The sequence below is a fragment of the Lytechinus variegatus genome, chromosome 17 (genome assembly GCF_018143015.1).
Source record: "Lytechinus variegatus isolate NC3 chromosome 17, Lvar_3.0, whole genome shotgun sequence".
Taxonomy (NCBI): domain Eukaryota; kingdom Metazoa; phylum Echinodermata; class Echinoidea; order Temnopleuroida; family Toxopneustidae; genus Lytechinus; species Lytechinus variegatus.
In genome coordinates, this window is record NC_054756.1 from 21,319,249 (window position 1) to 21,457,296 (window position 138,048).

Genomic DNA, 138,048 nt, shown 5'->3' on the forward strand with positions numbered 1-138,048 from the left:
TATTAATCATCTGCCGGTTGAAGACACTAGGTGGGAATAAATGCCATATATTTTTGGGCATCAAAATATAGGACTGTCCAATAAAGATTCCTTTATTATATGAGAGATAGAGAGAGAGAGGAGGGGGGGGGGTATTTAAATGAGATGGGAATAGGAAGGAAGAGGGGAGAATTTTGTCCAAATACTGGCAAAGGGAGAGGGAGATAGAGGGAGAGAGGCTCAAGATTGTAAAGTACATGTAGGTGTAATTGAGAAAAAAGATGAGTTGAAGAGGGAGAGAGAGCATGATAAAGAAAAAGTGAGTGATTTAAATATTCATCTTTAACAGTAGGGTGGGAGGAGTACAGGAGCAGCATCTTATCAAAATTTGAAGGAAAGGATGGTAACAAAGACAAAAATACTTTAGAGAATTTTGTCTTATTCAAATCAAAATAATTTGCTTCCATCATCTCTCTCTCCATCCGACCCTTTCTTCAATCCTGGCCTGAGTGAGTACGCAAGCAGCCCGAGGCATGTTGTTCTCTGTGCTGCCATTTTGCCAAGCTCGCTTCCTAAAATCGGTCAGACTCGGTCGTTTTCTTCCAGCATCGGTAAATATTTATTCCTCGCTTATGAGCAGGAGTTAAAACGTTTCTCCCACAGTCACCTAAGTGATGCAGTGCCTTAAGTATAAGTGGCAGCTATGGCCTTTTCCTCAAAAAGGTAGTCGTGCTTTGGGCAGGGAAATGTTATGCTTAACAGTTGGAAAACATTGGACGTGTAGCTAATTTGACTAATTATTCTCAAAATTAATCGGCCTAATGAAGACAGGGAATTAAACAGTATATTCGTTATATAAAACAATCAGAGAAATATATTGAAATAATTCACTTGTTATCGCAAATTAAGATACATACAGATAAGGCTACATGTATAAAGATCTCTCTTCAGAGAGAGACCTATTACTATTCTTTATAATATCAATTATTAAAAACAAGATATTGGTTTATAATGTCGTCTCCAGTACAAGAACAAAATTGTTTACCTAATTTGAGAATTCATGATCAGAGAAAAACTGGAATTCCTTCACTTTTCACAGATGCTGTATTATTTGAAATGTTGCAAACACATTTTATGTAAGTTACACATGTTCCTGAATTTGTTACATTTTCGGAGGGAAGTTCTTGTGCTGAATAATATTGATTCCATGTGCATCTAGGATTCAGTGACATTTTGAAAATCAATCTTTACAGCTTACAGAAAATCACAGGGGAAAATTCAAGGTACATACTTTGCTTAAAATGGATAGTGTCTGGGACATTTGTGACATTGCACAAATGCTGCAATTAATTGCACCAAAGATACTTCAAGGGGAAGATCGGACACTTCGGCAATTTCTTGAAGTGCTCGATAAATGCTCATGGGAAAGGATGCCCACTAGTGATGAATAAGTAAACCTTTGCACATTGGCATGCGACTGTGTATGAAACGTATGGGGAAAACGAAAAATGGGACTTTGGAGAGGGCTCAAGGGTGGCACATGAAAACAATTCCACCTTTTATTACCCAGAAACCTCTGAAATATCTTCATCTTTGATTTTAGAAAAAACAAAATTGAATGAAAAAATTCTAAAATGTCAAAATCATCTACACCCCTTCACCATTTCTCTATGTTTTGTACACAACGTGATCGTGATACGCAAAGGTAAAAAAAGGTTGTTACTTACTCAACGCTGTACCGTCCGACCTTCCCCTTGTAGTATCTTTGTTGCAACAGACATTCACAAGGGGGAAAGGCACAACTTTCAATACTTACAGAGGATATTTTGTCTTGGACCATGGCCACATTGCACAAAATGTTGCAATTAATTACAACTCCATTACAAACCAATCTGAACCATCAAATTTAGTCTTGTATTACTAGTACTTCAATCTTTAAACTCATTTGTAAACATACTATTTGCAGCATGCTCATACTCTAGTAGGGCCTGATTGATATTTAAACATTTTGCTTTGTCACTTTGAGATGTTCGTACTTTCTCCCCATATCTTTTTATCAGAATCTTAGCTCCAGCCTTAGATTATTTGAGGGGATATGCACTATCCAATTGAAAACTGGAACACCAGTAACATGCTGTCATTCGACTTATCATGATAATGTGATATCATGGTGCTTGAAAGACCACCTGCTGTTCGTGTTAACACAGGGAAGACCTGTCACACCTTGTATACCATCTCACCACAGGCCTGTTTCCACGAACCTGAGTTTTTAAAACGGTCGTATTATTTATGAACTGAGGATACATATTAGGGATGGTGTACGGAAAATGATTTCATTGTGTAACCCGTTTAGCAGCCACCTGTATACAATTCCACTGAATTGCATTCTCTGTGAAACCAAGTCACATTTCTAGAGTCTGAATAACACCTGCTTACAAGGACCACATTTCATGAACCAAACCAGTAAAAGTTCTTTACATGATTCACTGCATCAGAAAAATAAGAAAGATTTTATCTAGCAAACAGAAAATATGGTGTCCTCAAGGAAGTGATGCATTAATGTAAAATTTGAAAGAAATGAAACGTGTGCAATGCCTTTAATGGAAGCTCAAGTTTTAATGTTCTCTGATCTTGGTGTAGATAATGGGGATGGAGCTTTTTTGCTATTGTAATCAGCATTTATTTATAGATACCTGATGCTGATGGAGTGCCTTGGTCCTACATATTGACACCTGTGTGGTATATGCTCCAAAAAATTGGCCGTTGGTGGATATTCAACTCTGGTTCATATTTTATGGTGGTGGATACCAAACCATGGAAACAATCTGCCATATGTGGTTTGTGTATGTTAGATCATACATGGACCTGCCAAAATGAAGTATACACATTACTGTTTTATTCACAGTTGTTTTTAATAATTAAATAGAAATAAAAACAGATTAATCCATTAATCAATTTATTTATTGATAGCCCTACATGTAGATTAAAGGTAAATGCTAGTTTTGGTAACGATATCAAAATGAGTTCGTACAGAATCCAATGAAATGACCACCAAAGTGTCTGTTTGTATAAATAAAACGTATGTGCCAAAGGATTCTGGAAGAAATTGTGTAATTGCTGAGAAATCAGCAAATAAGCACAGGATTCGGGTAGAACGTCGGGCCCGATGCTCTAAGCAATAATTATACATTGTCCCACGTGCGCTTATCTGTGTTGGGGATCTTCGGTGTGAACATTTTTCAGCGTAGATTTCAAGATTCACAAAGTTCAGTTAATGTAACTGTACCAGATCTAGATCCTCGATGATATACTGACAATTAAGCCTTGTTTTACAGACTTTCTCATGAAATCAGTGTTTACTGCAACTACTGGAATTTCTCTTTAATGTATAAGGTAGTTGATTGACTGATACAATAGGATCAGTGACATGAACCAATCTTGTAATCAAAATTCAAAAAATCACTGCACTATTTTTCATACAAAACCAAACTCTTGATAGACTTATCATAGTAAAATATTGTCACGTTTGCACCAGATTGCAAAGTGTTTTCATATCTTCATAAGCTAACAAATTCAAACATGTTTAGTTTGTGGTAATAGTAATGTAGAGAGCAGAATTCTGATTACTCTTTATACACACCTGTCTCGATAGTTGGTAGAAGAAGCAATGTCTTTGCTCGTAAAAGAGTACAGACAAGATGATTATATCATGGAGATACCTATAACCTCCATCATACATGTACACTGTACCTTACACATTGAATACATGCAAACATACCATGGATTTTATTTTGAAATAAATAACCCTGATCAACATTGCGTCCTAGGAAACAATCTTTTCCATATTTAAAGACGATTTCAAGCACAATCTATTTTAAAATGTATATGGTAAGGTAATTACAATGTAGTAATGCCATATTTTTTTTTATTGTCCATCATTTCTTTCTATAATGAATGCCACCTTGGTCAAATTTAACTTGAAAATTTTGAATAATTTATTTTTTTATTCTTGGTCTCAAATGGACTCTCAATTAAATCTGTTGGTCCTTTGGTACAAAGTGACTTCCACCCCTCCCCCATTAGTGACTCATATTCTGATGTCAAATTTAGCCCAGAATCTGTAACTTGCCCCCAATTTTAAATTGAGGAGTGCAAGGCTCCTCCAGGTATTAAACTCCTGATATTGGCCGAGAAGTGTAACAAGTGTTTAGCGCCCCCTCTCTCTCTCATCACCCTTAACACTCTCTGCACCTGCCAATTACGGTGCCTTCTTCCCATCTCCCCTTCCCCCTAAAGGCGGGCAGAGCTGAAGCCATCACGAATATTTATTTTATTTCCCCTCGCTGAGAGAGGTGAACTGGAACTGTATACGCGATCCCAAGCGAGATGGAGATGATTTGGATGCGCTCCATGTGCAACTTGAATGCGTTATTGTAGCTGCATCTCACTCTGGCACGTGTGTTATGATTTGCAGGCAGTAATGTTTTACATTATGTATAGATATTGATGGTCTGTTCTATATATACTTTCAATCTTACATGTTTACATTTACTCTCCCAAGCTCCATCTGGCATTGTCATTAAATATGAAGAAAGAGCTACAAGAAAATGTTCAGAAGATGAAGCCTAGCCCAAGTATTTCTTCAAATTTTAAATCAGTCTCTGAAATTCCAAGCCAGTGCCAAACCAGTCTTTTTTCTAAAGGAGAAAGTTCTGGCATTCTAATCATGCTTTATGCATGAAAGTCTTCTGTCATATTGCTTAGGGTATGAATCAAGCCAAGGAAAATCTAATGAATAGAGAGCTGCATTTTTGTATGGCATCAATAGATGGTATGTTAATTTTCATATCACTTGTTGGTTTCCTTTTTCTTTTGATCAAGATATATTTTTTTCAGTAACTAGATATTTATTAAGAATATTACAACATACTCATTCAATACAAAATTACAAATAAAAATCAAGAGAATATAATAATGAACATATTTACAGTGCAAAAGAGTACAGAGAATGTTCAAAAGATAAACCTCCATTTATGCAAATGAGCAGAAACTTTCCCTTTCTTTAAATTTTTTTATTCAATTTCTTTTTTACTCATTAAGTAAGGCTTAAAGCAAGCAAAGCCAGGGATCTTATTTTGAAATTTGCAGAGAAAGATAAAATATTTTAATGATAGAAAAATAACATTTTTATCAATATTGTAATTAATAGCATATACTTAGCAAGAGGAGACATTTTAAACAATTGGCCTGAGGCTTTCTTTTTCGGTGACTGTCTGTTAGGGTTGTTATGATAATATGAATGCAGAACAATATAATGTGCACCTGATGTATGTGCCTGCATGATAAATATGACAACCTTCTCCCATAAATTGCTCTCCTAAATCATGATTATAAACCTAATACTTTTTATTAATAAATATTTAGCAGTACAACCTCAACATTGCAGGATAAACTTTTTTTTAAACTGTGTTGGGTCATTTACTTTCAGAAACAGTTTTTACTTTCTTCCTTTGCAGTCCATGGTTGTTAATATGAATCATATTTTAAAAGTAACATTTTTTTTAAAAGCTCTTTGGAAGTGTCAGGGCACCATATTACCATTTTCTATCATCAACTTTACACTTTCTAGTATTCAGCATCAGTGGCCTTTAAATTATCACACACTGAAACAGCCATTTGTTTTGGCTACTGGCATAACAATCTTTTTTTCTCCCCTCCAAGTTCAATCTTGACAGTAATGCATCACATCAATGTCCTACTTTCCATCAGGCACCAAGCTTTGAAATCAGAGTCCTTTGGAGAGTGACATTCATGAGGAATCTATGCAATTAAAATTGCAGATTTTACAATGCCCCTTGGAATTTCAATGTCTGAGTGTAAATTATGTGAAAGTGTCTCTATTTTTAAGAATAGATTTAGGTGACTGTGAAGTCAGATATCATACAATGGGATGGATACAGATCAGTGAATAAATGATGTAAATGTAAAAAAAATGTATTTTCAGAGCATTTTTTTCTTCTTATTTGTGTTTTGCACAATAAAATATGGACTTTCACCTTTTTTAAAAAAATATTCCTGCTTGAAGATATACTGTAAAGGGTATGGAGTGAAATCGTACCCTTATCATGATACATGGAGTAAGAATAGTTCATCATGACCAAGAAAATAGATTTCGTAGTACTTATGGAATCATGCTTAAATGATGTCTTTAAGAGTGCAATGCAATATGCTCATTTTCTCTAGGTATGACAACTTTGCCTGCATACATGCATAGAAAATAAATAGATCTAAGTTAGCATGAGTCGATGGATTAATAATGTAAATGTTCATGTGTTCAGGGCTGGTTTCTTTCATAAGTTCCTTTTGAAGAAGGTTATTTTTCTCATTTTCATCTAGAATCTTTTTAGATTTGTACATTGTTTTCCAGGGAAAAAAACTCAGGGGCTGCTTATCATAACTTACTGCATACATCTGGAACATTGGATAAGCTTTAACATTTTGATGAGTGTGGATTTCCAGTGTTCCCTGTTTAGTTTCCAGGGTTGTTTTAAGCATTTCAGGGGCTAAATTGTTCCAAGGCCCTGTGTAATTTTTTTCTCTGATGTTCTCCCAGTCTGGATGTTAATTGCAACATCTCTCCATTTAACTCAAACTTTTGCCATTCTCATACTCTCCAATTATCGAAAAAAATTCAGAGTTGATTTCTTTGGCCTCAACCTTGGTCTAGTCTTTTGTAAGTTCAGTAATTCTTCATAATGGTTTAGTGTGATTATGTGAGTTTTAAACAAGGTTTTTGTTCAAAGTAAACTAATTTATCTTTTCCTCTTATCTTCATCAGGTCTTCCTTCCATGGATATATCCAGTATGCCACGTAGCTATGACAGGTTGATGGGATGCATTGAAAACGTCCGATTCAGCTGGACCTCAAGCTCCAATCCTGCCGCTGCCATGCCTATCCAAGGTACTACCAGTCCTTCTGGCACCACCACCGTTGGTGCCGCTGCCACCACTGTTGCTGCCGCTGCCACCAACCCCTCTGCTTCCAACACTGCCACCGCCAACGCCACCTCGCCCAACACACCACCACCAAGCTCAGGCGATGCTACCAGTGAGAATCCAACAGCCTCAGGGGCTAGTGAGACAAGTGGGTCACTACCAACAGAAGCTGCTGCTACGGGAACAGAAATAAGTGGATCCACCGCTGGAAGTGGCGTTGAAGCAACTCCAACAGAAGCAGGAAACGAGGTGCCCATAAGTTACAGAGGTAATAATCATTATTTTGATGTAACTACATCGGCAAGTCATCTTTGATCTGATGTCATGCATCTGCTCTTTCAGCTGTGTTAATAACCCCATTAAAAATCCATAATGTACTTGAGATAGAAGTAAATTCTAACCGACTAATGTGATCATTTAAGGAAATTATTTCATATTGTCTTGCCCTTTGGACATATTATTTCACTGTTGCCTATAGAAGCCCATTCAAAGAAAGTTGTAATTTTCATTATGTTAAATAACCAAAATGTGTATAATCTTCTCCCCAGGGAGTATAGAAAGTGCATATAATGCGTGATGGCTTGGCAGAATCCTATTATGGTGACAATATTCGTGGAGTGTTGTGGCCAAGTGGATTAGTATTCTGACTTTGAAACAAAGGGTTGTGGGTTCGAATCCCAGCCATGGCATAATTTCCTTCAGCAAGAAATTTATCCACCTTGTGCTGCTCTCAACCCAGGTGTGGTGAATGGGTACCCGGCAGGATTAATTCCTTGAATGCATGAGCGCTGAAAGGCTGCTCGAGCTAAAGCCTGGGTAATAACAATGTGCCTCGGAATAGAATATTTCTAGATAGATGGCGCTATATACATGCTTATTATTATTATTATTATATATGATTTATCTAAACCAAAGCCATTGCTCATGTTAAAATGTATCTATAAATTATCAGTATTTTAGTATTATAACAGTCAAATATCATTCTACAATTGTGCTATTCACTCTTCTCCAAACACATTCAATTTACAAATAAAGACATTACTGAAATCTTTTGATTTTAGAAAAGTACACTTCCAGGTATAATATGATTGCTGAAAAATCACTATGCAACCCAAAATGTGTAATCTATGACAACCATGTATCTATATTTCAAACTGCATATTGATATATGATATTAACTATTCAATATTCATTTTGTATACATTTCAATTGTGTATTGATAATTATCTTGTTACATATGATATTTGAATTGCATCGTGTAAACATTTACAATTCAAATCTGAGTGCATGCCAATCATTGTTTTGCAGTAAACCTTGATTAAAATTTAAATGAATCTTTCTCTTTGAATAGTGCGAGTGGAGGATGGGTGCATCAATGGCTGTGATACGGCTAATCCCTGTCAACATGGTGAATGTATCAATCACTACTCAACGATGTCTTGTAACTGCTTTATGAGTGGCTACGAAGGGGAGAGGTGTGACCATGAAGGTAAATCAATCGTAGAAATTTAATCATCAATGCAAGTTGTGGGAACAATCTTAAAGAGAAATGCCAGTAGTTGCAGTAAACACCGATTTCATGAGAAAGTCTGTAAGACCAGGCTTAATTGTCAGAATATCATCAAGGATCTAGATCTGGTACAGTTACATAAACTGAACTTTGTGAAATCTTGAAATCTACGTTGAAAAACGTTCACAATGAAGATCATCAACACAGATAGGCACACGTGGGACAGTGTATTATTATTGCTGGAATAACGACCCGACGGAGGTGACCGAATCCACGCTTATTTTGCTTATTTCTCAGCAATTACACAATTTCTTCCAGAATCCTTTGGCACCTGTTTTTTATTCATACAAACAGACACTTGATTGGTCATTATATTAGATTCTGTAAAATTTCATTTTGAGATCGTTACCAAAACTGGAATTTATCTTTAAAATGAGTTTGAACAGATCCAATGAAATGACCACCCAAGTATTTGCATGTATGAATGAAACGTATATGTCAAATGATCTGGTAGAATGTCTTAGAATGGTACAAAGTGCATTTCATTCATAGGAAAACTTATTTACTATGAAACGAGACAAACGTGTGTATAATTGCTGAGAAATGGACAGAGTAAGAATTGTGTTCTAGCCAGGTGTTACGTATTTTCTGAGCATTAGTAACAATAGACTGTCTCTCATATGCCTGTCAGTGTTGGTGATCTTTAGTAATGACCATTTTTCACTTGGATTTTGCAATTTCCTAGATCCTTCGGGTTGTGCATATGAAACAGGTCTAGATATACATGCATTATGATGACAATTAACTGATTGTTAAAGACTTTCTCATGACATCTTTGCCTGCTTTAACTACAAGTACTTAACTGTAAGTTCTTGTGAACCTTTTATAATTTTACATCATGACTGTTAGTAGCTCTTAAAATAATGCTTAAACCACAAGAAATTTCAGTGCTAGGTGCTAGATTTATCATGTGCAGTCCCACAAGCTCACAGGAAAAAAGTTTCATCTCCAATTATAGTATCAAGATCGGAAACCTGGGTTGAAACAGAGGCCAAGAAATCCACAAAGATTTGGGGTAACGATTACAAATCATAGCTTTGTATAAAGAACTATTCTCTAGAATATTCCGCTTCCTCATTTGATTTGATTTTGTATATTCTTGCAGAGATTCAACCACTGGCAGATCCAGGGGGGGGGGGGGGCAAAGCCGGCCCATGCTCCCTCCCTTTGAGAGGCACAATTAAAATTTGTAATGTAAAAGAGCCTTTAAAACAGAAATGTGCCTCCCCCCTTTTAAAAGTGAAGACCTTTTTTTTTGCTTGTCAAATGTTTTTCGTGGACAAAATGTGTTTTTTTTTTGTTTAAAACACCCTTTTTTGTTGGTTGTCATATTTTTCCTCAAGAAAATGTGCCCCCTCCTTTTAGAAAATCATGTATCTGCCCCTGGATTGCATTACTTTCCTTTGTGTAAATCAAGATATATTAATAATTAAATGATTTGTAAAGACTGACATATTTTGTATTCAAACAAATTGTAACTGATTTCTTTTCAGGCTCATTTTCAATTTTGATATTATTTGCAAGTGGTTAAAAAAAGAAATAATTAGAAAATCATAATTTTGTGTCAAACGAAGGGTACACTAAAAGAACATTTGTGTCATTCTATGGATGTGTAAAGCATGATAGATTTGATCTTAGGCCAATATTTTAGCATGCAGATATCTTAATGGATTTTTCGCCTATTTCTGCATATTTACAAATCAATATATTAACCATTTTGAGTTGGTTTTTATGTTCATCAATGAACATACACTTGTAAAGAAGATAACATTTTAGTGATGTTGGACTTGCAAAACAAGCAATATAACTGCCAATGAAATCAAAACTTGTACAGAGAAACCAAATTAGGAAGGTCAACAAGGTATGTTCGTTGATAAAATATTTTGAAGACATCTTTATATTGCAGTGTCTTATGCTTCTGGTAAGGTGCACTGCAAGATGAGCAAAACATACCTTTAAATTTGTCTTATTCAAAAAGTGATGTGAACTTGCTTTTCCCATATGCTATCGGGTCTGAATTTCTGTTTTTGCATTTCTAGCTTCTGATAACTATGTTCGAGGGAGATTTAGAGCAAAAAGAGTTCTGACAATGAGCAGAGACATTGAATGGGATCATTACATACATAGGATGGTTACTGTCTTACTGGTCATATTTCAGTGTACCCATTGCGTATAGGGAAGGGTAGCGGGGATGTGAACGATTCCTGTAAGGCTGTGGAACACGTGAACGGATAATTAGCGGTTGTCAGATGACTGTGAGTAAGGGGACGGGTCGTGAGCTTGTCAGCTGCTATGCTCTTCTGACTCAGTTCCAATGGGATCGGCACACGTGATGATTCAATCAGCTACCTGTGAACAGGGGAGATCCAGGAGTTTTTGGAAAAAAGGACCCCCGGGGTGGGGGGGGGGGAGAGGAATGGAGGAATGAGATATCCAGCTATCTGAATTCTCACAAGCAAAGTTATGATTAATAATGTCAGAGGAAAGAAAAATATTTGAAAGGTTTTTTGGTGTTCAGTATTTAAGATCTCTTCAAAAATGGTGAGTTAGGAAGAGGAGGGAATGGAGGGGTGGGAAGGGGGGGGGGTGAGCAAGAGGGAGGAAAGGAGGGGTAAAAAGGGATGGGAAGGGGAGGGGAATAAAGAGAAGGCAAGGGAAGGGGTGACCCCTACAGAAATTTCCAAGCTTGCGGGAAGCGTGCGACTAGCTTGCGCAAGCTTGCGGCATGCTAGTAACTAGCATGCGGTTAGCTTAATAAGCGTGTGATATGCGTGCAGAGTAATAGTTAAGCGATCTTTTAGCGAGCAGGGACTGTTCGCTAGCATGCACTCGCTTATTAAGCGAGTGCCCTGCTAGTCGCATGCTAGTTACTAGCAAGCGGCACGCTTAAATTTCGGTAGGGGGAGGACGAGAAGAGGTAGAAGGGATGGGTGGACTCTGGAGATTCATTCATGGTGGCATCCTTTTAATGACATAACAAGGAGACTGTTTTCTTGCAAATCAGTTATTTGAAAGAAAATATCATAGATGTCATGCATCTGTAGGGCTTCATATTATGGAAATTGTTACAAAGGGTTTGATTTTCAGCATGCATGTACATGTATATCCAAAAAGAAGATTAATTCAATAGTCTCTATAACTGGATAGAGCATTTGGGAGAGATATTACAATGTAGGTCATAGCAAGGTTCTTAAATATAAAAGATACATTCAATTGATACAGTACAATTGATATTTGTTTAGGTGGCAATGGGAGGATCATAGACAGGGAGCAAATGCTCGGTAGTATTTCTGCTGAAAAATGCAGCAAACAATTTATCATACTTCTTTGTAATCCCATGTAGGCTTTGTATATGAAGCACCTAGCTCCATTAGGCAATGGAATAAGATGCCTAAATTTCATTTCCTGTCATTCATTCATTCATTCACTCACTCACTCACTCACTCATTTCATTTTAATTTCATTTCATTTCTTGAGTCATTGATTCATTTTTTTAAGCAGGATAGATTTACAATAATATCCAGAGAACAAAACATAAAAAAACAATACAAAGTAAAAATAGTTAGGTAGAAAGAAGAAGAAAGAGCTTGTAGTTACGGATACCTATACTTAACAAAGTAGTAGATACGAGTTGATGACCAAAAAAGTATTATGTAAAATTATGTAAATTGTAGGTAAACTAATTCAACATTAGAACACAGGTCAGCTCTTGCTATGGAATGAGTCAAGAATGGAATTTTATTTCAATGATTATGATATCTTAATGTGATATTCTAATTTATTTCTCTCTTCACCTCAGGTTCCACTCCTGTAACTCTCGGAGGTTATCAGTATCTTACCTACACACTTTTCCTCGGTGACCAAGATACGTACAGTGCCGAAGATCTCATCAGTATGAAATTCAAGGTTAGAATCATTTGACTTGATTGGTGATATTTAGATCTAACCTAAAGGAAAGCTCATATATAGTCCAGGTGGGTGTTTCATAAAGCTGTTCGTAAGTTAAGAGCGACTTTAAGAACAACTGGTGAACCTTACTTACGCATGTAACCACCGCCAATGAATATACCATTTACCACAATAAAGGATCACCAGTCGTTCTTAAAGTCGCTCTTAACTTATGAACAGCTTTATGTAACGGCGTCCTGATTGTTTACACCATGTGGCTTCATAACTATTTTCTTTCCAGTTTTGTGCAATCTTTGAGACCAAGGCCTGTCTTACGAAGAGTTACGATTCATCGATCCACGTCAAATATATGGAAATGCATCAGTATCATATTTTTTTTACAGGAAATTTGCGCAATGTCCTATGTAAAGAAAGTGAAGCACCCTCACTTTCCAAGAAGGCAATGAATGAATGAATAAACAGCTTATCTAGAAAATATTTTGAACAAACATGCATTTTAGATGTTGCAACGTTGCTGGCTTTCCATAATTGTGGTTGGTGGGATCAATTGCAACTCTTTTTGTAAGACGGAGGCCCAGATTGGCGATGCCTGTGTGCACCATCAAAAAATAAAAACAACATTGTGCAAGTGCATGTTAGACTCCAAATTGCTAAAAAATGTGATTTCATGTGCAAAGGCTGTGGAAATTCTTTTTCTAGACAATATTGATGTAGCATCAATTTAGCTTTTACTGATCAAAATCAATTTCATGCCACTAATGATCATAGAGGTATTGCTACTGTTTTCTACAGGAAAAACCCCTTTTAATCGAAATGTTAAAAACAGAGATATACAAAATATATTGCAAAGACGATAAAGGAAGAGATGGAGAAAGAGGAGGAGGAGGAGGAAGAAGAGAAGAAGGAGAGAAATGAAATCTAGAAGTGATTATAGTGTACATATACATGCATTCATATAGTGCTGAGTCATCGGTTTGTGAATGAGCTCTCCTCAAAATGAATGAGATATGAATGCATTATCTCTAATTGATACTGATGAGCAAGGCAATTTAGATTGAAATGATGCTTTGTTTGCATGTAGATGATGATGAAAACATCTGATGTATCTTCATCCCAGTAGAAAACCACATTTAATCCACTGATATTGTTCCAGTGCTAATCTATCATTTTGCTATTACCGGTAAACAGTTGAGATGTCAACAAGACAAGCTAGGGTTCCGTTTCACAAGACTTGTTGTAATAGCAAATGCACAATTTCTACAACAAGTTTACTATCAGCCATTCAGATTGTATGATTTTAGTAGCTTTTAAAGGACAAGTCCACCCCAACACAAACTTGATTTGAATAAGAAGAGAAAAATTCAACAAGCATACCACTGAAAATTTCATCAATATCGGATGTAAAATAAGAAAGTTATGACATTTCAAAATTTTGCTTCATTTCACAAAAACAGTTATATGAACGTGCCAGCTACATCCAAATGAGAGAGTCAATGATGTCATTCACTCACTATTTCTTTTGTTTTTTATTGTTTGAAATATGAAATATTTTCATTTTCTCGTCATTGTCATGTGAAATGAAGTTTCATTCCTCCCTGAACACGTGGAATTCCATTATTTTAACATTTTGTGCTTCAGGCAAGGAGGTCCTAATCTTCAAATTGAAAATATTGTATAATTCAAACAATGAAAACCAAAAAAATAGTGAGTGAGTGACATCATCAACTCTCTCATTTGGATGTAACTGGCTCGTTCACATAACTATTTTGTTAAAAATAAGCGAAACTTTGAAATGTCAAAACTTTCTTATTTTACATCCGATTTTGATGAAATCTTCAGCATTGTGCTTGTCTGATTTTTCTCTATTGATTCAAATCAACATTTTTCTGAGGTGGACTTTACCTTTAAATTTTTTATTGCAAATTTGTTACTACATGTATTACAAGTTTTATGAAACATGCCCCATCTGGAAAGTGCATGTCTTGAAAGTTGAACCAGGAGAACAAAATGTCTTCTTTGCACAATCAAGAATTTTTTTCAAAGAGCCTTACTGAGACTGAAATGTTTCTACATGGCAATTTCAGACTGTCACTTAAAAGCCTGAAGCAATATTACAATTAAAAAAAACATGTTGTAGGCAGAAGTTTTAAACCATTTGTTGTACATCTGGTCAGGGTGCAAATCTGGATGAGACACTTTCGATTTTCATTTTTCAATCTCAAGAATTGTGTATAAGTAGTTCAATTTTTAATGGTTTAGAAGTGATGCTGCTTAATATTACAAAGAATAGTTTGTTATGTTTGGCGTTTCATTTTATTTCATTTCATCGATATATATATATTGAACATGAAACGAGAAATTGTAGTCCTTGAGTCTTACAGGAAATGGTCAGGACATTTAACCAAATTTGTAATTAATGTTGTACTAATCTGTTGTTATTTGATAATGTGATGTTTGTATATACTTAAATCAGAATTGATATCCCTCCCAGATTAATAATTGCACCAATCATATTGCTCCTTTCATTCACCTTCTCACCCAGATAAACCCAAGCCACCAATCAGCAGTCTTGTACTATGCAGTTGGAGCTCTCCCGTCCCAGACCTATCTAGCTGTATTCATTCAAGATGGCCAGCTCTCAGTCAATGTCAAATACAGCTCTGAAGACATCATGGAATTCTTAGAGCTGGGCGTGGTCAATGATAATGTGTGAGTTTTTTTAATAATATTTTAGAGGTGGGCAAATGATGATAATAATCATCATTTGCAATCTATTGTGGGATAATATTTTTGAAGGCACAGTTTTATTTTTACCATGGCTTAAGCGCAAGCTTAGCTGCCATTTCCAACGCAGTGGATTCAAGGAATTAATCCTGTTGGGTACACAGATATCCCACCTGGGTTAGGTGCAGCATGATGCTGGTAAAATTTGTGCTGAAGGAAAACACGCAGTCTCTGTGATTTGAACCCAAAATCCTCTGAATGAAAAATGGAGGTGAGAACCGCTAGACTACAATGCCTCTCATGTAGGGGCACCCATTGGTGTATATGTTTTAATGTATGATTGAGAATATAATTCTGAGAATATTAGCATACAGATGAAGAGAGGGGTAGGGTAGTTATGTATGTATAAGAAGGGGGTTGGGGAGACCAAGGCTTGGAAATGGAAAGATATAATTTAGACATTGCAAGCTACAATTTATATCAGTAAAAGAATACATCTTTAGAATACTTATATTCCATTTTCTTTATGTTGATGCATGGCTCTTATATGCACTAAAGGAGTGGGTATTTAAAATTAATTTGCCATTTAAATATTGCATTCGTTTGGTAAGTACATGTATTCAAAACAAAATGGCATCTGGACAGATTTTTTTTTGGGGGGAGGGGGGTTCCAACATCAGAAAGAGTAAAAAAAAAACTGTTGATAATAATAATAATTAAACTTGCTTATATAGCGCTTAATACTTACTTTGTCAGAAGTCTCTAAGCACTCTACTGTATATGCAGCATAATTACCCTGGCTTAAGCAGTGCAGCTGTTACGTGCGCTGCGTTTCAAGGAATAAATTCCTGCCAGGTACCCATTTACCTCACCTGGGTTGAGTGCAGCACATTGTGGATCAATTTCTTGCTGAAGGAAATTACGCCATGTACATGTTGATGTTGCAAAGTATGACAAAAAAAAGTACCAAAGGCTTCCCCCACTGCAGTTCCCAAATTTGCCTCGAAGAAAAAAAAATTCTCTATCCCTCAAGTCATCTGGTTCTAATTAAAAGAAAATTGACAAGTTTAAGCTCAAAGTCAGTAAACTGCAAAATACATATTATTGCAGGCGTCACTGCAAATTTTAAATTTATATGATAGCTACAAAAACATGTATGGACACTTTCTTATCCCTAAAGTATGTGTTGGAAAAGGGCATGAACGAATAATGCCTGTTTCATTAGAGAGTGAGCCGTTCTGAATCCCACTGAAGCAAATACAGAATTCTTGGAAGAATTAACAGCACACACAGGATGTGAGGGGATTAGATTCCCAGTATTTGTGGTTTAAATGACAAATATTCGAGACTCCTGGAGCTCTTATTGCAAGCTGCAAATGGAGGAAGATTTCCGTTTTAAATTATTCAGTCTGGTCCATGCTGCATCCAGATCTTGACTTCCTGGGGAGAATGGACTAATCTCACATAGTTTGTAACAATAACTACTTCATTTTCTGGTATTTGTCTGTTAATGTCAACAACAATGTTCACATAAATTTATTTATTTTTCTTGTACATGCATAAACAAGTCAAAGAGAGAAAATTAACAGAAATATTTATTGACATGGTAGTATACTATAAGACTGGAGAAAAGGGAAGTATACCAGTATTCGGATTTTTGCAAATTATGACCATGTAATAGAAATACAATGTAAGGTGAACTCTCTGAAAAAATTCATATGCTGTATATTGTTGAGAAATGTCTATTTTGATGCAATTATCTATTTATTTTATGTTGGGTGCCTGATTTTAAGACTAATTATGTCTTCTTTGGCTCCCCCACAGTAATGTACATTTCTTTGTATTACTTTTGATCAACTCGGTTCACTTTCCTTTTTCAATTATGTTTGTTTCCTATTTTGTACATATTTGTAATGTTTTTATATTATTGTTGAAACTAATGATTTGATTTGATGTCAGATAACAATGCTGATTAAATTAGTAATAAGTGCTAAAGCAAGTACAATTAGTTTTATATTTGTTATTTTTTGCAATTTTCTTTTCACTTGACAGTTGGCATTCTGTGTCGGTCACCCAGCATGGGACGACGGTTAGTGTGATCTTTGACAATGCTACCATGAGCCACACCATTACAGGAAGTAACACGGCGTTCACCTTTGACCCTCTCAGTTACATCGGGGGCGGAGAAGGTCTGAATGGGTATCCAGGTAAGTTTGTTGACCTTTGACCTTATGAACACACACCTTTACACATGTTATTACTTTATATATTAATTAATTCAGTATATAACTCCCATGACATTGCTTCCAATTCAGTCTTTATATCAATGAATGAATTATGTGATTTATAGCTTTTATCTTGTAATCATTTTAAAATTTGATAGATAATAATGCCATGTAAAGAAAATACTTATTCATTTCCTAAACATTGCCTAATTGATACAATGTGTTCAATATAAGTGCCACTGAAGTTTATTGTTGTAATTGTGTTTTTTTTATTAAGGATTTTGTGAAAAAAGTTAATCCTTTGTACCTGTACAAATATATTCCAATAAATACATAAATAATAAAATATATAAATGAATAAATAAATAAACAAATGAACAAACAGATAAATTGATAAATAAATGAATAGAATTAATACAAAATTGATTAAATAAATAAATGAATAAATGAAAAAGTAAAGGAATAATTAATCAAAAACAAACATAAAAATAGGTAAAGAAATAGATAAATAAATGAACAAATAAATAAATGAATAATCACATGAGATCAATCTAAGAAAGATATGAAAACAGTAGTAAGGAAATTAAGGTTGAAGACTAAGATATCCAAACTTATTGTTTGATGAGGCTAATACGCTCTGTGTGCACCTTAATCTTACACTTTGCACCAATCTATTTTTCAATTTGATTAATTTCTTGTATTCTTGTAGGCCTGTCAGCTTTTAAATTCTTTGAGGTGGTAAATTCTTTTGCTTCCAAGCAAATTCATACAAAATAATAAGCTTTTTGTATGTCTGACCACGTATTTCTCCCTATTGTTACTTCACCTAGTAAGTCTTTTTTTGTTTTCTTCTAAAGGTCTGCCTGTAAGCACTAAGTTTGTGGGCTGCTTAAAGGAGGTCTACATCAACCATTTTGATGTCACTAGCGCCCTCCATGGTCAGTCCTCAACCAGGGTGTTCTTCATGGGCGGAGCTCCGTCTTTTGAGTGCCGCGACATTGACATCATTCCAGTGACCTTCCCAACGCCAGAATCTTACATTCATCTCGAGGGATGGCATAATGCAGACTTGAGCTTAAGGTTCGTTTTGAGGATTATTTTGTTAAGAACTGTGTATTGAAAAGGACACTGACAGTAATCAGATAATTTTAAAGAAAAAAAGCTAAATATCATCAATGCTGTGCAATAGATTGATTAATAATTTTACTCAATTTTTTGTCTTTCTTTTAAACAGGTTTTCATTTAGGACAGCAAATGGGTCTGCTTTGATGATGACGGCTCATACTTTCATGAATACTACACACCGAGGACGATTGACGGTGAGCATGCTCTTTACTTTAAGTTTTTTAGGGATCACCTGGGAGGTAAAACCGGGAAAGAGGGTGAATAGGGAATTTCAAACAGAGACTACTTTTATTGCAGCCATTACACACCATATTTGGGAATTTCCACTTCAAGATAGAAACATTCATACATACATATCATTTACAAATATGGTAATAAAATGTACATAAGTGTATCTCTGGTGGGAGGATTCTAAAAAGCACATAGATGGCTTGCTGGAAATGATATCCTCACATGAATTCTAATATTTGATCTTCTTAATTTAAGAACGGCTCGAAAATTCTTCCTCATACAAAAGAACTCTATGTGTTTGTGATGTTTGTAATTCATCAGTATATCTGTTTTCCTTTTGAAAATTTTTAAAGAAAATCGTGAGAAACTGGTTTTAGCTTTTTGAATATGTACTAGACATGGAAGCTTTCATTTACCAACATGCATGGATGTGATGTACTATCTTTAGTAATTATTCTTAAATTGTGATATGAGTATTTGCGCATTGTATTTAAGTAAATATGAATCTGAAATTAATTATTCAAGGGGTACAATTATTTTGCTTTGAAATATTTGAGTTGTGCATCAGTATTTGAATGATTTAAAGAAATTATTAACAGTTTTGATATTGAAAATCATTTCAAGAGCCAGATATTGATATATCTTTCTATCTCTTAAATGAAATTTTCCTCTCCATACTCTTCATGATGTCCAATGTTGATGCAATAATTCTGCATGATAAGTTTATTTTGATAGAAGAGGTTATGAAAGGTATGAATGTTGGTTGAAGTTAGCACTCATTTTGCTCTCATTGTTACAGTTGGATCTGGAGGATGGTGTTTTGATGCTGAAGTTGGCGACCGATCCTCATGTCCCTCTAAGTCTTGACTACGTAACATCCCTTGGGGCAAGGTTGCATGACGGCCTCTGGCATGATGTTAATCTGACCGTCACAGCAGGGTAGGAACCAAGTCTTCTTAACCCATTAGTTATAGGAACTGGGTCATCCCTGTACAAATACTATGGGAATTTGAAAAATTCAGTTATCAATGGGTTAACCATTTCTTCTCTGTACTATGAAAATCAGAAAGAGTTTGAACTTGATAATTAGAAGAATGATAAAACCAATCAGGGTGTGTTGAGAATAAAGAGCCAGCCTACATGACATCCTGTGGCATGATATTAATCTGACCATCACAACGGTACAAAACGAAAATCATTTCTGTACAAAATCTATGGGAATTGAAATCTAAGTAGTCAACAAGTTAACTCTTAATATTTTTCCTTTCATCAAATCTAAAGCTGTTCCAATTTGTTTGAAAATCAAATGAAAATTGTCATTAAAAGAATGATAAAAACAAATCATTTTGAGTTCAGAATGAAGAGTATGAGTACAGATCACAAATTAGATCAATTGAATTGCTAGCATTATTTCTTTTGTTTATGGTGAGTGTCAACTCAGGTTGACAGAAGTAATACTGGATTAACCAGCCCTCTGTCGCGGGAGTAGATTAATCCATTTATTACTGGATTGTGTAATTCCCATAAACTTTATACAGGGATCGCCACTTCCAGTATGCAAGGGGACAGTATTTAAATATCTTAAACACTTGTATGATACTCACCTTTGTTAAGTTTCCTATACAGTAGATCTACATGTATGTATCTCATAACTTTTTCAAACACATGAAGATTGCATTTGACCTTTTAGATAAAAATACAAGTTACATAGTATTTACAAGTTACGTAGTATTTGAGCATCAAATTATGAAGTGTACTTTACTTTTATTTATTTCAAAGTAAAACATATTACTTATGTTAGCTTGCAACATTACCTTTAAATCAAAACTAAATATTCACACCCCTTGAAAACATGCGTTTACATTAATGTTAAGACTAGAATGCCCCTGTTCAATGTCACAAATTAAAACTAAATAAAAGGGTGAATACGGCAACTGATAGATATGCTAAATGCATATAAAATCATGGAAACAAACATTTTCTGAGATATCAACTGACACAGAAATGCATTGTGACGTCACTCAATTGAAGAAATTTCTAACATTGTAGATTTTTGTTTTATTATTTTTTGTCAAAATCTTATTATTATTTTTAGCCAAGCAAGGTTAGAGCTTGATGGAGAATCTACATCATTCACCTTCACCGAGGTTTTATCACCACGAGGGACCGTCTTCCTAGGAGGTTGGAACGGCAAGGGTGAGTATCAACATTTTATGGGATAAACATAATGTACATGTATTGTACATATTATACATGTACGTAAGGATGGATCCAATAATTACCAGAGGGAGCATTTGAAATAGGTTATCACCACTTTTAAGGGGGCTTTTCCTGTTCCATAATCTTAAAAAAAAAAAAAATTAAGTGCCTCCTTTCGAGTGGTGATAACCTTGCCTTTGAGGGGGATGCCCGTTTGTTCATAGATCCCCACCTGAATACACTTTTATCCATGTACGGGTGGTAGAGAATCAGAAAGAATGTTTTGTAGGACTTGTTCATATCAGATAGAAATCTATAAATTGTATTTGATAAACAAATATGAGCAAATAAGGTTATATGGATCAAATCATGTTGAAGATGAGTTGTAGATTTGATTGCCAAAATCTAGCCTTAAATTTGTTCCTGGACATTCTTTATAAAGGGTTGTTGAATCACACGGCAACACATTTTTTTTTTAAATTTGAGATAAACAAAAACAAGCAGAAGAGGAGGCAATCTATTAAATCTTAATGGTTGTTGTGTGACTTTAACTTTTGCATAATCATTTGCATAATGAAAACAAGTTATTTACTGAGTAACATGATTTTGAGTCTTTATGTAGTCTTATATTCAGGGGGGATGCCTTTGGCAGGAAGATTGAAATAAGTTAATATATTTGATTGCTGATGAAGACAACCTCATATTATTTCGGTTTGGAATGAATATGGTTGTTGATGGCGGCTAGAGTGGAAAATGTAACTTGTCTATGTTCCTTCCGTATACATGTATTTTCCTCTTTAGTATGCATGAAGTTTTTAATCATATATATTTCAAGAAAGGTCTAAGTGTTCTTTAAACAGCACCTAAATCAAATTTTCATTTCCACTAATCATTATCATTCACTTTCTTGAGCACATAAATTTCATAAAAAAAACAATGTTTTATTTTGCAAATCACTTCATTTCATAATATACCTCTGCACCTTATAACAAATACATTCTCCTTTTTTGCATTTCAAGCTAATATACATTGGAGATAAAGATGATTACATAGCTTTTTAGTGATTGATAATTTTTCATTGAATATTCTTGGTAAGATATTTATTAAAGAAAAGAAAATGATAATCTGGCAAATGATTGAAACAAAGGAGTCTTCAGTATTACAATGTTACAAATTGTTAGTCTTCATTTCATGCTTTTCTTAATCAAATTCTACAAAATTATTGTTGTATGTAACATTTCATTCCGTATCACTCATCTATGCATATTTTAACACTTGCCTTTCCTCTTTTCTATTCCCTCCACCCTTTCATTTTATTTTAGCCATTTTGTTTACTTTAACATGCAATCCCTAAACTAATGCTCAATTAAATTTGATAACAATTTTGCATAATTTTTGTTGTACTAATGCTTACAATATTAAACAGGATCTGGTATTTATATAATTTTCTTTTAAGTTCTTATTTCAGATAAAAAGGGAAAATAAAGACTTATTTTGGTAGTGTAAAAGTTGCTTCAATCTGCCCACAGGTTTTTTTTGTATTTCTTTAATTTATTTGTCACTGGCCACGAAGCTGATGAATATGATTGATCGCATTTTAGTTTAAATTGATCTTTATTTGGCATGATGTCACAAAATTTGCCTTATTAATATTAAGACTCTTTAATAGCCTATTAAGTTTTGATTTAGAAAAAAAAATCATGTAACATATTATTTTCTCACTTGAGAAATTCATATTAGCATGTGAAATTTAGTGCATCCTAATTCATGCATTAACTACTAAGTGCATTTGCTTATCAAACATCCCAGAAGATTCACAGAAGTGCTATTGCCAAATATTTATTGGCATTTGGCAGAAAATGCAAAGAAAATTGTCATCCTTAATGAAGGGAGATAATGTTTCAAAGATGTAGAGGTTCTTTTAATTAATTATTTCTAACTTACTTTTTGCTTATGTCTATGTTATTTAGTGTGCTGTATTCCCACTCTTCATCTATTTTGTTTGTAAATTGCCCTCACCAATCATAATCCTTCATGTCATTATAATTTATTTTCATTTATTTCATTCATCATAGATAAATGTTGGTCTTCTGTTCCATTCTACTGTCCATGTTTTTCCATTTTTGTTTTCATCTCTCTCCAATAGCGCACTGTTTGAAATTTGTACGCCTTTTTTCCATCAGTCTGATTTATCATTTCCATGTCTTCTACCATTCATCATGACATTTAACCTTTCACTTGCCAAACTGCCTCTCATTGCCTAATATCTGCTTGCTCATGAATTCTGCATCTGCACTAATCATGTATATCAGTTCTTCCGTTCCGTGTAACCTGTGAATGACCTTTGACCCAATTGCATCCATCAACGAGCTTACTCCAACCTTAAACCCATCTCCCGTCCTCCTTTTGTTCTCTTCCTCTCTCTCACTCTCTCTCTCTCCGTCAGGTTTTGAGGGATGCATGCAGAACATCTACATGCAGGAGAAGATGCTGGTTCCTACCGAGGTCGATGGCACACTCATCATGAGGGGTGTTACCCTGGACGGGTGCCCCCTCCCCGGTAACCCCTGCGTGGCCGGTGAGGTGGAATGCGCCAATGGAGGAACCTGCGTGGAGCAGGATGGTAGACCGGTGTGCCTCTGCACCGACCCCAAGTTCACCGGTGTCCGCTGCCAATTTTGTAAGTGTCTTCTTATAAAATGTCTTCTTAAAATGATCGTGGGATGAATTCAACATGTTTCTTGGGGTTAAAGTATTTAGAAACATGGTACATGTACCATTGTATAATAAAACTTACTATTATAACTTTACCATAATTATGGGCACCTAAGGGCTCAACAGCCAATAAATCAAGTTTGTCATGGTATTTTCACTTATGTCTAAATTATCATAATAGTTTTAATTTTTTATGCAATGATATCCAGGTATATGTATATGAAAAAAAGAGGAGTCCTATTTCAATTGATGAATTTGGCAGATGCTCATTCCAAGAATATTCTTGTAGTGGACACTCCATTGATAAAAAATAAAGAATTAAGTACATTTGGTTTTAAATTTACAACATATGTAAGCCATGTTGATTTATATTTTCAATGGCAGAAAGAAGCTACTGAAAACTGTTTATCTAAAAAACGAGAGCCAATGGAGTAAACTAGAGAATAAAAGGGGTCTAAGCTTTCGATCCTAGCAGAATTTTCATCCATTATATACATGCATTTCTCTTCCTTGTATTATTCTTTTTGTTTTCAATTGATCAGGCTTCGAAAGGTAGAATTCATGACCATCGTTACAGTGGTAATTTGATCAAAACACCTGTCAAAATAGCCAGTTATCACTAAAAAAAAATGATATTTTGGTTCATATCAAAACCTCATTCCGAATTATACTTATAAACTTCAATTGATTTGTATTATGATATTCTTGCTTTCAATCATAAGAGACATTTCTTTTGATGATTACAATTTTTTATCAAGGTTTTTTTGTTGCTAATTTTGATCATATTTATCCAGCTTTTAGTTTAAGGACTTGCCAGGAGGTAAGATTATAAAACCAGTGAGTTTTCCATCACTATGAATTGAGCTGAATTTTCTAACACTCCTCTTTATTTTATTAAAGCTTTTCTATAATATTCACTTTTATCAAATTTGATAAATAATTAATACAATTCATAAAATGTTGCTTCTTTGCAAACTTCTTATTTCTATGTTTTATTCACATTATATATTTTAGATACTAGAAACAATTAACTTCAACATTCTGTGTGAGTTTGTATTCTTTCAAGGATTAGCACTGATTTTAACTTTTTTTAAAGTAAATTCTTCTTCATATTGCTTTCTCCTGTTCATTTTTTTCTAAAGGTCTAACTCCTTTATGTGATACCTTGCTTTTATCTTTGTGTTGCTTTATAAGCTTGAATATTTACCATTGAATTATCTTTGACATAGCACCATGAAAAAATGAAAATACAAAAACTATTTTATGTGTTTGAATTGAAAATGCTTTCTTCATGAAAACCTAACTAGGTTTATATCATGTTGTACTAAAAAATACTTAAAAGTCATTCAAATTGCATTCATATTCTTTCTAGAATATGAACGAAAATGAGTTCTTTTCATCCTTTTCTAACATTAATGTTTTGTTTGGAATAGTGTTTTTACTTAACTCGGAATATCTAAACTCTTCTTTTGTGTGTTTGTGTGTGTATTTTTCCTGTTGCTTTCATAAAAAAAAGAATATTTTTGCTTACTCTTTTTAAATATGAAATATCCTTTTTTTACTCTTATTGGAGAATTATTCGCAAATCATACAGGTTCTAAACATTTCTAAAAATGAATGGCTTGCCAGCTTGTAATTCGTTATGTCTAAATGTATTACAAAATTTGAAATTTCTCTTGTTATAAAGTAAGAAGACAAGTATCATCTCTCAAGATTTATAATTAATGCTTGTTTTTTCCTTTTCATCCAGTTTGAAATAGAAGTCCCTCTTAAAGGGCAATTGCGGAGTTATATCTGAATATCTGTAATTTGATAAAATGAATAAATATAAACTCAATAAAGTATATCAAAGATTGTCAAACATATGCATTCATTATGATAAAGCAACTGATCTAGCCGAACATGTAATTCAATCATCACTCTACATGTAACTCTCAAATCACTGATGTTCACTGAAGAATTACTTAACAGCATTTTGTGTTCAATATATTATTGAACTTTGTATGATAATCCATGTACAACTAATTTCTTTGTTAACTCATTTGTAATTGATGATGAAGGAGATGATGGAAATTTGTTCAATCTGTCAGTGTTTCATTTGTAACTACATTATGGGTACCTTCTTATATTATGATAATAAAAATTATTTTTGTGAAACAAGTGATATTCTTGAAATGTTAAAATAATTGATATTAGATGACTTTGTGAGAGAAAATTCCATTTTCTTTAAAAATAACACAAACTCCAATAGAATGTTTGCTATTCTTTTACCATTCAAAATTTGTGATAAAACTTGACGATGCTTCACATGATAATCATGTTGACAAAATCCATGTAGTATCTGTGTGACTGAAAGCCCATTTTAAGTTTTGGTAAATCCCCCGGTGTGTATCACTCAGTTGACTTTGAACAGTAATGAAGTGGATGATATGTAAAATAATTTTGTTGTTGGTTTTTTTGTTCTTTCAAAGATACATACAAGAGTTCCTGTGCAGAGTATTTCTATTCCGGCGATACTACATCTGGAGCTAAACTCATAGATATTGATGGTGCTGGACCTTTCGAACCATTCTACATCGAGTGTGATTTTAGGTAATAATCTCGTCTACGTAATTGTTATCGTCTCATGATTACCTTAAGGTAAAGCAAAGGAAGTTCCCCAAATTAAGTGGTTTCCTTTCATGTGTTTTCTGTGCTTACTATGCCTAATAACCAAGGTTAATCAGTGACTTGGCTGAAAGACTATTGTACAATGACTTGCATGATGTGAAATCATATGAAGTCATATTGTTTAAAGTTTGAACAAATGTCCCTGAAAACAAATATGTCTTTATATTAGATAGATAGCCAAGACAGATAGCCAAGCGCGATTGGTCCATAGCGCGTCACGTGATATGATCGAAATCAATGTATTTTCCCAGCCGGTCCACCTATGACGAATATATTGACCAACCGGTCCATGAATATATTTTTCTACGTGTATGGCGCCCTCTTGTGGATTAGATGTTTACCATGCATTATTGGCCTGCCTTGGGTCCTGGACCTGGACTGGACTCGAACTTAGATTTAGATCTAGGGCTAGGCCTACACAAAGTTGATTTGATTAGAAAAGGGTCATTCACTACGTTAGATATCTATAGATCAAGATCTAACGTTAGATCTATACCAGTTCAATCAATCACTGTGAATATGATGCACCACGCCGTACACCGGGGTACCGTAGTACCCCGGGGTACGGCGTTGTGCAGCGCCATCTCGTGTTGTAATAGTGTACAGTTACATTGTTGTCATGGTGATCCTGTCATGCGATCGGTGCGACAATCATGACAATGATGGGGACAATGATCACAAAGCCTATTTCCTTTCTTTGATACAATCTTATGCCAATAATAGTAAACAAATAGAATAAAGTTATCATTTGCATGCATTAATTGTTACATAAGATCACTAAAAAGAAAAAAAAAAATCTCTACATAACATTAAAATATACTTGTACACATTTTTGGTAACCCAGGGTACAGCGCAAAAAATAAAATAAATAATTCAACAAAATGGCGGATTAGTATTTGGTACCCCAGGGTACCAAATACTGCATCATATCATAAACAATAGGCTACACGCAACATTAGGCCTAACTTTATCTTCATCATTAAAGGCTATCTAATATAACAGATATTGACTGATGGGATGTGTAAAAAAAACATTCTTTAGACCACCTAAAGGATCACTATTTTCCCTCAGTGCTGCACGCTTCAGGAAAATATAATCTCTCGGGAAAATACAAATCCAGCGGTCCAAAGAATGTTTATATTACACACCCCATCAGTCAATATCTGTATAATATTGTCATGAATATTACAGTTTAAAATAAAATTTATTTTTGCTCCCTCTTCCCAGTCGAGGAACCACCGCTTTTGAGATCCCTCACAATCTTCAGCCCGAGACGCTGGTCCGTCACGCTGATCTACCTCACCTGGAGTTTGATCTTGAGTATATGTTCATGACCAATGCCATGCTCCATTTCCTCATCGGAAGGTCCAAAGGCTGCTCCCAACATTTTGACTACCACTGCTTTGAGGCACCTCTCAGGTAAAGTCTCACACTTCACAGTCTTTTAATTGAAATTGTATTAATCTTTTGTGGTATTTCATTAAGATGTTTGGAAGATTATGCCCCCTTTTTGCATAACTGGTGAACCTTTCTTGCTCAAGATGAGATAATCAATAACTTCTTATCCGATATTTTAAGGTTAAAATTCTCATTATCTAGCATTTGAATGAAAGTCTGTTATTCATTAAGATATGATGAGAGTCGTGGAAAGTGCACTAGTACTATCAGTATGTCGTAACAAATTTTTTTTGGGGTAGAGGGTTAATTTGGGGCTTAATTGTGGGTATCTCATTTGACACAAGGAAGGGTCACCGGTCATTCTTATGGGTTTATTAGACAACCACCAGATTTTGATTCTGATTGATTCCCCACTTAGCGAGAAGGCTTATTAAGAGTTAATCTCCCAATCCGACTCTGACATTTTTCTTGCTCCCTCCACCCCCTCTTTCCCCCTACTTTCCCCCACCACTTGCCTCCTCCGGTCAATCTCACTTCTTTTAATCATATTCTAGAGTAGATACAACAATGGTCTGGAGGCTTTTGTTGCTATGTTCCCGACTAGATGTGCCTCAGGCTAGTAGTTATACCTCTTGCACAATATGATAAAAGAGCTTGCAATTATGACATTTTCAGTGATCCCATGATACATCTGTGGAGAAGCTGTGGTCATGGCTTTGTGCATATTGTTTCTTTTCATTTCTAGGCTGGGCAGCGACACCACGCTTATAACAGTAGCAGGCAAAGAAGTCCCTCGCCATGCCATGCCATTTCTCGGTAACTGTGACAAGGGTCGCAGAAAGTAAGATCATATGCCATCTTTTTCACAATTTATAGATAATTATTGTATTCTGTAGAATCATTCACATATATAAAGAATCACACAGGTGTTGATTAAAATCAAGGACATGGAGCCCTCTCAAGCTTGCATGCTTGAAATTGCCGTGCTATAATTTTTTCTGACTTCCTTTTTTTGTGCTTCATGTCTGGGTTTTTTTTATCCATCAAAAATTTTCTTAACCATTTTAAGTCATCTTCACGTTATAAGTAATTTTCCTCATCATTATCAGTTATCTTAACTGTTAGCAGCAGTGTTATCATCTTAAACATACCATTATTTCTATCATTATCATCATTGTCATAGACATCATCATCAATAGCATCAAGATCATCATCATCATAATAATAGTCACCATCATCATCAGCCTCATCATCAGGTGAAAATAGAAGTAGTGAAGTAATTGTAGATCTGCTATTATTGATATTAGTTATAGTCCTACTTGTAAAATCAAAGTTTGTTCTTTCATAATTCTTTCAGATGGATGCGTGATGATGGTAACATAACTAGCATGTTCTACTTGCCCATCACCAAACTCAGCTTGAGACCTTTTTCTGATCCTGATGCTGACTTTACTAAGGGAACACTGACCCTGGGCCCACTTCGATGTGAACACTCGTGTAAGTTTACTAGAATGGGGAATATTCAGGTGAATGCTTATTCATGTTAGATGAACAATAATGTGATTGAACTTATGACTAGGTGTGACCAAATTTCCAGCCTTTAGAGATGTTTACTTTGTTTACCGTTTGTAGACTGGATGTTGAAATGGAAAGAGAATTCATGATTTATTTCATTATTAATGAATGCCTATTATTATTCTGATTTTATTATTTTATTCTGTGAGAAAGCAGTTGACTAAACAGTGTTATGGGGATTGTGTCATAAATTGCAAATTATATATATATTTTTTTTTAGATTTTTCACTCTTTATTTATTAACTTGAAACACAAATGAACTTTAAATGCAGATAGTTGTAATTTTTTTCTTTCAATTTCTATTCACAAAAGGTTAGTGTTTAATATGGTAAACAATTAAATGTAGAATAAAAACATTAATTGAAAAAGGAATGGTATTTGCGTTTATAACATAATGACTGAAAATAAAAAAATATGATTTGAAAACAAGAATAATAGGGAGATTATGGAAATTACATGTACCACATTGCAAAATATCTACTTTTGTTATAAATTACTTCAAAGCAAGCTTCATACAATTTTCCCTGTCTTTTTCTTCAGTGGGTTACACCGTACCATACACGGTCTCATTGTTGAACCAAGAACAGCATCTGGCCATGGATGGTTGGCGCACTGGAATGTTCTCCTTCAGTTTCCGAACACATGATCTCAACTCTGTACTCTTCCATCAGAGGGCAACATGGAGAACACACAACTTCCTCATGGCTTCTATTACTGGAAGTAAGTATGATCTAGTTGGTACGCTCAGGTCAGGGAAGTCATAGTGATGATGACCCTGATGATGACGTCGTTAGGGTATCATTAATGTGTCTGAAAATATATTTATTTTGTGAGTACACATAACATTCAACTTATACTTTGAATGTGGGATTGTAATGAAATTATTGTTTCTTTTGTTTTCAAGCTAACACATTGAAGTTGGAACTGCATATGAACGATGACATCCAGGTGCACACCGTTGCTACAGAAAGGATGCTGACCGATGGACAGTGGCACACACTGACCCTTCAGAAAACTACACACGAGATCCATGTTACCATTGATTTTGATCGTTACTCTTTGACCCTCCCTGTCGGTCAGGAAATGGGTATATTCGGTGGTCAGATGCATATTGGTGGAAGCGGAGTGTAAGTATAGATTACAGCCTTTGACATATTTCTCTATAAGAATTGTTTCTCACATTATCTTTGCCATGAATAATAATAATATGCAATTTTTTATATAGCGCTGAATACAAATGTTTCTAAGCGCTGCATACTATTACCCCGGCTTTAGCACAACTACCCTGATCGGGAGCATCGAGCATTCAAGGAATTTCTTCCTACCGGGTACCCATTTACTACACCAGGGTCGAGAGTGGCAAATGTAGATAAACGCCTTGCCAAAAAACGCTATTGCTGCGGTGGAATTTGAATATTGAAGAAGTAAGATGAAACCTAGCATTCCTTAGACATTATTGACTGAATTTCTTGTTTAGTCCGGCCTTAGATTCTTGTTTTGAATTAAAGTGTTCTTATATTGTTCTTATATTTCTTTCTCATTTTCTAGACTCCCGTCAGGTTTTCATGGTATGAGTGGATGTATCTCGGGTGTTCTCATCAATGGAAAATATCAATTCATTTACGACTTCTACAATGAGTTTACGTAAGTTGTTTTCTTACATCTATAAGATTCTGAACAACTCCATAAAGTATGTCCATATTTAATTTATGTGGGACCTTCCTGAAAAACTTTTTTCTTAGATCATGAAAATTTTAACGCTCTCAAACTATCATTGCTTGTAGTAAAACAGAAGTATAAGTAGTTGTAGCAGTAGTAGTAGTAGTAGTAGTAGTAGTAGTAGTAGTAGTAGTAGTAGAAGTAGTAGCAGTAGAAGTAGTAGTAGTAGTAGTAGTAGAAGTATTAGTAGTAGTAGTAGTAGTAGTAGTAGTAGTAGTAGTAGTAGTAGTAGAAGTAGTAGTAGTAGTAGTAGTAGTAGTAGTAGTAGTAGGAGTAGTAGTAGTAGTAGTAGTAGTAGTAGTAGTAGTAGTAGTAGGAGTAGTAGTAATAGTAGTAGTAGTGATAGTAGTAGTAGTAGTAGTAGTAGTAGTAGTAGTAGTAGTAGTAGTAGTAGGAGTAGTAGGAGTAGAAGTAGTAGTAGTAGTAGTAGTAGTAGTAGTAGTAGTAGTAGTAGTAGTAGTAGTAGTAGTAGTAGTAGTAGTAGGAGTAGCAGCAGTAGTAGTAGTAGTAGTAGGAGTAGTAGTAGTAGTAGTAGTAGTAGTAGCAGGCCTGCCAACTACTCCTTTTTAAAAGGAGTTACTCCTTTTTTGGAAATTTTAATATCCATTATATCATAGGGAAAGAAAATTCTCCTTTTTTTTGTCCATATATTATGTACAGTCATCTATGGGAAATATGCTGTGACTCCTATTTTGTAAATGAATCACTCCTATTTTGTATGTTTACAGGTTGGTAGGCCTGTAGTAGTAGTAGAAATACGAGTGTTAGTAGTAGTGTAAGTATTAGCATTTATCAGAAACCATATGCCTGTCATTTGATTATTAACTTTTTGTGCAAAACAATCCTGAAAAATAGATAGATTTTGCATATTTCAATATAAAGACACTTTGCAACATTCTATCTCCATTTATTGTTAAAAACTGTGTGAACCATTTCACATTTGGGGTGAACATCTGTCAAACTTTTTTTTTTTGGGGGGGTTTACTTTATTCAATGTACATGTAGCAGACATTTCAGTTGCAACTTTGAAAGATAATTTTTTAATTTGTCTCATATAGAAACCCAAACATGAAGCCTGGTTGCAGCAGTGCCTGTGATAAACAACCCTGTCAGAATGGAGGAGAGTGCATGGACGAATGGGGTTCATTCACATGTAAATGTACCCATCCATCATTGCTTGGCCAGACCTGTGCTGTTGGTAGGTTATGTTGTTGACTAAAACATTACAGGGAAGCTTTTGATGAACCATTTTGTGGGTCTCCTCATCTGACAAATTTACCCTCAGCATATTAGATTCAAGGATTACAATTATCTTTATAGTTCATAGTCAAAATCACTGACAAGTCACTGTATACAAGTCACTGTATTGGTCGTTAATGAAGAGACTGACCCCAGTGGTCCAATTGGAAATAATAGGCTAAGAATAGAAATTGTTTGAATCTATCCTGATCTGTTACCCAGACCTATTGCTGCCTTTTGTTTTTATCTGACAGCAACCATTTTCAATATAATTAAATATGCTAGTAATATCCACTCTTGACTTCCAGCTTAATAGTTGCTCGGATGTTAAAATGAAAATCTTCAATATGTCACTGGATTTGCAAAATATAAGATTTGATGAATCAAAAGGTTTAGACTGTCTTTGAAATGATCATAGTCTGTGAGAAACACCCTCCATACTTTTCTTTCACTGTGCAGATAAGAGACAGGACACCCTCACCTTCAAGATGGACTCAGCCTTTGTGAACTTTGACCCCAAGAACAATGACGTCCTGACTTCCAACTTCCACCTTGGTTTCCGAACCTTCCAAACGGATGCCCTCCTCTTCTATGCCAATGATCAGGTTGGGAACTTTGTACAGCTTGACATCGAGGCCGGAGACTCACTGGTGATGAAGTTCAACAAGGGAAAAGAAGTGGTGCAGCTTGTGTCGAGGATGAATGGTAAAGGATTCAGCAATATTTAATTAGTCTTTGATGAATGTACTTGTCTGTTGTATACTTTTTACTTTGTTACTTTGTGGAGCATTGGGGCCCAGTGGATTAGTCTTCTGACTTTGAAACAGAGGGTCGTGGGTTCGAATCCCAGCCATGGCGTAATTTCCTTCAGCAAGAAACTCATCCACATTGTGCTGCACTCAACCCATGTGAGGTGAATGGGTACCCGGTAGGAAGAAATTCCTTGAATCCTACGCAGCTCAGCTAAAGCCGGGGTAATAATAATAGCAGTTTTCAAAACTGAAGTGGCTACCCTGGGTAAATATACCTATATTATTATTATTATTCCTTATTTTGTGTAAATGCTGTGATACAGAGAGCATACTAAATGCCTTTTCTTCTTTTCCAAGCAGCCTCTGCTCTCAATGATGGCTCATGGATCGATGTTTCTATTCTACGAGATGAAAAATCAGTCAAAGTTGTGCTAGATGAACAATTCTCTTCAACTTTTGATGGTAACGCCACTCTGCTAACTGAGAGTGATGGCACACCTTTCACAGGTGTACAGGGTAAGTTTCCACTGACTTTGCAATCGGATATTGTGCTATCTTGCAAGACTCTAATATATCATAGACAATTATATTATTATATCCATGGCCAGATGCTGTTCTTGGTTCAACAATGAGACCGTGCATGATACGGTGTAAATTTATATTATATTATTATATTTAATTGCGCATAAAAATGTTGACCCAACTTTTGACGATTGCCAGCAAAAATGATCTTATTTTTTTTCTTATTTAAGTTAATCATAACACTGCTACCAATATCAGGCCCATGATGTTTCTGAGCAGCATTAGATTAGAAACTTTTGTCAAATATTACTTGTTTGCATTATTTGTATCTTTTGAAAATATGATGTAATAATAAGCTTAAATTCTTTAATACTACCATATTAAGTAATTCATAAAATATAAGATTAAAGGGTGAGCATCTCTGTTTAAAGAAAAGAAGAGGTTGATTATTGTGGGGTATTATACCAAGTGGGAAATGATTAGTCAGTTTGTCAAATAAAGTACCAAAATTTGTGTGACAATTGATAAATCTTCTTCAACTTGACTTCTTTGTTTTAAAAAAAATATCACAAATGTAATATGACATGCGTTCATTAGTATTGATTTTTCATTATTTGCAGCAACCGTCAGACCACTTCTTCCATTCAGTGGGCCTTCAGAATCCTTTGTAAAGATCTATGTTGGTGGAGTCCCAGAGGGTACCACGGCAGTCCCTACCCTACAGGGGTGCATCAGGGGACTTGTCATCAATGGCGAAGGGTTCAATCTGCAGGAGAAGGCACAAAATGAGGAAGGTAAGGCGACATTCTCTTTGGTGTTGCAGGGTTTTGCAGAGGATCGCCAATGCAGCATGGTGCACTAGTTTTTAAGCAATGGATAAAGAATGAGAATAAATATTACTACTCTACTAGGAAGAAAAGTAAAACTGGGACAAAGATAATGCATGTGCTACTTAAATCTTGTCCAAAACTTTTTGAAGATTCCCTAATGAAGTGGAATTGTATTGAACTACCATTCTAACATTCCATCTTATAAAGTATTGTGAATACTCTCTCATTTTATTTGAATGATTCTTTATAAGAAAATTATTTATCAGATTTAGCCCACTGTCTCAGCAATATTTAGCTTTTTCTTAGTGAAGGCAGTTTGAATACATATCTTACAGATTTGGCGATTGCATATCAGAAAGCAATGTATGACACAAATTTGTATCTTGAAGACGACTCCTTCTCCATGCTTGAATAGTTGTTTTGTATAAAAAAGGGTAGAATATGGATTTCATTTTTTTTAAAACAATGATCCATGTCCAGTGCATTCTCGGAAAAGATATGATCGAGTTGAATACTTATGTGTATTTTTGCAGGTATTTCTACAACATGCACTGATAACTGTCTTCCAAGTAACCCCTGCATGAATGGAGGAACTTGTATGGAGAAATTTGAAACTTTTGAATGCAATTGTACTACTACCTCATACACTGGAAGGACCTGTACTGAAGGTAAGAACCCAATATATTGTTGTCCTTTTAATTATTTGAAGGGGGGATGGGGAAAGCGGGGTGGACATATGTTCTCCAACAAACCATGTATGAATGGAGGAGCTAATGTGGAAAAATAAAAACAAACTTTTGAATGAATATTCACCACTATACACTGGATGGACCTGTACTGAAGATCAGAATTTTTTCCTTGAATGTTTACTCCCCCCCAAGGAGAAAGAGATGGATTAATTTTCCATAAATACCTGCATGAATGGAGCGACTTGTATGGAGAACTGTATTTTTTTAAAAATGCAATTGCACATAAGTGCCTCATACACCGGAACAAGTTGCAAAGAATATGAAAACTCAATAGACTTTTATATTTTGGATGATTCTTTATGGTTGAAAAAAGGTTGGAAAGGGAAAAGAGGAAAAAGATGGATTAATTTTCATGTAGCCATGGATGAATGGAGAAAGAGTTTTTAATTGTAAAATGACAGATAAACAGATTGGCCCGTATTCTGAACTGGGGTTTAAATTAAACCCTGGTTTAAAGTTGTGGTTTAACTATGGAGAGCCAATCGGAGCACAAATCCCTCACAGGACAGATTCAATTTATTACCTCATATGACACCCAAATTGTTCATAATGGTCTGGGAATGATAACTGAAATATTTTTCTTCGTTATGAATGCAAAAGGAAACAAAATAGTAAACACAAGAAATACACAATATACACAGAATTTTTGAACTTTTGGCTCCCCATAATTTTAGCACAGAGTTAGACCGTGGTCTACGTTAAACCTGACTTCAGAATATGGGCCATTGACTTGTAGTGTATCTGATCTAAGCAGAACAAAATAATGGAGGAGAAAGTTAACAAAGGAATGATGAAATGCAGTTTTATGGTAACCTTTATAAACATGGTGGTCATTTAATGGAGCATAACTATTATAGCACTATTCCTATCAATGGTAAAGCATTATTTAAAACTTCATTATATTTTTTCTATTTTTCAGATGTTGGTGCAACCTTCAAAAATACCACCGTACTCCTCTACCCCCTTATCTCCAGTCCTGATGAATCAGCAGACGTCTTAGAGGTGGATGATCTGCACTTTGGATTCAGTACAACTTCTCCTGACGGAACCATCTTCTACGTCAGGAATAACTTTGCTGAAAGTGCCCAACAGAACTACATTAGTGTCAGCTTACTAGGAGGGCATCTCAAATTTGTATTCAACTTTGGAACAGAATTAGGTGAATGATATATGCGTTTTCAGCAATAATCTAGTGCCAGGGTCTTCTACTAATAGCTTATTTTACATTTTTAACATAATGTAGAAGGTAAAATTAAATGAAAAATAGGATTGAATTAAAAGTGAATAAATAAGTTTCCTCTGAGTATATCACCTGAAAATCATTCCTTAGGATTAGGGTGATAATGAATATAAATAACAAAGGTTTCCAGCAGTGATGCATAAATCTAATATGTATAAGTGCCCTTGCTTTTTTTGAAAGTTACAGCCACTAAAATGATTTTATTGTAGCTCACAAGAATGTAGAGAGGTTATTCTGCATCTTTTGTATTTGTCACTGGTATTGTTTTCATAATTCCAATTGATCGTGCATTCTTTTAAGATAGAGCAATTTTTTTTTACATACATTTACATTTTATTTTGTTTTAGTTGAAATTGAGAAAACTGGACCATACAATGATGGCTACCGACATGGAGTTGTTGTCAAGAGATTTGGAAGGCGGATTTTGGTTGATGTAAGTTTATCCTTGAATTTAACTTCATCTCCCCCGATTATTTACTTACTTACTGATATGCATGGTGAATGTTAAATCAAATTCATTACTCATGACGAAAGCCTCCGTTTGGGAACACTATACCCCAGATTTTCCATGGACCTACTCCATGGTTTTTCTCAATCAATTACTGCCCCAAGTAAGTATCAAAACACCTGTTTGTTGACCTCGGTCCGAAGATAACATAATAGCCCGAGCGCGGTCCCCGGCAAAGCATGCCGCCATTTTTTATTCACTTACTTTCCTTATTTCGAGGTTTATATATGGGTTTAGTAGTAGTTTCATATTTTCGGAAATTGCCCTTTATATACTTTTTAAAGGTTGTGTATTTCAACAACTTTTTATGATGAATCAGAAATATATTAGATACATTTATAAATATAAAAGTTAATAATACTGTACATGCATGATTATTCAATCAATTGAATTTTTCTTGTTCACCCTTTCTTCTGCACAGGTTGACAACCAAGGTGAAGATTACACAACTCATTTGTCACAAGCTCGTCATTTTGACGGCAGAGCAGCTATCGTGGTAGGTGGAGTAGAAAACAACATGGATATGTTTACCTCTGGTGGTTACGAGGGATGCATCACAAGTAAGTGAAGTGACAGAAATAAAACATTGCACTAGAATGTTCTGGGAGCTAGCATGAAAGCAACTCTTGCTGGAATATCAACTTTCATTGGAAGAGCCAATCAAGAGCCATAATTTTCACAGTTGCCATGATTCAATTCAATTCTATTCATTTATTTCACTCAATAAAAATAACATACATACAGGTACATGTAAATAAGAAATACATAATGGCAAGAACAAAACAAAGTAACAGAAGAGATAATACAGTAAATAGTGTACAGAGCAGGCTTCGAGCAGGCTTCGAGTGTATACTGGCATTAAAGATCTGTTAGATGATATTTCTGCATGAGTTGATATCTAAATTTCTTTGGGGGGAAAGAGCACTGGGCCCTGTAGCACAAAGGTTAGCGATTAATCGTCTTTAGATGATATTTCAGCATGAGTTGATATCATCTAAATTTCTTTGGGGGGAAAGAGCACTGGGCCCTGTAGCACAAAGGTTAGCGATTAATTGTCCGCTTGATTTTCAAGATTGAATGTACATTGTAGTCAATGCAATCAATCATAGGAAAATGTTCTATGATCATTGCTAACCTTTGTGTTACAGGCCCCTGAACAGACAAGAGTTTGAAGAGCCTGGGCATTGTTAAAACACAAAAGCCCACCCTCCTAACCTATGTCTGTGTCATGCTTCATGAAAACTAATAACTAATACACATTTTCTATAATAATCTCATTATCAGCCAATCAGATCAAATCATTTCAGTAGCTTAAAACTGGACCCCCGATCACAACATTCTGGTGCCACTGGAAGTTAATTGTTGTATTTATGTTCATAAGTTTCGTCAAATCCAGCTCAAGCATGCAGTCATTATGTGTGCTGTTTGCATAGTATAGGAATTCAAATAATTTCATTTTGAAGAGCTCCAAAATATATCCTTCATTGATAACATGAACAACGATGTACCACTGCTGTAAAAGAGAACACCTTCATCACGTTGGCAAATCGAGTCAAGATGACTTCTAATTTTTTTTTTAATCTCTCAATGGTGATGATGATAATCACCCGTCTGGTTATTGGCTTGTAGATTTATGTTTTAATATTGCTTTTCATGATAATCTATGTTAGTGGTGAAATTTTTGTAAGGGGCTCGCACACATCTACCAATTACATTGATTGTATTGTTAGAAAAGCATCCCATCTTACTCTTACACATGAATCTAGAGAGAAGTATGTGTACATGTAGCTTCGTGTGGACCAATCACCAACTTCTCACCCATCTATTTACCAGCTTATACTGTCCAATTCCTTCACCACCATGTTCAATTAAAATCGTAAATACCAAATCAGTCAAGTTAAAGATTCATCCTTATACAACCAGAGTCAACTAGTCAACATGTCAACAAAAAAGAGCCGCCAATTAATCATGAAATATTACATACGTTGTTTTGCGACTGTCACATGGTGTTACACTGTGAACCCACCCATTAGTAGTAATTTTGTTCTAATGCCAGGAATGTTTGAGTATTTGGCAATCATACATTAAATTCAATCGTTCACTGTTTTGTTCCCTGATTGTTAACAGGCTTATATTATAACAATAAAACACCCTTGGATCTTGACATCAATGGTTTGGGTATGAAGCGAGCCGAGTGTGCAGCATTTAAATCCGTTTCAACCACCAGCACAATGACCACTGAGATGCCTTCAAACCCACTGCTTAATAAGGTACGTTAGCTTCAGAGTATGAACGATGTTACATCCTTCTTAATCATGGACTAATGATAATTCCCATGTATAATAAAATTGAGTACATGACTATAAGATTGACCGAAAACCTCATTGGACAAATATGATAATCATTGTGTTTTTCTTGATGTATTTGACATGAGCTATCATAGACTTGGGTCATTTTTATATTCATATACTCACATGTTTTAACTAGTAAACTGTATGAGCACCTCAACACGAGTCGGAGCTGCATCTTTAAATAGGAATCTTTTCACTCCTAATGCTCCGTTTCAGTATAATACAAAACAATGGGAAGTACTAAATTCTGCTGTAGAAATTCTAAGCTGGATTGTTGCTAAAAGAGGTGGCAACTTTAATGGTATTTTTGTAGCACACATATTCAGAATACAACATGAAGACGAAATGGTAATTGAGACACTAAGAAAAGTTATTAAAAGAAAAAATGAGGATAGGAAAGTTTAACTGCAATAATTGTTTTCCTCTTTTATTTCTGCATTCAAATAACTGAACAAAGACATGTATAGATATTACATGTATTGCATATTGAGTAAAATACAGATAGCAATGATTTTACATTAACAATATAGTCTGAATACATACATAATAAAGAATGAAAAAATAAGCATGTGAAGTATATACTTGTCTTCAAAGAATAATAATGTAATTGATGAATGCACGAAATTGCCATCAGTGGTTTGGCTCAAAATTGATGGCAGTCTCATGTCGTATGAAAATAGTTACATTTTTCAAATTCTATGCCTCTTTTCCCTAACCCGATTGGTCTACAGTCCTTGATCATGCTTCTTTTTTTAAATCTGATTGGTCCACAGCCAATGACCATGCCTCCATGGAATGTTGCTAGGGCTAAAGGTCAGGAGGTTGAATCAGATGAACCTGAAGATAAAGGCCGTGATGTCCTTCTCATGGGTAGTGAGTATATGTTTACCCCCGTCTACCCTGTAAACCTTGTACTTCCAACTTATAATGATATTAATAATGATCAATAATGATCATGATGGTGATGATGATGAGGACAAGGATGATGATGATAATGTTTGTTATGATGATGATGAATACGATAATAATGATTAATAATAATTAATAGTGGTGGTGATGAAGATGATGATGATGATGATGATGACGATGTGGATGATGATGATGGAGGGGGAACTTGGATAGATTTGGTATCCATGGTGTTTGGACAGATCACCATTTGAATTGGGTTTTCTCAACATAATTCATCAAGTAACAGAAATAATTGTGACAGTTGTATCAAATTGTTTTCAAACTATTAAAAAAAATACTGATCGCAAAGTCATGAAATGACTGCCTTGTCCGGACAACAATACTTTCTGGACATAGTAGTTCTTCTGAACTTAAATGATTGCACAGTTTTATTCTCCAAGAATTGTAAGAGGATGGAAAGTGAATTATTTGAATCCACTATATTCTTGAAAATAAATAAAGGTGTTTGTAACCACATGCTTTGTTATTACAGCTCTTGTGCTTTGTCTGTTCCAGTTCTGAACCCATTTGTTCGTGTTTTTCTACCTGTAATGTTTTATTAATGATAATGAATGGCGATTACAGGGTTTTATTTTATAATTTAATACTGTACTTCACAAGAAGATCTAGGCTAAAGTAATACAATTTACTGAATAATGCTTACATGTTGCAAATGGTACCCAACAGTGTAATGCAATTTGATTTTTTAAAGAGAGGAATGCTAAGACCTATAATAGAAAAACCCCTTTCATTAATTGCATATATCTCTATCAATATTTTTTAGTTGTCAATCATAGTTTAAATCTGGGAGTTTCTTGTGAGGAGTTAAAAGGAACTTTAAATCATTTTTATTTTTTAATGCACAGTATGATATGGAACATGTAATCTCATTGATGAATAACCATGGTAACCCTCAGCATTTTCTGGGAAATCCACTGATACGGCATTGACTTGGATTTAATTTAGCATAGTAAAATGAAATTGAAACTTCAAGACTTCACTTAAAAAGATGCAATTGATCAAATTCAATGCAATTACATGTTTTAAAATCAGAGTAGCAGTGTTTAATCTGCTTAGTGAAACCATTTTCCACATTCTTTTCTGTACTTCTTCAAGTTTGGCATTGATCTCTTTATACTTAGAAGTTTCTGGAACTTTAAAAGTCTGATATTTAATACCTTTGTATTTAAGTTTCTCATTATCTCTCTTTTTTTGCAGTTATCATAGCTGTATTTGTTGTTGCCTTCCTCATCCTGATTGTTTGTATCATCGTCACGGTTATCAGTATAAAAAATAGCAATAATCAGCAAGCAGCAGCAGCAGCGGCAGCTGAGAAAGATGGAGAGCCCAAGGAGATGGATGGTTTATTGGAAGAAGGGAGGGGTAAGTAACCATGGTAACAGATTATTATTTACAAAAGATGATTTTCCTCTTATCTTAATGATTGTCCCAACGTCACAAGCAGTTCCTTTCCGATTGGGATAATCACACATCAATCTCGTTTAGCATTTAGGGCCTTCCCCATTATCATGCCCTTTACTAATCTAATTCACATTTTATAATCATGTTCACAAAGTATTATGTGATAAGTTTGTGGTATATTTCTAATGTATTTTGTTGTACGTCTGTTCATGTTTTATAATTAGAAAGAAACCCGACCAACCAATCAATATAAAGCCAATTTCAAAATCTACATGACGCGCTGCAGTAACTGAATTACTTTTCCTGAAGCCAAGCGCTCAGCGAAGCAGGAATTAGTGCCTGCGCCCTCCTTTCATGGAACTTGCCTGTTAGGGAAACCTTGCTGATCGGGAGATTGCTGATTTGTGACATCAATGATGGAATCGTGCACTATTCCATCATTGACGTCACGGAATAGTAAATTTTCTTTAATGGGCGTTTTGTTACAATGGCAAACCTAGAATGTCTTTGGTCACGTGATAATCAGTCACTACATGATTTTATTTATGTAGGATATAATAATCTCTATCCATTTTTGTCTCACCTGCGAAGCAGAGTGAGACTATAGGCGCCGCTTTTCCGACGGCGGCGGCGGCGTCAACATCAAATCTTAACCTGAGGTTAAGTTTTTGAAATGACGTCATAACTTAGAAAGTATATGGACCTAGTTAATAAAACTTGGCCATAAGGTTAATCAAGTATTACTGAACATCCTATTAGAGTTTCATGTCACATGACCAAGGTCAAAGGTCATTTAGGGTCAATGAACTTAGACCATGTTGGAGGAATCAACATCGAAATCTTATCCTGAGGTTAAGTTTTTGAAATGTCATCATAACTTAGAAAATATATGGACCTAGTTCATGAAACTTGGACATAAGGTTAATCAAATATCACTGAAGATCCTGCATGAGTTTCACATCACATGACCAAGGTCAAAGGTCATTTAGGGTCAATGAACTTTGGCCGAATTGGGGATATCTGTTGAATTCCCATCATAACTTTGAAAGTTTATGGATCTGATTCATGAAACTTGGACATAATAGTGATCAAGCATCACTGAACATTTTGTGCAAGTTTCAGGTCTCATGATTAAGGACAAAGGTCATTTAGGGTCAATGAACTTTGGCCGAATCGGGGGTGTCTTTTGAAGTACCATCATAACTTTGAAAGTTTATTGGTCTAGTTCATTAAACTTGGACATTAGAGTAATCAAGTATCACTGAACATCCTGTGCGCATTTCAGGTCACATGACCAAGGTCAAAGGTCAATGAACTTTCTCCGAATTGGATGTAACTGTTGAATTACCATCATAACTTTGAAAGTTTATGGATCTTATTCATGAAACTTGTACATAAGAGTAATCAAGTATCACTGAACATCCTGTGCGAGTTTCAGGTCACATGATCAAGGTCAAAGGTCATGTAAGGTCAATGAACTTTGGCCATGTTGGGGTTTTTTGTTGAATAACCATCATATCTCTGTAAGTTTATTGGTCTAGTTCATAAAAAGTGGACATAAGAGTAACCATGTATCACTGAACATCTTGTTCGATTTAGAGTAGTAATCAAAGTCAGCACTGCTGCTATATTTGAACCGCGTGATGCAGGTGAGACGGCCAGAGGCATTCCACTTGTTTTGTATATTGATGGGTCAACCTTGACTGCAAATAATCTAGATCAAGTTTATGATGTTATGATTCTACTTCTGTTTCAGGTGGAAGTTCGGGTCGGAGCGGTAAAGGAGGTAACCTCCCTCCAGGGAAGAGACCCCTCTCAGCTGAGGTATATTGATGAGTAAGAGACAACTTTCATCTGGTATTCCATGTGTTGGCATGTCATTGATTCTTGACCCTTACCCTTTGACCCCCTGGGGTTCATCTCTCCCTCACCCTTCCTTATTAGCTAATCCATGATTTGATTTTAAGTTTTAGTTTGGCTTGTGATACGTTTTGACTAACATCAATGGCTTGAGATATTTTGAGCCTCGAAGACATAGAACCTTTTTCCCATTTATTAGGTGTATTAGAATCATTCATTACATGATAAGCAAGTAGCAAAAGGCAAAAGTAACAGAATAAGGATTAATAATAATGAAATGCAACATTTATATAGCACATAAAATCTTTCATAGCGCTGCTTGCTATTACCTTGACTATAGCAACTTTTCTTGTGAAAGGGCAATGTATCTGTCATTTCCACTGAAGGAATGTAATGCCAATGAATGTAATCTTATACCTTGCCTGACTTATGCATTAGCAAGATGCATGATCGTGAAATAAACATTACCCAAAAATTCTCATTCAAAATTCACCTCACCACTTTTCACATGTATTCCACTATAAAATCTAGCCTTGCCACGTTCCTCTTTAGCAACAGTTTTGATGAATGGAAAGTAATTCTCACTGCATTGATTTTTTGTTGCTCGCCACTGAAGAAAGTAATCAAAGGTTTATGGGATAGAACACAATAGCATAAATCTGTTTACATACTTGAAACAATCCATAAAAAGTTCCCCATTTTATTGCTTTCACGGTCATGCTCAGAATAACCATTGTCAGCTGTTGACAAATGAATAGTATTCATTGTTCTCACATCATAGTGATTAGATTCAAGTTCAGCCTCCTTTGAGATTTAGTTTCGTTACTTCATTCCTTCTGTTCTTATGAATCATAATGTCTTTACTTATTTATCCTGATTATTTCATATAAGCATTGAGTTTCACAGAATTGCAAACCTAATCAAGTATTACAATCAAACATTATTCAAATATTCCAACCGTTTTTATATGCACCCATATGCTATCATTCGTGACAATAAAATCAATATTTAGATTGGCCCGTATTCTGAAGTCGGGTTTAACTTAAACTCAGGTTTAAAGTTGTGGTTTAAGTATGGATAGCCAATCGTCACATAAATCACTAACAGTAGATATATCATATTTCACCTCATTTTGGCTCTCAAATCATTTATAATTGTGTAGGAAGTATAAATAGAAATTTGTCTTCACCATCGATGAATCAGGAAAGAGCACAGTAAACATAAGAAACATACAACTTAATAAAAATTTTGATACTTTTGGCCTCCCATACTTAAACCACAACTTTAAACCTGAGTTTAAGTTACACCCGACTTCAGAATACGGGCCATTGTGTTTAAATTTATGAGGGTATTCATGGAGATCATATGCAGTGACATTAGACATACCTGATCGCAAATAATTAGAAAATCAGGCTAGATTGGTAACACATAATGGTTCCCCCCCCTTCCTGTATGTTGCCTGCTCAACACATTTCATCATCACTGTATATGTTCATGCATAGTTTATGCATCATTTTATGTGAATTCATAACCAATAGTTTAGATCATTACGTGTTTGTTTTCACTCATACACATAAAAAAATATTAACTGTCATTGTATGTGTTGTAGGAAAAAGGTTCTCTGTCGAGCAAATATAATCCTTTGGCTACCAAAAAACATTTGGTCTCCTCATTGAGCCTGCCGCACTGTGATTTGCTGTGACCTGATTTCTAAAGCAGATTGTGACCAAAATATGCCATGTTCTAATGCTCCTATAGTTCTCGGCAATGGCAGAAAGCCTGAGAACTGCACCAATCTCAGCTAGAGTGCTACCAGTATTCTGATTTTGCATTATTCGTAATATGGCAGTAACAGTTGAAAATAATTTGAATGTCTCTATTCAAATGACCATTCTAGACCTTGGTCATGTACAGATCTTCAATTCAAAACTCCATATCCAATCTCTATAACAGTCAATTGCAGTGTGATGCAGACTTGTATGAATCGCAAATTGCAGTAGTCTGGGAGTATTAAGCCTGTGATGATCTGAAAGCAAGCTCTCATAACAATTAATTGCCAATGCATGTGAATGTCTGGATATTAGTTGTTTTTCCAAGTCATTCTTCTCAAATGAAAGCAAAAGATTTTTTATCATGTTAATTTAGTCATATGCTAGACTGGAAGCATCTAAATATTAAGTGCTGGAACTGTTCGTTTAAAAAAAAAATTCAAAATGACTTTATTTTTCAAATGAGTCAGTGCCTAAAGTGAATCAACGTAATCAGTATTTCAATATCTCTGATACGTAATTACAGTAGGCTAGAATTTGAAAAGAAAAGAATACTTGGACAAATTTTTTTTATGATGTGATTGCAAAGGTTTAAAGATATTGACCTGATTTTTTTGGTAAATTCACTAATTGATTGAATTCTGATCAAAAATTATTTTGCAATCTGATGTGTTGTACTATACTTTTGTAATTTTACAAGCATGTCCATTTTACCTTACTTTTGGAAAGTGCTATGATACAAATGTGAAAAGCATTTCTTAAATATGAACATTATAATTACCTTTATGCAACATACTTGGATACTTCATATTTACACTGCAATAATCTAGAAAAAACAATAAAGTAAAGTTGTACTCCTTATTTTTTTACAACTTTTGCATGGTATTGCATTGTGAAGTGAACAAAAGGTAGTTACTACTACATGATCTTTACTAATTTTTTTATTCCCTTTTTTCTTCTTTTTACTCATCCATTATCATTATGTTCCTATTTCAATTCCCTTATCTTTCTTGTCAATTGTTCATTCGTTACAATCTATTCTCTGGTGATCTTTTTCATTATTTTCACACACACCAATGTATCTTTGCAATCCTATTCCAATGATCACTATCTAAATGCCCCCCCTTCTGTGTTATTCACCCATCCTGTATTGATGGTCATATTTTTACTTCTTCCTTTATTCTTTCATTAACACCTTCACATCTTTTCATAAATCAACCAATTTTCTTATTCCATCATTTGTTTATTCCATCACTCCTTTATCTTGTCATTTTATCAATCCACTATTCCTTCATTGGTGCGAACCTAAACTTTGGTCCTCCATTTACTCTATCCAATTATTACATCCATCCATCCATCCACCCACCCATCCTTCCTTCCATCCATCCACCCACCCACTCATCATCCATCATCCATCTATCCATCCATCCACCCATCCATATGTATACCAAACAGATAAGTATCAAAGAACTAGAATGGGATCCGCAGATTGAGAAAAACATACGCCAGCCAGAACTAGAGTGGGACAACACCTCGTACAGTAGCCCCGACACGCCCCTAGAAGATACGCCCCTAGCCGGCACCCCTGATGAGCTCTTCCAGACCCCATCGGAGTCACCTAGCACCCCTGCTACCCCCCAATCCCAACCCAATAACCCTTCACCTACCTTACTCCAACTGGCCGCTAACCACAGCCCTCATCTCTATAATACCAGCTTCCTCGACTACTCCACTAACAACACAGACCTTGCCAATTTGAGCCACATACAAGACACCCCCGTTTGAAAATATACTCTCATATTATATAATCTTTTCTACAAGTCACAGTATCAGTTATTACTTCAAACATTCTCATTATTGTTGATATTTCAGGACAGAACCTTACTCAGATCTTTATTTTGTGTATTGTGCAAAGGGTAAAATGAAGTATGAACATTACATTTGAAGAAGGATAAATTATTGCGATAATGTTGTTACAAATGTCAAATGGTGATCATCAGAGTTATGGATTGATGATTTTATGGTCTATATATTTGAAATTCAGCCTCACTTAGAACCTATGAGATATGTATGTTAATGGCTTTAAGGTAATTTGATGGTAGTAAAATTATATTGGAAATGACAAAAGAAATCAAATTTCTTCCGTGGAAAAAATAGTTTTTCAATGTTCTCTGAATGTTGATTTCCACCAAATGAAATGAAAAGGTATGACTCTTGGACTTTTGTTTGAGATATGTGCACATACTGTAGATCACATTCCTTCCAATAAACTTTCACCTGTTTAATAGTTTGAGAAAGTTTGGAAAAGAGGAGTAAAAACATTAGCAGCTCCATGAACCAAATCAGATAAAAATAGGAGTCGGTCTATGATTAAGAGCATTCAAAATAATTATCATCGGGTCATAGATGCAGGGAATAAGGGGTTAACATTACTCTTCAAATTTTCCCATTTTCCCATCAGCCAATGAACGGAGAAATGCAGAGGTAATTTCTGAAGCACAAGATTAACAATTCCAGACTCATTCATGGTGTAGCCTGGAACACATCGATGAAATCTGAAGATCTTTAGATTTCTTTCTCGTAAATAAATGGATACTTGAAATATTCTAATTATGTAACTCCTGTTAAAGCCATAGTTCACTGTTCATATTCCTCAATCTGTGTGTTTTACACTCAAGATTCCCGACCCTTGTTGATAAAACCTGATATCATTATCAGATGTAGAATTTTTATGACAAGTTTGCCGCTGACCAATTAAATTGCATCATTTAAGCTCTATGATCAATGGTACATGTTTTGTGGAACAGAGGTCTAAAATTTATCACAAATCAATGAACCTTTCACTGCCATTGAGGAACAGGTATTATAAATCTAGAACTTAATTTTTAAAAAAGTTTTTGTGACTCATCTACTTATTATGACTTCCTGGGACCCTATTGATGTTGATACTGCTGGTGTAACTTTGGTACACTCACAAATTAATTATTTGTTTGAAAAGGATTTAAGAAACTGCATTTTGTCTGTTAAAACCCAGTGGGCCTATTTACTGCGAATAAGTTTATATCTGACTAGCTTCAAATACACACTATAATATGTACCAAGATGCCTTACTAATCAGTAATTGAACAGTTGATATTCATAACTTGCCAAATTGAATATCAGATGTCTTATATGTACATTTTTATTGTAGTTGTACCTAGACTAAAATGGAAATGTTTCAGAAGAATATGTGATTTATTACTTTTTTCTGTGTGTTTGTAAATGATGTATAGCTATGTCACTGTATAGCAACTGTATTCTGATGGACTAATGCAAAGTAGAGGTTTTTACAGAGAATTTGCATTTTTAAAGGTATTTTGATTAAAATGTTAGAGAAAAATTAGAAATTAAGCAAAAAGATGTCATTGTGAATAGATTTAAGAGAAGGTAATTTCTGATTAAAAAGGAAATATTGGGACATGTAATTTGATATTATATTTACATTTACTTTTTGATAAAAATTATGGGCCTCTGTACAAATGGAGGTGAAATTTTTCATGGGCGAAACAAAATTTTAATAATCAAATCTTAAAAAAAATCATTTTGCTTATTATGAATTGCCCAGCTACACAATACTGCCACACACTAAACTCAGGACGTACAAATATTGTATTTTCTGTAGCTTTTATGATATCAGGATTTTTATTGTCACATAATAGCTTTTAAAAATTTGATATCATTTCTTCTAATTGTGATAACATAGTTGATATTTTTGGTCTAAACATTACATTAATCAATATGTATTTGTCATTTTTAATAAAAATCTTGAGAAATTATATGACAGTAATTCATAGAGATTGTTGAAATATGGAGCATTTGGCAAAGTCTAATTGTTCTATTCATATTAAATGAATAGCTAAAATTATTCTTATAGCTGTTGGTTAAATGTAAAATATATGTTTCATTATTGTGGATCAATATTGCTAATTATTATAGTAAACCTATGATTAGTTATTTGAATGTTTGGGAACATTACAATATATGCAATTACTTTGATTTGTATATATAATGTTTGTATCACATTTGATAAAAATGTTATGGCAATTAGATCTTATTTAGAGTCATATATTTTTTACTCTGCATATTGTGTGATTTTTCATTATTTTGATACTTGTGCTGTGAGTCTTTACTTTTTGTTATAGAATGTTAATTTGTATTGACAGTAATATTGCACTATTTTCGGTTTAACATTTTTCTTTGTTAAATTGTTTTCTGTTTTGTATATATTTGCATTTTGTAGATGTTTTTATGAAAATTGTGATGACAGTCCTTATCTTGCCAAATATGTTGATTTGGGGAGAAGTATGGAACTCATTCAATTAGTGATTCTACATTTATAGTCTGTTATAATGATTAAGTTAGAATTCCTGTATAATTATATTTACAATAGAACGAACAAGTATATGCTGTGTGAAAAACCTACACAAGATGATCTTCTTTAATTTTGTTTCAATAATGAACCTGGGGTTGAACTGAACATTTGATCAAATTTTAACTCCTTGCCACTGTTTCTTGTAATGTTCGCATTAACATTTTCTGATCTGTAAGACGAAAGCTTCCAAATTATTAACAGTATTGTAACAGTATTCATATTATTCTACCCCCGCAATGAACAAAAACATATTTTCCTATGTCTTGGGAAGTATTACACAAATATCTAGTCCGAATGCTTCCATATTTTGCAATCATTGTACTCGATATTTCTGATTAATTTATCATACTGCAACGTCATGTACCAATGATGAAAATTGTTTTAAAATGCCATGGTAATGCTTTAAACTGATGCTTTATAAATCAGTTGCTATAATATCAAATATTTGTTTGTATGTAAGTAAACATATGTTCTGAATCAGATGGAAGGTTATAAGGTTTGTACAATACCTTCTTAATATACTTATTTGAGAATCATTGTCATTTAAAATGTATGTCTGGAAATAATTAAGAAAAAAAGGTGCAACAAAAAAGAGTAGTGCAATGACTTATTCTCTATATTAGTTATATTTATTGATTTATATCAGTTAGAAAATAACATTCCTTCATTTGAACTTTACATGTTATAGAATAAGTATAGTAAAAATGTGAGACTAGTGTTGATTTGTGATTGCTTTTTTTTCCGTTGGTTGACAGTTGATTTTCTTTTCTGAAATATTTTAGGCAATCTACACATTATTCCTTTTAGTATTGATGCATGACTTTGACTGTATATTTTTGTTCAAGGAGTAATATTGGTGTTATTTTGTTTTCTGTTTAATGAAAAATACTGTTAGACTGATGAAGAGGTTGTTCAAATCACAATGGCTGTTGTCCATTTTATCAAAGTGAATTGTTGAAGTTTTTTTTTAATTTTTATTCAGTCAATTTATAGTGATTGTTTTTATTGATCTGTTTTTCCTGTCACTTTATTAGTAATCTATGTCTATTTATTCATTTATTCATATCACTAATTTACTTTCTTATTGATACATCTGTTTATTACATGTGCATTACTAGTATTCGTTCATTATTATTATAGACATTTTTTCCCTTGACATACACTTTTTGCCGATCGAAGAGATTGGTGGGTGTTAAGTAATAAAATGACCAGAATAGCAAGTTAATAGAGCTCAATCTGCCAGCATGGATGTTGCTAAATAAAATGCCTGACTATTTGAACAGAACGATAAAATCATACAAAACAATAAATTTTTATTAAGCAATTGATAGGGAAAAAAACCCATCACAATCTTTTCAGAGAAAAAAACACCTAACCGGTCTTCAACCAAGAGGGCGCATTATGTTGGTAGATGATTTCTGCATGCTGTATAAGATGGTTTCTTTTTACAAAGACGTGTGTTAATGTGTGTTTCCACTGTAATTGTTTGAGTAAATTGTCTTTCACCTGAATTTTACAGTTTACTACTATACTGTTGAAACAACAAAATAAATATGTAGAATTTCCCAGTGATGGGAAATACTGAAATCTGAAATTTGCCTTGCATTGTTTTCATTCTGCATAATATGTAATGAACTCGAATGTCTTTATCATGCCGTTCACTACAATAATAATCTACTTGGGACATAAAGAGAATACAAATTGCATTAGGCAGTATGATCAGTCAAACTCTGTGCCTGTTTGATCTTATAAAGCCAATGAATTAAAATACAGAGCAGTTGACAGAGAAAGAGGGAATGAGATGGAGAGAGAGAAGGGAGGATGGAAGAGAGAAAAGAAGGAGGAGTGCACAGACAGAATGAGTGAATGAGAGGGAAGGGAATAGAGATTGGCAAAGAAGAGAGAGAGAGCGAGGCCTGGAGAGAGGCAGGAGTAGAGTGGGGGGGGGGGGGCGAGGAAGGGAGAGAGGAAAATAATAAATGAACTTGAAATGGCTGGGCCAAGAAAGAAAGATGAACGAAAAGAGTCGGATGGATGGATGGATGAAGGAGCAATAGGAAGCCGGGGAGAAGGAAGAGGGCGGAGCTAAACGGGAACTCCTTAACTCCTTAATAAATAATAATTTGAATTGAATTGAAAAGGCATGGACCTATAATAGGTCCATGATAAAGGTCAAGTCCATCCTAGAAAAAATGTTGATTTGAATAAATAGAGAAAAATCAAACTAGCATAAGTCAGAAAAATTCATTAAAATTTAATGTAGAATAAAAAAGTTAAGACATTTTAAAGTTTCCCTTATTTTTCACAAAACAGTGATATGCACAACTCAGTGACATGCATATGAAACAGTCGATAATTTCCTTCACTCAACTATTTTTTGTTTTTCATTGTTTGAATTATTCAATATTTCATTTTTTTCACAGATTTGACCAAAAGGACCAACTTGACTGAAACATATAGTATTGAATAATGCTAATTCCACATATTCAGGAAGAAAATGAGAATATTTCATTTTTCATATAATAAAATACAAAAGAAAAAAGTGAGTGGATGGCGTCATCAGTCTCTTCATTTGCACACCAACCAGGGTGTGCATAATTATAACTGTTTTGTGAAATTAAGCGTAACTTTAAAATGTCATAACTTTCTTATTTTACATCTGATTTTGATGAAAATTTCAGTGTTATGCTTGTTGGATTTTTCTATTTTTATTGCTGGGGTGAACTTGTCCTTTAAAGATACTATATGGATGTAAGTATGTGTGTTATCGAGATTTTACAATGCCACTATCCTCTTGAATCAGTTGAAACTCAGGAATGGGCTCGAGCTTCTTCATTATGTGGTGCAAATCAAAGAAAGTCAATAACAAGATCTTAACAGAGTTATCTCGACAAGAGTACTAATCACTTTATTCACTGAGGTATAATTTCTTCAAGAATATACAATTACACATCCATACCAAAATATATTCCCATTTAGCAATTCTTTAATATTCATTTTACAATACAAATAAACCAAAGGTATCCATTAAAAACTTTATTTTCTCAACTGATATTCACATCCATCATTGCTTATGCTTTTAAGCCAAACGTTTGTATAATCCTTACACAATAAAAACGCTGTTTAAATATTTTATAAGACGCTGTTTACTATATGAACCTTACAGTAATTGTTTAAACAGATTAAACAAGTGTTTAAAATCTTAAACAAAGTTTAATTTTTAATATATAATCTTCAATAAATTGAACATGATTGTTTAAAGCGTTAAACAACTACTATAAGCTTCATATAGTAAACAGCGTTTTTACTGTGTAACACGCATATGGCATATTTTTCTGTGTTGCTAAAACTGTTTCTTTGAAGGGTACTGGCTGAATACGAGTTGCCTGCTAAATACATTAAATATAAAAAAAACTGACAATTGCTAGTTTCCACATAATAGCAGAAAGATTGTGAAAGTATACATAATCATCAATGAACATTTGTTGGTGAATATCACATACCACAAAAAGGATCACCAGTCGTTTTTAAAGTCACTCTTAGCGTACAAACAGCTTTATGAAACGACCCGCGGGTCAGTTTCATAAAGCTAGTCATATGAATTGATGCATGACTGATAGGCCTACCCTTTCTTGTTTCAACAAGGAGAAACCCACATGATTTCCCTGTCAAAAAAATTTCCTGTATAATAGCAAAACTCCAACTCAGATTAGCTATCTTCAAAGACCTGAAAGTATTGTAAGCAAGAGCATCTTATGAAAAGCTTTTTATGTAACAGTGCCAAGATTATTGATACTGTTAGAAAAAGATCAAGACATTATTTCAGATTTGAAAGTCTCTAAGGGTGATGATTATGACTTTTGAATTTAATGGTAAATCATTCCAAAGAAAACACCATGACTATTTCTCATGCAATTATACTGTTTGCTTTACGAAGTAAGAATGCTCGTCTGTAAAATTGTACTTGATTTGTATAACTTTCTATTACTTTGTTTTATGTTTTGAATGGAAATGAAATAAAATATTGAATTGAATTCGCCTGTCAACGATTGTAGAATAGCACAAATAACAAGCGTATACAGTGACATTTAATATCAATGCAGAATAAGTACATGATAGAGGTAAACGTGTATAAAAATGGTATATAGTACTTCTGATTTCCTAAAATTACGAGAATTTTTTTTACATCAACAGATAGCCTCCTACGTTGGACAAATTACTATACTGCCGACATGCATAGAAATAAAGCAATAAATTGGTCATTTTTCATCTTATTATTCTTCTTTAATTTCACTGCTTCATTTGTGAAATGTTGTTTTTATTTAAGAAAATTTGTTTTCAGGATGAAATAGCTTTTTAAATTTTATTTTGTAAAAAAGTATACTGTTGTATTTTAAAAATCCCAACCAAAAACGGGTCTAATTCTTTATGAAAATAGCCCTGATAAAACGTATGATTAGGCTGCCTAAACGATTTCTGTGCAGAAATTGGCAAGCACATTTTTTTCTTTTCTATTTTGATCATCATGGTTTTAATTTACATAACATTCATTCGAAAAGGGCTGAATCCATTTAAGTGGGCAAATGAATAAGATAAAACACAATCACTTAACATAAAATATAAACATTAGCTTAAATATACCAAATAGTAAGTGATTTTCACTTACAGAGTGAAAACGACTGTCAACATTGCTTCAAGCAACACTCCCCAGAAGTTAAACAGCTCTGGATACAATTTCTAAAGTAATTACCAACTAAATTCATGTACTTTGGCAATAAATAAGAAAGCAAGATAAAAGTGTATGCATAATGATAAAAAAGTATATGAAACAAACTATTTCTGGATGTGGTGATTATATATCAAAAGTAATCAAGGTGATGATGAACTTTAAAGCTGCAATATAGATAAAAACCTCTTAACTTAAATTTCCATTTCATTGAATAAATAAATAAGGAATTATGCAGAAATTATATACATGATAAATTTTAATGAAAAACCTAAGATTGTACATCAAATTATAGACATCATAACAAACTAGTAAAACTTTTACATATTACAACTTTCATAACACATGGCATTGAAAATAATCTACCGCTGTAGCTTGAAAATTTTATATTAATTTGCTGTATTTTATAAGACACATAATTGTGTCAGGCATGGCCATAATTAAATCCAAGTGCATACTACGCGATCCGAACGATGCGATGCGATTTTCTAATAAATCGCGATTCGCTTTAATTGTGAAGGTTCTTAGAAGTAAACATACTTTGTGTAAGGAATAATTAACTCATAATTTTGCTTTGCGACAAGTCCTTTGGTTGGAGTAAAGCTAAAATCGGTTTCAAGTCGCAGCCGATGATGACGTCGTAGAAGCCTAGATGGTGTGTACGTGTTGAGCAGTGTTGTACTGTGGATCAGAGCCATGAACTGACCATGGACCTATTTCCTAATAGGTCCATGAAATGGCAATGACTGAGTGGTATACCATCATACCATCAATACAGGAATGCTTTCAATGAAGCGCAATCTTTGTTTTAAAGAAGAAGTATTTGTTTTTTATCTATCTCTTGTTGGTATTCCTACGTTAACAGGACCATGCTGAACAGTAACTCTGTTATCAGTAACATGTTATCCTGTATGAAGATATTTCAATGAATAAAAACAGATAATCAAATCAACTCTGACCGACCAGACCTGTCATGTTATATCCAAAAATACCAAGGGTCAGTTTGGAGTTAGTTTGATTGGTGTTGGCATGGGTAGAATTTATTACATTTTGGGTAAAACCCTTTTTTTCATATCAAATTTTCCATCCCCTGGTCCCCTCTACCTTTGGGGACAGATTTCCGCCCATGGGTGTCGGCAGCATGACAGAATGGCATGAATGAGTCAACATTAGAAAGATGGTTCTGCAGGTAGGATCATCTTTGTAGGAGAAGGGGACCCCCGTGAGCTGATGTTACTGATGACCGATGCAGGGCTACGGCGACCTGCGGAACCAGGGCGACTGTTGCGACCGGCGCTGTCCGGTTTCAACGGGATCTGACGCCTTGGGCTTGCCTTGCCTTTTGCGTTGGCTAGTCGAACGACTTGGCTGAGGTTTAGTCTGGCTGATCTGAAAAAAGAGAGAGAAAAAAAAACATCATCATCATTTTCATCCTCCTAACTCCAATCATCATCATCATCATCGCCCTAATTCTCATCAGCAACTTTATCATCATCGTCAACAATATAATAAACATTATCCCCCACCTCCTTATCATCATCATCGAATCATCTTCATCGTCATCATCGTCATCATCGTCATCATCGTCATCATCATCATCATCATCATCATCATCATCATCATCATCATCATCATCATCATCACCATCACCATCATCATCATCATCACCATCATCATCATCCACATCATCATCATCAGCAGCATCATAATTATCATCACCATCGTCGTCCATGTTGTCGTAATCATTTACCTAGGTCTCATCATGAATGCCTCCTCACAGGTACCTTCGTCTTTCTCATCAGCTTCTGACCTGATCTCCATCTTCTGAACAACCAATCTCATCAGTTCATACTGCTTGTCCATCATCATTGACATATTCTTCAGTCTGGTCGGGAGAATAAAGCAAGGTTTCAAAATGGTGTCAAGTAAAGACATGCTCAACTTTTCGTCTTTTTTCCTTTTCTTAACAACAAATGCAGGAATGAATGAAAGCAAAATCAAACAAACGAAAATGCTAACCTGAAAAACTAACTGGCTGGATTTTCAGCTCTGATTTGCTCAGATATCAAGTTTCAAACACAATCGATCTTGAAGCATTTCAATTTCTATAACGGTAGAATGACATTAATGCAGAGCGATTCATAACTATCAACCCTATTTGTAAAATTATCACTACAGACAATAAGAGGAACAATAGATACCTGGTTACCCATCCACGAATTTGCTATATTAAATGCGTTTCAACATTATTGTCCGACAAGTTGTCAGATCTTTTCCTTGATTTTGATCAGCTGAGAGGCACTGTTACGTTATTAACTGTCGGATAAAACGGGACCTGTCCAATACAAGTCCTTTAACGAAAAGCTATCCAGGTAGACCAATGTCAAAGTAGGGTTTGACATAAAGAGCTAAGCTGTCGACAATGTAAGTTTTCGAATGGAAGAGGCAAAAGGTGTTAAGAAACTTCTTAGAGCGTAATACTTAACCCTAAATAGACTGGGCTATTTCGACGCCTAAGAAGACGGGGGGGGGCTGATTCAGCCCCCCCCCATGATCTCGGCCGTTGATCGCACGATCGCGGCGAAAATTGGCACACGCGTTACCCATGGCATTATCTACAAAATTATAACATCAAATTCTGCAAAAAAATCTCAGTCTCATTAATTATGCTAATTTATGCGTAAAATCATAAGTTTGCTCTAATTAAATAAATAATGCCCCTGAAATGCTAATTTTTGTTTCATATACTCTAGATAGGCATCTGATCAAATTGATTAAAAAAAATTCAAAATCACATTTATTTTCTTATGTATTCTATTGTTTTCTTAATTTCTTATGTATTTCTTTGTTTTTCGACTTTTTGTTTTTTATTGTTTTTTCGATGGAAATTGTCGGGGACTTTATTTTAACCATAAACAAGATAAAATCAATTGATTTTAAGCAGTAAAAGGAAAAATAATGATACATTTATGAATTTTGGCTAAGAATACTATTTGCATTGGATTTGTACACAAATTCACGTTTTTGAGTAATTTTTGGTCTGCATGCACTTTCAAAATTTTGCGTAATTTTGGAACCGCGTACCTGGGGGTCACAATTTTGGTCTCAAAAGTTGCGCGAGACTTGAAATTAAAAAGTTAGCGAGCGCCGCGGTCAAAAAATTTCGCGCGGCAGATTTATCGCGAAAAATGTTGAGGGGGGGGGCTGAATCAGCCCCCCCAGTCTTTTTAGGGTTAAGTCACATCAAAGAAACCACCTCCGGACCGATTGCTAATATCATGTTTTTTAAAAAGCATATCGTGGGTCGGTGTGGCGTTAGTTTCGTTGGTTTTATCAGTCACTGAAGGGGTAGAATATTTATTTACCTCCGTTTGAGCTTGGATACCTCTCCGTGCATATGCCTGGGGTTGAATTCAGAGTCAGAAGAACGCAGAGCCTCTTCCTCCTCGGCGCTCAAGGTTGTCACCAAATGCATGCAGTTCTGAAAGATAGAAAGAGATAAACAGATAAAGAGATATGATAGAAATGGATATGAATATTCAGTCTAGATAAGATTCCTTACCAATTATGATGCGAATAAAACATTTTTTTAATGATTCATTTAAGACTGTACACAGTATTCAATAATAACACTTTTCATTGATTCTTGATAGGAAGAAGGTTACACTATTCTTTTCATATTTTATCCCAAAAAAGTCTTATAGCAGAAAAAAATTATTTTAAAAAGGGATATAAAATTATTATCATGGTATTCAAAACATAGATATAGGGACAAGGTGGAAATTGTTAAACAAACCAATTGTTGAGAAACCATTACCATTAACTATAATAGACATAGAAGAATAGTGCCCTTCAAAAAAAAAGTAGATAGAAATTATTAAAAAAATAATATTTCATATAAATTAAGATGCTAGCCCAAATTTCCAGTAATTGAAATAAAGAAATGTTGACTGGAACAAAAACTTTGAAATATTTCAAAATACATACCTTTAACATCCAGCCAAGCTGTTGGTTGGGGTAGATGAGAACGAAGTCCTTGTCGACTCGCTCGATGAATCTCAATGGAAGTCGGTTTTCGACGTCGGTGTACTGTTCGACCTGCATGGCAAGCCTCTTTAACTGAGCGTCTCGCTGTACCGCTGCGATATCACCGACTGCCAGACCAATCTATCCATTAAACAGCATAAAAATATCATTAATAATCATAATTATTAGACTGTTATTATTATTATTATAACAGCTATATTGGAATACTCCCCAGGGAGTGGAGAGCAATATATATATATATATATATATATATATATATATATATATATATATATATATATGTATTGTGTGGGGGCATGCATGAACCAATGAACGAAGTAATAATAATTACAATAATTTGGTCATATAAAATAAATGTTATTATTACATTACTATTATTATTATCTATTATCATTATTTTTATTATTATCATAATTATTATTATTGTTGTTATCAACAACATCATTATCATAACTATCATAATCATTATCATTATAATTATTATCATCAATATTATGTAGACTTTTTGCAAAATATTGAGAGTTAGTCTTTCTTACCAGGAGGTTCATGAGTAAAATTGGCAGCAGCACACAAAGAGCAAGGAGGAAGATGAGTGAAAACTCGGGGTAATGTTGAGTGTAATCATCATCGTCATAAATAGGGAGAACAAACGAATTTATGTAGTCTAATTCGCCCATCATCATCGTCAGTACCCGTATGACAGCGTAATGAGGCTTTTCAAATGCGTTGTTGGTCTATAATTCAGATAAAAGTAACATTGAACATGGAATTAATAAAAGAAACAAGTGCACACATAGATTCGAAGAATGCGTAGAATTTTCATTTATTCAAATATTGAATAAGAGAGCACTGATTGATTAAATGCCTTAATTACAGGCATAAGTGCTGAGGCCGGGGATCGAACCCCGGACTTTCAGGTGTCAGCTAGTCAGGAGCCTTGGACCACTCGGCCACTGACAATTACGTTCCATTGTTTAATCCAAATCGCAAAGCATTTAATTCACAATTACAACAGTCTTCAATAGACCAGTTCGTAGTTACTTCATGGGCAATTTTGGTCAAATGACCTTTCATTTCTTTCATCATGATAGGCAGATTTCAAAGCAAGATATTACGTAAGCTTGCCTTACATAGCAGGATGGAGAAATTGAATAGACCAGGTGACTAGAATAGCACACCAATGAACACTTAATGAAGGTATTTGTTGCATTCCTACTTTGAATGCATATATCTTAGCATGTTGCACAATGTACTTGACAAACTGTGAAATACCAGTCGTTCGTGGAAGCATTGTTGTTTTTTGTGGATGTAAATGAAAACGACAATTCAGAAGAATATATGAATAATCAAGACATCAAAGTTGGTGCTTATCTCATTAGATTTTGAAGCACCATGTCACTTTAGTGCAAATGACCTTCTTCTGATCATGCGTAGAATCTTTTGATCATGCGCAGAAAGGAACTACAAACTGGCTACTGCTTGATAGATCATTTCAGTTTATGATTGATGTTTTTGGACTAGATTGGCATAAAAAATGTCATTATGATTTTGACACTAGTGATGATTTTGTTTGATCCAGATTAAGAGTATATAATAATCACCCCGATTCAACCTCCCCAGGGATTTTGTTTGCAACTTTTCACAGTCGTAAAAGTAAAAATTTTTTTTCACAAAGAATGAACCATACGCAACAAAAGCAACAAATTCTTAGCCACAGACATCCTTCATGATTTGATGGTTAGGCAGAGCTTCTTACCTCTTGTTTCATAAGAATGTAGAAAGACATTCCGAACGCCACGACAAGGATCATGAACACGAACATGACACGGACTAATGTCTTGAGAATATGAAGAAACATCACCACGTAGATCCCAATGTTTCCAAGCCTGTGGGGGATGATAAATAAACAATATCGTGTTCGTGTGATCTAAGTTAAGTTGACTTTAAATCAATACTTTTTTTCTTCCAAGCATTAGCGTACCTAAATGTCCTTTACTTGCAGTTGAAGATCTTATTTTTTTTTCTGGTTGGGGGGGGGCTTGTCAATTTTTAGGGTGGACGAATTTGCCCCCTAGGTACGCCACTGCTTCCAATCCCTTCATAACCAGATGGTAAAATATGTCAGATGGCAAAATATGCCTTGCTTGCAATAGACCATCTTACACCAATCTCAATTCATCCAAAGACACATTAAAAAATAATTTTGTGTATATTTAGCATATAAAATAAAAACAATGGAGTATCCAAAATGATCAATTGCCAATGTGAATTTTGAACATAATATACATACTTTTAAAAGATCACTCCAGTCAAATCATTTGATTTACATGTATTAGTGGCTCTTTTCTTCACAGAGGCTAAATGACTCAGTTATTTCTTACTGAATGAATAGTATGCATACATTATACAAATCCGTATCATGTATAACAATACATTTCAGATCTTTTCTTTATCAAGATGTAGGTCTGTGCTTTATAAGAACGGAATGCAGCTGCATCAGGCGCGTACGCAGGATTTTTGAAAGGGGGGGGGGGGGGGTTTCGAGCTGATTTTTTTTTAAATCTCCCGCCCAGTCTCTAAAAAGTGATGAGCGGGGGGGGGGGAGGTGATGATTTTTTTTCTTTTTTTTTTCAGCGCTGCAAATAAGACAATAACATTTAAGTGGGGATGGGTATGTAACAGTGCGGTCATGACCCGCGAGCGAGCAGAAATGTTCTCGTTTTTGCGTTGAAAACATAACCTTTTTGTCAATAGTTTGTTGGTATCATAGTCGATGCTACATGTCCTTCGGATCGTTGCACTCGATCATGATATGGCCAACCGCGTAGCCAGGATTTCATTTTGGAGGGGGCGGTAAATGCACGCGAAGCGTGCCAACACTTACAGAGCGCGCGAAGCGCGCTCCCTAGGGGGTGGGTGCAGGGAGGGGGAGTTTCCCCCTCCCGCGCGAAGCGCGAAGCTTTTAGTGTTTCATAAATTAATATGAAAAGGAGCCGTTTCTCTTGTCTCTAGTACCTCCAATTCGGTTGACTATATTGCGATTTTGAACCTTGTTTTCAAAAGTGATTGTAAACGCACAAAAGAGGTATACAATGGAGGAAATTAAAATGATAATAACTCCGCGCGAAGCGGGGAAGCTAAAGTGATTTATCAATTTTTTCTTGCCATAAAAAGGGTCCCGAGAAAAGGGTATTCTCAAAGATATATTGAAACTTTCTTTGGAAAGATCAGATTTGATTACAATCAATTTAGCATCAGTACAAATTTTTAACTCGCAAAACAGAGGAGAAGATTGGTAGAGGAAGATATTCCTCCCCGCGATGAGCAATGAAACTCTGAAATTTCAAAGGGCGGACGTTTCATCAAATGTAGATATCTCTAATACCCAATCGTCTCTAATTCAATTGATTTTCTAAGATTATTGAATTTCATTACAAGGAAAATAGTGCGCATATAGTTGAAACTTCTGTGATTTATTAAAATTATCTATCTATATAATATAGGATGATTATTTTTTTTGACTTATCCTGAAGCGCTTCATTTTGAGTATAAAGAAACTTAAGTGTCATTCAAAATTTCAAACTGAGGGCGCAAAACAGGACAGGAGATGAATGTATACAGGGAAATGACATGAAGTTTAATACAATTTGATAAAAAAAATATTGTACTTTTTTATTTAATACGACACGAATTCCCTACCTTCCTCTTTTTAAATTAGGAACCTGTTTGCCCCCAAATTATGGTTGTTTATAGTAATGAGCTGAAAAGCGGGAGAAGCTGACTTTATGGAGGTGACGGCAGAAACTGATATAAAGATTTTACCCGCTCGGAGCCGACCAGACCAGAAGTTGCGCGATCAATTGAAAAAAAAAAAGATAACTTCATACATTTACTTCGGCCTAACCTTACTCAAATTCATGCCCTAATGTATACAATTTTAACTTTAACTGGCAAGAAGCACATAGCTGAGGTGGAAAAACAGGGTTAGAGAAAAGGTGGGGGAACAATGGAGAACTTCAATATTGTCATTTAACCGCGCGCAGCGCGGAAGCAAAATTCATATATGAATTTAAAGCAAGAAGAGTGAAGGAGTTTCTCTTTTGAGAAAAAAATAAAGAATAAATAGAAAAAACACAAAGCTACCTTTCTTCCCTTTCCTTCCTCCCCTTTTCCTTTTCTCCTCTCCTTTTTTCCCTTCTTTTTTTTTTCTTTTGGGGACGTTTTTGGGGGGCGACCGCCCCCCCCTGGCTACGCGCCTGGATATGGCCTTGATCAGAACACTAGAAACTTGAGAAATGTCATGAATAATTACGAGCGAGCGGAGCAAGCGAGCCGAAATGTTTGCGTTTTTCCGTCAAAACATACAATTCTTCTCAATGGCTTGTTGGTAATGATTACATATTAGTTGATGATACATGCCCTTCTGCTCGTAAGTCTCATGATATGGCCTTGATCAAGAGACTAGAAACTTAAGAAATTTCATAAATGATTACGAGCGAGCGGAGTGAGCGAGCCGAAATTTTCGCGTTTTCCCGTCAAAACATACATTTCTTGTCAATAGTTTGTTAGTAAATCAAGTATAAGTCGATGCTACATGTCCTTCTATTCGTAACACTCATAATACGGCCTTGAACAGGAGACTAGATACTTATGGAATTTCATAAATTATTACGAGCGAGCGGAGCGAGCTAACCGACATTTTTGCGTTTTCCGCCATTTTGGTTTTCATATTGGTAAAACATATTTTGTAAGAAAACGTATGTCTCTTTCTTGGTTCACTTGTATTCATAAGTATACATCATGATAATCATGTATGGCCTTGTTAATGGCGATACCGTGATCATGTCGGCGACATGCGGAAATAAAAGATATAATAAAATGGAGCGAGCGAAGCGAGCGGAAATTTTTTCTGTGTTTTTCGTCGGAAACATGAGATTCTGTTCATTATTGCTGTCATATACATTATTGGGTAGGGGAACTGTCCGTAACCAGACCAAGGAGTTATCAGGCTCTTGCCCGATAACTCCTTGACCAGACCGACCTCTGGGGAGACAAGAAAAAAAAAAAAAAAAAAAAAAGGAAACGAAAAGGGGGGGGGGTTTGAACCCCGAAACCCCCCTTGCGTACGCGCCTGAGCTGCATAATTAATAATCTTGGACATAAGTCATTATTTTGTATTCATTTTATTTCCTTCATTTTCATTACGACGTAAGCTTTATTCAACTTTTTACGATCCTTATTAAAACAATGAGAAAACTGAAGAATGAACTTACTTCTGTTGATAGAGGAGTAAGTTGAACCAAGCAAAGAAAATGGCGAAGGCTCCAAAAACCCATTGACTGTGATACGATGGAGTGTCGTCACGTATCAGGAATGGTCCGACAAACATGGCGGCGGTGACGTACAGTGCCCATTCCATGTAGTTAGTTGGGTCTATGAAATAACGCCATTTCTAAATCAGGAGGGGGAAAAAAGAAGAGTTCAAGATGTAACAATGACTTGCAACGTCTGTTTGTTCATGATACAGAAAACAGCAACAAACGAATGAGAATGAACGCAATATCACAGAATAGTAACCATAATAAATCCAATTCATAACAAAACAAACTCTAGGAAACAAACGTTCCCTATTTTCCCATTCTTTTTCATGAAGATATATACAATAAGCCCAAACTCAGCTTGAAAATACATGGCAATCAGGAATATTTGTCATTATGACAAGATTTAATCCTAAAATCAATTGCTGGAATTTGTTTATTGTTTTTTCGCGATGAATTCTGCATTCTATCTTGATGACCAGAGTATAAACCAACATCAGCAAAACAAGACCAACAATACACCGTGCTATATGTGGCCACTGGTGTAAATTCAAGCGACGAACATATTGTTTGCGGGGGGGGGGGGGGGTCAACTATTGTAACCCCTTGAATAGTATGACGTCATGATTTTACGCCATGTATGTATAATCAGAGTTACGATTGATCCGATCAACCTCAAGTATATGGAAATCCATCAATGTCATAATTCTTTCTTTAGGAAATCAGCACAATGTCCTTAAAAAACAAAGAGAAGCCAACTTAATTCTCAAGAAACCCGTAAATGAATGAACATACATCGTATCTAGAAAAAATATTTTGAACAAATGTGTAGTTTAGATGTTGACGTTGCTGGCTTTCCATAGTTGTGATTGATTGGATCAATGGTAACTCTTTGTAAGACGGGGCCCAGGTGTTAAATGTTTGGAGTTAGTTCAGCACCTATTGGTATTACTATAACACATGTGGTTGTTTCTCGTACACTCTTTGGTGTAATTCTAACACCTCAGGGTTCGGTCCTTTATATGGGCACCAACCTGTGTTAGATTTAACACCCAGTTTGTACGTAACAGCAAAAAGTGCTAGAGAAAAGAATATGGCATAAAATTGTAATGGAGCAAATTGATAACCATAAAAGATTGTGGATATTATAACAGTTGATCAACCGAAATGAACGAAATATTTCTTGATAATATACCACGTATACATACCTGTTGAGATATTTGGACAAATTCTTTCAGAATGTTTAGTCCACAGTATAAAACTATAATGATGACACAGATGTATTGCAAATCCGTGGTCTACAAAAAAGATATAAGTGAGAAAAGAGCGCACATATCATATTTATTTGTTATTCTTAATGCAAATAATTCTACATGTTGCATAGAGCTATTGACAGATAGCTCTATGCATGTTTAGAAGGAAGTCTGTTTTTGCACGTGCTAATGCCCCACTGTGAATAAAAACTGTGAATAACCCCCCCCCCCCCGTTCTGATGCTGGTAACATTCCCCTCATGCCACTGATCATGTACAGATGTACAACTGCAATCGTATTCTCTTCTCCTTTTTCAACCATAGGGTTAAAGACTACCTTAACAAATACGTTTCATGATGATCATGTATTCAAATTCTCGTTTTTGTTATAGCTATCAACTGCTAAACAAGCTACTGTACACTCAAACGTCAAGGGATGCTCTTTTCTTGTAGCTGCTCTTTGTTATTCAAATCTTTTCAAAATAACGTTTGCTTTCTCAATGATGTATTCGTTAACCATTCATGACAAATTTAATTGTCTCAATCTTGTATACATCATGAAATACCCTTCCTTGCGTATTCGTGCAAGTTCACCATTCACTTCACTTTTTCAATCTTGAATGTTATTGTTAGCAAAACTTAGCAATATCCAGGCAGGTGGAAATACCTATGATGTAACACTCGCAGAATAATATTCTCATACATAATCACTCATGTACCATAACCTACATTGCACCCATTCAATCTATCCATCCGCTAGATGAGAGCAGTTTTTCCCTTATGACAGATCACCTATTTATTAACCGGTGTTTTGTCCAGTATAGGCTATACCTATGCGTAGTATGTTGTGTGTGTTATGACACACGCGATTGCTCAGTTTGTCCTAATCTGACTGAGTTTTCTTTTATTTTGTTCTTAAACACACAGCGGGGATGGTTTATTCACTCTTTATTTTATTTTTAATTTTTTTTTTCACGCTTTCCTTTTTTTTTTTTTTTTACTTCTTCTGAAATCTGGTATAGGAATGTACAGCCATTCCCATTTAATGTTATTTCTATGTTGATAACGGTTGGGCTCCGCTCAGTCAAGCTCGTCCTATGTGGGTCATGACAGGTGTTATCCATTCACAGATAACTCTTTCTTGCTTTTCATATTCGCATATGCACCTGCACGCAACTGCACAAGCACCTACACATGTTTTCTTATCTGCATTTCCCTTCTGGGGTTTCAATAATTTATCATGGCGATGAATAACAATCCTTTTATTTTTTACAACGCTACAAATGAATATCCTTTTGAGAGCAAATATTATACTCCTACTGAATTCAGTGAAACATTTCAAGATGATATAGAAGATGTTAAATTATTGCATATCAATGCCAGAAGCTTAAACAGGAATTTTGATGATCTTCAAAATCTTCTCGATTCATTGAAACATTTTAGATTCACTGCAATTGGAATAAGTGAAACTTGGTTACACCAATCTTCCCCACCATTGTTTAATTTACCTAACTATAATTTAGTCAGAGCTGATCGTATAGGAAAGAGAGGCGGTGGCGTCGCATTTTATGTAGCCAATCATTTAAATTTCAAAATTCGAAATGATATTAAATTTGATCAAACAGAAGTTCTCTTTATTGAAATTGACAATCTTCAATGCAAAAACTTAATTTTAGGTGTAATATATAGAGCTCCTGATACTCACTTTGATCTATTTTATGATAATTTCGAGCAATGCGTTAGCAAATTAGCAAACGAAAATAAGCAGATATATTTTCTTGGTGATTTTAATGTCAACTTTCTTCCATTGCATCAGAACAATCTCTCTAATAGGTTTCTGCAACTGATGAATTCATTTGGATTTTATTCTTTCATTAACAGACCAACTAGAATTAACATACACTCCTCAACCTTAATTGATAACATATTTTCTAATATACACGACAAAAAGATAACTGGAGGATTGCTGTATTCCGAAGTATCTGATCACTTGCCTATATTTACTGTGTGTGGAAAATCATTGACTCGTTTTAAACCACCACAGCATTTGATGTATCGGAAAGAAACCCCTCGTAATATTGAAATGTTAAAACAAGATTTATTATTCGAAGAATGGAATGATATCCTAAATACAAATGATGTGAATACTGCATATGAAAATTTTAATTCAAAGCTACAATTCTATTACAATAAAAACATTCCACTTGTAAGAAATAAACGTAAACGTAATACACCCATAAACCCATGGATAACGAAAGGTATACTTAAATCTATAAAAACAAGAAACCGACTTTATAAACAACATTTGAAAAACCCTACGGATACAAGTCTAGTTGTGTACAAAACGTATCGTAACAAATTAACAAAGTTAATTCGTTTTTCTCGCAAGTTACATTTCTCAAACAAATTACAAAAGGTAAAATCCAACTCAGGAGCTACATGGAAAGTTATAAAAGAAATTATGGGAACAAAAAACGAGACTATACCTAAAGATAACCTTACTTTCAATGGTAACAAAATCACAGATTCTAACAACTATGCCGATAGCTTTAATTCTTTCTTCACTAATATTGGTCCTCAACTTGCCACCCAAATTGCTACTCCGAATAATGCTCATTTTACTGAATTCTTTTCAGAACCGATTCAAGACTCTTTATTTTTAAGACCGACAAACCCGAATGAAATCATTAATATTGCTAAATCATTAAATTCTTCGAAATCCAAAGGTCATGATAACATTAACACTTCACTTTTAAAGGAAATAATCCATTTCATTGCTGATCCACTAACACACATATTTAACCAGTCTTTACAATCCGGTATTTTCCCAGACTTGTTAAAAATAGCCAAAGTAACCCCAATTTTCAAAAAAGATGACCAACATGAAATCACTAATTACCGTCCTATTTCCATTCTCCCTAGTATATCAAAAATTTTAGAAAAAATTGTTTATAATAGATTATATAATTTTCTAAACTTTCATAAAATATTAAATCCAAACCAGTATGGTTTTCGAAAAAATCATTCCACGGATCTAGCTCTGGTTCAGATATATGATAAAATTACAGAAGCCATGGCCAAAAAAGAACACATTATTGGTATTTTCTTAGACCTTAGTAAAGCGTTCGACACTCTTAATCATGATATATTGTTTTCGAAATTGTATTCCTTTGGTGTTAGGGGCTCGGCGCTCGTATGGTTTAAAAGTTATTTAAGCAATCGAAAACAGTATGTGACTTTTAATGGTATTAACTCACGGTCTCTTCCAATCAAATGTGGTGTCCCCCAGGGATCTATCCTGGGTCCACTTCTGTTTTTATTATACGTCAATGACATAATCAATACATCATCACTGTTATCTTTTGTCCTATTTGCAGATGACACTAACATATTTTATTCTCATAAGAGCCTTAAGTCTCTAGAAAATATCTTGAATGCCGAACTAATAAAAATTTCGAAATGGTTCAAATGCAATAAACTTTCTCTCAATATCCAGAAAACCCATTTTATACATTTCAAGCATAACAATATCCATGTGAATAATAATCCAATTAATATTAACATTGACAACAATACAATCGAAGAAACGAAGAGTTCGAAATTCCTGGGTGTCATTATTGACGAGAATTTAACTTGGAATAATCACATAAATCATGTTACACTATGTATTTCTCGAGGCGTGGGAATTATTAATAAGTTAAAGTTTATGTTACCACGAGCAACTCTGTTTTTACTATACAATACACTAGTACTTCCTTACATAACATATTGTAATATTGTTTGGGCCAATTGTGGAACTACCAAACTCAACCCTATTCTCACCTTACAAAAGCGAGCTCTTCGTATCTGTACAGGATCGTCTTATTTTTCTCATTCTGATCCACTATTCTGTAAGCTCAAAACATTGAAGGTTTCTGATTTGAATGTCATGCAAGTTGCAGTTTTTATGTTCAAATACAAAAAACATCAACTTCCCTCCTCATTTCAAAATTTATTTAATCTAAACAGTACAATTCACACATACCCTACCCGTATTTCTGGAAATTTTCACCTAACAAACCCAAAGTTATTAATAACTCATAAATCAATTAGACACCATGGCCCCGACTTATGGAATAATTTACCCGAAACTACAAAAATGTGTTCCTCACTTTATTCCTTTAAAGCCACTATGAAGCGCAACCTAATATCATTGTATTCAAATCCGCCACATTGACTATACTTGTATTTTTTTTTAATGATGAATTTTGACCCCTCCTCTTCTAATGTAATTGCACTACACTTGCACTTGCACTACACATGCACTTGCACTACACCCTCATGACCTCTTGTTAAAAAATGTGTAAGTTTTACATGTCGCTTTTTTACCTTGAGGCCGTCGTCAACATCAAGCAGGTCGCTCATGACGACGGTCTCCTGCGTTCTGAAATTGAGTTAAATAATATTTTCATATGCTTTTTTTTTATATTCAGAAAGAGATTGTAAATGATACGTGTGTCTAAAATGTATATATATGTAAAATCTATGTAATAATTGATTATGTTGTATTATGTTGAACATGTTGAACGCAGAAATAAATTTCAAGCAAACAAAACAAACAAAAAACAGGATAGGAATCTCCAGTATAATTTTGTACGTCATAAAGCTACAGAGGAAATTTATTCTTTCAGGCTAATAATTTGTACTGACCCCCCCCCAAAAAAAAAAAATGCAATGAGGCCTTTATTGTACATTGGTCAAAATTGTGATGTTGATCAGTATGATAATTAGGAATGCAGGGATAAAAAAGCAATGAATCCAACCCCATCATCATCATCATCATAACCACCATCATTATCTTTATCATCATCATCATCATCACCATCATCATCATCACCATTTTCTTCATCATCATTATCATAACCATTGTCATCATCATCATCATCATCATCATTCTCATCATCATCATCATCATCATCATCATCATCATCATCACCATCATCATCATCACCATTTTCTTCATCATCATTATCATAACCATTGTCATCATCATCATCATCATCATCATCAATCTCATCATCGTCATAATCATCATCATCATTATGAATATCGTCATCACCATCATCAACATTATCTCCATCCTCATCTTCATCATTTGGACAGTTTTCGAAACCACGCCAGTTGACGACTTAATCCCATACCTCGTTTCTCTTCATATGCAAATCCGTTTTGTTGAAAGATGTGAGGTTGGAATGTTGCGGCTTTGGATCAGTTGTGCACACAAAACTAGTTAATATTGCCAGGAACACTAGGTATATTGATGTGTAGAGCGTGTGCATCAGGGCTCCATATGCTTTCCTGTAGTAGACAAATTTGCACAAAAATTATGTAATTATGTGTCTACATGTATATAACGTTTTGTAAATATGCAATGAATTTTCAGGGGCCGGAAGTGGAGGAGCTGGGCCAATATTTGGGGGAAGCAACACGCATAAAATCACAAATATATCCTCCTCACATAAGATAATGGGCGCTGAAGGCAACTTACCCCACCCCCTATCGTGGTTCCCCGGCACCCGCCAGTGTCATGGAATTTTTTTTTTTTCATACTGTTTTATTCTGATTCCATGAACAAAAATATAACATTTCAATTTAACATTATAAAATAATACTTTACATTTCACATTTTGACTTTTTTCACTAACTTAATGCAAGCATAAATCATATATAACTTAAAGGAGAAACAATGAAATCAGTTATAAAAATGGTTGAAACACCACTCCTCCTCCCCCCCGCCCCAAACAAAAAGTCTTCCTTGCTCATTTGTGGAGGGCGATTTATACATGGAATACAAAGAAAGAACAAACAAAGGAGACCCAAATCCAAAACAAACCAATAAACAAATAGATATACTGACACTAGGATCCCCTTAAAAATACATATAATATGCCTAACACTTTTCCTTTCATGTATCAAATATTCTCTCCAATGTTAACATTATGCCGCACCACGATGTGGGTTACCCACACGATTTCGATGGTGTACATTAACCAATTGAAAATTCCAAGCTGTGCCTTGGTCATGATAGTAACGGTGTTAGTAGCTGATTTTGGGCTGACCTACCTAGCTTTATAAGCACCGATAGTGGGTTAAAAGGAATGATACTAAGAGCACTAGTGATCGCTTAACACCCACGGTTAACACCTTGCACGACCATACCAGTGTATTATAAGTCAGAAGCATTGGTTGTCGTAAAATTTGATCCAACTGCAGTTGTCAACACTTAACATCAGCGTAGCATCTATATCGGTCCACACCAGAGAGGTGTTGAAACAATACTGGTTGGCGTAAAGCTAAAACCAATTTGGCGTTTAAGCAACACCAATTAGTCTTAAACCAATATCGTTTTGATTATTCACTGGTTTTGTCTCAACGCTTCTCTGGTGTGGACCGATATATATACCGGGCTGATGTTGAATCAACACAGGCGTTTTTACAGTGCAACACCAGCTGCCAACACTATCGTTATTTCACTTACCATTTCATGTCCAGAAACTTGGTGGAGACGGGATGAGATAGTAGCTCTACGCGGTTGTATTTGACCATAGACTGTTGGACATAATCATAAACAAAAACATGGAATAAAAATATAGAAATATATTAAAATACGAATGCATATTTTAATCTAGAACGAGCAATACTGTTTAGAGTAATTATTTAATATATGGTTCAATAACAGTTCAACATACAAAAAACTATAAACTTTTTGTTGGTTTCACATCGTATTTACAATATTGTTAATTATTATTGGACGTAGTGTATTATCTCCTCCCTTTCCACCCTCTTTCCCTCACCCTTCCAATATAATACATTTTTTGTCACTTTCAGACAAGTGAGTAAAAGATTTATATATATATATATATATATATATATAGATATATATATATATAAATGAAAGGTAAGTCACACTCTTCGTCAGTGCCCATGATGTAACAGAAAAAAGTAGTACATACATCATACTAGTAATAAAGCGTTTTTTTGTACAAAACTTAGTTTGTTTATTGTGCAACACGTTAGCAAATAGGTATGTGAATAAGCAATAACCAATTATGCTGCATATAAACAATAAACAATATATGCTGCATATACTGTGGAGCGCTTAGAGACTTCTGACAAAGTAAGTATTAAGCGCTGTATAAGCAAGTATAATTATTAACCGACTCCGAATAATAAAAACAAATGGAATCATTATCAGGATGACAAACTTATTCACATTCAGAGTGCAGAGCGGATGATATTCTCCATATTTCTTGAGCCATTGTCGACGACATTTTACTGGAAGCTGTAGATATTTGAAATCGTAACGCCTCTGAAAAAATAAGGAACAATAAAATACCATTACAAAATCGTTACGCAATGACTTTCAATCAAACGAGTACAGACTTTGAGGCATGCGCTTTAATGAACAAAATCGTAATTTTAAGCCATCAACGTTGACATTATCATTATTGTTACTTTCATCATCGTCGTCATAATCATCACTATATTTTCTTCACCATTATCATTATTATCATTATCAATACCTTCATCACTGGCGTCGTGGCAATCACAATCGCCATCATCATCATCATCATCATCACCATCGCCATCATCTTCTTCACCATCATCATTATAATGGTCGTCATCATTACAGCCTTCACCATTATCATCTTCATCATTATTGTCATTTATATTAATACTTATTCATCATGTTTTAATGAGTATTCCAGCCGTTAAAATTAATCAACTTCAATCATTTTCTTTTTGAATTTCCTTCTTTAATAGGCTGGTTACGTAAATTGTAACTTCCTCAATATTCCTCAATATGTAGCACCCCAAGGAAGAACAGCATTGGGTAATCCTCCGTTATTGTATGTATCTCTCTTGTATATTGTATATTTTTTTTATCTGATTACGGAAATAAAACAAACAAACAAAAAACAATACTTTACACTGTACAGTTTCATTTTGTTTGTTAAATACCCAATTGTATCAATGTGTGTTACAAAATTCTTTCGTTAGGTGTTTAGAAATATATTGTATTATTTTTTGTTTAAGTACAGTGTATCATTATTATCATGATCATCATCTTCCCCATCATCATCGTCACCAGAGAATTAACTTACCCAGTATTCGGGATGGCCAGGCTCTAGATCAGAAACTGTTTGGCATTTATCCAATACCCTCTGTAGAGAGAAAACAAATCTTTATTTTGATTTCCAACATCTTTTTCAGTATCTAAATCTTTTAATTCTTTCTTCCTCTCAAACTTATTTTTTTTCTGTGGTAGATACATCTGCTTCGAATAAAGTCTACGTTCAAGTTTGAAAAGACAAAAATTAAAATCTAGAATGTAAAAACGGATGGACACACATTGTCAATATGTGATTATGAAATAACATAAAGTAATTTACGGCAGACAATGAGGAGCATGGCGTTTCGTGTTACAATAGCATGCTACGAGCAAATAGTGTGTACATCAGGAGCAAAAAATAAAAAGGGGGAAAGAAAGGGGAAAGAGAGGAGGAAAAAAGGAGAGGAAAAAGAAGAGGAAGGCGAGTGAATTTTATAAGGTGAGGGGAAGACTTGAAAAGTAATTTAAAAAATATCTTTCATGCCACTATATGAAATTTTCGCTCGTATTACCTCTTTGCGGATACATTCGTAATTCCGAAGCTTCGTTATTCCGAAGGTTCGTTAATCCGAAAGAAAAATAAGGTTCGTTGTTCCGAAGGTTCGACAATCGAAAACGAAATGAGGTTTGTTGTTCCGAAGGTTCCTTGATCCGAAAGCGAAATAAGGTTCGTTTATTCGAAAACGAAATGACGTTCGTTGTTCATTTTGTTTTCGGGTTTTCGGACAAACGAACCTTCGGAATTACGAACCTCATTTCGTTTTTGGATTAAGGAACCTTCGGAATTACGAACCTCATTTCGTTTTCGGACTAACGAACCTTCGGAATTACGACTCACATTTCCTTTTCGGATTAACGAACCTTCGGAATTACGCCACAAATGTTCGGATTAACGAACCCTTTTTCATTTTCGGATTAACGAACATCGAGGTATAGGCATTTTTTCGGCCCCTCATTGGCAAAGGCTGGATTGTAAAATATTAATCAATAAAAAAAAAATAGCCATGTATTTGAAGCATAAGCCTTACCATGAATACGTCTGGCATATGTTGAATGAGTCGGTCTATGGGGTTATTATCAGCTAATGTACACATCAACAGCTCATCCCAACTGATAAGGAAAAAAATATATAAAAGGAGATGTCCAGCATAATAACATCATTTGATAGAATGTCGGTTTTGTATTTACAAGAAATAGACATTGCTTAGGAACTTTGCGAAACAAAACTTTAACTTAAAACAAAAAACCTAATTGAAAACTTGTGAGGTAACAGAATGATACCTTGCGTCGTAAGAAAGTAAGAAAAAAAAAATAATTGCATTAACAAGTGTCAATAAAAAGAGTATACGTAACCATAGCTTTGGAACCAAAATCGCACCATTCGAAACAGAACACGTGAGATTTATTCAAAATTTCCACGGTTGTTGTGTAATTTTTAATCCTGTACGGTAAGAAATCATGTATATTACACCAATCTTTGATTAGCATCTTCTTTATCAGAGCAAAAAAGTATATATCTTCAACAGTTTCGTAGTTAATCAAACTTACCGATTATGTAGGACGATGGCAACAGCGACGTCCTTATTATGTGTGTCAAAGACGATGTCCATGATACCATCACCGGCACAGTTAACGATGTCGACGGCGGCACCGTGATCGAGAAGGTAGGTTACAGCATTGACCTGGCCTTCCTGAGCGGCCAGAAGGATTGGTGCATTCTGGAAACATTGCACGATATCAGAGAGAAAGAAAAGAAATAATATCATTTATTATTAGGGACATAGTCGTAATCACAACAAAACTACTGCTATGGCGCCATTTTAACGGGGCATACAACTTTTTTTTTCAAGTTTTGCAAGGACGCAAAGTTGGCAAAGTCCAACATTCGTATTTTATGTCACAAATGTGCTCAAATCATGCACTTTAATGTCCGGAGCATTGCTAATTGTTGCGGGTTTGCTTGGAACCGCTTTTCGTTCGGAAAGGTTTTTTTTGGGGAAAGTGGTTACTTATATCACGACTACTTAGAGAATGGGAGCCTAACAAAGGCTGAGCTGGGGCGCTTCACTCCATTGCTTTATCATTAAACTTTCTCAATAAAAACAGAACTTAAATATCTGGCCAGTCAACAATGACCTCATGTAATCTCCTTCGTTATCAGCAGCATATTTGAAATAAAATATTTTGTTGGAGCCCAGATATGGAGCCAAGTTATGGCGGATGAAGAACAGGTTTTTAAACGATTCGAGTGAGCGAAAAGAGCAAGCAAAATCTTTAAATATGAATATTTAATTTAAAAAAAAAATAGATTTTGACAAAATATCTCTCTTTCCCTTTACTATTCTTTTGTTTTCTCTTTTTTCCCTTCGTCCTGAAACTTTTAGAAGGGAAATGGCCCCAAGTCCTCGACTTGAACGTGAGTGTTCATGGTACAAACTGATACAACATCACCTGAAATGTATAGTATGATAAGATTAACACTTACCCCGCAGTCATCGCTTTGGTCTAAGAGGTGCCCATGAGTTGAATATAGGATATCCATGGTCTCCTTGTACCCTCCCATGGCAGCAAGATGGAACGGAGTTCTGCCTTTATAATCCCTGATTATAACCAAAGAAAACAATAAAAGACTAGCTTCTTGTGCGTCTTTTTCTCCTTCTTCTTCTTCTACTACACCGTACTTCTTCTTCTCCTTCTTTTTATTTTCTTTCTCATGTCCTCGTATCTTTACATATCTCTCCTTCTTCTTCATCCTCATTTTGTTTTTTTATGTTTTTTTACAAGAGCAGTTGTTGAAAAAAAAATCTGGTAGGTTTACCCCTCAAATTTTTTTTTTTTTAAAAGAGGGAATTAATTTGTCCAAAGATACCACTCTGAAATGTAATTATGATAACCGGCTAAATATATCTGACGAGCCGGAAAGGGGCCTCACCCTAAAAACGCCCCTCCTAACAAAGCAAGCAAACAAATAATCAAACAAATCAAAAAAGGAAACAAATAATTACACGAACCTAAGCAATCAATATAGAAATTCATGTGTATCCTGTCTTACTAACCGGTAACTTTGTAATGTTTTGAGTTTTTATAGAACTTCTGAGTATCTTTAAGCACAACAATTGAATAGTCTTTTCACTTACTTGTGAAGCAGGGCACCCCTCAGGAGAAGAAGTTGGACTACCTTCTGATGGCCGTGGAGGGCAGCAATATGAAGAGCTGTCATTCCCTCCCCATCAGTATCATTAATGATGTTTGGTCCTATCTTGCTGTCTAAGAGTCGCTTGATGGAATTTAATCGCCCATACCTACAATGAATGGATTCAGATGAAAATACGGATGTTAAGTCGAACTGAGAGACACGAAGAGAGAGAGAGAGGGAGAGAGGAAGATAGAGAGAGAGAGAGAGGGGGGATTGTGTAGGTGTGTCCATTTGTGTGTGGAGGATGGGTGTGTTTTGTGTGTATGAGGTAGAAAGAGAGAGAAATAAAATAGGTGTGTGTGTTTGGGTGTGCGCGCGCGTGTGAGGGATGGGTATGCTGTGTGTGTACGAGTTAGAAGAGCGTGAGAGAAAGAAGAGAGATAGGAAAAATACAATGAAAGAGCTAAGACGGTCGTATTTGCAAAAAAATTAATCAGCAGTAGATATGAACATAGTAAACATTAAAAATCGCTATTCCTTAATACTTACACAGCACTGTTTATTAAATGAACCTTGCAATACAGCAGTTTTGTGCAGGTTAAACCAACCATGTCTATTAATTGAGTATTAAATATTGATAATTAGAAATAAAAGAACTTAAAAATTGGTAGAGAGGAACATAGTATACAACGAGAAAAATACAAAGAGAGGTAGAGGGGAGGGGGAAGGAAGAAGAACGAGAGGGTGGGGAATGGAAGTGATGGGGAGGGAAAGAGAGAATGCACCTAAGAAGGAGACTGAAAGACAAGGCTGAAGGGCGCGAAAGAGCTTAGATGGTCGAATTGACCGAGAATTTTATCAGGCGTAGATATGAACATAGTTTAGGCCACTTAAAAATAGTGAGATGGAAAGGGTGACAAAGAGCAGAAGAGAGGAAGAAATATTGTTTGAGAGGATGTGGGTGTGTGTGTGTTGTGTGTGAGGTTGCTTTGGTGTGTTTTGGTGCCGGTGGATGTGAGTGTGTGTGTGAGGTGTGCGTGCGTTGTGTGTGAGGTTGCTTTGGTGTGTTTGGGTGCGGGTGGATGTGAGTGGGGTGTGGGTGTGTGCGTGCATTGTGTGTAAGGTTGCTTTGGTGCGTTTGGGTGTGGGTGGATGTGAGTGCGTGTGTGTGTGGGTGTGCGTGAAAAAGAGAATAAAAGAGAAAGATGAGAGAAATGATGGAGCGGGTAACAGGAGGGAAGTTGGGTATTCAATCGGGCCATACCTCTCCCGGCCCTTTAGTGGCCTTCAACGAACAAAACACAATTAAAAGAAAAGGAAATAATTCCGAAATTACCTGGCAGCAAAATGTAGAGGGGACTGTTTAGAGTTGTTCTTAAGATTGACCGTAGCACCAAGATCTATCAGACTTTCTACGCACACAATGTTACCTCGCTGGGTGGCGTAATGCATCGGTGTACAGCCGTGCGAGTCTCGCTCGTTCAGTAGACTAGCAAACGTATCCTATCAGAAAAGGTTGCATGGAATAAAAATTTACTCAGAAAAAAAAGAAAGTTCACTGTTGTTTTTTAACATAACTACGCAAGATTTTTGGGGTATACTTAATTTTAGTAAAAAAAAAAAGTTTTCAATTATGGAGAAACATTAATTGTAATCATAAAATAGTAAAACTGATATAATTCTAGTTTTCGGGATGTCAGAAAATGGGGCGCATGTTTTTTTTTCAAAGACTTTGTGTTATTTATTAATAATGTTGAAAATGTTGTTAAGAATTAGCCCTACTCGTTACAGCTTTTCTCTTTTTTGCATTGCAGTTTATGTGGGCTTTGCACAAAGGTTTAGGGGTGATTATAATAGCGTTTGAATTTTCAGTGTCACCTAGTACACTAAAAATCACCGTTTATTTGTAAGCGAGATTATGAGTTATCTGAATTATTATTTGCCGCTTGACACTAAAAAGGAAAACTTGGTTTTGAGATGGAGTGTTCGTGTGTGAGTGGGGGGGGGGGGGGGGGTGCAGCGGATTGTCTCATTCTTGTGGTATAATTTTTCTTGTGCCGATAGACGTCTTTGCTTTTCTCCTTTCCCGGGAGCCCAACAAGCTTTTAAGATTTTGAAACAATTCGTTCTCGAGGTTTTTGCTTCACAGGTTGATTCATTTTAGATATACTGTTGTTTATTCTATGTGTACTCTGCCTTGCTTTTATTGTTATAATCACTTTTTTGTTGTTTTTTTTCTAATAATTTCAATCACGTGTATATATTTTAATTCTCATTGATCTGTTTTATTTCCAAACCTTGGAGAGTTGTTTATATATTTTGTATTACATGTTATGCATTGATTTTAATAAATACATAAATAAAAAAAAATAATTCATATCTTAATCTTCAAGGATTCACTTAAATGTATATAGTGCAATACAATGGATACATGAATACAGTGGAAATCGGATTTGCTCATTATATTCACTCCGCATGTATTGTAACTTTATTAATCGTGAAATTAACCCTCTTATTGAGAACATTTAAAACGTACTTGCGTATCAGTAAAGACTCTCAGCTCCCGAATATTCCCACCATGTATAATGGCGATGTGTAGGACGTTACGACATTCTGCATCCTTAACGAAGAAGTTGGCGCCTTTCTGGAGAAGGAGTCTCGCTGACCGCCATGCACGCTTTGAGGCCGCCAGGAGGAGTGGCGTACGATTTTCGAGGTCTTCGGCGTCGATGTCTGCTCCCTGCAGTATCAAGATCGACATAGAAAGTATAGAATTGGTAGAATCATAATGTAGAAGTTATATGTGGTCGAATAGAGTAGAGGTATAAGGGTGTAAGAGATAAATATGAAGATCGACAAAATGTTGGATTTAGCAAAGGAGGAGGCAATATCAAGTATGCAATTATAGTAGTGTTATGTCAAAAAGGGAACAGTAAACATGGTCAAGGTAAGGTAATTGAGAGGGATGGAGATAGAGAGGAGGAGAGATAGTTAGAAAAAGTTAAGGGGAGGGGAGTAGAGAGAGGACACGGAGGAGGGGAAAATATGAGGGGTGGAAAGGTGGGGAAGATGGTCCTGCAAAGCTTAGACAGAACTGTCGATTAATATCGACAAAAGGCTTTTGCATTAAAATGCATTTTTGGACAATGTATATATGACTTTTGAAAGCATTACTTGTGAAGCCTACACATATTTCAATTGAAGTACACTTGAATGAAATTAATGACTTGTTTGTGTTAATTAGATAATTATTTATTCACTTCAAAACTAACCTGATCAAGAAGATACCTGACGACATCCACGTGATCAAACATGGCGGCTCTGTGGATTTGGAAAAAAAATATCAACCAGAAAAAAGTGTTTGCTTCTAGTTGTGTCAACGATATTAACGATTCTTTCCTGCCTCAAGCACATTTAAAATTTCAGCTTTTTTCATTTTACTTCTCTTTGTTATAATTTTCTCATTAAATTCCGGCTGATGATTTTAAGTTTAATCTGTCTTAAATCAGGAACACATATGAACCAGCGTAGCGAGTATGTTCTTTCATTTACACAAAAAACCTTAAACTTTGATGCTTTTTATTCATTATAAGTCTGATGCAATATTTAGAAAATTAAACTCGCTTTATATTACAGTGAACATTATAAAAAAAAGACAACAACATTCACGGCATCTTTTCAGTTCATGAACATATTGATGCTTGATCCCGGGTAACTTGAGTATTTGTATGTGGGGGTACCTGGGCGCGCTCCGGGAGCTTCTGTTTGTAAAGTTCCCTATTAGTACTACAGTACGACCTGCACCTGTCGCCGTGTCGAATTCCAACGCGAATAAGCGTGATAAGTTTAATAGATAAAGCTATTAGGTCGACTTGATCGATGGATCGAAGTTTAACGTCACTACCAACACAATGTGTCATAGTATCTGAAATGATACGATTTTTTTTAAATCGATGTGATAAACGTGATATTTGCATCGAAGTACAACATAATGGAGTAAATAGAAAACAGCAACCCTACTCCTTTTTTCTAACAGAGAAGTAGGTTCTTTAACGCACAAATGCTGTGACTCTCCCTTACACGGGACTGTCGGCTTTAGGTCTCACCCAAAAGTCTTTAAAGTGTTAGTAAATTTCCTTTCCCAAGGGCATAACTGTTATGGAGAATGGCGTTTCAAAAAAGAGGCAATACTTACTTGTGTAACGGTGTCATCATCTCTATGTCTCGCATTTCTAGAGTGTTCTCTGTTTTGTAATTTGAGAGCATGATCTCCACGATGCGCAGTGCTCCCTGACCGCAGGCCAAGTGAAGAGGAGTGCATTTGTTATCCTTCAGTCGCCATAGTGATGGAATAAGTAGTAAGAAATAAAACAAATAAAACACTTTGAATAACTAAGCATTCAATATATTCATCTCTTATTGCCAATTAAAGCTAATATTACAGTATGTCATTAGGCAATGTGCACCAAGAAAGTGTAATATGACGGGTCGTAGACAGGGGACCGGTAACACAAAGCTTTGAAATCATCGTAGCGATTGATCGCATTGAGTACAACGTATTCATGGTATTCATGTATAATAAAATTAATCGTAAAAATCAAGCGTACGATTGATCGTTGACCTTGTGTTACGGGACCTAGGATTTCGGGTTAGAATTAGGGGCATGGGCGGCGGTAGCGGGGGGGGGGGGGGGGGGGGGGACGGGGGTCCTGTCCCCCCTAAATTTGAGGTGGGGGTCGATCTCCCCTAAATATTTTGTTGATAAAACATTTTGCTTGTCCCCCCTAGATTTTGGTTGATAACTTTTTTTTGCTTGTTAATTTTTTTTAACTTGTGTCCATCCAAAATTTTCAGGTGGACCCCCTATTTTTTTTCGCTTCCGCCACCAATGATGGGGGGGGGGAGGATTGACATTTATTTACACATTTTCACTGTAAAGCAATGTATTCAAATATGATTAGACATGTCTATGTTTACGAGGACATTTCTGTAAATAGTAGATGACTCTTATCAGCTCTTTTTTTTTAGATGACAAAGTACCCTTTTCTATGACAAGGCACTTTTGATGATGAATCTATTAGATTTTAAGCAGATTGTTGGTGAGTGTATTAATCCCATGTGAAAGTGATTATTTCGATCAATATAACTGAATACGGGTGTGAGCAGAATATATCAATACAAAATTAGTACACCACATAATACAAAACAAAAGTACAATAGTTTCTATCAGAGAGAGAGAGAGAGAGAAAGAGAGCGACAGAAGCAACAGGGAGCAACGGACAGGTCCATGTTTTTCTTTGAATTATCCCTTTTCTATGTGTAATATCGAAGGAACCTGTAGCTCTCTAAATATTGTAACAAAATCCATTAATGATCGCTTGATCAGTGTTAGTAAACCACTCATGTCGAAAGTTATAGAAACCTCTAAGCATGCAGTCAAGATAGATAAACAAATTTCCCGTTACCCTCTCTTTTCATTCCCCCGTTTTTTATATTTGCTGTTGTTTTGTTTTGTTTTCGTTACTTTTGTTCTTTTGATCTTTTACTAAGCCTGTATTTTCCTTAGAATTGAGTTGAACTTTTGTAAAAACACACAATGATTAATGAAATAAACATAGAGAGAATAGGGAATGGTTCCTAATTTAACTCCCCATTCTTCAATTATTCTTGGAATATAGAAATGCGTTTCTTGTTAGAAGAGGCTATAACACCTTAATTTTCTGGGAAGTATACCGAGTACCTGTCGTTTATTCTAGGCTGGTCCATGTTTTTTTTAATTATCCCTTTTCTTTGTGTAATATCGAAGGAACCTGCAACCTTTAAAAGTCGTAACGAATCCATTAATGATCACATGATCAGTGTTAGTGAACCACTTAAGTCGAAAGTTAGAAAACCCTCTAAGCATGCACTCAAGATAAACAAATTAATGTCTACCAAGATAATGGCAGCACTCCATTCAGTCAATCAAGAGGCTAACCATTCAGGTTTCAGTCACATCTAATAGTACCGATCCCGAACCGATGATGGTCTGTCATTCATGATGATGTAACAACTTTATTCGGTCTTGAGTAGATTCGTTGGTATTACTGTCGCGATTATATGGGAAGGCTATCAAGGGGCTTTTAATTGCACAATACATGTCGCACACAATAGCAACGGTTGTACGCAGTCGCACCACCAATATTGTGAAAAGGGCTTTTAACACATCAACGAGGCATGATAGTGATGGGAGGGAAGTAGAATGTATGTAATGTTTATGCGATCATCTGTTCTTATACAGTGAGTACCAGAAAAAACGAAACCGAGATTTAGCGATCATTTATCATAACTTAATCATAAATAGAATAGACAAATGACCTACCAATTTAAAGCTTAGAATCTCCTCTTTCATCTGATATTACCTAGGTTATTTCTTATTCACGCATGAGTGAGTAAAAACAATTTGAAGAAAGGATACAAAAAATTCATTTGGCGGGGAGTATCTGGGTTTCAAAAAGAAAACCATATTTCTGAAAAGTTCAATATCTGCTCTTTAATTTGGTACCTCAATTACAGAAAATGGTCGAGAAATAAAAAAGTTCTGGTCATTTCAAATAAGGCTTGTATTTCCATAATTTCATGAGATAAACGTGTTTTCACCGGTTTCCCACAGAAGCTATCGCATGGTGAACAAAAGGTTTAATGCATGGCTGATCGTCAACAAAACGGAGTGTCGAGTGAGTTTGAACGCCAGCCTGGAGAACCTCTTCATTTTATGAAATTATTGAAATTCAAGCCTTATTTCAAATGACCAGAACTTTGTTATATCTTGACCATTTTCTGTAATTCAGGTATCAAATTAAAGAGCAGATATTGAACTTTTCAGAAATGTGGTTTTCTTTTTGAAACCCAGATAACCCCCGCCAAATGCTTTTTTTATATCCTTTCTTCAAATTGTCTTTGCTCACTCATGCGTGAATGAGAAATAGTCTAAGTAATATCAGATGAAAGAGGAGATTCTAAGCTTTAAATTGGTAGGTCATTTGTCTGTTTTATTTATGATTAAGTAATGATAAATGATCGCTAAATCTCGGTTTCGTTTTTTCTGGGACGCACTGTATATGCTCAATTCTTGTTTTGTGTTAGGTTGATTGAATTCTTTGGGGGGGGGGGGGGGGGGAATTGACTTTGTCATCGAGTTTGAGTGCTCTCTCACATACACAAATAATTATAATGCGTAAGAAAGTTAAATTAAATCACAATGGAGACAGGTAAAAATGGGGACAGAATAAACGGCAGGCACTCGGTATACTTCCCAGGAAATAAAGGTGTTATAGCCTCTTCTAACAAGAAACGCATTTGTATATTCCAAAAATAATTGAAGAATGGGGAGTTAAATTAGAAACCATTCCCCATTCCCATTATGTTTATTTCATTAATCATTGTGGCCCGTATTCTGATAGCAGATTTAACTTAAACTCACGTTTAAAGTTGTGGTTTAAGTATAGATAGCCAATTGTTACATAAATCACTAACGGTAGAGGTATCATATTTCAGCTCATTTGGCACTCAAATAATTCATAAATGTCTAGGAAGTATAAATAGATTATTGTCTTCACCATCGATGAATCAGGAAAGAGCAGAGTAAACATATAGAAACGTTCAACTTAATAAAAAAAGGAAACATTCAACTTAATAAAAAAAGTTACTTTTGGCTTCCAATACTTAAACCACAACTTTAAACATGAGTTTAAGTTAAACCTGACTTCAGAAAACGGGCCTGTGTGTTTTTATAAAAGTTCATCTCGTTTCTAAGGAAAATATAGGCTTAGTAAAAGATCAAAAGGACAAAAGTAAAAAGGATACACAAAAAAACAGCTACGATGAAGAAAGAAGGAAATGCAAAGGGATGGTGACGAGAAAACAATAACAAATGAACCACATCATGATGTTAGTCACAAGGGATTAGATCATCCAGTTTTTCACATTATTTTTTTCAGAATTTCTTTTCCTTATCCTTGCTCGGTGACAAATCATCTTTTTCGTGTAGGAAAACAAAGTAAAATTAAAAGTAAAAAGGAAGCTGAATATGTTGCCAGTTTGTATTTCACTGATCACAACTTAAATAGAAATACATCAATTAATTAACAACCCATTGAAATTACAATCTTGTATAGGTTGGAATTATGTTTGTCGTCGTTTCTTGAGCATGCTCATAATAAAAAAACCCAAGTACATATAGTGACATTACGTGCTCAAAACTTATAAAATATTTGATTTCTTCACTAATTATAGAACATTGGAAAAAGGACATAAATTTTAGCAAAAAACTCATTTCGGCTCTTTAGTGGCTCGCTATCAGCAAGGTGGGGGGGGGGGGGGGACGCTACCTCTAAGACAGGTGACAAGCAAAAAGTCTGGGAAAATCTGCGTCTGTCCATTACCTAATTCCCCCCTGGTTCCTAATTTTTCTATGAAAAATGAAGGAAATGAATGAGGTTTTGTATAATTAATTCCCAGGATAATGACGTAAACACATTCATTAGATTTAAAAAGAAACACATGCTTGCAAAACTGATAAACGTCAGACTTAAAAATGAAGTGTTGATGATAGGAAAGTGATGACAAACCTTAAGTAATATCTATTAGAAGAAAGCTGCTAATAGTTAGAAATGTTACGATTAGTCACCGAAACGTGCAAACTAACATGATCAGACAGTGTGCAGACGACAAAACGCATATTTTTTTTATATACCTGCTGCACATCGAGTTTGGCGCCAAATTCTAAGCACACCTGAACGGCAGTTTCACAACCGCCGTTCACAGCTGAATGCAGTGCTGTATTCTTTTCCTTGTCTGTAAAACTCAATAGCTGCCATCGTTCATAGCCGCACTTTTCGGCTTCAAGATCATATGGAGGGTACAAAAAACGAAGCATAGATTTATAAGCACCGATGGCAATTTTATTCTTAACACTGAAATTTATACGACGAAAATGAGAGGAGTTGGTAATACCAACATGCGGGAGTAACATTGCAGATGAAGCAGATCAAACTTACCAATTTTTTTAATCGGAATTTGATAGTTATTTAGCTCATTTAATTCATGCATTCGTACGGACAATTAAGACTCGACGCTCTATTCACCTAGGCATCAGATAATTCGGCTCATTATTGGTTTTCTTTTGGTACAGAACATGGATGAAACACAATGATAAAAGTAAATTTGTATTCTCCTTGTAAAGGATTCCGGTCAAATATATTTTTGCCATTGTCATGTTTTGGGAAACAATTTGGGACAGATCCTTACAACGTATGAAGCTTCTCGTTGCACACTTTCTTTTATTATTAGTCATTTCATATCTTTCTTCTTCATAACTATATAATGCAATCGCTTTTGGACTAACATGACAAACGTAGAATGCAAAGAAGTACATCATCATGTTCCCATGACTGAATACTACCAAATCCTCTCAGATTGTCCAGAATTTCTATAGTCACACCAACGAAACTGACTTCAAACCGATATATGCTATGCAATAGAAAACAAAAGATACGTGTGATATATTTTGATCGGTGTGGAGTCTGTCTCTTTGCTGTGACTGTACCATTAATAACCTGTTATACCTGTTGAGATTCTAGGCAAGAACCATACTCGAGACATAAAGCAACTGCTTCCTCGCTCCCTCCGTCCACAGCCGAGTGCAGAGCAGTGCATTGCTCCTTATCTTTCTGGTTGAGAAGCACCTCTTGGGAGTAGCCAACCTTAATACCTTCAGGGGCAGAAGTTTGGTTATTGCACAGTTTTTGAACCATGAGTCTACCACAAACTTATACAGAAACGACAGACATTAAAAACAAATAGTAGATAAGCGTAGGCCTATAAAGAGCTACCTATGCGTTAGATGCGTTTGATGTCTACTAGTGAAAGTAAGTAAGTCAATAAATGCGTGAGTAAGGAGTTAGTATAACAACTAGGTAAATAACTGTGCAAGTAAGTAATGAGTAGGTAAGTAAGTAATTCAACAGAAAAATGTGCTTGATAAATGCATTAAGCCATTGTATTTTTGAAAGTGATAAATTAAACCAAAGCTGTTTAATTACTCCACAAATAATGAATTTCCGCTTAACCTTTCAAAAAATGCATAACGTATACACAACACAGAACAACGGTACACTGTATTGTTTTGGGGGGATCCCTTTTCTTCTTTAATTCAAACACAAATGCATAAACCTCTCTTGAGTGTTTTAAAAACATTTTGAGGGTTGTGCTTATTAACGTCTGTATGGCAGATCTTTGAATATTATTATGACTCTATCTATTACACTCTCCCTTTGTTTCGACGCTGAAAACTGCCATTCCTCTAAAGTCTGTTTCGATAAAATTAATAAGTTCCCTGCATCAAATTAATTTTCAAGATTTTTCAAAACATTTTCCGAAAGTTTTAAACAGCTTAATAACAAAAGACATGTTCCACGTGTGATTGAGAAAAAGATTAAAATATTTTTAATAACATTCAAGAATTGTGAGCGGATTATGTCATCAGTGTAACCTTCATTTACACATCGACCGGGGTGAGCTAATATTGCTGACATTAGGAGAATTTTTTAAATGTCATACATGTAGCTTTTATATTTCACTTTAGATTTTGATGTAATGTTCAGCGTTAAGCCTGTTTGATTTTATTTTCTTCTATTTTTTCATATCACATTTTTTGGGGGGTGAACATGTCCTCTATCGACTCCATTTTCATTTGGTAAAGTATATAAAATTACGTCCAATTCTAAATCCTAAGATGTTGGCTAAATTGATTTCACGTGCGAATGTTTAAATACATTATTGAGCTTTCAAACTAGGAAATATCACCTCTGAGTTTGGACTTCAAATGTAAAGCACGTAAAATCTCTCGCCATAATTCAATTTCTCAATCAACTTGAGTAATGTGACAGTTTGACTACATTATCTAAACAAAAGAAAACAAGGTCATCTGTAATACATCCATGTTTTATATTACATTAATTATATTCCTCTAAATTCTGTTTTGGCGCGTAGGACGCGTACCATTTAGAATTTTATGTGAGCTTAACCATTCGTAATTGATGTTTCTACCGCTCTGTCTTTTTAAAAGCCATACCTAGTTATACCGCAACAAACATAGAAAAATGATATATACATATATATCTATCATTATCATAATGATTTCCTTAAAGTTGTAAGAAGTCTTAACAGTATACCACAGTGACTCTTCATCATGAAATAGATCACGTGATAAGTGGTACTTTAATGCTAAATGAATTATTACAAATATCTATTTTGGGATAGATCACAACATTTGTCATTGTTTTAATTATCCTCATTGTAACTGTCGATTCTAACACTATAACTTCCTTCGCTTCTCGCAATATTTTTCAAGGGTTGTGTGCTGTATCAAACATAAAAGCTCTTTAACGTTTTCAGATTGCTGCCGTCTCCGGAACATCAAAATCAATATCGTGTTTCGAATCGGATCCCCAAAGTTTCCTCTTAATCGGAGGATTTTTCATAAAGCGGAATAGAACCTTTCGCACGAATCAAAACGGACAAGGCTATAAGGCGAACAAAATGGATGTGTCGCCTCTCAGCAAACAAGCTCTTCATATTGACTGCATGGACAAATGAGTCAATACTTGAAAGTATCACACATTTCATTAAGAAGATTAATAGCAGGCACTGTCAATCGACGAGGAGTGAGTCAATATGCAAACGACATGTGATATTTCCCCATGATTGTAATAAAGATAGTTACGCGTTACTCACTAAACATGATGACCAAACAAGGTCGTTTTATAAAGCTCGAATTGGGACATGCAAGTGACTTCAAACAATAACACGTAGCTGCCTGTTCAAATCACACCAGTTATCAATATTTGTCTGACTAAATATTATGGCATCTTTGTCATACATCAGCTCCATGATTATAATCGTGTTGAGGTCAATAGCATGAATATTGTCAGTCACATATTAGACTATTAATTGACTATGTTGAGTGTAAAACCAAGAAGATATCTGTGCTACATGTCATCTCGAATGTTTCTTCGCGTTAATTCGATTTGACACCAAAAAAGAGAAGATTTGGCGCGTTTTCTGGGCAATGTTAAAGCTTTCCTTAACCTGCTTGAAGTATGCCTTTCGAAAAATCTGATGAATCCTGTCGGTAGTAACCAATATAATTATTACAATTTCTCTCTGCAATGTTCGTTACCACTCCAAAGATTAAACAGTGATTGTTATACGTTTCTTCCATTAACATTTATAAAAAGTTATATGAAGCGGTAGGTACCAGATCAATCCACTTCAAATCTATAGTGATGACATAATGACAGCTATGTCAATTTCAATTCGTTTAAGGACCTTTTGCACATTTTGCACACATTAAGTGAAACATACTGCTTTAATGTGTGATACCCTTACGCTTTATACAGATTAATACCATAGTCATTGATTATGGCTAACTTATACCACATTTGGGATTAAACTAGACTACCCGCGATCTAAACACAAAACGTTAATAATAAGCAGAACCTGACGGTATTGGCAAGTTAATAATCACTCCGATTCCAGCCACCAAGATTTCTATTGCGAATAGATTTCACCATCAATTACTCTGACCATACACCAAATCCATCAATATCCCTTGTCAGTTTTTGCATTCAGTCATTGTACGATATAACCAACCTTTATTTTTATTTTGAAAATCTCTTCTCTCTCAATTTCTTTTGCTTTCTAACAGTTAAAGTAGAACATGGATACAAAGCAATGAACAACTGATTCCATCTAATGAAATGGGAGCCAAGCTGTCTATTTTGAAAGAACAAAATCATCTGCTAAGAAAAGATATATCGAGAGACAGATTATCACGAACTATTCCAGTATTCGCATATTTTGACCCAATTTCATTTTCAATTTAAGTTTATTGCTCTTTATAATGTTTTACGCCTGTGTGTTTTAAAAATGAATATTTAAAACGAATATATCGGGATAAAATAAACCTCAAAGGGAAGTTCACACTGACGAAATGTTTGTTTAAAAAATTGCAGGAAAAAATATGAATTTGATTAAATTTGGGGTAAAATTCATCAAAGATTAAGGTACTTATTTGAATTTTAAATTTCGTATTTCATACGCGCAGTGTGTTCCGTGTAAGAGAAATTATAATTCTTTCAATTAAGCCATGTTAAGAGCGGGTGCAAAATAATTTTTCTGTTGATATGCATACTGAAGGTAAAATAGAAACCATTTTTTTCTTTAAGATATATGGGAAGCTGCTCGCATATGACATTCTTAAAACTTTTTAATCTTTGATGGATTTACCTCAAAACTTCACCATAAAAACAATTATTTTCTTGGTATTTTTATAATAAAATTTCCGTCAGGGTAAACTTCTCATGTATATTACATCACTTGATATTTAAACTTATTCTGTTATTAGGAATTATACCTGTGATATATTTCTAGGCCCGTTTTAAATTGCAGCTGGATATTTCGCATGGTAAAACAAACACACACAATATGAATTTAATAGTGAAATAATTATACGATACTAATTTGAGAAGATATAAAACATATTAAATTGACATCTGATTAATGGTTAAGAAGTCATAATTGAGAACAGTGTACTTCTTAGCGGGTGTTGCAAGAAATTTACAATCGAGTAAGCAGTAATTTTAGCCCCCCCCCCGAAAAAAGCTTTCGGATTATAAGTAATTGCGAATTCATTGAATCCATGCATGATTGATGTCCGTCTTCTATACAGCACGAGACATCAATTAATGAGCGAGGAATTGGTCAAATTTGCTATGTTAGCTAGCTATGTGGATGGATGCATTGCATTTCTTGCAACTCCCAATTAATCCCACACGGTTATTTATTTCCCATCATGCCTACCTTCTGTTAGTAATATATCCAATACTCTTCTCGATGCATGGGTAGCAGCACAGTGGATTGGATACACACCATTGTTATCACTCATACACAGCAAGGGAGAAAACTCGATCTGAAATCAGATTTAAAAAAATATTCAGAACATTACTTGGTCAATTCGAAATATATCCGATAAAAAGTTATCAAGTCATAATATTGCACAATTGAGTATTTTTTAACAGTTGTTTTAATAGTTTTCGAATGTCATTCCTGGAACTTGGAAAACATGGATTCTAATTTAAAATACATTTTGTGCACTTTCTGTCTGAACACATTTAACATGCTCAAAATGACGCTGAGTGGTTAAACATAGACTTAAACCATTAATAATTTTTAAAAAGCACAAAAGTTAAATAATACTGCTGGTATAAAAGTAACTTGCTATGCAATCTGGATGTAGGCCAATCTATCTTCCCCAAGCTTCAAATCGCTAAAAAGTGGGACTTCTCAAATTATCACGATATATATATTTCTAAAATGTTGGCGGAAATTAATTTTGATCGCCATGGTATCCATAATAAACTCGAGTCATTGAATAACAGGAATAGTAATGATATTAAATAAACATATTATACTCGATAATGCATAATGTTAATCAAAATTGCCTAACTGCTCGACAAAGTGCATCATAATTACACTGGCTTAATCAGAGAAGCGTACTACTAAAGCAATCATCATGATCATAATACAAGTATTGTGAAGTAGCTATGGTGTCTAGGAAAGAAAAATCATTTAGGCCTACCAGTTTCTTTGCTGCTTCGAAATTGTCTTTCATAGCGCAGTAGTGGATGGGTACTTGACCGAACTCACCGCGAATGTTGATCTCACAATCTGGTTGACGGCAAATTGCCTGACATACACACACAACAAGAACAGTTACTGCGAGTTACTGATTAACATGGCCCTGGGAGGCAGGGACAATGGGAGTGCTGAAGCACCCCAAAAATTTCTTTGGGTTCTGCTTGTATTATTTTCCATAGGTAGCATCCCCATGTATTCTAGAAGATGTGTAAAAATGAAAAAAATAACCTAAATGACCTCCATTTTGCAGGGAAAAACCTCTTTTCGGCTTTTCAAATTTTCCTGACCAATTAGACCTCCATTTTGTAGTGAAAACCATTTTTTTAAATTCTTTTTTCAAATTAACATCATCACTCCCAGGGCCCTGCTGATTAATTGAATAAAATATAAACAATACTTCATTTCTTTACTCTTTGAAATTGAAATATAATTGACAATTGTTGGATAGTGTAAAAGCTGGTTGATAAAACAGTTAATTGAAATAAGTATGTATAAATAAAAAATCTATCCCAAATGATTCAGGCTCAGCCTGGTGTCGGAGTTTGTTTAAATATACACCGCCCCTCTTGTGATGTGATGGCGATCTTCAGTGCGATCATTTTCAGCTTATATTTCATGATTTAACGGCGTCAAGTTTATGCAAATCGTGAACTGGATATGTCAGAGAACAATTCCTTGTCAAAAAGAAATGTGGCATACTTAACGTTAAAGTACAAACTACGTATCACGGCAATTTACATTATATCCCTCTTATGAATATTTATGAGTTTTCTAAATAAACGATTGGTCAATTCTTTCTGAAAGCCTGATTTATTAATTTTTGTTTACTATCAAAACGCTGTTTCAAATGGTTACATAACGCTGTTTACTATCATGAACATTGCAGTAGTTGTTTGAACACTTTGCTAAAAAGTGCTTAAAGTCTTCAACAACATGGTTCAATTGTAATGTTTAATTTCTAATAGATTAAGAATGGCTATTTGAACTGCGTAGAATTTTAAACAGTACTTTTATAAAAATGTACATTCATAAATATATCTTATAAACGTTTATTATTTTGTAAAGTATTCATGATATTTTATACAATATTTCATATCCCGTATTTGATATGATATTTAATACTATCTTATCTCACCTCTACAGAGTCCACGGAATTGATGTCACAAGCCAGGTGAAGGGGGGCCATCTTTAACTTGTTCAGTATGTTTGTTCGAGCCCCAATCCCGATGAGGGCATCGATGATTTTAGCTTCCCCACTCTCGACGGCCCAGTGTAGCGGTGTATTACCAGCCTCATCTACACCATTTATATCTATTAGTAAGTGAATACATAGGCAAGGTGTCAGATTGCCACGAAAGAGGACCTGCTTGCTGCTGTTTCTTCTTCTTCCTCTTCTTTTTTTCTTCTTCTTCTACCTATTCATCCTCTTCTCCTTCCTTTTGATCCTCTTCTTTTTCTTCATCTTCACCTTCTTCATCTTCTTATGGAACAAAATGATATTCGAATGAATTGAGAAAAATCAGGGAAACAATTCGCCGGGCCTACGCTGAACATTCAATCAAACAGATATAAAAATGAGACAGTTATGACTTGCCTATTTTCACTGAAAAATTATATATAGAGTTTGGAAATCTGAGTTTGGCAATTATTTTCTCCCAACTCCCAATTATACACGATTTATATTTGATATCATTCATAAGATCATTTAATTCTCTTTAAAGTGATACCATGTTTGTTATGATCATGTCATTACGAAAAGAGCCGGATTCCAAAGTGTTGGATGAGGTCTGAATTGACAAAGCTGCAAAACGAGCTGAAATAGTCTTGAAGAGTCTATAATAAAGAATACGATTCTTTTGTCTGTGTCAATAGAGATGAAGATCCATTCAAATTATTAAGCCCCTGCTTAATTTTTTATGTTTAGTTGTGGCTTATGTAGTAATGGTTCTGAGAGAAAACATGGTTTGAGTCGTGGTTTGAAATACCCATTCATGTTTGTTTGTTATGTGTTTGCTTGTGCAGAAGTGTGTTTGATTCCATGTTAAAACTGATGTCAAGGTGCATGAAAACATAAAGAAATCGCTGAGAAACTCACTCGTCACCACGGAAAAAAAGAACAGTGACTTTCAATATTGTGTCATTTTGTAACTTTTGAATTTTGACCTTGCCCCACATTTCAAGCACTGCACCTCCATGTGAACCATAGTCATAACATGTATAGGGTATCATTTGAAAGAAAATTAAATGATCTATTAATTGGTATCAATCACACATTAATATTCACTAAAACAGAGGAGGGAATATTGATCAGAGCCAGATTTCAAAACTTTTTTTGAGGAGTTTATAACATATATCTATATATTTATATATATACAGTGAAACCTGTCTATAGTGACCACTTAAGGGAAACACAAAATGTGGCATTTATAGACAAGTGGCTGTCATAGACAGGTTCTTTTACACACAATCTTCCTACATGGGAATCGGTTTTAGTGGTCACTATAGGCAGGTGGCCACTAATACAGGTTTGACTGTATATATGTATATCCCTTTTGGTTTTGAATCACAAACTTTCGACAAAAACTTCTTAGCTGTTCTTTGTCATGGCGGACATTTAATGATACATTTACTCTGTTCTTGAATACTCCGTATGTCGCCGAGCGAAAACAATCTATGAGCCTGAAGAATAGGCGACATATTTTTAAACAACATCAGTTGCTTAGGGAGTGGGAAAGAGATTATACAATTCAATGTGTGCTCATTAATCAAAATCCATTAGCCGCCAGTGATGGACGTGCTTCGATAACGTCCTCCAACCGATTAGTGCACATTGAATGTATAATTGGTTTCGCAATTATTAACTGCCCATTTTATTTCTCCTTCAGTCCATGTAATAGTTAATTGTGCATTACTTACCCTCAACGAACTCAAAAGACCTAGTTAGACCATCATGATTTGCATCATAATTAATGACCGAGTCACTAGATATATTAAAGCGAAATTTATTGCTCATGAATACATTGAGGACGCTGCCTTCTTGTTTATACTCATACACTAATAGGCTCGTATTCTGAAGTCGGGTTTAACTTAAACTCGGGTTTAAAGTTGTGGTTTAAGTATGGGAGGCCAAAGTTTCAATTTTGTTTTATTAAGTTGTATGTTTCTCATGTTTACTGTGCTCTTTCCTGATTCATCGATGGTGAAGACAATCATCTATTTATTCTTCCTACACAATTATGAATGATTTGAGAGCCGAATGAGCTGGAGTATGATATCTCTACTGTTAGTGATTACAACTACAATTGTCTTTCATAGCGCAGTAGTGGATGGGTACTTGACCGAACTCACCGCGAATGTTGATCTCACAATCTGGTTCATAATTATGAATGATTTGAGAGCCGAATGAGCTGAAGTATGATATCTCTACTGTTAGTGATTACAACTACAATTGGCTGTCCAATTATTAAACCCGACTTTAGAATACGGGCCTTATGCGTACAGATGGATGGGGGTGTGGGCTTGGGGCAACCTCAAACCTCTCCCAAAAAAGCGAAAAATCACGATCAAGAAAAAAAAAACAAAGAAAAATAATGAGAAAGAGAAGGGTGAAATATATGATTTTCTGAATATGTCAATTCTAACATAAAATTAGATTTAGCAAATAAAAATGTCGAAATTTTGCTCGTTCGCAACTATTTATAAATCTGCCCCATACGCCATTTGTGCCCCTCTCAAAATTTTTGGCTCATCGCACCACTTTCAAAATGGTTGGTCAAAGAAACCTTGCTCTTGGTGAATATGCGACCGACTGATAAAAAAGATAACAAACAAATCTAATAGATTTTAACCAATAAATTAGTCAATTTTACCATTTTCAAAAAGTGTCCTGCGTTTCCCTTTTTTATTCGTTTATTGTATTTTGTTCAGGCCAATAATCAAAATCGACTCGATTTTTGACGTTCCGTATGTTTTAATTAAGAGCCATACATCTTTCTCCCTTTCGCGTTATCACAGTTGTCTTATTCTGCATTCAATCCCTTATCAATCATATTGGACATTTTTTTGATGACTTCATTGAGAGTGGATGATAACGCGGACATTATTGATACTGATCTGATTAGTAACCTCTTTTATCAGCCATGGTGGAATATAACACACGCTTTCATCCGTTCATTCTTTGTGATGATAATTTCAATGCAAGGTAAAAATCAAATTCCAAAAAGATTCCCACTCAATTAAAGTTGATGACCAAATATAGGTTACTCATATTCAACAACCACAGATACATATTGACGAAATGCGCCAATGATTTGTAAAATAACGTTTTCTTTTAGACGGTGGAAAAACCTGTACAATCACTATCATTAATGTTCTGGCACGGTAAATGTCTAAATTTCTTCATTGATTTTTTTAATACCACAGAAGATGCTTGTCGATTCACTTAATTATAATAAAACTGGACCCCCATCAAATGTGAAACTAATTCCTTAAGTAATATTCCTTTGATCAGAATCCTAAAAATAATCTTTAAATAAAAATGTAAATTTAGGATTTATTTTAGTTAAAAGCAATCGATTTATTTCTTGAATATATTCGCAAAGTTTCTGTTGATTTTTTATTTAAGTCAAGATAAAATGAAGATTAAATCAATTCGAAAAATTAATAAGTTATAATACCCCCCAAAAAAATCAAGCTATGTAGATTATGGCGCGCCGATTTCGTCACAGTGGACTGGTCTGTGGCCAAGTTCTTGTAGGGGAGGGCATCTGAATCAACATTACCCCCAGCCTTGTTAGTCATATCTAGTCCAGTCTTTTTCAAAGGTTGATAAGGCAATGTTTAGAATCTACTCACCGAGCCCACGATCTACGAGATAGTCCACCAGGTCCCTTCGACCGGCCTTGGCGGCGTGGTGAAGGAAGCTAGCTCCCTTACTATCCAGGGCATGCAGCCGCTCCGGGTCCAAGTTAAGCCCTGTTAGAAACTCGTCAAAACTTAGCTGAACACTCTGGATATTGGAATTCATACAGAAAGACAGAGAAACACACAGAGAGAAAGTGGATTAAGGGAAAGAAATCAAGAGAGAGGGGTAGAGACAGAGAGGGAGACAGAACAGGAAAAAGAAGAAGAAGAAGAAGAAGAAGAAAAGAAGGAGAAGAAGGAGGAGAAAGAGAAGAAGAAGCAGATTGAAGAGAAGATGAAGAAGAAGAAAAGAAGAGAAGAAAAGAAGAAGAAGAAGAAGAGAGAGAGAGAGAGGGGGAGGGGAGAGCATTAGGTGTTGTCGATACTACGTTTTCAATTATTTCTCCATATTTCTATCCTCCTTGACAAAATTCGGAAATCTAATAATTAAGGAGTTTACAATATCATTAAACAGTTGAAAAAAGAAATTCCAATTGAATATATACGTCACTAACATTAGGTAAAGTGTTAACACTTTTACAGGAACAATGTATAATATCAAAGAAATTATGTGGTATAAATTTATAAAAGGCTTTCTAAAAGAAATTATGAAAATACTTACCTGATTTTCTTATTTAAGAGATAACTCATACATCTACTTGATTTGCTAGTTCAGCCCTCTGGACTGCCATACCCGAATAGAACTCCCAAGGATTTAAAAAGCGCGAGCGCGCCCTCTCCCGTTCAGGCTTACTACCCATGATCACCGCGCAATTAGCGTCCATCTTCCTCACCTTTCGCAAGCCCATACGTTGAAACATGTTGCTACGCAAGGCGGAGGGTCGGTGGGAGGGTATCAAGTAGATGTATGAGTTATCTCGTAAATAAGAAAATCAGGTAAGTATTTTCATAATTTACTTCAATAACTCCATACATCTACTTGATTTGCTAGACCAGCACGGACTCAAACCGTAGGGAGGCATGTTTTCAATTGTAAGCCTAAGAAAATTTAAAAGAAAAAACAAAAACAACGAAATTTAGGGAGAGGGGGAAAAAGCCGCAGCTGCTTTAAGCGCCGAAGCAGCAAATCTCGCCTCGCTGGACGGAATGTCCTTCAAGTAGAAAGAAGTGAAGGAGTTAGTTGAGCGCCAAAAGGCGGCCCTCAAAAATGTCCTCGAGAGGAATGCCCTGTATACTCAGGAATACTAAGTATCATGGGCCCTCGGCCTAGTGTCAGGAGAACAACATCACCTGCTGACTAGAGCGTAAGAATTGAAATTTGTTGAAAATTTCAACAAGAATCGTGATCGGAAAACTGAAGCTTTTAAGGCTCAGTAAGTGATCAATCGACCAATCTGAGAAGGCGAGATATCTCAGAACCCCTACCGAAATTTAAGCGTGCCGCTTGCTAGTAACTAGCATGCGACTAGCAGGGCACTCGCTTATGGGCACTCGCTTAATAAGCGAGTGCATGCTAGCGAACAGTCCCTGCTCGCTAAAAGATCGCTTAACTATTACTCTGCACGCATATCACACGCTTATTAAGCTAACCGCATGCTAGTTACTAGCATGCCGCAAGCTTGCGCAAGCTAGTCGCACGCTTCCCGCAAGCTTGGAAATTTCTGTAGGGGAAGCCTCCGCGTGGGAGAAAGCGCCCAGAATTCGATATCTGTCTCAAATGCGTGAGGGCAGAAATCTGCAGAATTCTGATAGAGAGCTGTGGTAAAAAGTTACTAGCGGTCCGAAGGGGACCAGGAACGACGGAGAGTAGGGATTTAGGAAGAAAACCACTCGTAAGGCAGACAAGGGTCGAGAAAGCGACTGAGTGCCATCCTGTTAATAAGGAATGCCGCGGACATGTTGCCTATGTAGAATAGAGCAGTCTGGTCAAAACAGCTCAACCGGGCGTGTCAGGGATACAGCGCGGTACACATCACGACAAAAGTGTGTTAGACCGAGTGATCGAGAGAGAACTCAGGATCCCCTTTCTCCCATACTGATTGAAGCACCCATCTGAGGGTGCAGTGCCCGCGGTGGAAGAGGTGGCTTGGCTCAAGCCACCATCGCCGAGAGAGCCCGTGAGGCTAGGCTGCGATGGCTGTCCGCTGGGCGGGGGAATCCCTAGCAGCAGCAAGTGTACGCCAGAGGGAGCTGGCGAAAAAAAATCTGTCACGATATTACGTGTAAACGACCATCAAGAGATGCTCTAAACGAACAGACATCGCCAGATATGATACCTCAACCGTTACATTCCCAACGGAATCGAATGAGGTAGCAACGGCCCTGTCCTATCAAGTTAGGGACGGAAACTGGCTAAGAGTGTCGAAGTCCTCGCTTGAAGAAACAAGCGAAGGAGACTTGAGGAAGTAATCACAAAATTTCCATCAGTCTGCGGTGAGAACCAGTTGTTTATGAAAACAGTCACAAGGCCTGTTTCTCAGGTGATCGTAAGAGCGAGCACCGCCGGCGCCGGTTGCGGCAGCGTGGAACAGTCCGATATCGGTAAGATAAGGAGCTCCAAAAAGCTGCGGGGGGGCGGCAAAAATGACGCCCTAAGCAGCGGGGGATGAGAATCTAAATTTCTAAAAGAAGAACTCCAGTGAAGTAAATCACTTACATGGAGAGGCTCATCCACAGTCGGCCCGAGAGAAGGCGGGTCGTAGTGATCGTGGTTAGGAAGGCATAAGCATACATCCATCCACTGTTACATCATCCTCGGTCGTGCGGTGACCCTGGCCACATGCCTTGCATGGAAGGAGGATGAAAGCAGCATGCGGGGCGACTCGAGTGTGCCGTGAAAAAATTTCTAAGAAAGAAGCCGATTCGACTAACGGGCACGGTAAAGACATCCACCGTAGACCACTCCGCACAAGGAGGGAGCGGCGGAGACGCCCGCAAGATTGACCCACATAGAGGGCAGTCTATAAGATAGACAGTTAGAGCTCGACCGATGGTCTGGCGGTGTACAGTTTGGTGTGAACTCGCCGACCCGGTACGGTGGGTGTGCCCAGAAAGTAGGCATAGAATGCCGACAGAGAATCCTGGGGCTTTAAACAAGTTTGAACGCGCGTACATAGCCAACAATCTCATGAGATGTACGGCGGTTACTTTCCTCCGAGATGATGTTTACCCAACCGGGAAAGACTCGGGGAACAGCTGTGAATGTCAACAGGAGGGATATCTAGCATATGAAAAGCTGATTCCTTCCACGTATTCGGTGCGGGTGCTGCCGGCGGTGTCCGGGGGGACGACCGGTGATGGCAGCTCGGGCAGGGTTCGTACGAGCCGCCCGAATACGAGACAAATAGGTTAACATAACCATAATGCACCGGGTGGTGAAGGCATAGCGATTATTAAGCACAGGAGAACTTTTAATCGCCGTGACATTCAGATCCGATATACATACTCATAAGCTCGGAGAGCTATGAGATAGTGAGACATACCGCTGAGCGGTGATGGTGCTCATATCAGAGTCGCCCTCTCTTCAGCGGCGATCGCTGGAGAACGGGTGTCTGTACTAGCCCTGACTCTGGCGTTGCAAGGGTAGGAGCTAAGTAAGACAGGGCACCCTTACTTTCGAATAGAAAGTGAGGTTCAGGCCAGAAAAGCGACGGTCCCGTCGCCTGGGCGGACGGTCCGCGGACGTGATAGGTTGTCCTCTCAAAGCAGCCAAACATTCTCACGAGAGAAGTGCGGCATGCGGTATGTAAGAGATTCATACCTCCAATCTACGGGCCCGCTTAGGGGGAAGAATGGAGAGAGTTACCGCTGAAGGAGTCGTCGCCGTATGTGAGCTTGACGTAGAGGGCGAATTCGGGAGTACCTGCATAATAATCGCCCCCCCCCCTGCCTCTGCCTTCTCGCTAGCCTCGAGAGGCTTGAAAATTTCGAGACGGCGGCGCCGGAGCCTGGCGCTTCCGGGCAGCAGCAGAGCGGGGGTGGGTTTACACCCACGGAGCTGGCGGCTTCCTCGTCGTAGGAGCCGCCTCGTCTAGAGCGACCCCGTCACTCTCCGAGACCCCCAATTCGGCCGATTGAGCTCGGAGCGCCTGAAGAGGCGGGGCGAGAAAATATGGACTCCCTTGCTTCATCAATACCCCCGCTCGGAGGGTAGATGTGAGGTAGATACTTGTCAAGCAGCGCCTGAGCGCTTACTGAAAAGTCGACCGCGGGATAGGGGTTGTCCTCGTAAAGGGAGTCTCGCTCTATGGACTGAACCGGGGGGTTGTCCAGTAAGCGCCGGGGTGGCCCGCGTGTCGGCTGGGGCACGTGCTCTGAGATCGACGAAAATGCTGGAAAGCACACGCGATCTTGGGGCACCCGGTTAGTCGGTGCACTGGCTGGCGATTTAACAGAATCGCTCGAGGATTTCCCGGGTGTCTGGTGGTTATTGCCCACTTGTCTCGCTTGATGCTCAGGGGCATCAGCGGGGTGAGTAGACGTCGAGGGTGGGGTGAACCCGCACTACTCGAAAGCAGAATGTAGCAGCATGAATAGCTGTAACATCTGACCACCGACACAAGGGTCTGAAGGAGGGACGCCCATGGCAACAGGGCTGGCCGGCCTCACCTTCGACCTCTTCTTCTACGCGGCCTCCGCCGGTGTGGCCGGGGCAGAAGAAGGCACAAGAGGCACGGGTGATTTCTTACGATTTGCCGCCCCTGGCAGGGCGGCCGTCAACAACGAAACTTCACCCGAATCTGACGGGGTCAGATTGTGGTCACAGTCTGATGTGTGACGCCTCTCGCGGTAGCAGAATGTAGCAGCATGAATAGCTGTAACATGTGACCACCGACACAAGGGTCTGAAGGAGGAACGCCCATGGCAGCAGGGCTGGCCAACCCTCTCCTTCGACCTCTTCTTCTTCTTCTCTTTCTGCGGGCTCCGCCGGCGTGGCCGGGGCAGAAGAAGGCATGAGAGGCACGGGTGATTTCTTACGATTTGCCGCCCCTGGCAGGGCGGCCGCCGACAATGAAACTTCACCCGAATCTGACGGGGTCAGATTGTGGTCACAGCCCGATGTGTGACGCCTCTCGCGGTAGCAGAATATAGCAGCATAACATGTATGACTGTAACATCTGGCCACCGATAAGAGGGTCTGAAGGAGGAATGCCCATGGCAACAGGGCTGGCCGACCTCTCCTTCGACCTCTCTCTTTTCTTATTTTGCGGGCTCCGCCGGCGTGGCCGGAGCAGAAGAAGGCACAAGAGGCACGGGTGATCTCTTACGATTTGCCGCCCCTGGCAGGGCGGCCGCCAACAACGAAACTTCACCCGAATCTGACGGGGTCAGATTGTGGTCACGATCAGATTGTGGTTACAGTCTGTGTGACGCCTCTCGCGGTCAGGGGCTGGGCGATCTCTCCCGATGCTGTCAACGGAGGACGACTTATACGGCAGAGATCCTGACCTGTGCCGGGGGGAGAGAACCGCACTCTCCCTCCGGACTTCTGGTGACCCGGTAGCCGGTGGGTCGCATAGCCCTATGGGTGCTGCGGCGGCAGGACCTAGTTTAGGCTTGGAAGCCTTGGCTACCACTTTTTCCTTTGTCCGAGACCGTGGCACCACAGTCTCGGTCTTCCTTCTCTTAGCATCCGACCGCAAATTCGGAATGCTGATCGACGCACCCTCATACTCACCGCCGCTGGGCGCTCACCGCGGCGTCCCTCCTGCTCGCCTGGAGGCGGCCGACTTCTGTAACTTGCAATCGGGACGGTCCCCGTGGAGGGCACCAGGTCCTCTGGGGCTGTGTTAGTCCCATTCAAAGATACCTCTCTCTACCCTGAAAAAGGAAAAACAAGAATTTTCTTTTTCTTTTTTTTTTTACAAAGATCTCGCTTAGATTAAAAGTGGAGACCGGAGTGGTCTTTCCCTCCTCCTAAAAGGAGTTTGTTTGAGCAAACAGAACAAAACAAGAGGGGAGGGGTAGGGAGGAAGAAGAACCTAAGAATAAAAAGGAGGTCGGAGACTTTGAAAAAAGAAACTCCTACAAGGTTCCCCTACTATATTCTCTTTTTTTTGTGCCCGAAGGAAAAATTCGAAACAAAAATTCAAAAATGAATGCAAGTTCAGAAGAGAACGAAGTTTCCACCTGCGAAGAAACACAAAAACAAGCATTTCAGAGCAGGAAGAAAAGGGATTGAGAGACAAATAATTCCAGATAAGAGAAATTTTACGATAATTTCCAAGAGGAAAAAAAAGTAACCTCCTGTGGAAAGGTAAAGAAATTCAGAACAGGAGGAACGTCTCTAGTAACGATTCCAAGAGGAAGAACGACACAGTAAATCCTCAAAGGGAATCGTAGAGCCCGCCTGTCGAAATAAAAAAATATATAAGACTAGGAGGGAAGAGGGAATTGAACGAAGAAAACAATTCCGGGACAGGTCAAAAAAAAATTTCTAACAGGAAGGAGACCCCACCTGTAAAGAACAAAAATTTTTTTTTTTTTTTTTTTTTTGGGGGGATTGAATAACCGAACAATCATCAGGTATAATTGCGTAAGCCGAATTAAACAATCCCCGAAGCGTCTGTGAATAAAATATTAATCAAGAATTTTATTCAGAACAGAAAGGAAAAGGAATTGAGCTTTAGGATGCGCCTGTGAATAAAATATCAATTAAGAAATTTATTCAGAACAGAAAGGAAAGAGAATTGAAGAATTAATCAATCAATAATCAATCGAAAATCTTAATAAATCAATTCCAGAAAGCAAGGAAGGAACAGAGTTGAAGATCCCAACCTGCAAAAAGAAATAACAATAACACCCTCGACAACAAAGTGTAGAGGCTGTCTAGAATTTAATTCAAAAACGGCACCAAAAGCCACCACGCTTTGAACGTGAAGAACAATAACCATGACAGGTGGTGAAGGCTTGCTGCCACGTAGGCAGGCCAAGCCCGGTGCCTCGCGAACGCGCTAGCGATGCGGCGCGACGAGAACTCAAACGTTAGAAAAACAATTTAAGTGTCACCAAAAACACGTCTAAAAAGTCACGCCAAGTGTAAATTCTGAACACAATCTTACACACAAATGGAAAGATTGAAATTAAAAGGGAGAATGCACCACAGATAAGCGAAAATAATATACCAAAGCTCAAAAAGATTTGAGCTCTTAGGAGACTTATCTGAGCACGTCTTGACAGGTGGCTTGCCGAAAGCAAAAGAGGAAGATGGACGCTAATTGCGCGGTGATCATGGGTAGTAAGCCTGAACGGGAGAGGGCGCGCTCGCGCTTTTTAAATCCTTGGGAGTTCTATTCGGGTATGGCAGTCCAGAGGGCTGAACTAGCAAATCAAGTAGATGTATGGAGTTATTGAAGTAAATTATATGGTATAAATTTATACCACATAATTTCTTTGATATTATACATTGTTCCTGTAAAATTTTAACCATCAGTCAAATATATCGAAAGAATCTTCCTTTTATAATACATCATTCTAATAGTATTCCAAATAAAGGCGTTTATGCTACACACTACACTCACATCAACGAAAACGACTCCAAAATAAACCATCCTGGTTTCTCATCAATGTACTTTGATTGGTATGAAGTCGGTCTCGTAAATGTGACTGTAGTTTTAAGTTTGAAAGCAATTAATTCTTGCGTGTTGGCCAGTGCTTGGAAACGATTGAGCTGTTAGTTTATCGAATATTTGCATCACTTAGAAACATTTAAGCCTAGTCGCCTTTTAGAAAGCGTCACAGAAATAGAACAACTGGAGTCTCATGTACAGAGTCACATATCTTTTTTTTTTCAGCCAGAGGTTCGAAAAACTTCACCTTTATTTTGGAGCAAAAGCCCTCTTTGGGGCCAAGGGTTGTCAATATAATTTCTTCACCAAACACACGAACAAAAGCACATTCTTTGTGGGGAGTGAAGACATCTTTTGTTTTGCTTGTTAATAAATAAACCAGCCCCGCCCCTTTTACAAAATTGTTCCCAGGCCATAATTGGCAGTTTGATTTGGCATATTTCCGAACTCACCTCCTTTAACCCTTCGTTTGCATCCCAGCTATCTGGTGCTGTTTCCATATCCTCTACCACACAGTCCTCCTTAGCATGTGGATTCTTGTACATTGATTGAAGCATCTTCAGAGACTGTTTCGCCTTCTTCATTGAGCCACTAAAATCCTGGAAAGACAGGATAGGCCTATACGTTCTATCACCACAGAATATCAGAGATACTCGAAATAAATAATAATAATAGAAAACTAATACTCGGGCCATTTCCAACAGCACCACCACACTGTAAAAAATGAAGTGCTATTTTAGCACTTAGAGTGCTTGTATAGTGACTGCACTACGAATGCTGATTTTCTAGTTTAAATTTGAACTAAAAGAAATCAACACTCGTAGTGCAGTCACTATATACGAGCACTGTAAGTGCTAAATTAGCACTTCATTTTTTACAGTGTATGTACTCTTGAGGGTGGAATCGAGCATTTGCGGAAGCAAACACACTGCAAAAACTTTTGTGTTGATGTACCACCGGCCCGGAATCCAAAGAAGTATTGAAACAGCACCAGTGTGGAATCAAACCGATTGTGTATTGATACTTGTTAGCGTTATATAAATACCTATCTGGTGTTAAGGCTAAAACCAAACTGATGCTGTTTAACACTTCTCTGGTGTGGACATTATATTCCGTGCTGGTGTGATCTTGCAGCGCAAGGACAAACTGGTGTGTATTGTTGGCACCTGTTTTCACTAAAGGTGCAAGATCACACCCAAAACCCAAAGGTTGCTGCCAATATGAAACTTGAACTTTTATTAATAATTCTACGTGTAAGATATAAGCTGAAATTGCACAATTTCTTACATCTGACAGCAAATAGCAAGACGAGTGAGGACTTTATCTGGTGAAATCACTCTTCCTTTAAACATTGGCTATTGCTGCGTCAGTTTGCTTCCCTGGTGTAGGATATAATCACATCAATATTTCATAGTAATTTTATCTCTCCCTTCTAGTACAACCTTTCTCAGAAATGAAAGTTGCACCAGGGGCCCGATTCATAAAGAGTTACAACTGTTCACTCTAAAAAAAATGAAGTGCTAATTTAGCACTTAATGCCCTTATATAGTGACTGCACTTTGGGTGCTGATTTTCTAGTTCAAATTTGAATGACTATTAAAATCAGCACTCAAAGTGCAGTCACTATACTATAGGACATCAAGTGCTAAATTAGCACTTCATTTTTTAGAGTGTTGCAACTTTGCCATCATGGCAACTACCGTGGCAACAGCGCTCAGCAGCCAATAAAAATCAAGGTTACCACGGATGTGGCCATAATGGCAAAGTTACGACAGTCGCAACTCTTCATGAAACGGGGCCACGGCCGCAACCAGGGGCCTGGCCAACCTGCTCGGCCTCCGTGAGGTGCATGTACTAATTAGCGTAATTGAATATCAGTGAATATCGGTGGTCACCTGTAAAGCATGGTCATGTGCGTGACCACGATATAATTAAAAAAGGTTGTCGATGATACCTGTTAATGGACTCGAACCTGTTGCTACCGTCACACCAACGAAACCTACTTAAAACTGACCGATTGTATGTCATTGGTAATAACGTATAATATTGATCGTTGCTCTGGGTTGGTATCGTTTATGTGACTGTGGAAAGAGGTAGCCAAGATTCACTATAATGTCCTTTGAATATTAAATCTGTTATGATAGATTGGCAAGAGTGAACACAGTTCATGGAGTGCGTCACCCAAACACTGAACTACTAATGGTTAATTTCCTCGGACTTGATTTTGTGAATTCGATTTGATCGAGTTGTTCACGTTTACCTTCCCCTACCGCCACCCTGAACATATTTTCGAAACATTCACCTGCTTATTCTTCATAAAAAATTCAATGAAATAAATCAATTAATAAACAAAATAAATTAGGCGGAGGAAGAATTTAAGATGTATGCAAATTTTTCCACATTTCCCTTTTCAAATGTTATTAATAAACATCTGATTTCGATATAGTTTATCCTTCTCTTGATGTTCAAGAACTGGGATTAGCCATCAAAGGCAACATGAACTGCTTGCTGAAAGAAAATAACACCCGGAGTATAGGATTCGAACCCAAACCCTCTGATTGAAAAAGGCCCTATCTCACCAACGGAGACGTCGCCGCGACAGTCTCCAACTTATCAGTCGCGGAGACGTCTCGGAGACAAAAATGGCTTGCACTCTCACCAAGGAGACGTCTCGATGGAACGTTTGAAAGATCATACACCTGACTTGGAGCAGGAGGAGGGATATCAGCACGCGTTCAGTCACGTGGTTTCTGAAGTGGGTCAAACAGTGTGAAGAAGTGTCGCGGAGACGTCTCCGCAATGTATTATAATTTTTTTTGGTCTCCAGCAGGTCTTCGCGATGTCTCTGAGACATCGCGGAGACATCGCGGCGACGTCTCAGCAGTCGCGGATATCATTAGTCTCCGAGACGTCGCAGCAACTGATGGAGACTTCTCGGAGACGTCGCGGAGACTAGAAACAGTCTCCAAAAATATTATACATGCTTAATCTTCTTGCGACTCCTCGGAGACTCTGTAATTTTCATGAGACGTCTCAGAGATGTCGCGGAGACGTCTCTGCAACTAGCAAAATTTGTAGTCGCGAACTAGTTTCAAGCCCAGTGAGATACCCCCTAAAGGGGATGATACTTGATCTCTGACTCGAAACATTGTAGGACATGCGTCTTACTGATCCTCCTTATTCAACTTGCCATAATAATTAAATGATTGTGGGCAACAACGGGAAGACAAGACAGAAAGACTAAAGTCAGAGTCAAGAGAAATGTCAAGGAATGTTCGATGCGATACATGAAGAGTATCATATGAATTTTAGATGGGGATTATTTCGAAAGGGAAAAATAATCACAAAATTTACACACCAACAACCAAATCGTGTGTAAAGCCATACACTCTTAGAATGGTGGGCAACATACTGTCCACACGTTTGTTTGTTAAGAAATTATCCAACTCTAGGTAGTTTTCAACCGATACTGTGTAGTTTTCACCCAAAATACACACTATTGGTTAAAAACTACTCAGAATTGGATAAAGTTTCAACCAATTGTTGTGTGGACAGTATGTTGCCCAACATTTTTAAGAATGTAGGCACACGGTATTTTTTTTTACAAGTATCCGATAATATTAAACACAGAGTCCCAATGGAACAGGTAACGGGTAAGTGCTGCAAACAACTAGCAATGATAAGGATAGGTGTATTTGCACTAGTATTTACAAAGGATACTCGTGAGAAGAAGAGGCTAAAAATGACAACTCGTTTTAAAAATTGTTACAAACATGACAAAGGAACAACAATAGATGCGGAACAGTTGAAGATGTCTGTAATGAATCTTATGGACACACGGATTCAAAGTTCAGATTTGTTTGCTATATGAGGCTGCTAACCTGTATATGCGGTAAATATTTCCCCAACAAGAACTTCCAAACAAGTGTAGAGATAAAAGTGAAAAAAACTGTGAAGGGGAAAATGGGTTTAAAACAAAATGATGAAAGTTTACCTTGAGAAAATAACATAAGCAATGTACTCATTGTAAAAAAAGTGCAATATTGACTGGTTCGGTAGTATAATTGCAATTCGACGGGTAAAAACATACAGAATAGTAAACCCTCTCCGAATGGTGCAAGTTGTGTGGAGGAAAATATGGAATATAAAGGGTCTAATGCTCATTGGAAATATGTACTGGGATTGTACAAGTTTATGGCGATTTATGTATATGCTGTGTTAGAATATTCAAGTCTAAAAAATGAAAAAAAATCAAGAGGGATCTCAAATCGCACAAAGATTTGAAGAAGTCTCGATCTCTATTTTGATTCAAAGAGAAAATAAATTCAACCTTTAATCTTCCAGACGATCATATTCTTTGATGAAAATGGAGAGAAGGAATAGGAGTTATGTTTTGGACTTGCAGAGTTTGTAGCAATAAAATAATGTTGGTGTTTTGGGGGGTAGCACTGATTTAGTGCTACTTCATTCTATACAGTTGTGGAAACTGTCTCGAACTTGGACCGGAGATAAGATGCCAAAATGTTTAAGTGTTACCACAATGATCCATAAGTCAGGGTTTCAAAGCACAAAGAAACGCAAATCAAATACGACAGAAAACTCCAAAACATGAATTAAAAAAAGATGTGCGTAAGAAAACCTACCTTTCTGTTCATTTCCATACTTGGTGAGCAGTTCCCGCAGCTATTTGAATCCTCCCGATCGCCAGGAGTCGTTCGGCCTGAGAGGTAGTTCCACTTCGGGTTCGCTTTTAGTATCTGTCCAAGGCTCCTGCGTTTCATCATGAATACAAAACAAGATTTAAAAAAAAGAAAGATTTGAACCTAGTTATTCTCCAAAATATCAAAGGCTTCTGGGCTCCACAACACAACTTCTTTTACGGCAGAGAGTTCATCGAGAAGTGATCATCGCGGTTCACCTTCGTCTGGTTCTCGCGAAGCGTCTCATTTCACGAAAAGTTGAAGTGACGGTTATTTGATGGATGTCGGACTACTGCAGGTATTAATTATAATGTCCATGGATTAATAAAAGCACCAGGGAGTAGAAGCTTTATTTCTAAATGAGACAGTCACTAGAAGATATGGTCTCTCCGCCTTCGCAATTAGACCGTGATTACTACAAATTTGCAATATCATTCGCCGGGCATTATCGCTAAAAGGGAGTCAGAAGGAGAGTGATCCTCATCGAATGTGCTGTAAAACCAATCCTGTCACCACTCATAATACATGATCATCTCGGAAGCCACGCTTAGTTTAACATGTTTAAAGAGAAGACCATTTCTCGGGCGGTGAAAAGAAGACATTCAATTGCATCATTTGTGTGACGTCATGTTCAAGTGCAGTGGGTCAGACACAGTGGAATATTCTCGGAAAAATGACTACCGTGACTCTACAAAAATTGAATATTCAAGCTATTCCAATAAAACAAAATATTGATATGAAATGAACCATGTGGACTTCGACACTCGGACATACAATTCTGTGTGCGGTATCAGGGCATATATGCCTAACTGTTATTGTCCAAACAGCATATGTGATCTTACCAAAAGTAGGATAAATATCCCCTATTTTTATGATAAAAACAAAATAGGAACCACTATGCAATACTCCCTTACACATATTACAGTTTGATTTACGTGCTCTTGATCGTAACTATATCTTTAACAACAAGGTATTTACTCTCTTTTTGTGGTTTCCTAGATATTTCAATATGTGCTTAGTCAGTGTCCCAGTCACACCCATCTAACAGAAAACACGATTCTTTCACGGACAGACCCGGGGGACAGTCTATACCAAATTTGCCTGGTCCGAGTGCGAGTTCCAATGTTTCTTGGTGTAACTGTGCTTAAGCAGCATTGTTTGCCAAACGCAAGAAAGCGCGCCACTAATTAGTTGAAAATGAGTTACACAACGCCAAGAGAGAGAGAGAGAGAGATTATAATTAAGAATATTTACTTTCGCCTGTCAAAGAAAACACTCCACAAGGCTACGTAAAGTGAAAACGATACTTTAAGAGGCAGCTTTACAAGTTTTATTTACCTTGTAATTCAGTCGGGTCAAACGTCTCAAAAGACAAAGAAGGCCGTGAACATGACAATTAGTTGCGGGCGGGGAGTACATTTTATAGCAATTAGCTTGACATTGTTGTTGTTAAACGATACCATTTTAACTCAGTTCCATAATAAGTCCATAGTTATTCCTACGTGACATATGAGCTTTGAAGGTTTGCATGGCGGTAAGACTGGATGATGAGATATGCGATAAACTGAACACCATGTAATTTAGTCCTGAAAACGACTGCACTTGAAAAAATATTGAGTTAAGTAACTTAAGTTTTTCACGATGGTAATTATGTGTCCAACCGATTTGGGGCTGTATTTTACATAAATGCGGAAGCATATTGTCCAGTAAGATTAAAAAAATAAGCAGCAATTACTTTAGAATGGGCGAAATTTTCATCACACTGCATGGGTAAATAAAAATGCCCCAAAGAAATGCCAAATGTTGGTTGGACACATACTTACCCTCATGGAGCAGTTTTACCCAATATATTTTAGAGTGTGATGGTTTATTTTTCTGAATATCATGTTATCACAAGCCTCACCACCCAAGGTAGAAAATGGTAAATGCATTGTAAACTGTAAAATGATACGAAATATCTGTTCATGTAAATTCTGTCTTATATTTATAACCTGTTAAGTTTTGCAGGGACCCTATATATGTAAAAAAGTACATCCATTAATTTACCTTGCAACTACAAAAAGGCTAAACAGTAACATGTGTAATGAACTTACATATGTATATGCATAATGTCGTGAAAATTGTAGTAAGGAATACATGTTCAAGAACAGGAAATACTGTTGGACCTGCAGATTTTTTTAATGATTAAAAGTGCAACCTCGTTCAATGCCGGTAGATACGCTAAAATGGTGAATGTATTACCGATGAGTATTGGGAAATGTTAAACGATGTTTTTTTATTTAATATGTAATCCAAGATTAAGTGTTTACCCGCATATTTCCAGTAAGAGCCGTGCACAAGCGGGAATATAAATAAAATTTGAATGAAAACCAATATTTTTTTCAAGAAAATGGCACACTTGGAGCTTCATAAAATATTGTTTGTACTGAAATAAACGTGACTTTTTACCCCATCAATTACATGCAGATTATAACGACTATTTGTACTGTGAGTGAACCAATAGTGTATACATATTTTTAAATCCAAAACTAAACTAATAATTATGTAGTATTTTTATTGCGGAAAAAGTATACGTTGTTAGGCATGTCAAGTGCTCATACATCTAATTTAGTTTTATATTTAGAATATCATTGCTAGTTTACAAAAAAGTAAATTCTAGAAAAAGAAGTGCTGCGATTGTGTGCTTGCTTGTAGTTATACACCATATAATGTATGCCCTAATTGGCAATAATTTACAACACGTTTTAAAAATGTTAGGGTAAGACTGATAAGAAGTCACCCCCTCCCCTCCCTCTATCTACCGAAGACGTAAGGTCCTGGCCACGCGTCCCAATTGTTTACCCTATCTAGGCCGGGGGGCCTCAGAGGCCCCCCCCAACGAATAGCGCGATATTTTCGCCGTGCGAAATTTTTTGACCGTGCCGCTCGCTTACTTTTTACTTTCAAGTCTTGCGCAACTTTTGAGACCAATTTTGCGTCACCCGGGTACGTTGTTCCGAAATTACGCAACATTATGTAAGTGCATGTCAGACCGAAAAATTGCTCAAAAACGTGATTTCGTGTACAAAGTCGATGCAAATTGTGTTTTCAACCAAAATTCATAAATGTATGATTATTTTTAGTTTTTTTAGTATAAATGTATTCATTTTATGCTTTTTATGATCACAGAAGAGTCCCCAACAAATTTCTATGAAAAAACAATGAAAAACAAAAGGTAAAAAAACAAAGAAATACATAAGAAATTGCAAAAAACGATATAATACATAAGAAAATGATTTGATATCACAATTTTTTTCATGTACACTTGCTAAGGACACCACAAAGAGTTTCTATACCAAAAAATAGTACAATTGGAGCTTTCTTTAGGGAGTTACAGGGAAAAGTATGATATCGCATACTAATTACGCATGAATTAGCATAATCACTTAATAGCGGTTCTCATGAAATAGATTACTATACAATCTTGTAGATTATGTCCCAGGCAACCTGCGTGCCAATTTTCGGCGCGGTCGACGGCCGAGATCTTAGGGGGGGGGGGGGCTGGGAGGCCCCCCCCCTGGCCATAGGAACTCCCAAAATACCCCGGCCTAGATAGGGTTAAATGTTGACGAAAAATACTCAATTAATGCTCGGCATCAAAATGATCATGATGATAATCACTCTAGAATTAATCAATGTATCAAAATTAAAGAAAGTATACACGTCGAAAAATCGTCTCAACTGTAAACAGGTCAATGTCAAATATTTCTCAGAAAAACGGTAATCTGTATCACCAATTTTCATTGTAACAGGCATGACAAGGTTAACCATGTCCAGGCCGTTCCAAGTCGTCAACGATGCGTTTTCCATCGCCCTTAATGATATTAATTAGTCATTCACCTCTTTTACCAACGCAATCTGGAATCTAACCCTGATTTTGTTTTCGTGAATACCTATTCCAAATTATTGCTGATGGTGTTATCAGCGGGGACAGGATTGCATGAACGCGGAGCCCAAGGAGCATTATGAGGGGCATTGGAAAGTTATTCGTTTTCATTTAAAGCAATTGTTTAGAGAAAACAAAAATCGTGGGCAATAAAACTCATGACATTCATACCGACAACAGACAAACAAGTGAAAAAAAACACCTTTTTTTCTACTTAGATTTAATTTATTGTTTATTCATGTTTTATATTTCATACTTATAATGCACGACGTCCATCTGCTATTATTTATTTGCACTAGTGTGTTACGTTTATATTTCAGTCTTTATATTACGTTTCTATATATTTTCGGCCGTTTTAAGAGTTTGTGTCTCCATTTGTAACACTGACTTGCTGAAAAGGCAGTATTAGACTGATTTTAGTTTTCCGTGAATTATATTCAACTAATCAAGTTCAAGTTCAAGTTCAAATTTATTCAAACCAGTCAAGATCAAGAGACATATTACATAGTTTAACAAAAATGAGAATACATGATAGGTGTAGGACCCCATAGAAGCAGAGCTTGTGAGAGGGGCCCCTTATAAAGTACATTACAACAATAATGAGATGAAAAAAAATATTTACAATGATAATCTAAAGAGTAAATATAAGAAAATACATACAAACACAACACGCACACATACACACACACACACAACACACACACACACCCTCACACATATGGTTTATCAAGAATCAATTTAAGATATTTTGTAATCTTTCAAATAAATATTTTCGACATGAATTTTTAAATATGGGCAGTGTTGGACTGGATCTAAAGTTTTGTGGTAACTTATTCCATTCTTTTGTACAAACTATCACAAAAGAATTCAAAGCAGTATTTGTTCTTGCAAGTGGCTGGTGGATAAGATTTTTCTGCCGTGTATTGTACAAATGGACATTTGAGTTAACAACAAATGCATCTTTTAAAAATGAACAGTTTTGAGAGGATTGTGATTTGTACATAAATATCAAGCAATTTAAGGAGACTAAATCATCAAGAGGCAAAATCTTCAATGCAGAAATAAAGGAATACTTGGACATCTGTAATTCGAATATGTCATGAGCCTCATAACTTTCTTCTGAAGAACTAGCAGTTTGTTTAAATGATTCCTATATGTATTTCCCCATGCAACATTACAATAATTTATGTGTGGCATAATAATAGCATTGTAAAGAGTTACTAAGGTCTGCCGAGGTAGAGAGAAACGTAATTTATGAATGACACCAACACTCCTTGATACCTTAGTACAAACATAACTGAGGTGATTTTTTCCATGATAAGTGATCATCAACTACAACTCCCAAAAACCTTACATCTTGACTTCGATTGATCTGATGGCCTCCTATTGATAATGGATTAGTATCTTCAGGGACTCTTTTACCCCTCGTTCTAAAGACAACATATTGTGTTTTACTAGCATTTAATAAAAGCTTGTTACAGCAAAACCATATAAATATATTTTTAATTTCATTGTTAGTTGAGAATATGAGACCAACCAACTGTGACTGCAAGAATTATCATACATAGCTATATAGCTTCAACCTCCCCCACCACCCAAAAAAGTACAGACGAACAAATAAACACACAAAAGCCCAGTATACAAATACAAATATGGAAAAGAGGATCACGGTGCTAGGAGATGGGCTAACTGAATTCCATAGTAAATACATTGGGAGTTCACCAAGAACTGGGGACCAGCCCCCCAGGACACCCCCACTGACCAGCGACTGGACGGAGGCTGTGTTGCGTTTTAGTCAAATCTCAAATAAATCAATACAATTAGAGTTAAAAGACTTGAGTACTTTATAGCCTATTTTGAATGGCCATGACCATGGATTTGGAAAGTTTAATGGAAAATTTACTATGGATGAGCTGTGAAGAGGGATATGGAAAGCCGGTAGAAGTGGCGGCTAATTGATTGTGTTTGTCATCCAGGCAAATGGAAATGATTGGTATTTACTATATGCATGATGGGCGAGAAAATTCCCCGCATTCGAAACACCTTATTCGAAATTAGTTTGGCACATATTTAGGCGACCACACACCTTACGATTGGTCTGCGACCCGATTTCAGAATAAAATGTAGTAGAATTTGATGCTAATATTGAGACATAGAATATCTTACTGTGTAATGTTCTAAATCATCGTACGAATACCTATGTTCAAATCTGTGACTACGCTATCATCCTTCTTAGAATAAAAGCGAAATTAATATCTAGTCGCAATGACGTCAAAGCAGTCGTACGATTGGCTACGATTTGAAACTAATTTGGCCTTTCCTCCAAAATAAAGGCTTGCAATTTTTTAAAATGGTTATATTAGTATTCTTTCAAGTAATTTTAACCTCAAATAAAATGATATGTTCCATTCACATTTTCAAAAAATGAGCAAAATGCGATTTGTTCCAAAATCGGATCGCGAACAGTCGTAAGGTGTGCGGTGGCCGTTATCACCCAAACACTCACACTCACTCTCACACGCGCGCACACTCACACACACAATTTAGGAACAGTTTTCATATCATATACTATACCTTCTGCTTTTTCTACCCGAGAATACTTTCTTACATTATTCTTACATTATTTCTTACGACGCGGGTGCGTCGTAGTCTAGTGGCTCTGACTCTCGCCTTTCAAACAGAGGGTCATGGGTTCCAATCATGGCGTGTTTGCCTTCAGCATGAAATTTATCCGCACTGTGCTACACTCGTCCCAGGTGAGGTGAATGGGTACCCGGCAGGATTAATTCCTTGCATGCACCGAGCTCTACTGATGGTAGCTCGAGCTAAAGCCGGGGGTAATAATAGCAGTGCTTTGTATCCTCAGGCAAAAAGCGCTTTATAAATACAGCTATTATAATTTGTATTATTATAATTCAATTATTTATGTAAGATAGCCGCACTTAACATGCCACGATTTATATCCATCAGTTTCCTCAGTTTTACTTTAACAAAATCGACTTAACAAACATCATATCCGATTCCATATATTTCTTTCTGTTTATCATGCATATTGACTAGTTGTATAAAAATTGTTTTTATACAGTTCATAAAGAGTGTATATGATTGCCATCTTGTCTTACGGGTAATCCTTTGTTTTCCATTGATGTTAAATTTTGAAATTAAATGACCTTGAAAATCAAACATTTTTAAAGGTTTTACGTTTAGATTTAGCTCACCGTACTTCCCCAAAAAAGAAGAAGAAAAGGGGAAGGTGTCAGGAATTTGGCAAGAGAGTCACCCAAATGCTAATTAATATTGTCACGATGAAAACAATTATCATACATCATGAATTAAATTCCATATTTCACGTTCCCCTAAACGACTATAGTGACTTTTGAAAAGTGACCATGCTCAATCGTGCTTGATTTGACAGATCAACGTAATTTTTAAAGTGAATTAAGTTAGCAAAATATTGTAGCAACACCCCAATTGATAATTGCACTTTACATAACATGATTATTTCACTCATTTCATTTATTTCATTTAAAAAAAATCAAATTTCGGATAATTTTACAATTTCGATCAAGGACATTAACTCTATGCGATAAACAGTAATTTGAATGATCCAATCAGTAACAAAATAAATATGGCACTAATTATGAAAACGCCAAGACGGGCCACTAAAAAACAAAGGCTTGTAATTTGTAGGCTCCTCAAATTCATTATAACAACATGTTTCAACCATCACAATAATTTCATTAAAAAGTGAATACATTGAAAAAAATCATGTATCTGATAACATTGTTGAATTGTCATGATTGTGGAGGAAATCAGCGATGGAAATGAACTCTGATGAGCATGATTAGACCCAAAATTAGTTGTTTTTTTTTACCCATTACCATGACCACAGTCACTTTTTTTCTAAGATTATTTTCGCATCCGCATTCGCATTTCAATAGTAAATTTCAAGCAAGCTGATATTACCTGATTTAATAATTGGACTAGAAATATATGCGAATAATATTGGCAGCATTTCCAATAATCCCCTTTTAGCGGTTCAAATATTTAACTGGCGCCGGAATGCTTTTCATTGATTGCGCATCTAATTTCAACAATTTTGGCGTTCACTGACTCACTTGCTATCATAATTATGATAAAATTCAACGGATTATGAAAAGAAACCCATCGTAAAGGTATGGTCGAAGAGGCCGGAGAGAAAAATATGAACGGCTAGAAAGAAAGACCATGGTACTTTCATTCTCATGTTATCATGACATACATTTCAAACACTTTCCAAAATGATGTAAATAAAAAAATATTAAATATATTCGATGTCTTTCGTCTCAAATGTTTGTATATAGTATGTGTATCATGTGTATGGAATGCACTTATGTAATTTTACCTCATAAATATGCTAAACATATGCTCCCCCTAAAAACAACAAACAATTCTGTCTTATAATATGATTCCTGCATTGGTTTGGGAATTAGCCATGCGTACAGGAAACGTAGTAGAAGATATATTATCATCAGCACTAATGAAATAAATAAGATATTACCTAACTTTCCTTTGATACAAAGAGAGATAAATATGGTTGCGGTTGAAGTCCTGTAAAGAACGCTACTCTAAAAGGAACATGAGTTGAGGACAACACCATGGTTTCGCAAGGGCGAGTCACTGGTACTTGTCAAAGTTGATAACAGTTTTTATTTCGGATTTTTAAAAGCTCATGATTAACTTCACGAATATGGGTCGTTAATTACATAACTAGAGGTTAAAAATAACAAAATTAGTTTACCTGTGTCGTCGCTGTTACTCATACAACTATAACTTCTTCTCTTTTCTTTACTTCTGAGCTTGATCAATGTAAAGCCGTATTCTCCGATATCTAAGACCCGAGTCCTAAAGTCAAATTGAAAAAATATAATCTATACACTCCCAACCATAAAAGTTACTATAGTATTAACGTTATCATCAAATGGTAAATACTAACGACTATGGTAACAATGCCTAACAGCCAATTATATTCAAGCATTTTATGACAGACACCATTGGATGGCAGAATTTCTTAACTATCTATTAAATATCATGTAACGTGGCCCAGCTCTTCAAATTTGGCGATAAAAGAAAATGATCTGATGCAATCATCTATTTGCTCTATGGCCAAAAATGCTTTTTAGGTCGATTATGTAATTTGATAATTCAGAAAGTAGGACAGCAAAGGCCTAATAGTGCTGAGTCAGGGTGGAAATGACTGGGATATGAATTTGCTGATGTATGAGAAATAAGTGAAGTGATATTAGCCGTGATTATTGACGGTTAGCTTAACAATGTCGGTTTCCGGATTATTGCACCAATCTCCGGGTTGTCATGGAGCGGAAGCATCTTTGACGTAGAGAGGGAGGGAAGCGAGAGAGAGAAAGAGGGAGAGGGGGTCGGGGAGTGGGTAAGAGAGGGGGAAGGATGGGATCACGTGAAAGATTAGTGATCAAGACATGATCGTTGCTGAATAGTTGGCATAATTGGTCACCCCCCTCCAAAAAAAACCAATAATGATAATGATAAATCTGCAAGTCATGCAATTTAACACTCAGCTGTCATAGGCCTACTTTAATACCCATCAAGTTACCAAATTGTTCTCTTGTTCTACACAAGGTTGCGAAATTCAGAATAGAAGTAAATTTTAATAAAGTTCTCCTATGTTTTCAAGTAGTGAAACAAACTTCTTGTAAAGAAAATGAATCGATCAGCAACCGATATCCTGTATTTTGCCATTCGTCGTTATCAAAACGTATAAATTTCACATTTTCTTATTTCATTTTGTTAATAATACTGTAAATTCGCATTATTTTTCTACTTTGATATGCTAGAGAAAAATAAGATTTCTCTTTAAAAAACCCATCAATTGAATATGTAAATTTAGTGTAACAATGTCGAAGTTACAATTGAAATTTTACATGTGATAATCTGTCAAATGTACAATTTAAACGAAATACACTAGCTGCTCGAAAAAAAAGAAATGCACGGCTTGGATATGAATTGGGCAAACACAGTTCAAACCTTTTATCAATTCAAATCTATCTTACAAATCATTTTTTGATGGAAACCCATCAGCATCCTTGACACCGATCTCCAGCATTTACAGTCCATCTCTCTTGGTTATGGAGCTATACAAGCCATGGTTTGATTGATAATAAAATGAGGTTAAAGTATGAGATTGAGCGGGATTATTCAGTGCCATTAATATAGTGATTGATTGGTAGACTGTCAGGTAAAACTTGTTACAAACATGACAATGGAGAATGACGTTTATTATAACCGCATAACTTTTGGCCACACGTACGCCTGAAATCATTTCCCCATCTACAGATCCAAAATCACCAACAACGCTGATAACAATATACGGTTTATATCAGTAGCGTTTGCAGGGGGGGGGGGTGAAATCATATTTTCATTTATTTTTTTGGCTTCTCAACTTTTCATTCAGCTCGAACCCCCTTTCAAAAATCCTGCGTTCGCTACTGGTTAATATATGTTTCACGAGGGACAAAACATGGAGTTTGGGCGAATCTTCCCCAAAAAGTTACTACCGAGCGAGTGAAAATATCGACCTTTCTAAGAGAAGAATATACTTTTATGATATTAACATCATATCTTGAATAGAACATCATGTTCCATCATTTTCCCTTTCCTTTAATCCGCTCGATCGGTATTCTAAAATTATTATTTATTTACATGTATTTATTTGTTTATTTATTACTATTGCTGTTATAGATATCTTTTCTATTTGTATTTCTTTAATTTCAATTGTCATTTATTCACGTATTTATTTATCTAGCTATTCATTCATTTCATTTTCTATTTTTGGAATGGGTGGGGGAGGCGGGGGGTCAGTGCCCTTTCGCTGACATTAACCATCAATGTCAGCGATTCTTCCTCTATACATTTATTTCTAGGTATAAGTAAACCACCCACATGGTCAAAACTCGGGTCTAATTAAAAAAGTCCCCTATAACACGTCTAAAACCACCAACGTTATTGATTTCAAGAGCTGAAAGCAAATATATAAAACAAACTTGACAGCGATCGACGACCAGCTATAGGCAATATCTTGGCAGCGCAAATATTTCTCAAGTTTCGATTATTCTATTTTAATACGGTGCTGGGACTTCTTGACTTAATACAACTCGTCCATTCTCACTCCCTGGTCGGAGGCTATAATTGCTTGTCATCTTTCTAATTTTGGAAGCGAAGTGACCACGTTTAATTAATGACCCTTTTCTAAAAAGAAAAGTAATTGAAAAGGTAATCTATGATGAAACTTTTTGTATTTATGCAACAGGTAGTCTGACATCTCATCAATACGGCTAAATAGGCTCTAATTTATTATTCAGAAAACTATTAGACTTGTTAGGGACGTGTCAATAATTACGAAAGTTATTAATTAGGTTTACTTTTATTTTGCAATTTATTACGAAATGGAAAGATGGGGAGATCGAAAATTAAGAAGGGGATGGCGTGGAATGATAGGGTGGGTGATTTCATTGGTTCTCGTTCGTCTTCATATCGTTTCCATTGAATGTTGACGGAAAAGTGTGTGTGTGTGTGTGTATGTGTGTGTGAATATTTTGTTTGGGGGTATGGAAAAGGTTTTGTTTGTTTTGTTTTGTTGATGTTGTGTTTTGTTTTTGTGTGTGTTTTATATATAAAACCTTTATTCAGATTATTGTATACTTTCTTAGAATAAAAGATAGACTTAATTTTTTTATTATTGTCTTACAAAAGTTGGAGGCATGGGTATACATGTATAGGTACTTTTTTATTATGGGATAACCTCTTCTCTTAAAAAGTCTTTACTTTTTAAAAAGTCTTTACTTTTGATTTTTCATCATACGGTATTATTATACAGTAAATACATGTAAAATTACGAGGTTTTTGTTTTTGGTATTATGGGTTATGACAATATCAAAATGTATATTATTTCATTCGTTATATTGCTGTATACGTGTACTTCAGTTTAATTTGTATACATGTATTTGATTTATTACCCTTGCATGTATGAAAAATGTGATAGTATCTGAATAAAGGCTTAAAAAAGCAAAAAAAAAAAAGTGTGAGATTTTGTGTGTGGGTATAGTGGAGGAGTTTGCGCGTGTGTGAAAAAGAAAAGGCGAACTTTTAAAACGATTTTTTTTAAACATGAATTTGAAAGTACTCGAGAGTGGTATTGAAAACGATCGTGTGAAAAAAAATAATCAAGTAGGTTTATAAACTTGTTCGAAGTTTCTTAGAGCTCTGGCACTAAACTTATCATTATTTTAATGCAGTGGCGTAATGAAAAAAAGGACCCTTTAAAAATGAAAATCTCATGTTGTGACATGAAGAACCTCGGCCATTTTAAAATGAAAAAATAATTTCTGACAGATTAAAATATAAATACTCAGGGAATAATTTCAATATAGCATTTGCGCCTTTCATTTCAGTTCGTTTTATTCTTCCTTTTCATTTTTCTTTGGTTCTGAGACCCCCCCTGTCCGTAAACCAATGCTTACAAGCATGCCCTGATTAGTAATTGGCTAATACTTTATAGCAAAGTATAAATTACCCATAGCAATCCACCCCCATTTTTAGGGGGGGGGGGTCCTTCCATGCCAGGGGAAATCATCTCAAATGCGTGACGATGCACTTTTTCCAATCACTTATCTATCAATAAATGGCTTTGTTAATAAATCGTAGAAGATAGCCAGCCAATTAATGTGCACTGAAAAGCGTTACGCAAAATATGATCGGCACGCTGCTTAATTAGTAAATAGTTTTTAGCCCATTTGTAAACATCGTACCGATTTGATGAGCGCTGTGATTCCCGCTCGCGTTCAATTGGCTTACGTCACTCCGTGCTATAAACAATCAAAAGGCAAAATACATTTGCTTTTAATCATGCTAATGAAGGTATCATCATTTCAGAAGGATTTACCCCCAACTCTCTCTCTCTCTCTTTCTCCCCCTCTCCATATCTCTTCTCTCTTTTTTTTCCCTTCCTCCTCTTTCACTCTCTCTTTTAATATTTATATCCTTCATTGGATCATAAAGTCATAAGGTAAATTCACAACATTTACAGCTTATTATAACAGATCAGAGTTATTGTGACAGAAAAAAACAACAATACAAAAAAAAAGAAAAAATAGTTTATAGCAATGTCCATTTGCTACATGTACTCGCTGTACATGTGAAGAGTTTAGTTGCAAAAGGGGTTAGGTCCACTTTGGACCATTCCGAGAAAAAAAACATGTTTTTTTTTATTCTCACTTATTGCAACATTCTTATGAGAAACTAAATTGTCATGATGTCCTACCCTATCATGTGAACATAAAAATTGGGTATAAAAGAAATCTACCTGTCTTCGACTTTTTTCTAAATATCTTTAAACAAATTATCATTGTGGACCTAATCCCTTTTGCAACTAAACGGACATTAATCCGATCTCTTTTTATTAAAAAAGTGATTTTTCTTTGCCACTTTCATTCACGTTTTCATTTGAATTTCAATTTTTTTTGTATAATCAGAGTGACTAAACATTTAGAGGTTTTGAAATAGAAAACAAACAAAAAGCTTATGAAGAATGGACCTAACCCCTTTTGACAAATGAGTTCCTTAGAAGAGTTTTGTTGTAAAAGGGGTTAGGTTCACTCCAAGAATTTTTTTTTTAATTCTCCAATGCAAAATTCTTATGCGAAACCGAATTTTCATGATACCATAACATGAGACCATAAAATCATTTTGTATAATATTCTTTTCCATAAAAAAATCTGTGTGGACCTAGCTCCTTTTGCAACTAAACTGAAATTGACCTAACCCCTTATGAAAAAAAGGTGATTTTTCTTTGCCATTTTAGTTCACCTATTGATATGAATTTCAACTTTTATTTGATATCATCTTATAGAGCTACTAAAAATCTATACATTGAGACATAAAAATCAAATTTGATGAAAAATGTACCTAACCCATTTTGCAAGTGAGCTCCTCATGTAAACATGATGTACACGTAGTGTAGAAAAAGACTTGACTTTTCAAAGAAAAATATGAAACTATACACTCTAAAAACACTTAGTAAAATGCTACCCAATATTGTATAGAAATTATGAACTTGCATGTTTGCCCGTTTTTTTTTTTACCCCATATTGGGCAGGTTCAACGCAACATTGCGTAAAATGTACAAAATATTTACAATTTTTTCCCCAACCAACATGCATATTCCCATTTTACCCAATGTTCATGACATTGGGTAAACTCTTTTTTTTAGAGTGCACGTACCTTTTTAATATCAGGGTTACACCTCAAATTTCAGTTTTAAAGTGGATGAAAACTTATTTCGTTTTTATTTTTGCTAAAGTGTATTACAAATCTTTCTGTTTTTTGACAGACAATTTAAAAGCCTCAATGTTTGATAAGACATCCTTAACTTCACCAGTTAAAATAAATAGGACACAAACCTTTCAGTTGGTAGCTCCAAATAGTCATGTAGAATTGCAATCACAAATGATCATTTTTGTTGCCAAATAGGGAGATCTACTTTACAATTACACCCCCGCCATAAATAAACGTGGAGCATAGTTTCTTCAAATTCATTACAAAAAAGATGCAATTCGGCGAGTCATTCTGTTTAATAAACAAAAATCAATTAAGACAATACACATAAGATTTTGAAATAAAAAGATCGAATTCTTTTTTTTTCTTTAGTATTTTTCCCCAATTAATATTTGGTGGAAGGGTTCCTCTCTCTTTCTTTCTCCTTTTCTCTGATCTTAGGTATTGATACTTATGGCCCATTTAAATACATAGGCCCGTATTCTGAAGTCATGTTTAACCATGGACCTATAAGTCCATGGTTTAACTTAGACCACAGTCTAACTCTGTGCTAAAATTATGGGAAGTCAAAAAATAAAAAATTCTGTTTATATTGTATATCTCTTATATTTACTATTTTGTTTCCTTTTGCTTTCCTAATGAAGAAAAATTACTTCAGTTATCATTCCCAGACAGTTATGAACAATTTTGGTGTAAAAATTTAGACCCGAGCTCAGAATACGGTAGGTTACAGTTTAGGTTGGTGGTTTGATATGAGGGAACGGAAGGGGCAAGACAAAAATCAGTCATAGGTCCCCTTTTAAAGGATGAAAGATTGTAAAAGCTTCATGATAAAACTTCTTCTAAGGTTGGATGATTTACCAAAACTAAAAAATAGGCTTCAACTACCTCATATTTGTAATGTACACAGTAAAAAAGCACACTGTTTAAAATTGTGTATAAAGCAATGTTTACAAATGAACCTTACAGTAGTAGTTTAAAAAAATATTTAAAATCCTATCCAACGAAGTTTTATTTGTGATATTTGATTCTCATTAGATTAACCATGTTTCTTTAAAGTGTTAAACATCTACTGCAGTTCATACAGTAAACAGCGTTATAAAACAATTCAAACATTTTTTTACAGAGCAAAACTGTGAGGTAACCGCTTTGTATATAAGAGGTACGTTTTTTTTGTAAGACCCCTGAAAATATAAAACGGTATTTTCATTATAATTCCCATATTTGCGGCAAGATTCGCATTCTTCCCATTTCTGATGCAGCCATTTTTCTTGCACATGTTACAACCCCGAGTCGTGCAAATAACAAGGTGCCACCAAGGTGGACTTCCGTTATTTACTCAGAGGTCCTTAATAACCAGAGAGCAAATATTTAAATGAGATTTCTTCCTATCTTTATCAACATCCAAAATACACACATTATGACAGCCTGATACTTTCTCATTATTGGTTAGATCCCAAAACTTGAAAAGGAAAATCATTTTTTAAAGGATAATTCCAAATTCAAAAAATTGTTTATGTTTCCTAATTGTATAATGAATGAAATCTTTCATGAAAACAGAAATGAATTGATTTCGGTATGGTTGCTGTTCTGAATTTTATGATCTTTTTCTTTTTTTCTGTTTCTTCATCTTCTTTGTCTCCTCCTCCTTTTTCTTTTTCCCCCCTTCTTCTTCTCCTTCTTCTTCTTCGTCTTATTCTTCCTCCTCTTCACTAATACAGTGGAATGTTACGAACATTGAAAGAGAAATACTTTCTCGTCATTGTCATGTGAAATGAAGTTTCATTCCTCCCTGAACACGTGGAATTCCATTATTTTGACATTTTGTGCTTCAGGCAATGAGGTCCTAATCATCAAATTCGTAAAATTGAAATATTGTATAATTCAAACAATAAAAAAAAGAAATAGTGAGTGAGTGACATCATCGACTCTCTCATTTGGATGTAACTGGCTCATTCATATACTATTTTGTTGAAAATAAGCGAAACTTTGAAATGTCATAACTTTCTTATTTTACATCCGATTTTGATGAAATTTTCAGCATTGTGCTTGTCTCATTTTTCTCTATTGATTTAAATCAACATTTTTCTGAGGTGGACTTGACCTTTGGTAGAGGTGTGACGAACAGTTCATTCAGACATGTGATGAATGAATTCCACAAGATGTCGTTTGTTAAAAGAGTGATTTTACATTACAGCACTAGACACATTATTTCAGAGGCTTCTAAATTGAATAAAAACCAAAGGGGCATGTGATGTGAAGTAATCTATACTACTACATTATATCATTGCACATGTGCTCGGATTTACAAACAAAATCAAACCTAAACAATTCTTAAATTTCTTATTATGTGATGAATTTTCGAAAGAAGTTCGTTTACATATTTTTTTTCTCGTGTTTAAACAAAACCAACTTCATGTTATTGTGAAATTTCCCTAAAACAGTTATATCGTTTCAGAAGAATACAACTTTGGTGCGTATGGAAAATTTGTATTTTTTTTTAAAAGGGCCGCGCCACAAGTGCAGTGCTCGGGCAATTGTACCCCCATGATCTCTCGAAAAGTGATAAAAGGGGGGGGGGGGGGGAGAGAAAAATTTGGAGAGGAAAAGAGGTGACCGAGTGTGATAAAAATAGTAATTTGCTGTCATACATATACATGTACACTGCAAAAACTGCGGTGTTAATAACACCAAAGAGTGTAAATGTACGAAAAAAGGTGTTGTAATAACACCTATAGGTGTAAAACTAACACCACCAATTTAACACCGGTGTAAAATAACTGTTGTGGTCCTCTATGTACACCGGTTAACACCAAAGTTTTTGCTGTGTAGGTCTATTACCCTTGTAATTGAGATAAAAATGTTAGGTCTTCCCTCCCCCTTATCAAAATATCGGGGTGGCGCCCTCGGTTGCAACTGATGGGCTTACGATTGTAATAATAATAATAATAAAAATTCACACTTACCTTCGTCACCACTACGTTTCTTCTTGTTTTATATGAACGAAGTCTGTTCTTGCGCGTTCAGATTTAATAAAGCAACCTTTCTAAAATATAGGCCTACTCAGGATGCTATTTAAAGCACGTCAACCCTTCAAGTTGAAAGTCTTATATCGGTGAAGGTTTCTCCTTGTGTTGTTTACAAGTTGTCCAAACTCTCTATCCAACATGTCCAGCAAACGGAAAGTCACCCAAACGTTTCGTATCAAGGCCGGGGATGTACTGCAAAATCTGTGACCATTAAAGTTGGCGAACTAACATTTTGTACTGTTGATCAAAATACTAACAAACCAACAAGGTCGACTTCTACATTAATGAGCAGTGTATGAACAAATATTAGAATACAAATGTCTTTTTGAATGTCACTCAGGACGAGTCACTGTATCTTGAGGAGTTCGAATTATTGTATGGACTCTCCGATCACAAGTCCAAATGGTCAGTTAAATACCTCAATGCCGCCGTAATTGTTTAGGCATGACCGGAGAAAGATGAAAATGGGATGTAGCCTGGGAGTGACCAGCGCATTAATTGCCTTCAGTATGGGAGAGATAACGGCGCACTCAGCTTTATCACTCTTGTCGATGGTGAAAATAACCAAATTGATAAACTGGCAGATTGGTGGTTGGTTATCAAACTACAGATGAATCCAGAATGCCGTCATTCGTGTCATTCGATTTGTCATAAATGTATTTTACTTCGAACGGGCGGTCAATTACAGGTCTGAGTCCTTGATGGGCAAAAGAGGCACCAGGGGTTCGTCTCATTAAGACTATAACAAAAACGATATGGTTAAGTTTGTCGTGTAACTATTAGCATGGAGTCCTTGATTGTGATTGGATGCTAAGCCCTGTTACCATGGTAATTGACATGACAAAGTGACCGTAGTTGTATTTCTTTATGAGTCGGGGTCCAGGACGGGCTAAAAATGTTATCCCATTTCTAGCTAGCCAATCACTTGGCACCTATATGAGGACCTGGCGTTAACTATTTAGCTGTTCTGAAACGTTTACACAACAGATAATTACGGTTATGTAATCAATGCATGGTCATCATCGCATTTCCCGCTCCCTGCCCCAATACTAGTTATACAAAGTTTACAAAAAGACACTTTGAGTAAAATTCTAATTGAAAAAAAAAGATATAATTTCTGGAATGGCCGAGAGGGAGGGGGGGGGGGCGGCTTGGGAAAATCTCGCTGCTGCCTTGCCAACCATGATTCGATGAATGCATTGTGAAGTTATTAACATAATGAATATGAGAGAAGTAGGTAGAGTAAGGAGTTACTTGGGGAGAGGGAGGGGAGAGATGTTTGTGTGTGTGTGTGTGTGTATGGGTGTGTGTGGGTGTCGGTGGGTGTGTGTGTCTTTGCTGTGCGAGAGTGTGTGATTGCATGTGATAAAAAAAGATACATATTTTCTGTCTGTATACCAACACCAACTAAGGGGAGAGATGTGTGTGTGGGTGTCGGTGGGTGTGTGTGTCTTTGCTGTGCGAGAGGGTGTGATTGCATGTGATAGAAAAAAAACAGATATATATTTTCTGTCTGTATACCAACACTGACTTTGGGGAGAGACGTGTGTGTGTGTAAGGGTGTGTGGGTGTCGGTGGGTGTGTGTGTCTTTGCTGTGCAAGAGTGTGTGATTGCATGTGATAGAAAAAAGATATATATTTTCTGTCTGTATACCAACACTGACTTTGGGGAGAGACGTGTGTGTGTGTAAGGGTGTGTGGGTGTCGGTGGGTGTGTGTGTCTTTGCTGTGCAAGAGTGTGTGATTGCATGTGATAGAAAAAAGATATATATTTTCTGTCTGTATACCAACACCGACTTATGCACATCAACTCCACTGCTAGCACCACCACCACTACTTTAATAATAAATAACTATTACTACTACCAGCACCATAAGCACTATTACTACTACTACTTTTACAAAAACCTTTACCACTATCACCACTACTATACCACAACCACCACCACTACGACTACTACTTCTACCACTACTGCCACCACCACTACCACAACCACCACCACCACCACTATTACTACTACTGCTACTACCATCATCACAACCACCGCCACCACTTCTTTGATTACTACTACTACTTATCCTCCTAAATTATTTTACAAAAAAAAGAAGTGCAGTATATTGAAACCAAATTCTCTTCCATCTTAGAGTATTATCCGTCTTGCAACTAACTACTACCTTTTTGTTTTCTGTCTACCATGTGAGTAAAAAGAAACTTGACATCTTAAAAATCCCCAATTGTTATATACACTCGGCAAAAAAAGTTCTTGGACACTTATAAAAGTTAAAATATTCCATATCGATATTTGATTAAAGGCAAATTATTGTATGTCATCCATGACGACCAGACAATATTCCTCTTCCAGTATGACATGACATTTTCATGTGAACAGTCATGCACGGGTGGTTAAATGCTTTAAACAATAGCAATGTCACCAAAAGAAAATTGCAAGAAATGGACCATTCAAATGCTAATGATCATGGCCATCCTGTAGGCATACATTCAACAATTTCAAGACACTGTGGTTATCATTTGAATTGAATACTTAGGGATGCATAATGAGATGAATCATTTGGACACTCTACTTTCTAGATGACGCTTCCCAACAAAGAGCGTGCAAGAGCAATAGGAATGTTGCAGTCTGGGTAGTCATATTTAGACAAGTAGCTCGATATTTCCAAGTTTCACCAAAAACAATTTCAAATTTGAACCAGCGGTATATGGCTACTGATAAAGTTAGAGACCGCCCTAAGAGTGGTTGACCTAGGGCCACCACCCCTGCAGAAGAGGATAATTTTTTTCTGCATATGCAAAGATACTGAAATTTGACATTTTTTTTTCATCGACTAACTTTGACTTAAAATTCCAGTGGAATAGTGATGCATCCAAGTTGGATAACTTTCTCTTCACTTTTAGAGTGGTATTTGAAGTTTGTCTTTATCGTTTAATGGATATTTATGCCACACAAACTTTCACAACTGAAAGAATGACTAATCGTTTTCCTGCAATTTTCTTTTACTGACGTTGCTTTTGTTTAATGCCTGTAACAAGCCATGCACTGACTGATCCATTTCTTGCAATTTTCTTTTACTGACATTGCTATTGTTTAAAGCATTTAACCACCCATGCATGACTGTTCACATGAAAATGTCATGTCATATTGGAAGAGGAATATTGTCTGGTCATGTTGACATACAGTAATTTGCTTTTAATCAAATATCTACATGGAATATTTTAACTTTTATAAGTGTCCAAGAACTTTTTTTGCTGAGTGTATATTAAATTGTTATATATGGCCTGAAAGAGTATGTCCTCCCAAATAATTTGATACCATATTTATGTGATATGTGTTTACGCTTGGATGATTAGTAGGTACATGTATTCTTTGCCGTGATGCAAATTTTGATTTGCACCAAAGTAATGTATGACTGCAATGAACGAATCCAGAGGACAATGATGTCATGACCCTACAAGGGTTGCATTAAAATCCATTGCAAAACACCTTTACAATAATTAACAGTATTATTGATTAAGAAACACTTTAGTATCAATATACTAATTTCATTAAAAAGGGATTTTCAAAACTGTTTACTAATTCATGTAGGATTATTACATCATTGACATCTGGATTCATTCATTGCAGTTACGCCTTACTTTGGCACAAATCAAACTTTACATCACGGCAAAGAATACCTCCTGATCATTCAAGCGTTAACTCATATCACAAGAATGTGGTATCAAATTATTTTGGAGAAAATACTGTTTCAAGCAATATATAATGATTATGCATTTACGACATTTTTCTTCTTAAATTGGGAATTTGTGAGGTTTCTATCTTTATTTACTCACAGAGTATATCAAAACCATACAATTTTTCATCATAAAACTGTTTTTCTTCCCCTTACTATCACTTAGATAAGAAATACTCTCTAGTGACCTATTCCGCATAAATTTTTGGAGATAAGATCAAGAAAGAATACAGGGCTGCATCAACAAATGCAAAATTTGCTTCCTGATCATAAAAGTTTAATACATATTTCCTAGTATAGTATCATCAATGTACATTTATACACAATATCACTTTTTTTCTAATTGAAAAGAACAGCAATTCGACAGAAATTCAAACAAGAATTTACAAACAAATCATTATTGAGTAACATTATCTCCTATTGCACTGTATAAAGAAAGTGTCCATATAAAAATTAGAAGTAAATAAAACTCTGTATGTACTAGTTGCAAGCAAAATACATAATTATCAAAATCACTATCAATTCTCCTAAAAGAAGAAGAGGTTCAAATTTCCTACTAGAGAAGTCAATTCCTTTTTCAACCTCTTTTGGATAAAGGTAAATGTAAAAGCTCAAATGAGCTGAAACTGTTGCTTACTGAATTCCGTAATCCCCATAGGCTTTGCACAGGGACCACCATGTCCCAGTAAGCAATGGGTTAACCAGTCGACTACTGAATTCCGTAATCCCCATAGGCTTTGCACAGGGACCACCATGTCCCAGTAAGCAATGGGTTAACCTGTCGACTACTGAATTCCGTAATCCCCATAGGCTTTGCACAGGGACCACCATGTCCCAGTAAGCAATGGGTTAACCCGTCGACTACTGAATTCCGTAATCCCCATAGGCTTTGCACAGGGACCACCATGTCCCAGTAAGCAATGGGTTAACCTGTCGACTACTGAATTCCGTAATCCCCATAGGCTTTGCACATGGACCACCATGTCCCAGTAAGCAATGGGTTAACCTGTCGACTACTGAATTCCCTAGTCCCCATAGGCTTTGCACAGGGACCACCATGTCCCAGTAAGCAATGGATTAACCTGTCGACTACTGAATTCCGTTATCCCCATAGGCTTTGCACAGGGACCACCATGTCCCAGTAAGCAATGGGTTAACCTGTCGACTACTGAATTCCATAATCCCCACAGGCTTTGCACAGGGACCACCATGTCCCAGTAATCAATGGATTAACCTGTCGACTACTGAATTCTGTAATCCCCATAGGCTTTGCACATGGACCACCATGTCCCAGTAAGCAATGGCTTAACCTGTCGACTACTGAATTCCGTTATCCCCATAGGCTTTGCACAGGGACCACCATGTCCCAGTAAGCAATGGGTTAACCTGTCGACTACTGAATTCCGTAATCCCCATAGGCTTTGCACAGGGACCACCATGTCCCAGTAAGCAATGGGTTAACCTGTCGACTACTGAATTCTGTAATCCCCATAGGCTTTGCACAGGGACCACCATGTCCCAGTAAGCAATGGGTTAACCTGTCGACTACTGAATTCTGTAATCCCCATAGGCTTTGCACAGGGACCACCATGTCCCAGTAAGCAATGGGTTAACCTGTCGACTACTGAATTCCGTAATCCCCATAGGCTTTGCACAGGGACCACCATGTCCCAGTAATCAATGGATTAACCTGTTGAAATCCTGAATTCTGTGATTCATATAGGCTTGTACAGGGATCACCTGGCTCGGGGGGGGGGGGGGGGGGTTGGTAACATTTGCTGTCTTTACTACAAATTTTGTTCTTTATATCCTTCAATGTTCAAATATTGATTTCTGCAAACAATACTTTGCAAAAATGACAAAAAGATACTACAAATTGTCGGCAAATTTTTACATCATTAACAAGCACCAGGTATCAAATTTCAAGTACTTTCACAAAATGATTGACTGATTATCATTTAGTATGTCTGTACCAATAATACCATTCTGAATCAATAGCTTGTTCCAAACCAAATTCAAACTACAATGTATGGCACTGTACATATTTATATAGCAGCACAAAGGCCTTTGCAGTCAAAGAGTACAATATGCTACCATATGCCGTAAACATAAATCTTACTCGATGTTTCTTTCACCACATATATCTGCTCTAGATTAGTACAAATACTTTTGCTTTGGTTAAATACTTTCGCAAAGATACAATGTATGAAATGCATGCATCTATTTTCTTTTACGACAACTGCTTCATCCAAACACTTTTAATACAAGATTATATCACGGCGAGCAGTGTATAAAGCTTAATTTGCATAATCATGATATAAGTATTTTTTCTCTCCAAGCTAAAACTTCAATGGAGTAGTATCCTAAGTACATGTATGATCTTGCACATCGAACCCAAGCCTTGCATATTTTAGGTCAATGTCACTTTTGTCAAAATCTTGCACAATTTGAAGTTAATGTCAAAGCTCTTGCCTTTGTGTGATATTTCAGTCAAGCAACCTCGATTTGTTTCAGCGCTGTACCATTCATTATTTTATGCATGCTCTGGATATGCATGTGCATATAAAGTGAAAAATTGTCTTGGTAGGGGAGAACAGTAATGGCAAAAAGGGATTGTAGAGACTGCTTAAGGGTCAAAGCCACCCCAAAAAATATTGAATTGAATCAATTGAGGAAAATCAGACAAGCATAATGTTGAAAATTTAATTGAAATTGCATATACAATATTTAAGGAAGAAATGACATTTTAAAGTTTTGCTTATTTTTCGCAAAACAGTTCTATGCACAACTCGGTGATATGCAAGAGAAAGAGTCGATGTCCCTCAATCACTATTTCTTTTATTTTTATTATTTCAATCATACAATATTTCAATTTTTACAATAATGACCAACTTGACTGAACCCCCAAAATACTACAACAATGGTAGCTTCACATGTTCAGGGAGGAATAAAACTTTATTTCACATGACAATGAAAAGAAAACTAAAATATTTCATATTTCAAATAATGAAATACAAAATAGTGAGTGATGTCATCAGTCCCCTCATTTATCGAGCAGGATGTGCATATATCTGTTTTGTGAAATTAAGTGAAAAAGTCATAACTTTCTTATTATACATCTGATTATGATGACATTTTCAGCATTATGCTACTTAGAGTTTTCTCTTTTTACTTAATTTAACTTTTTGTTGGGGTGGATTTGCCCTTTGATAAAGAGCTATTAGTGAGTATAAAGAAAAGGGCACAGGTCACATAGCAAAGCACCTCCAATATGAACGTGATTGGGAAACATTTTAGGATGAGAAAAAAAATCTAATGCTAATATCTGAAATGGGATGAATGAATATATCAGCTATGTAGTTGAAAGATAAAATGAAAGTCTCTTATTTCTTACAGTGATGGGAAGGAGCCAAATACTTCAAAATTGTATCACTCCATGTTAACTTATTGTTATCATTATAACATTACTTTTGCTTTACCTGTTAGGTTTGATTTTTGTTTCACTCTTGAACATTTAAAACTTTAAAACAACCTTAATATGTAAGATTGCAATGTGTCTGCATTTTGAAGTAATGAAACTTTGAGCCCTCCTTTTCTAAAACAAGTGGAATGCCTCTGGCCGTCTCACCTGCATCACGCGGTTCAATATAGCAGCAGTGCTGACTTTGCATACTACTCTAACTCGCACAAGATGTTCAGTGATACATGGTTACTCTTATGTCCTCTTTTTATGAACTAGACCAATAAACTTACAGAGATATGATGGTTATTCAACAAAAAACCCCAACATGGTCAAAGTTCATTGACCTTACATGACCTTTGACCTTGATCATGTGACCTGAAACTGGAACAGGATGTTCAGTGATACTTGATTACTCTTATGTACAAGTTTCATGAATCAGATCCATAAACTTTCAAAGTTATGATGGTAATTCAACAGATACACCCAATTCGGCTAAAGTTCATTGACCTTTGACCTTGGACATGTGACCTGAAACACGCACAGGATGTTCAGTGATACTTGGTTACTCTAATGTCCAAGTTTAACGAACTAGACCAATAAACTTTCAAAGTTATGATGGTAATTCAACAGATACCCCCGATTCGGCCAAAGTTCATTGACCCTAAATGACCTTTGACCTTAATCATGAGACCTGAAACTTGCACAAAATGTTCAGTGATGCTTGATTACTATTATGTTCAAGTTTCATGAATCAGATCCATAAACTTTCAAAGTTATGATGGGAATTCAACAGATATCCCCAATTCGGCCAAAGTTCATTGACCCTAAATGACCTTTGACCTTGATCATGTGACCTGAAACTTGCACAAAATGTTCAGTGATGCTTGATTACTATTATGTCCAAGTTTCATGAATCAGATCCATAAACTTTCAAAGTTATGATGGTAATTCAACAGATACCCCCGATTCGGCCAAAGTTCATTGACCCTAAATGACCTTTGACCTTAATCATGAGACCTGAAACTTGCACAAAATGTTCAGTGATGCTTGATTACTATTATGTCCAAGTTTCATGAATCAGATCCATAAACTTTCAAAGTTATGATGGGAATTCAACAGATATCCCCAATTCGGCCAAAGTTCATTGACCCTAAATGACCTTTGACCTTGATCATGTGACCTGAAACTTGCACAAAATGTTCAGTGATGCTTGATTACTATTATGTCCAAGTTTCATGAATCAGATCCATAAACTTTCAAAGCTATGATGGGAATTCAACAGATATCCCCAATTCGTCCAAAGTTCATTGACCCTAAATGACCTTTGACCTTGGTCATGTGACGTGAAACTCATGCAGGATGTTCATTGATACTTGATTAACCTTATGTCCAAGTTTCATGAACTAGGTCCATATATTTTCTAAGTTATGATGACATTTCAAAAACTTAACCTCAGGTTAAGATTTCGATGTTGATTCCTCCAACATGGTCTAAGTTCATTGACCCTAAATGACCTTTGACCTTGGTCATGTGACATGAAACTCTAATAGGATGTTCAGTAATACTTGATTAACCTTATGGCCAAGTTTTATTAACTAGGTCCATATACTTTCTAAGTTATGATGTCATTTCAAAAACTTAACCTCAGGTTAAGATTTGATGTTGACGCCGCCGCCGCCGTCGGAAAAGCGGCGCCTATAGTCTCACTTTGCTTCGCAGGTGAGACAACAAGAAAACAAAATCAATACCTGTGATATTTTCTCCTATTGTGATATTAAAAATATTCATAAAATTGATGTTTGTAACACATCAAATATATAATCTTTTTTTTTGTTAGATTCATGGTCTCTTTGGTCTTCCTCTTTGATGTGATATTAAAAAAATCTATTCTCTTGTTCCCTTTATTTCAATTTCACTATTCTAATCATCAGTCAACAGGAAATGGATATATTGACCTTGAGGTACAACTTTGGTTTCCGGGTCCCATCTTACATAGAGTTGCAATTGATCCGATAAACCACAACTGTGGAAAGCCAGCAACGTCAACACATAAAATGCATGTTTGTTCACAATACCTTCTAGATATGATGAATATTTATATTCTTCTTTTCTTGACAATTCAGTAAGCTACTCTTTGCTCACAAAAGGACATTGTACATATTTCTTGTAAGAAAAGAAAGATCACATTGATAGATTTCCATATACTGTAGTTGAGGATGTTCGGATCAATCAAAACTCTTTGAAAGATAGGAGCTAGGTCTATGAAACAACTATTTTACATCTTCAATTATGAATTTTTATCAAATGCAGCAATAATGAAATGGCACCATATATTACATAATGTAGACAGTATAATACAAGGATAACCTAATAGGTATACATCATTACATATATATGGTATTGTAATTCACTGCTCATACATCCATGTTAACAAGTAATATACAAAGACAATATAAACAGAACTTTTCCCGGTTATATTCGAGATGAAAAATACCTATAGGATTCTTTTTCAGTATAAATGCAACTACCTGACAATTTATATTGATTAATGCTATCATCTGAAAAAACCCACCTCAACGGAAAGTTGGTTTTAGTATTAAGAGAATAGTCAAAGAATTACAGCACTGAAAACTTCGTCAAGCTGAAGTAAGATAGGCGATCATGGAATTCTAGTTCCCCTGGTTTCAAAAAACTTTGGGGTGCACATCATGGTCGGTTGGCAAAATACCAAACCTTGTAGGCATTATTTCATTTCTATTTTCTGACTAGAAATATTCCATATTTTTCATCCGAATATGTAAAACATGGTTGAATATTCATTAACCTTAAATTCATTGTGATTTGTTGAAGAGGTTCTAATCAAATCAATAAAAATTTAAATACTTAATATATTTTGAATAATTATAAAATAAATAATGAATATTAAGATATTCTTGACATTAATCAATGCTTTGTAAAATTTAGATGAATTTAAAAATGCCATAACTCTTCTGTATTACATTTGGCTTTGATGAAACTTTCAGTGCTTCAGTTATTATTTTAAGTCTTCAGTCTATTCAAGCTATTTGTTGTGAACTAAGCCTCCCAACAATCTGTAATTACAGATTGGTACATACTCTGTGAAGTGCGTCCCAGAAAAAAGAAAACCGAGATTTATCGATGATTTAACATAACTTAATCACAAATACAATAGACAAGTGATGCACCATTGCAATGCTTAGAATCTCCTCTTTCATCTGAAATTACTTAGATTATTTTTCATTCATGCATGAGTGAGCAAAACCACTTTGAAGAGGGGATACCAAAAAGTCACTTGGCGGGCTGTATCTGGGTTTCAAAAAAAAAACACATTTTAAAAAGTTCAATATCTCTTCTTTGATTTGATACCTCAATTACAGAAAATGGTCAAGAAATAATTAAGCTCTGCTTATTTGATGTAAAGCTTGAATTTCAATAATTTCATAAAATGAAGAGGTTTTACAGGCTAGCGTTCCGAGTCAATCGACACTCCGTTTTGTTGACGATCAGCCATGCATTAAGTCTTTTGTTAACTGTGCGATAGCTTCTGTGGGAAACCGGTGAAAACTTGTTTATTTCATGAAATTATGGAAATACAAGCATTTGTTTCGAGGGAACAGAACATTTTTAGTTCTTGACCATTTTCTGTGATTATGGTATCAAATAAAAGAGCAGATCTTAGGAATGTGATTTTCTTTTTGAAATTCAGATACCCCTACAAAATAAGTTTTTGGTATCCTTTTTTCAAATTGTTTTGCTCACTCATGCGTGAATGAAAAATAATCTAAGTAATTTCAGGTGAAAGAAGAGATTCTAAGCTTTGCAATGGTAGGTCACTTGTCTATTGTATTATTGATTAAGTTATGATAAATCATCAATAAATCTTGGTTTCGTTTTTTCTGGGATGCACTGTACATATAAACACTTTAGATCTGCAATATCTCTGTAATGAGTTAATACTTTACTTAAAATGGCTAGTTACTAGGCAGTTTCAAGCAGTTTATTTCAGATATATATATAAGCAAAGACAATAAGCATATCTTAAGTACAGTTGCTGCAACTTACATATTTTTAACATACATATCCTTCTGTAAGTTCAGTAGCTATAACGATGAAAGAAAGTGGCTTCAAATGATCTTATTTCTAGCAACCATGATCGGCCACAGAAAAAAAAGTTGGTATATGATATGATGACTAGTAGAATGCATTTTAATTTGAATACTTTGTAAATTAGCCAATGTCTTAATTAGAAAATGGCATTTATTCCTTAATTTTGATTTGAAAATGTAAAGGGCTTCAGCTACATAATTTTTCTTCATCTTTGAGTACAATTAGCATAGAGAGTGCTATGTAAGCAAATAAAGTTGTAGTATCAGTGATGATAAGTCTTCTTAAATACCACAAAAGATATTCTTACACTCTAAAGGCGGTGCTGCACCATCCCGAGTTTGCTCAATCTCGAGATTTTAGCCCAATCAGCCCTCTTCGCGGTTAATCTTGAGATTCAAGAAACCCCGTCTCCTTCATCGCAAGAAGAGCGATTCCTGCTCGAGCGAGGCATCGATGCATTATGTTCTGAAGCCGCAAATAAATAATTCCGAGTGCGTCTGCACCTATGAATTTGCGCGATAATTTGTGAAATAGCACGCTATTTTGCAAATAATCCCAAGTTGACTTGGGATTGCAGTCTCAAGATTAATCCTCCGAACTAGCACAATAATTGCATCTCCATTGCAAATGATCTTGAGATTGTTCAGATCAGGATGATATGCTGGATCAGAAATAGCGCGCTAATTTGAAAACTCGGGTGGTGCAGACGGCCCTAAAGAGAAGTTTACCCTCTAAAATGACAGGATTATTTCTGATATCTAAGATATAGAAGAAATTTGGTGTAAATTTACATGTAGATTAAGATTTATTTAATATCAAGAAAATTTTACCATGCCAATATATTGACATTGAATTTTCAAAAATATTTTGCAATGAACATGTTTTGATGATGGTTATCTACTTCTAGATAGTCACATTTGCGTTAATATGATAAAGAATGAAAGACTTCATGTCTTTTATACAATACTAATAAAAGTCATTACATTTTTACAGTTTACAGCACCATTTCCATCAAACGTTGAATGGTGCTACATCACATAATGAATGAAAGAAAGTAGTAATAAATACAGCATAAGAAAGATTATGGGATCAAATGTGATTGTCTTTTTTGGGAACAAACATTTATTGGAATATAATCTAGATTTTACAACCAAGTTACTTGTGTGAGGTAAAAAGAAACTCAAGCCGGTGTAATAATGCTGCATTAACATAGAGAGCAAGTTTGACTTGTGATACAAAAAGTGATGGGTGAGCAAGCTCCTAATTACTATCA

The 138,048-nt window shown here is 35.9% G+C and overlaps 2 protein-coding genes across 6 annotated transcripts; one reads left to right on the forward strand and one right to left on the reverse strand.

The window, feature by feature from the left end:
• The first annotated feature begins 6,798 nt into the window (after positions 1 to 6,798).
• LOC121431448 (neurexin-4-like) lies at positions 6,799 to 51,230 on the forward strand. 4 transcript variants are annotated; one of them, XM_041629017.1, is made up of 30 exons: positions 6,799 to 7,243; positions 8,327 to 8,464; positions 12,345 to 12,451; positions 14,997 to 15,163; positions 17,231 to 17,385; positions 18,261 to 18,483; positions 18,638 to 18,722; positions 19,559 to 19,698; positions 20,855 to 20,955; positions 23,405 to 23,638; positions 26,145 to 26,265; positions 27,571 to 27,762; positions 28,487 to 28,582; positions 29,099 to 29,238; positions 29,857 to 30,036; positions 30,221 to 30,443; positions 30,865 to 30,960; positions 32,094 to 32,233; positions 32,734 to 32,979; positions 33,387 to 33,542; positions 34,169 to 34,342; positions 34,912 to 35,046; positions 36,047 to 36,286; positions 36,715 to 36,800; positions 37,297 to 37,435; positions 39,003 to 39,145; positions 40,000 to 40,099; positions 41,393 to 41,557; positions 43,353 to 43,420; positions 46,681 to 51,230. In XM_041629017.1, the coding sequence occupies exons 1-30, from the start codon at positions 6,829 to 6,831 to the stop codon at positions 47,008 to 47,010; spliced, it is 4,935 nt and encodes a 1,644-aa protein (XP_041484951.1). In that variant the 5' UTR covers positions 6,799 to 6,828; the 3' UTR covers positions 47,011 to 51,230. The 4 variants fall into 4 exon arrangements, with proteins under 4 accessions (XP_041484951.1, XP_041484953.1, XP_041484954.1 ...); XM_041629019.1 differs by having other exon boundaries at positions 40,000 to 40,096; XM_041629020.1 differs by having other exon boundaries at positions 43,353 to 43,432; positions 46,681 to 46,771.
• A 1,642-nt stretch (positions 51,231 to 52,872) lies between these two features.
• On the reverse strand, positions 52,873 to 109,212 carry LOC121430753 (transient receptor potential cation channel subfamily A member 1-like). Of its 2 annotated transcripts, none has more exons than XM_041628140.1 (27): positions 108,081 to 109,212; positions 103,890 to 104,036; positions 95,861 to 96,014; positions 92,142 to 92,317; positions 90,948 to 91,055; positions 90,170 to 90,278; positions 85,873 to 86,018; positions 80,463 to 80,596; positions 79,540 to 79,588; positions 78,804 to 79,007; positions 77,604 to 77,770; positions 76,269 to 76,433; positions 75,617 to 75,731; positions 74,680 to 74,849; positions 74,160 to 74,241; positions 73,124 to 73,183; positions 72,232 to 72,327; positions 71,497 to 71,567; positions 70,160 to 70,316; positions 64,936 to 65,025; positions 63,683 to 63,861; positions 60,166 to 60,295; positions 58,946 to 59,143; positions 58,350 to 58,529; positions 57,728 to 57,843; positions 56,113 to 56,247; positions 52,873 to 55,751 (listed from the first exon to the last, which is right to left on the reverse strand). In XM_041628140.1, the coding sequence occupies exons 1-27, from the start codon at positions 108,219 to 108,221 to the stop codon at positions 55,532 to 55,534; spliced, it is 3,699 nt and encodes a 1,232-aa protein (XP_041484074.1). In that variant the 5' UTR covers positions 108,222 to 109,212; the 3' UTR covers positions 52,873 to 55,531. The 2 variants fall into 2 exon arrangements, with proteins under 2 accessions (XP_041484074.1, XP_041484073.1); XM_041628139.1 differs by lacking the exon at positions 85,873 to 86,018 and adding an exon at positions 85,002 to 85,147 and having other exon boundaries at positions 108,081 to 109,211.
• Positions 109,213 to 138,048: the final 28,836 nt, after the last annotated feature.

Coding starts and splice junctions, on each gene's coding strand:
- LOC121431448 (XM_041629017.1), top strand. CDS start 6,829: ATGGATATATCCAGTATGCCACGTAGCTATGACAGGTTGATGGGATGC. Junction 30,037..30,220: donor CATGGCTTCTATTACTGGAA/GTAAGTATGATC, acceptor TTTGTTTTCAAG/CTAACACATTGAAGTTGGAA. Junction 32,234..32,733: donor TGGCCAGACCTGTGCTGTTG/GTAGGTTATGTT, acceptor TTCACTGTGCAG/ATAAGAGACAGGACACCCTC.
- LOC121430753 (XM_041628140.1), bottom strand. CDS start 108,221: ATGATGAAACGCAGGAGCCTTGGACAGATACTAAAAGCGAACCCGAAG. Junction 104,037..108,080: donor GTATGGAAATGAACAGAAAG/GTAGGTTTTCTT, acceptor CTGTCTTTCCAG/GATTTTAGTGGCTCAATGAA. Junction 90,279..90,947: donor TCGAAGCAGCAAAGAAACTG/GTAGGCCTAAAT, acceptor ATCTGATTTCAG/ATCGAGTTTTCTCCCTTGCT.